The 126429-nt window shown below is 41.3% G+C and overlaps 5 protein-coding genes across 15 annotated transcripts; 4 read left to right on the top strand and 1 right to left on the bottom strand.

Annotated features, from left to right (window-relative positions):
* Window positions 1–2018: 2018 nt before the first annotated feature.
* SYDE2 (synapse defective Rho GTPase homolog 2) lies at window positions 2019–29492 on the top strand. The gene is made up of 7 exons (XM_062004081.1): window positions 2019–2199; window positions 5770–6480; window positions 15442–16541; window positions 19123–19249; window positions 23987–24168; window positions 25022–25253; window positions 27112–29492. Exons 1-7 carry the CDS (start codon window positions 2094–2096, stop codon window positions 27612–27614), a joined length of 2961 nt encoding a protein of 986 aa, XP_061860065.1. The 5' UTR covers window positions 2019–2093; the 3' UTR covers window positions 27615–29492.
* Window positions 29493–33815: 4323 nt separating this feature from the next.
* DNAI3 (dynein axonemal intermediate chain 3) lies at window positions 33816–55164 on the bottom strand. Its single transcript, XM_062003818.1, has 23 exons — window positions 55089–55164; window positions 54537–54672; window positions 53187–53225; window positions 49608–49789; window positions 49195–49299; window positions 48397–48552; window positions 46748–46947; window positions 46347–46463; window positions 45477–45667; window positions 44788–44912; window positions 44612–44701; window positions 44096–44185; window positions 43304–43432; window positions 41378–41451; window positions 39837–39981; window positions 39211–39298; window positions 38172–38299; window positions 37286–37349; window positions 36744–36874; window positions 35685–35889; window positions 35208–35299; window positions 34476–34591; window positions 33816–33900 (listed from the first exon to the last, which is right to left on the bottom strand). Exons 2-23 carry the CDS (start codon window positions 54652–54654, stop codon window positions 33894–33896), a joined length of 2592 nt encoding a protein of 863 aa, XP_061859802.1. The 5' UTR covers window positions 54655–54672; window positions 55089–55164; the 3' UTR covers window positions 33816–33893.
* A 6639-nt stretch (window positions 55165–61803) lies between these two features.
* Window positions 61804–76344, top strand: MCOLN3 (mucolipin TRP cation channel 3). 6 transcript variants are annotated; one of them, XM_062003879.1, is made up of 14 exons: window positions 61804–61938; window positions 63900–64129; window positions 65834–66001; window positions 66515–66668; window positions 67135–67219; window positions 67312–67408; window positions 68010–68109; window positions 70031–70143; window positions 70224–70373; window positions 72591–72692; window positions 72804–72926; window positions 73445–73651; window positions 74011–74140; window positions 75829–76344. In XM_062003879.1, exons 2-14 carry the CDS (start codon window positions 63902–63904, stop codon window positions 75846–75848), a joined length of 1677 nt encoding a protein of 558 aa, XP_061859863.1. In that variant the 5' UTR covers window positions 61804–61938; window positions 63900–63901; the 3' UTR covers window positions 75849–76344. The 6 variants fall into 6 exon arrangements, with proteins under 6 accessions (XP_061859863.1, XP_061859862.1, XP_061859864.1 ...); XM_062003878.1 differs by having other exon boundaries at window positions 61804–62286; XM_062003880.1 differs by having other exon boundaries at window positions 61804–62286; window positions 67312–67412; window positions 68014–68109.
* A 4181-nt stretch (window positions 76345–80525) lies between these two features.
* On the top strand, window positions 80526–103275 carry MCOLN2 (mucolipin TRP cation channel 2). Of its 3 annotated transcripts, none has more exons than XM_062003795.1 (14): window positions 80526–80676; window positions 84036–84195; window positions 87244–87417; window positions 90918–91062; window positions 91612–91699; window positions 91844–91940; window positions 92391–92490; window positions 93949–94064; window positions 95423–95572; window positions 96867–96968; window positions 97083–97205; window positions 99785–99991; window positions 101247–101362; window positions 102681–103274. In XM_062003795.1, exons 1-14 carry the CDS (start codon window positions 80627–80629, stop codon window positions 102715–102717), a joined length of 1665 nt encoding a protein of 554 aa, XP_061859779.1. In that variant the 5' UTR covers window positions 80526–80626; the 3' UTR covers window positions 102718–103274. The 3 variants fall into 3 exon arrangements, with proteins under 3 accessions (XP_061859779.1, XP_061859781.1, XP_061859780.1); XM_062003796.1 differs by lacking the exon at window positions 80526–80676 and adding an exon at window positions 80692–80955 and having other exon boundaries at window positions 102681–103273; XM_062003797.1 differs by lacking the exon at window positions 96867–96968 and having other exon boundaries at window positions 102681–103275.
* Window positions 103276–106534: 3259 nt separating this feature from the next.
* Window positions 106535–124901, top strand: LPAR3 (lysophosphatidic acid receptor 3). 4 transcript variants are annotated; one of them, XM_062003693.1, is made up of 5 exons: window positions 106535–106558; window positions 108019–108129; window positions 111990–112506; window positions 115181–115938; window positions 122636–124901. In XM_062003693.1, the coding sequence occupies exons 4-5, from the start codon at window positions 115203–115205 to the stop codon at window positions 122983–122985; spliced, it is 1086 nt and encodes a 361-aa protein (XP_061859677.1). In that variant the 5' UTR covers window positions 106535–106558; window positions 108019–108129; window positions 111990–112506; window positions 115181–115202; the 3' UTR covers window positions 122986–124901. The 4 variants fall into 4 exon arrangements, with proteins under 4 accessions (XP_061859677.1, XP_061859678.1, XP_061859679.1 ...); XM_062003695.1 differs by lacking the exon at window positions 106535–106558 and adding an exon at window positions 106933–107238 and having other exon boundaries at window positions 112036–112506; XM_062003692.1 differs by lacking the exon at window positions 106535–106558 and adding an exon at window positions 106933–107238.
* Window positions 124902–126429: the final 1528 nt, after the last annotated feature.

Genomic DNA, 126429 nt, shown 5'->3' with positions numbered 1-126429 from the left:
TGGAAGTTTTTGTTGGGAATGAAAGCTTAACCTCTCAAACAGATTAGATCAGGATAGATGAGGTGGAATTGGGCTTTTCCTTTACTTGGGCCCATAGGTAATGAAGGAAACGTGAGTCAATCTGCTGGAGGCAGATGCGTTAATTTTACACAGTGAGTGCACTGTTGTAAAAGTACTAGTTTTGGTTCTGTGCATTTCTTGCATGTCATTTTGCCTAAGGTGCTGTTCCTAAAGGAGCACTTTCTGAGAGAGGGGGCAGGATCTGACCCCTGCAAAGACAGAGGCAGGCAGACCCCTGGAGACTCACAGCTCCTCAGCTGCAGCACATTGAGGGCTGAGACTGTCCCACCCACCACCATCTCGGCTGTGATTTTTCCCAACCAAAGGCATTCTGCAGTGCTTATGCATTTTGCCGTGAAACCTGTACACGGGTATTTCCCAGTATGTGTATTTAAAGGGATACAGATGGCTTCAAAAGACAGGATGGCAAAATGGCACTTCAGATTGTTGCGATGTGACATGCAATAACCATCATGAGATTTATTTTATGTAAGGAGAAATCATAACTACTCTGTAAGTTCTGGGGGATTTTTTTGCATTGTAGAAATACAGGTGTTACTGCATTGCTGCTGGGGAGGTCTTAATTATGAACAGTCAAAATTTCAGTCTAATTTGGATTTTTTTTCCAGGAAGATGTTGTTTCAAATGATCGGATTATTTAACCCTCTGTCAAATTGTTTAACCCAAAATCTGTGAACAGGAGCGATGCTCATGAGCTGCAGTTGTGTTCTCCAGAAGCAAGCAAGCGCTTCCTTTGAGCCAGCGTTTGGGGCTTTGCTGTGTACAAGGCAATGCTGTGCTCACGTGTGGAATGTCTGCCTGCTCCCAGCTGCTTTCTGCGGGAAAGCCTTGCACCCACCACCCATGCGTAGGAAATGCCAACAGCTCCTCTCCTCTCACCCACCCTGAGATAGGTGTGTCACAGATCATTTGTAAGATGTCATCTGAAAGGCTGCAAAACATAATTCTCAACCTGTTTACAATGAAATGAAATGCAGGAGATGTAGATGTTAACCAGTGAAAGCTGCCTCGGTACTTTATCTTGGATAAAAATCAATGACATACCATTTCTCAAGATCAGTTTCAAAGGATTGTGCCCTCGCTAATGGAACTAATGCACTCTGTAGCTGAGCAACACATACACCAAAAACAATTTTTGCCCACTTCAGCAGCTTCAGTACATTATTTGCTCTGTCCTAATGCTGTTTGTCTTCTACCTATGTGGCATTTTGGCTGGAGTGTTAGAGGCTACTAAAACCAGGGTCAACTTCATCCTCCCTTCACTGGCGTTACTCTGCTGAGGAGCTTTTCAAGAGAGTGAGCTCTGCTCTCCCGCGGCCAGGACTGCAGGGAAGCTGTCTAAAAACCTGCTGGGAAGCAAAAGCTGCCACGCGCGGCCCCAGCCTACAGGGGAAAATTCGTTTTGCAGCCTACAGATTTGTTTCTTTGGGGGAGGGGAGGGGGGTGGGAAGTTAACATCAAGGAAAAAGAAGTATTTAAAATATGCTGTGAATCCCTCCGGTCTCTGGCAAGAAATGCAGTGCACATGGCTGACAGAGACGATAATCCGAGCCGTGCTCCGGGTGTCGGCAAGGAACCTGTGCCCGGGCAGGACGGGCCCCCGTGCCGGACGGACCCGCCGCCCACCTGCATTAGCGCTCAGAGCACGGGCCACCTCCGGCAGGCATCGCCGAGCCCCGCGCCCTGCGCCGCGGGGGCTGCCTTCCCTCGGGAGGGCCGGGCCGGAGGGGCTGCGCTGGGCCGGGCCGGGCGCGTCCCGGCGAGGGGAGCGGGCGGGGGCGTCCCACGCGGGCGGCGCGGCGGGCATGCGCACTGCGGGCCGCCCTCTCACCCCGCGCAGCTATGCCAAGTATGTGCGCGGCGGAGCCCGGGCCGGGCGTGCGGAGCCACGCCGCCATGGGGCAGCGCGGCCCAGGGCTGCCGCAGCCCCTGCCGCCGCGCAGGGCGGGCTGACGGCCCCCGCCGGCCGCGGGGCAGCGCCCGCTGAAGGCGGCGCGGAGGCAGCGCCAGGCATGGCTGACCCGCTCCGCAGGACGCTCTCCAAGCTGCGGGGCAGGCGGTCCCAGCGAGGGGCGGCGGGCGCCGGGCACCGCCACGGCGGAGTCTGCGCCCCTCAAGGTAAGCGTTCGCGGGGCTCCGGCGCTCGGCCGCGGGGCCCCGGCTGGCCGCCCGCCCGCGGGCACTGCTCCACCTGCCAGGCGCGGGCGGCGGGCAGCGCCGAGACGGCGGCGGACGGCCGATTCTCCGCCGGGTGAGGGGGGCGAGCAGCCCCCTGGGCGGCGGGGCTGCGCCGTGCCCGCCTCCCGGAGAGCCGCGGGAGGAGGCCGGGGCGCAGGCTGGTCGGGGGCTCAGGTCTTGGGTCGGTCCTTAGCGGTAGCATCTTCGCATCGGTGACTGCTCTTCTCGGGAGTAGGTGCTCTTCGTTAGAATAAGCACTGCCTGTGCGAAGCCCTGCGCGTTTTCTTCGCTTGCGACTTTCTTGGATTTTGTTTGTTGCTTCGTTTGTTGTTTGGATTTTTTGTTCTTTAAGATGCAATTGAAAGCTTACAAATCAGCTTTTAGCCCTGCTATTGTTCGATTTAAACGCATACTAATTTACGGCGGTTTTACCAGGAAGCTTAGTGAAAGAAAATGGTTTTAAATAGCAACCACAAGAACTACGAATTGTTTGATGCCCTTTTGGAGAGGCTGGGAAAAGCTGGTCCCCTCCTCGTTACGATCTGAAAGGGAGTGCGCGGTATCATGGTGAAATATTTTATATGCCTGCGTTGTAGGCAGGATACCAGTTTTGACCTTAGTTGGCCTGAAACATCGAAGCGTTGCTTTCTGCAAACACGTGTTGTTACCGCAGTGGCTTAACTCTAAATACCAGTTGATTTAAAAATTTTCGTTTAGATTTATTTCGGGTAGAGAGGAGGGTGAAGGGAACACTCGACTTTTTTTTTTCCTTCTGGTTTTTTTTTTCGTTTTGTTTAAGAAAAACACCGTATTGAAACCTTTTGAGAATGAACCGTTGTCGTGTCTGATATTTGTGTGGGGTCCTGCTCTGGTTTTGAGCATATGTGAAGTAAAGTACTAATAGGGAGTAGGCAGCGTTCTTCTGAATGAAGCTTTGTTCTTGAACAAAACATCTGCGCCTGACCTGTATACCTCTGAAAGCTTTGTGTTTGTTTAAAATTGCCTTGTTACTGTAACAGCTAACGATGTTGAAAACTTGCTCTGTGATATGGAACCACCGGTTGTGCAGATACTTGCATGTGAAACAATCTGTTACTAAAATAAACACAGACATAAGGGCTTTCAGGGTCAGGGCCAAGTTTGAATAAAGGGGAAGCAGTGCTTGCAAATACTGCTGTCAGTTGCAAAAACTGCAGTGGGGAGATGTACATGTAAGTATCATTTGGATGAGATTCAGCGAGCGTTTGCAGTCGATGACCTCTGGCAGCATGTTTGAGAAGGTGGAGAGAAAGGGTGGTTGTGAGTACGAGTGATGGGCGGCGTGTCCCTGCAGGCAGCGGGTTGTTGGAGAGCGCTGGAGGTGCTTGGTTATTAACGTGTCTGCCGAAAGCTTTTGCAGAGGGCTTGGTATTGAGGTGTCTGTATGGATGTTGAAAACAATTTGAGTTTACTCGGCAGCATTTTCTGCTGGTGGGACTGAAGGGCAGCCTGAGGCTGATGCCAGATGTGTCACAGGGTGTATATTTAGGCACACAGTACTCCTCAGGAGCCCGCTGTTTTGGAAGGCGTGGGCTGCCTTAACCAGCGTGGCAGAGCCTGCATTTCTACAGTGGAGCAGGAAGTAGCAGATATTTTTGTTTGTGGAAATACAGATCTCGGATGCTCTATCTATTTATGTCACCAGAGCAGGGCCAGCTCCTGGACTGTCTGTGTAGAAGTAGAGGGATTCGAGGTAGTTATCACCACAGGAGGATGCCCACCTGAGAAGTCCTCAATCCAAACCAACTTATTGGAAATGCAGGCAGAGCCTTATGATGGCTGCAGACTAATTCATCGTCCTTTTGGTTAATTCTTAGTGGAAACAGTCGGGAATATGTGTAATGGGGAATCTTCACAGTGGCACAACATCTCTAGGCTATGGGTGGGAGAAGAAATGCGGTTGCTGCCAACTCACTTGAAATTTTACTGGGGATCTGGGTCCTCAGCCTGGCTTTCATGTTTTCCTCAGGTTCTGATAACTGACTGACTTGGGCTCCCATGTAACAAAGCACTTCAGTGCAGGCACGCACAGCCTTCAGAATGCGCATGGATCTTTCTGTTAATTCTTTGAACCAAGTTAATTCTTCAAGTCAGTGTTCATATTGCAGTTTAGCCAAACAAGTAAACCTCACTTTAAAAAACAATCATCAAACGATGAATCTTTCATTAAATGAAATGGTAACGTTTCATATTGTATCAAGAATCTCTTCTGTCATTAATGTCGAAATGAAAAAAGAGTCGAAGGGAAAATGTTCGGGTGACAGGGTTTTTTGCCTGTCTACAGTGAATTTGTCTGGATTTATAGAGCTGCTCCTCGAGTCTTCCAGAGAGGTCTCTATTTTAACATCCATTATTGATGTGAAAGAATTTTTTACTGAGAACAGTGTTCAAGCAGTGTCAAATAGCTGCTCCCATCCAGAATTTCCAGTTGCAGAGGACCTTGCATGAAAACAAACTGTTTTAATGAGAACCCAATTGTCCCGATTTGGTTCAGTGGCTGAGCAAACCCTCTCTGGGTCATCCTCCTTTGCAGAGTGGTGTGAGGGTATGTTCCCTGGCTTTAATTTAGATGTATTTGTTGCTTTCGTTCTAGTTCCCTCGAAGGGAATGATGCTGGCTGGGGGGTGAGGTTGTTGCTTGGATGGGATGGGATGCGCTGTGCTCAGAGTGCCCTGCAGTGTGCCAGGGGCTGTGTCACTGCTGCTCAGGGGGCTGCCTGGATGTGCCATGCTCCAGTGCAAGTGGCTTTTTGAATGCAGTTAAATGTTTGGCTGTTGCTTTGAAGAAGTTGGGTCAAGTTTTGCACAGTCAGTGGAATTTGGCTAGGTGTTGCATGAAGTTTTTGTTATGAGATGAGATTAGACAATTTTTTCTTACTCTTTCATTCCTTTCATGAGGGTGTGTTTTGATATACTCTCCACAAATCAGGGGATGCTTCTACCTTAAGTATAGGATAAACCTGGTAAGAATTTTACTTCTGGAGGTTTTTGTGCAAGAGGTAGCCTCACCTTTATTTAAATGTAAATCTAGAAGTTAATCTTTGCGGGTTTTTCATAGCTGTTTAAGCAGTACATTAGACCAAAAGCAGGGACTGTTTCTTCATTGGTGTAAGCAAACTGGAGCAATACTGCATATCAACTTTTCAAATCAATTGCACTTGAACTTGGCAGACAAAACCCAGCCATTTCTATGTAACTATGCGTGACCTTTCAGCAGAACTATCTCACTGCTATTTATCTAAATTACATGGCATTACAAATACAGCCAAACAAGTCTGACTTCGTATTAATTATGTGCACATTCTGCTTTGACAGGCTGAAATCTGATTTTACGATCACATCAACTTAGGTTTTGTCCTTTTGGATGAGGTCTAATGCGAGAGTCATAAGCCAGCATATGTGTTATCTGTCAAAAGCAAAATGATATTCTAAACATTTGTCTTTCCCTCTCTTTTTGCATTTCTGGGAGCAGATTTTATAGAGAATGTTTACATAGCTTCAAGAAGCAGGAAAGAGCCCAAGTCCCTCCAGGCCAGCGAGGTCCCTGAGCACAGGCTGCAGATGAACAGCATTACAGTTTCCAAGAAACGCAGCTGGCTGCAGCAGAGTACGCACCGGCCTCCTCCTCCTGCAGAAGGGGAAAGCACCTGGCAGGAGCCACAAGGGACAGTCACCCTGGTACCCAAATCTCCCATGCCGTTGCCTGAACCTGCAGTGCCGTGGGCTCCCTCCGTGTCAGCAGTGGGCCCTGCACGAGGCCGTGCTGGTACCATCGTCTCGCCTGGTGCCACAGGCCTTACTGCACTGGGCTGTGCTGCCATGGACTCCAGCGAAGAGAACGATGTGGATGATGAAGGAGAAATATGGTACAACCCAATCCCAGAAGATGATGAGCCTGACTTGCTGAGGGTCCAACCTGCTGCTGCAAACAGCCCCGCTGCCCTGGGCTCCCCACCGGTTCGGTACAAACCTTCTCCTGGGGCTGACTCTGGGATGGCTGTGGGTCCCCCGCACTCCATGAAGAGCATGGGGAGCAGTCAGATGGCTCAGCCTGGCGAGACGAGCCAGGCTGATGCCACGCACCTTGGGGAGCACGTGCAGCACCACCGGCAGAGGTTTGCCTGCAAGGCTCCCAGTGTGCTGACAGTAGAGGACAATCCTGCCTTTAAATGCCCTTCAGCAGGTAAGAAGGTTCAGGAACATGAAAGTATTATGTCCTCTCTTTTCTTTTAGAGGAATAATAAACCCTTCTTATGTCTCTCTTCTCTGTCTCTCCTCTTTTTGTCTTTATCAAGCAAATTTCTGCTGGAAATGCATGTCAAGTTCATAAAGAAATTACTGAAATTGTGGGACTGATACCTACTATAGGTGGAGCTGCACAGTTGTTTCTCGGTCAGTTTGTCATGGCATGTCCAGGTGTGGTTACCCTCTGTGCTCCTGAGACCCCACTTTGTTCAAGGCCATGGTTTTACAAAGTGAGCTTGCTGCAGCCTAGTAATGTGAGGACATGCTGGGTTCCCTTTGTTTAGCTAGTGTCTATCCTTGGCCTTGGATTCCAGCCTCGAAGCTACTTAATGTCTGTAGAATTCTCTTTGACTTGCCGTCTGAGACTTTTTGGGAGAACACATAAATGCGATTCATCACGTTGCTTTCTGTAAGTGCTGTCTTGTTGACTGTCCCAGGCTAATCTAATAGACTGGAGAGGAGTGGTTTTTGCTTTCAGAAGCCAGCCTCTTTGTTCCTTGTTATCTTTGGCTGAGCATTTGATAGTCTCATTTCCATAATTCCATTAGAGTCTGAATACAGCATCTTATTGAAGATTTTTCCCAGTCTATTAAAAAAAACCCAAAGAAAACCAAATCCACACCAAAGAAAAGTAAGCAGAAAACCCCTCAGCCCTTTCCAAAAAGGTGTTCTTTTTAATTACTGATGTATCTTGTGTTATCTTGACCTTAAGTATCCTGTTGAGAGAAACAGCATAAAGGTCAGGAGACAGGGAATTTCAGGTTCCTCTCTTTGGAGAAAGTTCACACTCTCTTTGTGCTGACATTTAAGAGCCTGTATTTCTGCCAGCTCAGCAGAGAGGACCTGAAACACTGGCATGGGAGCCCAGGTGTGCATTGCTCTCTGGAAGAGCCTCAGCCTGGGTTGCCCCTGGCCAGCCTGACTGTCCCAATGGCCCTGTGTGCGGGAGCTGCTGTGCCTGGGTTCCTAGTACAGAGATTGCTTCTGGGAACAGGAGTTGTTTTCAGAGGCACTAGAGCAACCACTGTCTGCAGTGGAAGAAGAAACACTTGAGGCTTCTCTCCTGGGAGCTCAGATTTTGTTCTTTTTTGTAAAAATGCTACAGATAAAAGTATGTTTTTAGTGTGTTAAAGTTGTTGGCTATTTATTTAGAAATAGCTCACTTTTATAGCTGCATTGACTAGTTACATTCGCTTGCAAGACAAATGAAGTGTTTCTTAGAGTTTTGTCATCATTGGAGCTCTAAGTGCATTGTAGAGGTCAGTGAGTGTGGTTGTTTAGGAAAGACATGACCATGTCCTGCAAAGTGTTTGATCCCCATTTAGGTGGTTAATCTCTCTATATATAGGTGACTGTTTCTATTCTTTTTTTTTCAAAAATATCCCTTTACTAGTCAAAATTGTTTTCATACTGAAGAGATATTTATTTTGGAAAGCAAAATTGCCCATTTGAAGTGTCTCATGAAACCAGGAAGGAATGGTTTGTTATGCAGCAAGTTAATTAAGGTACTTAAATGCAACTTTCTTTTTGCACCTTTTGAATAGTGATCACATTGAATAGATTAATTGATGATGAAGTGGATCCCTGCTGCTCAGTAATTGGCTTTATTATGGGGTAGTGGCTTAGTTCTTCTTTTTAGTCCTGTTACGGGATCTACAGTTATTTTCAGTCAAATTTTAAATGACAGGTCATCCATACAAAATTACTGCATGAAGGCCAACATGGCCAATTTAACTATATTTGTATTAGGACTGTGTTTGAATTACACAACAACTATGAAATTCTTAAAGAGCTGGGTAAATTAAGCAGTAACTCCTGACAAATTAGCAATTATTGCTTTTGACCTTTCTTTTATATGTCAGTATTGGTTAGTGTTAGAATCTAGAATATTAGATTTTGAGAAGCACAGAAGAAAGTGTGGCACTATAAAAGCCAACAAAATATGTAGTTGTTCATTTTGCTATTTACTGCTTTCTTCTTTGGGCAGTGGAATCAATGTTACCTTTTGAAACTTTAATAGTCAATGCCTTATTTGGATTTGCAACTTTGTAGAGAGAAAATGGTCAAATTTTCTTCTTTTTGTTATTTTTTTGAGAGTCTTTATTAGACAGGAAATTAAGAGAAAAAAATTACAGAATTCAGTTCTTGGGAGTCTTTCCAAACATGGTAACAAACAGTTGTAGAGGTGCTAATTTGCCCCATAGTCTTAATATACACTGTTGGTTGCTGGTGTTAATCTGGTTACTTTCTACAGTAAATGCCGTTTATATTAATAGGATTTGTCAGGTAACTCCTTAGTGAATGACTTTAGCCATGGTAGCTTTTAAAAAGAAAGGGATTAAGAATAAGGTGCCCCAATAGCAGACCTCGGGGAAAGTAATTTGTGTATTTTCTTTATAGCAAGGACACAAAAGGTAAGATAAGAAGATAACTTGGTTCCAAGTTAGAAATGTAGAAACACAGGGCTAGCTCATGCTCTTAGGTCTGTGGGAGAAGAGTTTAAGTGGAAAGGACCCTAGAGTCTGTTTTTAATTCGACATCTCCATGCACAGTCAAAATAGTTATGATTGGAAAACAGGAATATTTTTTGTTATAAATGCAGTATGAAAAGTTCCATGTATGATGCCTTGCATATGTAAAATGTTAAAGTAACTTTTCTTTACAACTGTTTAGGGTTGAACTATTTGTTTTTATAGAGGTGTGTATCACCTGCAAAATGTTGAAGAAAAACACCCCCTTATAATATTGTCTCCTGTGATGGATTTACATCTTGTGGCTCTGAATAGTGTCTTCTGAAGAATTTGTAGTATTTTTGCTTTTGGGAAGGATTACTGTTGGGATTAGTGTCCACCCAATCAGTACAACGGTCTCACACGTGTCTGTATCTCAGAGACATCCTGGTGGGACTTGCACACTGTAGTTTGCCAATGCTTTTGGTACTGAAAATGTGCATGTGGTAGTTGTTGAGATGGAACATCCTGGTAGGAATCACTGTAAACAGATTTCTTTATTTCCACTTAACCCCAAAACGTGACAAATGGAGCTTGGCTTAAATCTCATTAAAACTACAAGGCTCTTTCTCCCCTCAGACTGTGACCACTGTCCCGGTTTCCAAATATGTCTTTTTCAGGCCAATGTAGGCAAATATTTTACATGCTTAGATGTTGCAAATAAGCTTCCAGCAATTCATATAGAGTATACTGGGCAGCAAATCCTATTTACCAATTTCTTTCCATGTGGTCTAAATACTATTTGCTTAATTTTCTTTTTTTTTTCTCCAGTTAGAAGATGCTTTGAAAATTTAACTTAGAAGTTAGAAGATGCTTAAAGCAGATTTAACTGTTTCCCAAGTGCAAGCAGCTTTGGTTTCAAGAGGCAGAAAAGTATTCATGCAAAATATGTGTAATGTTTTGAGATGCCAAAATGGCTTGTTGTGTGTGGCAGAAAGGTCCCTCTGCTCCTTCTTTCTCCTGCAAAGCTGAAGGTGGGTTGTCAGTGGGCTTTTGGAGAATTTGTGGACATGCTTTTTGAAGGTCCAGACCTTACTCATGCATGTGTCTTTGGTACATGGGGTAACAATGCCATAAAGACCTGATGAATGAGGCAAAAGTATGTAGCAACTGGGGAGTGGAAGCAGTTAATTTAAAATAGCTCTTGCCTTTTTTGATTTCTGGTTTGTAACAAGTAGCTGTTTATATCCTCTGACTGGGGAAATGGGGCAAAGCTGCTTTTCCTGCCACGGAAGACACAGTAAGGGGAAGAAATCTTCATAAGAGCAGCCCCAATGGTCAGTGTGTGGCATCAGCTGCGGTGCTGCTGCTCATACCTTGCTGTGGCACTGGCGTCAGAACAGAGCCCACTGTGGCTTGTGGGTTTGTGTGTGTTGCAGAATCATTAGTGTTTAAAATATTTGCAACAAACTCATTTTTGTTTGTAGACTCTTAAGGCTGGTCAGAGATGTAAAGTTCTATTGTGAAATACTTGTTCCTCTCTCTAAGGAGGTACTGCTGTAGAGGATGCTGAGGGTTGCCACTGCTGTGAGAAGCGGGCAGGGATGAGCCTCAGGAGGTTACTCTGTAATAACTTCTCTTTTTTAGTTAATGGGCTATTTAAAGCAATTTATCTCCTAAATCCCTGGGTTGATGGGTTTATCACAACTTAGAATCATAGAATTGTTTCAGCTGGAAGAGACCTTTAAGATTGAGTCCAGCCTTTGTCCCAGCCCTGTCAACCCCTAGACCGTTTCCCTCAGTGCAACATCCACCTGTCTCTTAAACACCTTCAAGGACAGTGACTCCAGCACCTCCCTGGGCAGCCCCTTCCAATGCCTGATAGCCCTTCAGTAAAAAAATTCCTCCTCATATCCCATCTGAACCTCCCTTGGCGCAACTTGAGGCCATTTCTTCTTGTTAAGTAATATCAGTGTGCGTAGTATAGGAAGAAAACAAAATATCTCAAGAGAGCTGTTGAGAGATTGAGTTTTGTAACCTTTTTAATAATTTCTCCATTCCTTGGCTCTGAATCATTATGTAGGATAAAACTCAGAGGCTGCATTGGTCAAAGTAGTAATTTTTATAGGGGTAAAAAAGAGGTGTGTTTTTGACAGGTAAAAAGAGGGTATTCTTCCATTTATTTAGATAATTAAGATGTTAAATAGAAAATATTCTGCTCTATCTCAATTTTTAAAAGTTCATTTTAGTTGTTGTGCTTTTTTCCCAGTTGCTGACCTAGGTAGAAGTGACACTTTCCTTATCTTAATTCAAGTTGCTTGAATGTGATAGAGCATGAACTCTTATCTTAATGCCAGTTACAGTTCCACTTGGAAGCTTTGTATTGGAACAGGTCTGGAACTAGCTGAGGAAAAACATAATTTGCCTGCACCTGAGTAAGTTAACAGCCTTTGACATCAGTAGAACTGTGCTGACTGTGTCGGTTGAGGGTCCAGATCAATGTTTTGTGTGGAATCTTATCACAGAAAAACAGTAGCCTGTTTCTACTCGCCCACTATGTGCTACAGGAGCAGTTTTGGCATGTTTGGGCTTTGTGGTTTTGATATCGTGCTTTTGCATTTCTAATACATTTTCCCAAAAAGTCCTTGGGTTGATTTTCAGAGATAATTTTAAAAAACATGCCAAATACAGGCAGAAGGTTTTGAATGTTATAACCACTCAGTGTAAGCTGTATTTTTTTTTCTCTTTTCAAAATGAGATGGTTTATAATGCCATTATTCTAGAGAGATGCTTTCAGTGTTAGATGTAATGTACTTATTAAGTACATCTGGAGAATGGTAGGGAAAATTGAATTACTTACCAGGTTTAGTTTGGTGAGAACTCAGCATTTCCATTTGCTGTAAGAGCAGCTGTTTGATACTTTGATGGCTTGCTGTAATAGGGAACTGATAGTTTTCTGACTTACTCATTTACCTCCATTTGTTGTCCCAAAAAGAAATTACAGGTTTTCTAAGCAACTTTAAAATAACTCAGAAACCCTACCTTAAGCAATGAGGAATGTTATATGTACAACAGTTATCAAGTGTGCCTGTAAAATGGCATGAGGTGCTGGCAGTTGGTATGACAGTGATATATACGTACCCAGGCACACGTAAACAACATTAAGCAGGATCAGACAGACATTTTTGCTATGCTAAATCATTGTGTACATCTGGCAGGGGCTGTGTTATAAATGCTTAAGATTAGTCTGAGCCCTCTCTTGCCTTGGGGCAGTGTTGTGCAGGGACTGGGACAGACCCCTCAGCTGAGGGGACAGAGTGATTACATGTCTGGATGTGATGGGAGCGAGGGGTCTGGGTCTCCAAAGCACTCTATTCCTGTATGCTGTTCTTGTCTCTCCAGCTGTGGGTCTCTTTGGACATGGAAAAGCTTTGTCATATTCCTGAGCAAAGCAAAAAGTGACTTTAGTAGCCACGCTGAACGAGTAGCTGATAGAAGCAGTTGCTTCTGATGTCAAGTCGCTATGACTTGAATTGTGTTCTCCTTCAAAAGCTTCCTTTTATTTTCTGTCTTACTCATACTACTAAAGCTTCCAGAAAGCATAAGGCATAAATCTTATAAAGACAGTATATCACAGAACAGCCCAGGTTGGAAAGGACCTCAGGAGATAGTGGTCCATAAAGGGAGATTACCTGGCACCTTGTCCAGTTATGTCTTGAAGAATCTCCAGTGATGGGGACTCAACCTTGTCCCTGGGGATGTTGTTCCAGTGGCTGACTGTTCTCAATGCAATAAATAAATGATACATACACACTCCTCTATATATATGTGGAAAGAGTCAACTGCATCACCTAAAAATGACCCTCTCTTTGCTGCCCTGGTAGTCATTTATGTGGCAGGTGCATCTCCTCCTACTGTACTTCTGTAAGGGTGTTGTTAAGGCTTGGCTGCCCAGATGGGATGTGCAGTGGTGGGGCGAGTGGCGGCAGGGACAGCGAGGAGCCTGTTTGCAGCACAGCTTTGTAACTTGGTAAAAGGAATGAGGCGCAGTTCTGTTCCTCTGGCACCCATGTGAGAAAGCTGTACCGGATGGGTGGCCTGGGAAGTGAAGTGTTACCAGATCCTGCCACAGCTCCTTTTGCAGCTTGTTCAGAGCTGTGTCACGGACACTCTTTAAAATTGCGTGCATAGCTCAGCACATTACTGGCTTTAGTGAAACAACATGGGGCTCAACGCTGATGGGAATACCATCCTGCATAATACACCGCTGTTAAGTTTCTTCCAGCCACATATTTCACTTTAACTGTTTGGTGCTGGATGCAGCAGAAGTTGGATGCATAAAAGTCAGAGTGTTAGGTTGACTCTTGGTTTTAATGAGCTGGGGGAAGTTTAATTTGCTGGCCAGCTTTTCCAAGCCTGTGCCAGAGACTTTTGACAGAGAAGGAAGATTAATGTTAGTGGGCTGCAGCATGGCAGTGATTGCTATGGAGTGCTCCAGACCAGCCCACCAGTGGGACCGTGCTGTCATTTGCAGTACAAGGGGAGGCTTTGTCTGTTTTTATCAAACACTACATTTCTAACTAGCTGCTTGCCAGAAAAGCACAGCAGGCGTGCAAGAAATATCCCTTCCCCTGCAAGGAAACTACTTCCATCAGATACAGGTCTAAACTAATTTTCCTCTGTCACTCTGGAAAACAGATTCTCTGCATTATTCTTCATAACTGAAACTTTATTTTACAAATGTATTCTTTTAAGCGACTATCTGCAAAAGTTATTAAAGCCCAACTTCTGTTGAGTCTAGAACTAGTCTTTTTAGGGGGTTTTTTTGGGAGATGGGACACCAAAACCACAACAAATCACTTTGGTCAAAGACCTGATTTAACCGTTTAAGCTAAGTGAAGTATAAAAAATAAAGTCTAGCTAAATGGTGACAAATTAATTTGGGTGAACAGGAAGCTTGTAAAAATTGCTATCTATGTGGTGATTGAGAATTCAAGCCATTGATTTAGGACAAAGCTCTTTTGTAAGACAAAGCTCTGTAAAGTATGATTTGCTGTGTATCTTGTGAAAAGAACACTTCTTTCTTTCTTTTTTATATGCTGTAAGCAGACTGTCCCCTTTCCCTGGCTAGCAAAAGGAGTTGATAGGTGAAGTGAGTCTCTGAGCTGCTCTGGCTAATGAGCCCACACAGGCTTAGCATGCTCAGGGGCTCCTGTACCCTAGCCTGCACAGGCAAGGCTATGTGAGTCCTGTTGGAAGCTGCTAAAACGGCCAAAGTGGTGAGTGAAGGGGGTGACTATTGCTAGCAAGAACCACTGTTGGTTTCTCAAGAGATCGAAAAGTGATTCTAATTGAAAATATTAATGTAATTTTATCAATATCTACCATTCTGGCTTCAGTTCCCCTCTTGCACACTTCATTGACTTGTGTAAGTTCATTGCCTTCCCTGCAGTCATTACTGCCTCATGCTGGTGAAAGTGAGAAAACCTGAGCTGTAACTTGGTGTTTGAATTTCAGCATGAGGTGAACCGCAGCGTGTGCTTAGGTCTGATAGTGTTTCTTAATTGTCTTTTAATGCTAAATTGAGGGAGTATTTTTGTGGTGTTTGTTTTTTTTCAATCTTTAGCATCCGTGCCTGCTGTTAAGTTTTTTGGTTGTTTAGAGGTTACTTTTTTTAATTACCTTGAAAGGTGGATGATGTCACTTGGGAACTACGTGACTTCAAGCCACTGTGTAACTTTATGGGATAGTTGTGCCTGGAAAGATGGGAAGTTGCTGGCAGTGCAGGATGAAGCTTTTGGAAGGAATAAATCCATGTTGTGTTCCTCTTCCTCTGTCCTGGGGTAGAAAGCTGGAGCTGAGAGAGATGGAAGAAAAGGTGTGAGACACTGCCCGTGTCTGCATGGGAGGGATTTAGGGCCCTTTTGGATAACATAGGGACATGCACAAGAGTATAGCTGTGTTCTATCTGCTAGACTGCAGAGGAGTGGACACTGCTGATGTCTTAGTTATGTTGCTAATGGCTTGGTACAGGGATGTATTCGGCATATTCGTGTTTTCACATTTAAGATGGATTTCATTGCACCTGTGCTCTGGGATTGCAGCCACGTCTGCTTGTGTGGGGAATACAGCATGAATGGATCAAGGGGAACGTGGCAGGTGAGAGAGCTCATGTGTTTCTGTGTATTTTCTGCCCCTTTCATCTCCTTCAAGCAGAACAAATCTGGTGTCTGACTACGAAGTGACAAATCTGGCCGAGTGGGCCAGCAGAGCACCGCTTTCTGAGTGCTAGTGAGTGAATCATGGCTGCCTGAATGAATTGAGTTTATCAAGCTGTGGCAAATGAACATGTTTTCTCCTGGTTCAAGAGTGATATTTTCATTGCTGCGAACTGCAGTTGCTGAGCAGTCTGAAAATGGTTGTTGCTTCTCTTTTTTTTTTCCCCAAAGGGTCTGGAGTTGTACTTGCACACAACGCTGATACGCCCTCAACAGAAGTTTCTCCTCCAAGTCCCAGTCCTCTGAAAAAAAGTGGACCAATCAACTGGCCTTTCCCTGATAGAATCAAATCTCCCAGGACTGTGAGGAAGCTTTCCATGAAAATGAAAAAGCTGCCAGAGCTGAGCAGGAAGCTGAGTGTCAAGGGAACTTCAAGCCATACTAGTTCAGATAATCCTCCTTCCCTGCTGAAAGGTAGCTGCCGGGATACAAGCCATACAGTGTCTTTGCTGTCTTCTGCAAACTCAGCCACAGCTGCCAGCAGGAATGTGATAAGTCGTTACCATCTCGACAGCAGCGTGTCATCACAGCACACCTACAAAAAGAAAAGCTCAAGGAGCTCCAAATCCTTCAGCAAAGGTGGTTACCTCAGTGATGGTGACTCTCCTGAACTTATAACAAAATCAGGGAAACATGGGCACGAAACTAAGTGTGGGAAAGGAAAGGAGAGCCTTCCAAGTAACAGCAGTAAAACCGAAATAGACATTGATGCCTTCAGACACTACAACTTTTCTGATCAACCCAAGTGCTCTCAGTACATCTCTGGCCTCATAAGCATTCACTTTTATGGTGCTGAAGACTTAAAACCACCAAGAATAGACTCAAAAGATGTCTTTTGTGCAATACAGGTTGACTCAATAAACAAAGCAAGAACAGCCTTGCTTACATGTAGGACGACGTTCCTAGATATGGACCACACGTTCAATATAGACATTGAAAACGCTCAGCACTTGAAGCTGGTGGTGTTCAGCTGGGAACCCACCCCGCGGAAAAACCGCGTGTGCTGTCACGGCACCGTGGCTCTGCCCACTCTCTTCCGAGTGACAAAGAGCCATCAGCTCGCTGTCAAGCTGGAGCCGAGGGGCCTTATTTATGTCAAGCTGTCGCTCATGGAGCAGTGGGAGAACTCTCTCGATGGCCTCGATGCAGCTCGAGAGCCTGTGATGTTCGGGGTTGAGGCTCGGAAAGTTGTGGAGAAGGAGAATGCAGGCTTGATGGTGCCACTTCTGATGCACAAATGCATTCTGGAGATTGAAAAGAGAGGCTGTCAGGTACTGTGCATATTTTCATCTGTTTTGTTAATATTTCTGTGTCGGGAGAGCTGTTGCAGAGTGTGAATGGGAAAGGGGAAATTAAAAACACCTTAATACTTGTCATTTGGCTTTGCCGCTCCTGTTTGGTTAACACCAGTCACTGTGATGTGGACTGTGTGAAGTCAGTGCTTCCAACTTGGCCTTTGTAGAGGAGATGTGTGTGCTTGCCTCACAGGAGATGCTCACAGCAGTGCTTTAGTTCTAGGGACAGTGAAATGAACTGCAGCCAGAGCATGTAGAGTCAGCCTCAGGAGGCAGAGCTGAGATGAGAACTTGAAAATGCCCAATTCCCAAGACATGAACACTCTGCAAGGATGTGTACCTAAATGGAAAAAGCAACATAATGTTCCCTCCTATCAAAAACTGATATGCCGTGATGAGGACAGGTCTTCTGGCAAAACTTCTTCCTAGATGTGTGCAGTCTGAAACCAACATGCCAGACTCGTGTCTGCCATCACTGTGTGAACAGCATTAAGATGAGGAGGAGATCCTGAGGGGCTGAATTACTTGTTTTCCCATACCACTGCTTCTTGTCTTTCTTCAGGTAACTTTCAAAATTAGGACAGGAGATGAATGCTGTAAAGAGGCAGTGCCCAGTGTCTTCTCTTCATCTTTGTACAGTTTACTGGTTGATTTAACCTAATGGACAAAAATATGTATGAGAAATGAGGTATGGAAACAGGTGGCAAGTTTTGATGTTAGACTAGTGGGAGGACTCTTGCATGCTATTTCATAGTGTGTGTGAGCCCTTGGTTTCTTTTACACCTGTTCTTGCTCAGGTGAGATCACACCTACCACTGTTACTATTTTAAATTGCTGACAGGTTGGATATAGTTCCAGGTGTTATGAGATTAACTCTGCTCTTTATAATCTAGGTCATAAAATGGAGAGAGAAATGGTACTTTCTTTACTGAAAGTCACTACTGACAAGAACTGTATGATTCTTATTGTGAATGCCTCTCCTAACATTATGTGAATCAGTGGAAAAGAGAAGTTTTTATTCTTTCCAATGTATTTGTCCCATGGTTTCTGCATTTTATTTTGGGCCTGTTAGCACCTAGTCATGCAAATGATATTGGGTAATCAGGGCAACAGTGGTAATGAAGCGATTGGGATCTGAACTGTCCGAGTATACCTGGTGCTTTTGAGCATGAAATCTAATTTGTGTATTTGCACAGGGAAAACCAAAAATGCAAATTATACTGTTAACTTCTTGTTTTAATGACATGCTTGTCTGACATTTTTTGTTTCCATGTAGACTGCAGGCTGTTGTCATGGTGTGTTACCTCCACCTGAATTTCAGATGTGGCATTACAGAACTTTACAATAAATTGTTTTAGGCAAATACTAGGTCATATTCAGTCTCGGAAAAGAGGGAGTACAAATTCCATTTGGTAACTTCCCATTGATTTAAAAAGGAATTAACATATGGCCAGAGGAATATGCCTGTTTGCAAACCTGGATTCGTGTGGTCTAAGCCAGTACAGTCTAAGTTGTGGTTTTGTGTTGTTGGGGGGTTTTTGTCTTTTGAGTCCTTGGCGGTTTTGGACTAACCATTTACTGCTTCAGTACAACTGCCTATGAAGATTGTTAAAATAAAAGGAATATGTTTAAGACTTTGCTCCTTAAGATTGTGGGAGTGCTTTGTATAAATGCAGTTGATGAAAATTAGAAATGATGGTGAAATGCAAAGTTTGAGTGCACAAGAGCGTGTAATTTAACTAGTAATTCAGTCCAGGAGTAGAGTGGATTTCATTCCTGTCACCTTGAACATGTTAACCCGTTTTGCATAAAACTTTCACGTCACTTGAGAAACCTGAATAGCAACATCTTGTCATCTTAAAAAAAACAGTATTATGTGTAATAATGGAGTATTCTCAATTTTCTTGAAATTCTGGTTACTGGTATAAAATAAAGCTTGAGTTTTGTTTACTGTATAACTTAATCTTGTAGGAAAAATACTCTGGTTGATTTTGTTTGGATGTTTTTTAGTAGAAAATGGTTTATAGTATTTCTTCTTACTTTTAGTAGGTAGTCATGTGGCTGCTTTTTTTCTGCTAGTGATTAATGACTTTATTTTGGTATACTGTAATTCTGTATACATAAAGCTCACAATGTTTTTTTCCACATTCATTTCTGCTGAAGCTCCAGTTCTAGCCTCTATAACTAAATAACTGTGCTATGAAAAATCATGGTGATGTGAATGAGCACGACAAGAAGAGGTGTTTCTTCTGTATTCCATTTCCCAAGTTTGCATAGAAGACAAGCACTAAATGATTTCATTTTAAATGTTAGATTCTGTCAATAAAGCACTGCTTAGCATGTTCAATGTTAAAGAAAACATTGATGTTACTCACTTACCAGTCCCAACTGTGTCAAGCATTTCATGTGAGAGGATGTACAGGATCTTGGGTGTTAACGGTTTCCTTAACAGAACATTTACAGTTTCTTTTGTTGTGCTTCCTGGATGACACCACCCATGATGCCAGTCCCCCTTGCAGGGCAGTCAGTGATGTGGGGCCGTTGTTTTTGGTCCTAGGTGGTGGGTCTCTATCGGTTATGTGGCTCAGCGGCGGTGAAGAAAGAGCTCCGGGAGGCGTTCGAGCGAGACAGCAAGGCTGTGACTCTCTGCGAAAGCCAGTACCCAGACATTAATGTCATAACAGGTAATCAAACATCCATGTGCTTTTCCTCCCACACAGAATTGTGCTGTGTTCCTAACATACCTTTTAAAAGGTGAAACTGTGCTCCTGAACTAGTTTTCTGTTGTCATTTAGCAAGCTGTTAGCTGCTGTTTTGTATTCCTAAAGGTTTGGTGAGTGCAGTAACCTTGGGCATGTGGAAATAGGAAGCAGCAGTGATTTGGAGGGTGGAGGGTATGGAAAAAGCTCCATAAGTGCTCAACCAGTTCCCGAGGGAAGGGGAAGCCTGAAAGGAGCCAAGGTCCCTGGAGCTGGTTAAACCTGCTGTTGGCTTATATGGGAGTGGGTCTTGAATATCTTGGTTTTGATCAGGCTCATCTGCTGTACCAGTTGCTCTACAACATGCGATGTGAGGGGATCTCAGATCAGCCCGCTACCTGGAGATGGCAGGTTTCCTATCATCTTGTGCAGGCTATTTAGAGCTGCTGGAAAGTGCCTTCATTTGATCATTGCTTCTTTAGAAACATAACTAAATAGCAGCTTTCTCCTGCTCACTGGAGTGGCCCTTGATTTGTGGTCATGCTGCAAGCTCCTGGCAAAGGTGAGAAGGATGAGGAGTAAAGGACCAGGAGGTCTCAGCAAGCCTGTCTGTGTCTGCATCAGCTCTTTTCACAGGAGTTGCACCGCACAACTGAAGTTGTTGAGGATTTTTGGTTTGCTTAGAGGTGGAACGCTTTCATAACTATTGATGCTTGTTATGTAAGCTGCAGTTGATCTAATTTCAGGCATCACCGAGTAAACCAATTGCTCCAGGAAATTAGTTGGGAACATTAATTTGCTACATATCCGGGATGGAAAATGTAACAGCAGTAGTCAGAGTATAAGTTTTCTGCACCAAAGCTTTTTCTGTAACACCCAACATCCATCTGTATGGGACAGCAGTACCATGTCTGGTGGTTTATTTCAGTGTATTGGGAATTAATTTTGTTATTGTTTTCTAATCGTACAAAGTGGCGTTGGAAGGTATGTCTAGGTGAGATTTAAGTAAACAGCTAGTGGATTCCTCATCCATGCCTTGGCTGGTTTCGCTGCTGGGGTTGGTGTGGTTCACAAGCACTTGTGTTGCCAGCAGCAGCAATTTGTGCTGATGTTTCTCTCCAATGGGACACATCTTTTATGAAGAGGAGATGTACAGTAGCAGTAGAGTATAAAAGATTTTTAAACTGAATAATTTTATTCTCTTTACAAACAGTTTAAGCAGGAAAAAGTGGTGATGGTTTCTAAGATCAGATTGTTCCATGAAATTACTGAAGTCCTGTTTTTTTCCTCAACCTTTTTAAATTCACTCACAATGGGGAAGGGACCCCTCTGTTGCTTTCTGCCAAGCAGCAGAAACCATCTGATACTGACTTTTAAGTGGATAAATGGTAAACTGCAGTTTGGTTAATACAAACATTTGTCTAATGGAAAACTTTGGCTTGGATTTTGTTTTTTTGGTTTAATTTATTTTTTACTAATAAAAATGGTGTCCCATGCTGCAGGTAATCATTACAGTAAAACAGTGTTTGCAAAAAAGATTTAGGACTATCATAGGAAAGGGTGTAGGAACTTAACTCTCATCCGTATCTAAAAGAACCTGTAACATTTCATAAGCATTTAGATTTTTCCTGAGTTCATGGTATACTCAGAACCAACCAGAACTACCTGAACACAAGGTCGGAAATGTAGGAGAGCCCAGTACTGATGCAAAGTACTGGAGGGGTAGCAGCAGTCTGACTGATCTTTTCATCGTGAGTTTAGGAGATGGTGGTTAAATGGAAAAGTACACCTCAGTTTTTCAATAGACATTACTGCAGACCTCATTGGCAAAGGTGAACTGCTGGTGGCTGTGCAGGTCCTGCTGGTCATTATTTGGTTGCACTACTGACAGATAATCTTTTGCATCTGGAACTTGTAAAGAGTGAAAAGGCTACAGTCTTGATGTCTGTCTTCAGGAGAGACTATGTGCTTTTGTGCGTGTGTTAACTGCAAGAGTTTACTTACATGCTGCTTTCCTTAAAAGGACAAATGGTATCAAGAAGTAGGCCTGAAAGCTGGGGTTCCTGTGTGAGCTGGGGAGAGCCAGGAGGGGAGGAGCATTTGCACCTGTAACTTCTGCTGACTGAAATGCAGTCAGCTCCCCATTTAGTGTAAACAACGTGGTCTGGATTGAAAGGGGAACCTGCAAAATTTTTGCTGGCAGACTGGAGGTTCCCACTGTGCTTAGTGCTGGGAACAGAAGAGCCCACGAAACTTCTCTTGCATGTGCTTAGGGAATTGAGTTGAGGGGAGTGTTTCCCCTGATGTTTTACTGCTGTATTTACAATGCAGAGGCTGATCTGATTTGAAGAGATGTGCTGCCTTCTGTCCTTTTTGAGATTTGAGTAGTGATCCCTTTTTTAAAAGATTAAGAAAGTTTTGGGTTCTTTTTTTAACAGCTCTCCAAAGACCAAAGGAGGAACATTTAACTCCTAAACCTTGACTGAGAAATGCTCCTGGGATTGGCCCAGGCTTATGCACAATTAAGTATGCTTGTGCCTCAAACCGAAGTGTGCAGCCGATGTTTGGAACTGACCAGTGTTCACGTTGTGGCATCCTGTCTGTTCATGTCCACGTGAATTCATATCTCTGCATAAAGCGTGCAGTACTCTTAACGGCTCAGTGGGTCAGAAAAATGAGGAACTAATGAAGTGGATGGCCATTTCTGCTCACTGTCTAAAATTGCTGTGTGTGGTTGTGTTGAGAGGAATGTGCCAGTGGGCTGGCAGCAGTGGGAAGTGTAGACTCGTGGAAAAAATAGCAGCAGCCTAATTTAGCTAAGCATATAGCTAAGGATAATTTAACTAAGTGTATAGCAAAAGGGTCAAGGGGCTTTCATGGTCCTCAAACTATCCTTTTATTCAGTGCTAAACTGGAGAAAGCCCTTTGGCAGGTGGTAGTCCTATGACTGTGGGTGCTGTTACAGGAATTCTTACTAAACGATTATTAGTAGATGGTTGTGAGTGTTTCAACAGTGTAAGCTGCATTTCCTGCTGCAAGCTGATTCTGATTTCAGACTGCCCCTCCAAAAAAATCACATCTGGAGCAAAAATCCTGATAAAAGTCAGCATCTCTTGCTGGTGTTTTGCTTAGGGAAAAGGGAAGTACCCCAAATGGTGGTGTACAGCACCAGCCTCTGCCTTGTTTGTCTCATAGATATTTTAACCAGATAATCTATGCATGGAAGGGAAGAACAGAACTAAAATTTAATGAGGGAGGAATATGAATAAGTTACAAAATAAAAAGCTCACTGCTGTACGGTTCCATTTACAGCTGGGTTATAGATACTGAGTTCATAACGCCTGTTGCTTTATTAGATACCACAGTGTGATAGCATTCGCTGTGATCTGGGATTTTACAAGGGTGTGAGGAGTGCAACTTTGCCTTTTTTGAGGACAAGCTGCCTCATTAATTGCAGTACCTACTTTCAACAAGGTCTTTTTAACCCACCATTTCTTCTTGAAGTATTGAAATTCAGTTGTGATCTAGCTAAAATGGGCAGATGTTGTGTCACAGAGAACCTTTTTTTTTAAGGAAAATAAAAGCTACTGAGAGGCAGGCTTGTTTCCTTCAAAGTTTTCTGTATCAGTGGTACTGGATATGTTGCACCTGAGTAGCATCCTGCTGTGTCCTTCTCAGGGGTCTGATGTTAGAAGTCTTAACGTTTTGCATTTTTTAATTACTATTCTTAAAGTTACTGAAACTCCACTCAAACTGAAGTGTCAGCCAGCCTCTAAAGCCAGCTTACAGGAGTGCAAACACTCATTTCCTTTTTGTTTGCATCTGTGGAAGGAATAGGGGTTAATGGGTTATTGCACCCCCAGAAACAGCCTCTCTTCCAGTAGACCGCCAGCTTCTGAAGGGGTGCAGCGTGTCTTTACAACGGGGAAGTCACAGTGTCGATATTTTAGCAGTGTCTCCCGTGGATGTGAATTGTTGTTGTCACAGCAGAAGAGAGGGCTGTGCTGGGGGCTACAGGGTGCCCAGAGACAAGAGGGAGCTGGTGTTTCCCTCTTGAGGGCATCTCTCTGGCTTGGAATTTGGTAGGTGAAAAAACAATTGTGTGCTTCACTGAACGTGCCACTGGCACTGGAATACTTGCTTCTAATTTTGTAGCTGACAGAAAAAATTAACTGATGGTCATATAAAAAGAAGGAGGTGTCCTCAAGCTGAAGACTTTGGTGTTTGTAGGAGCTCCTTTTCTTGGACTGCTTAGAGCCCTTTACCTCTCCCTTGCCTGGGTCAGGAGTAGGACCTGGAGAGATGCTCACCCTGTGCCCAGCGTGCCCCTTCCTGCACAGGCAGCAGCCCCTGCACACACCCCTCTTCTCTGGCAGCAGTGCACTTTCCTGCCCTACTCTCAGCCCTTAATCTGTGGCCAGCTGCCTTGCATGGGTGTGGAAAAGCTGTGAGACTGTGGGGACTGGTGCTGATAGCCCTGGCCTTGTGGGGACATTGCAGGGATACCTCCTGCCTCTTAGCTGACCCCCGGGAGCCCGCACCTACCCGTGGTTCTCTGTGCTGTCATCCTTTTGTCCCTCACTCCCAAGTACAAGATTGGTCACTGACATGGAAGATTTTCGTGTGGGACAGGTGAAGCTGATGTGCTTTAGCGCTCCCGAAGTTGCTGGGAAGGGAATCTACAGCTTTTTAAAAGCAACTGTTCTTGTGTCTCTTGTGAAGGTGTCCTAAAGGATTACCTGCGAGAGCTGCCCTCTCCCCTGATAACCAAGCAGCTCTACGAAGCAGTGTTGGATGCCATGGTGAGAAATCCCTTGAAGATGACAGGAGGGGGTTGCGAGAACGACCTGAGCGACAGTGAGCACACGGCAGCCCTTCTGGACTGCCTGCCAGATGTTGAGAAGGTGAGCAGTGTTGGCAGGCTTGAGGAAATCGCCTGCTTCAGGAAAGAAAGGAGCGTTTTCACACTGGGTATAAAATGTGTACACTTGTTTCCAAACTTAATGGTCCCCTTGGGTTTTCAGTGCTCCACGTCTTTGGAAACACTTCCCCACCATGGTTAACTGGAGGGTCTGCCTTGCTGGATGCATTCTGGTTGGCATTTTATATTGTCTCTGGAACACCAAATGAAAAACTGTGACCATTTTTACCTTGTTAGGTCAGAGATTATTCCCATTTGCTCTCCTGTTCTGCTGTATGTCATCAGTGCATGGCAAAAGCATTCCTCTTCCCTAAGCGTGTGCAGTAAAGCCTTCACTTCCCATGCTGTCGGTGTAACAGTGCTGTGCGCTGTTACCTTCCAGTTTCACCTCTATAGGAGACTATAGCCAGCCCTTGGGAGAGAGTGAGCAAGGGGCCTGCACAGTACTTGGAAGTTGCCTGGAAGCTTGTTCTGATGCTGAGGTCATATCGAGAGTTTCTTTATTTTCTGACATACCTGGATCATGTGTATTGCTTCTGCAGCTTCTCTTCCCTCCCCAGTGTCCCCTTTTCACTATGAGAAAACTCATCCATGTAAAACTGAGATCAGGTCAGAAACGAGCTGAGTTTTACTAGAAAGTCTGTCTTAACTAGTCTGCTCTGTGATAGTCTAATGCAGCATTTCTACTTCAACATTTAGATGATCCATTGATAGGTGTTAGTAGAAAAACCATAGCTATCAGCCTTCATCTGATCCCTCTAGAGCAGCAACATTAGGATGTCAGCACCAACTTTGTCTAGTGTTTTTGTTTCCTCAACAGTATTTTGTTCTCTTAGGCTACCCTGAAGATGCTGCTGGATCACCTGAAACTGGTGGCTTCTTACCATGAAGTGAATAAGATGACATGCCAGAACTTAGCTGTATGTTTTGGGCCTGTGTTACTGAGCCAGAGACAGGAGACCACCAACCATAACAACAGAGTCTTCACAGACTCAGAAGAGCTTGCTAGTGCTCTGGACTTCAAAAAACACATAGAGGTTCTTCACTATTTACTCCAGCTGTGGCCAGGTACTGTTTCAAGAATCTGATTGAGGGAAAATGTCAAACCATTAGTGTGTGCTTTCACTGTGTGACGGTGTATGTTAGTTCACAGGATGACTGACACGAGGTCCCACGGCATCAACTGTTCATCTAAAGAAATAATGACAACTTTATAACCTGCTCTTTGTGTTTGGTCTCAATTTGATGGAAAGTTTGTTGTTTTAATTGCTTTCTTATCAGATGGCAGAGCTTGAATATAGTGTAAGATGTGGTGAAGAGTGTTTTATGTGAGTAAAGGCACTAGAAAAACCAACCCAGTGACAGTAAGTTTTCTACATCTGAATTAGGACATTTTGTGATGGTTTGGTTGTTGGACTTAAGGCAATTGAGGACACTTCTGCTCCCTTGTCAGCTGCAGTTGGGCAGCCTCTAAGCAGCTGACCACAAAAAAACGAAAGGCAGCTTCCAGTCAGGTCAGTGAACTTGCATAGGAGAGGCAGGAAATGTGGGTGGAAGAGGAGGGACACCAAGAGCTGTTGGGCAGCAGCTGGTGTGCAGGGGCCCTATGCAGCAGATGTAGTTCTGCCCATGGGAGTGTGCATTACTGTAACAGAGCAGGGCAAGTAGCAGTTTTCCTTCAACTTGAAGAGGCAGGAATGCAGAGAGGTGAGCAGGTGAGCACCGCACGGTGTGAACAGAGTGGCCGAACCCTACAGAAGAGTTGCACTCTGATCCCTTACATCTAATCTTCTGGAGACTGAGGCAGCTTGATGATAAGCAACATGTTGTGCAATACTTCAATTTCTGTATTTTTCTACCAAAAACAAATAGTCCCTGTGGGTTAGACCCTGTAATACTGGCAAGTCATTGTTAACTCGTGGCCCTTCCTCTTAATGCAGCATAGTCTAAACAGAAGGGCTTTTGTTACGGGAATGGGGGTGGGGGGGAAGCAGTGACAGTTACTGCACTACTGTGCAGGATGTAAAGTAAGACTGAAATCCCCTGGAGAGACCTGGAATGCAGACCCAGAACCAGAAACACTGGGCACATCTTGGGAGTGAGCCTTTGTGCCTGTGTGTGATGAGTCGTAATGAGGAGTGGGATGAGACTGGGAGCTGCACCGTGGCTTTGATGCCAAGGGGGAATAGAAGGTCTCTGCTGCTAATTACAAGAGATAATGATCTGTGTAAAACCAAAATAAGCTTTGCAGCTCAGATAAGCACAAGTTCAGTAAAAATGTTTGTGCTGTTTACCGTAGGAAGCCAGTAACAGTGGAGGAGACTGTTAGTAACTTATGCTGTGTAACCGTGAGCTCAGGTAACATTTGCCATCCAACCTGTGTGAGTGTATGGCTGCCGTGGGCTTGGGGCTGCTCAGAACCATCAATGCAAATGAGCTTCTTTAATAGTGTAGAACATTAGGGCAGAAGGGAAGCCCCAGAGTTCAACTCTTGGTGCTGCTTCAGCTTCTCCAGGTGTTTCTCAGCAGTGGTATTTCTGTTGTGTGTTAACCCCTCCTGCTGTGCCTGCTTTCTGTTACTCCTTTAGCCTGGAAGATGTGTGTGAGCTGAGCTGTTTGCTTTTCTTTGACCCAGAGCCAGATGGTGATTAATTCATTAATTGGTGCTCTGGAAGTTTTTACTTTTAGACTTCTCCATTGCAAATTTGAATCTGGCATGAATCTTCAAAACTGAGCTTTTACAGTAGTTTTTATCAGTGTTTTATATCAAACTGTGGCAGAAAAGGTACTAGTGGAACGTAGTGGCTGTAAGCTTGCATGTATTCATGCATGCGGTTAGTGTGTGCCATCGAGGGAGAACAGCGGGCATCTGGCATGGACTGTTGCAGGATGGATCATGACTGGTTTAACTTCTCTTCTCTTCCAGTACATCACTCGCCTACCAAAGAACCAGCACATCTGGATGCATTTCCTGAGCACCCATCCTCCCTGAATTACCTGAGGCCCAAGAGGCAGAGGCCTCAGATGCTGAACCTGAGCGGTACCGAGATGTCTGGGGTTCTTAGGCCACGGCCAGCGGGGCTGGACAGCCCCTCCAGCAACCGCTATGCTGGAGACTGGAGCGGTTGTGGGGAGAACTACTTCTTAAACCCAAAGGACTGCCTGAGCGAGGCAGACTACGACGACGTGCCTTGGGAAGGGACGGAGAGCGGGGACGACAGCAGCAAGGCCGAGGAGCCGGCCGCCCCAGTGAGGCACTCGCAGCCCGACCCCAGAGAGCACACCTTCCAGAGCTATTTGACAATGCAAGCAATAGACTCTGCGGGGGATCATAGAGCAAACCTCAAAGACCTGCAGGAAAGTATCGATACTCTGATAGGAAACCTGGAAAGGGAACTCAACAAAAACAAACTGAATATGAGTTACTGAATGCTGTCCTGCAGGATGCCTCCGCCCTGTGCCGCTCTCCAGGCTTCCCACAGCCGTGCGAGGAGGGTTGTGTCCCCAGCGCTGTGTCCTGAGGCCCTGACCCACCTGGCCTTAAACTTGAAGCCATTTTGTTGCATTTCCACCTTTTTTTGCTAAAAGAAAGTGTTGGTTTGACCTGGGTGATGGAGACAAGCTTCGAGACCGTGAGCTCCACATAGTGGCATTTCTCCCTAAAAGACACTGTGCACTTAAGTGGCCTGGGCAATACCTGGTAGAAGATAAAGCAACACCTCTGCTGTCAGCATCAGCAGAACTCCTCATTCCTGAAATCCTGGTTCTGGTACAGATGTTCCTCTGGGAAGAGGATGGATGCTGCTTGGCCTGAATTTTGCAGCACAGACTTCAGATAGACTTGTTTTACTATATATGCAATGGCTGCTATGAAAAATGCTTTATATATATATATTATATTTATATATAAAGTTTTAATTGTACAAATATTAATGTATTCCTGTATTAACCCTTTTCAGTAATTATTTAAACAAGTAAAAAATAAATATTTTTCTAACCTTGTTTGTATAGATCTGTGTACAGATGTGCATGTGTCTGTAGCCAGCTGTGGAAAGAAGTCCCTCAGAATTACAAAACATCCCCATTTCTAGGAAGATGTCAGTGATTCCAGGACAAAGTTACCCCTTGGGTAACACACGTTTCATTTATGCCCAGGAAGATGTCCAGAGGATGGCAGGGGAAGTGCTTCATGTACCTGACCTTGTGTGCTGCAGGGGCATCATTTCGCAGCCATTGACTATTAAATGTCTCTCACACACCTCCCACTCTTGGTTTTTTTCTACCTTTTTTTGTCTGGCTTTTTTTTCCTCCATGTTTTTTTAATACATAAAGATGGACTGGAAGGTATTTACTTTTCAAAAAATACTTCTGGTTTGTCCTTGTAACCTGTTACTTTGTTCTTAATGTTGCAGTTCTTTTTTCTCCAGTGTCATGTATTTTCGTTGAGGTCGCTTTGTCTGGCTGCTGGTATTTAAGATGTGTTTGAGCCCTCTCTGAAGGACTGTGGCTTTGGAGATGCAATATTCAAATTCTGCACAAAGGTACTTACTTTTTTCTCTAAGTATTTTAGTTCAATTAACCTCCCAGAAATGGAAACCCGGGTTGTTAGATGAGGCTGAATGTGTTGAACAACATTACTCCTGGGCAGTTTGGGTGAGGTTACAGTTCACTGTGACATTCAGCTATCGCCATCCACTCACATCATCCCTTATCATTAGTAATTTATGGTCACTAGAAATGTCATGTTAAGGAAACATACTCTTGGTTTAACTAAGAATACTTACAAATCACATCCAGGTGTTTTCATAGTCCCTCTAACCAAAAGGAGATCCGGAGTCATTCCTGTCCTTCCTAGGTCACTGCCCCTGAATAAGCAGGGATTTGGGTGGGTGAGGGTTGTGTGTTTTGAGAGGTCAAACAGGGAGCTGCTGTCAGCTATCAGGGCAGAACTTAATAATTCTCTTCATCTTTTTGGTACGATGTTGGTATCTCGCAGGGGCTTTCCATTCCCCCTCTGGGGAAGTGCTTTTCTGCTAACCTGTACTTCCTTACACTGCTTAATTGGAGTTATTTATTGACAGTAGCAAGGAATTAAGATTTGCTATGGAAAACTTCACCCCTCATTTCTAAGGAATTATTTTAGCATGGTTTCAATTAGTTTATTCAATTTCATTAATTTATTTTTGTAAGTGTTAAAAGATGCAAAACAATGATTGCAACATGATGGAAACATATGGAAATGTAAATTTAACCTGAAGCATTTATCAATAAATCAATGTATTTTTGTAAACTTTTATACCTACAGAATGTGCATACTTTTTAAAATTTAACTTTAAATTCTAAATAAAATTTGAATTAAGAACAAAATTTGACTAAGCCAAGTTAGTGATTATTTCAACCTAAGCTGATGCCATCCATTTGCACTGGCTGCATGTGTGAATTGGTTCTGTAAAGACATTTAGCTTTTCAGAAGGTGTTTTGTTCTGTTGTCATTTTCTAGATTGAACCAACATTTCAGTTACATAAAAGAAACAAACAAAAGCCCACCACTCCTTAAATCCAAAAGGAATAATACTCTAAGGAAGTTATCAAACTAGTGGCAGCATTTCTTATTCTTCTGTTGCAGGATGCTGATCATAGAATCATAGAATGATAGGGATTGGAAGGGACCTTTAGATATCATCTAGTCCAACCCCCCAGCAGAAGCAGGTTCACCTAGATCAGGTCGCATAGGAACATGTCCAGGCGGGTCTTGAAGACTCCACACCCTCGATCAGGTCGCATAGAATCATGCTTTGGAACATAGCCTAGCTAGTCAATACATCTACACTAGATGTATTGACACTAGTTGACAGATGTTTGCATTTGAGGTTATTTGAGAAATGATATGTGAAGTTTTCATTGTTTCTAGGTGATGTGGGTTTTGAATGAGTTGTAAGCTTTTTCTACAGGAGGGTTCTGTAACTCAGTGCAGCACTGTGCTGCTCTGTCAACTTCAATATGTTAACTTTACAACAGGGGAAATTGACTTGATAAACTGTATTAATGTTAATCTAACTAGTTCATTAAAATATAGAAAACTATTAGTATTATTCAAATGAAAAAATGAAACTGTTAATCTAGCTGTAACAACTGGTAGAACACAGTTTAGATCTTGGAAATCCTCTTCTAATCAGACATTTCCCAAGTGGTTTATTTGTTATGTGTTGTCCCTTATATATGTTCTTATAGATATCGTTATATTCCATATAATTACACTACCTGGTCAAGCTGCATCCTTCTTAGGATTGTTATGGATTCTTAATGAACAGAATTAGTGTTATTGGAATGATCCTAATCTAGAAATACTCAACTGGGAGATTAAAACAACCTGCTTCTAACAAAGCAAATGTTTTCCCTATTCAAGAGCAGCCTTGGGCTGTGTGTGGTCTGCAGGGCAGAGCTTCTGGTGAACCTCATGGGCACAGCCAGGAACTTCTCTTACTGCACTAACCTTTGTTGTTACCTGCTTGGTGTAACTCAGTTGGACATCAGGAGCAGCTTCTGTTCTGCAGAGGCTCTTACCACTGCTAGAAGAGGTTAAAAGCAGAGAGCAGAGCCTGCAGTTGAGTCCTTGGAGTGTATGGACTTCCTTCAGGTGTGACCTCCATTTCCCAGGTAATGAAAATGGGTGTAGATGCTCTTAGAGGAACAGTTTCAAGACTTGCACTGAAATTGCATACAAATGGTTATACCCAAGTATGGGGCACTGATGGCCACGTGCTGGGCTGAGTAGCATCCAAGAATGGTAGTTTGTAGCCCCAGGCAAAAGCAGAAATAATTTGCAAGTATATGCAACTTGTTGCTGCTGATTGTTAAGGGTCTGATGTGTGTGGGTGGGCTCAGGAAGGGATTAAGCTCATTTGTAGAGTTTTAATCCAGTCCTGTTGGGTTAAACAGGACTGTCCAGATGCTGCTTGGGCCGTGTGGCTGATCCAGCTGACACTGAATTGCTTGTCCCCGTTTTTCAGGTTCCCAAAGTGGCTCATTGCAGGAGCATGCCAGACATGGATATGGGAAGGTGTGGGATGCAGAGTAGAGGGAAAGAAGCATAACTTCAGGCTGCCTTAAGACCCTTACAGCCTCAGAAACTCCAGATGTTTACATCTGTCTTTCCCAAACACCTAACGTGTGTGGGTGATTATTAATACACCACACAAGAAATGTAGCTGTAGCTATTCAGATATGTTCTAAAAATAGAGGGAAACACCCACAACAGAAGTAGATATTCAGGGTTTTTACAGAATAAATCTATAAATCTGATAAGCCAGAGACACATCTGGTATTTCTGCTGCCAGATCTTAACCCCTTCCCCATCCTCCCTGTCCCAAGGTATAGGGTTTTCCTAACAGTGAAAATATATTTTGATATAAGGAATCTTTATTTTAAATTTTGGAGCTGGCAGCAGCAAAGCAAATGCTTATTTGGGGTAGAGGGAAGGACTGGTGTTACACTTCAGTGTCACTGCGATGCATTTGCTTTCAAATGTCATCCTGCACAATGGATTAACTATTTCCATTCTGGTTTAGAGCTGTGCAGGAAAAAAATTGCCAGGCAAAAGTAACCTATGAAACTGTCTGTCATAAGATGATGCAAAGCTGACCCTACAGGTGACCATCTAGAAATGCATTAGAGAGGATAAAAGATCATGATAGGATGTATAATCCCATGTCTCTGGTGTTACTTGGGAGCAGAGATGAGGAAAATGGCTCTCAGGAAGGGTGCTTCCTTTCCATTGGGGGACTCCTGCAGCTCTCCAGTCTGCTTTGCTTGGGGGAAGAGGGAAGCCAATCAGCAGAGCCCTGATCTGCTCTCTCCTTGTCCTCATCGTTAGGAAAACTCAGCTGAAATCCAGTTATCTTCTGGAATACTTTCTTAAACTGTGCTTCTGTGGTGGGGAACAAGGTTCACATTGAGGCTGCTGCCTCTTCTGGGTTGTGGTGACGACTGCAACGGAGGGGAGATGGCTGGGCTTTCCAGGGAAGCCATGACCATATGGTTGACTTGTATGTATCTGTGGTTTGCAGCTCTGATAATCAAAAAATCTGTGGAAGGTGATCTGAGTTCTAACAAAGTCCAGGCCTGATAATAGAGAGATGAGCTTTTTAGTTAGTGGTGAGATATTTACCTGTCCACATGGAGCAGGCTGTTAGTTAAATATTGATTTAACAGAGGAGCTGTGCTCTGTTCCTGTTTGAGCTGACTGCAAACACCATGCTGCAGGTGCTTGTTGATATTTCCTTGTTTCATATTGGTCATACTGTACTCTGAAGCAGAGCACTGAGGCTGTCAAGCAAAGATCCTCTCTGCCATTCCTTCAGGTGTCAGTTGTCTTTGTGCTCTGGTGTCTGCCGTGACCATATGGACATCAGTGTGACCCTCAGACAGTCTGGGGAGTCATGGAAAGAGTGACCTCACCGGTGTAGAGTTTAATCTCTCCTCCTCCAATGGATTTGATTTCTGCTGGCGAGGCTCCACTCAGCCACACAGAAACCCAGCAACCAGCAAAACTCCTTGGGGAAGAGTCCTCCCTCTGCATGGAGGATGAACATCAATATTCATGAGCTGTTACTCATTTACTCTGGTAAGCATTAGAAGTTCTGTGTAACACCATTCCATCTCTTTCCAGAGTAATCGCCCTTTGACAGGAGGGCCCGTTCCCAACAGCCACAGTGTGCTTGGGAAAAGCTCTTTCTTCTAAGCAATGCTGGTTTCTGCAAGCAAACGTCTTCTAATGGCATTTTTTTTCTGTTTGTAAGCATTTGCCAGGCTTAAATGACTATCACTTTCTAACCTGACGATGACAAGTAGAAGTGGCTCAGGCTCTGAAGTGTGAAGGGTCTGTGAACAGTGTGGTCAGATCTATGCTTCTGGTTCAGCAGCCCCTAAAATTTATTTAGTGATTGATATGGTCTTCCCTTGATGTATCAACCTAAGGATTTAGCAGAGTCGCAAGGGGTTTCCCTATCATTTCAGTGAAGGAAGTAATAAATAGAAGACTTTATAGCATGGTAATTATTTGTTTTGGCTGCATTTAAGGGGACAGAACCAGGCTGCTGTTGTTGAGGGAGCATCAATGTTGACTGCATAAGCAGCAGCATTATGTGATGCCTTTTGAGCATTGTAGTAATCTTCTTGGGATAAATCCTCTTGTTGCAGTGATGGCCACTTCTCTTCCCTGCTATAATCCAAGTGACTGCACATGCTCTTTGGGGAAACAATTGCATGTTGAAATTTTAGTGGATAGAATAAAGCTAGCTAATGATGAAATCTTCATTGTAAAAATACCTTGTTCCTATGCTTAATGAGCTGCAATGGCTCTGTGATTTATAAGAGCAAATCAGGGTCTGGTTTTGGTTTTTAAATCCCTTAGGTGAGAGCGGAGCATTATTTAAATAGATAGACTATTTGTTATAACTGTATTAAGGAAAGATGGTGTGGAAAGTGTGTACAAACCAGTGGTTCTCTAACCACATTGTGAGCAAACAGATAATGAAACAATCTGTAACTGCAAGGTGTTTTATTTCTGAAGCTAGACATGTTTGCTGAAATAAAAAGCTTGCAGGTTGCTTAAAGGTGATCATGAGCTCTACACATCTGGTGAGGAAAGTATTTCTTCTCCCTTGACTTTAGTATAGTCTGTATTTTCTTGTTCCTTCATCTCTGTAGTCACACTCTGAAGGAAAAACACATACCATGCAATGCACTGTTAAGCTTTGAAACCTGTCTACAACCCCATTGCTCTCCAGTGGGCAGGATCCGTGCTATCACAAATTAATGAGAATAGGCATCACCTAGGGCTACATTAACTGAATTGTCATTTCCTTGGTTGATTAGCTGGTATTATTAAACCATTTTCCAAAGAATGGGTAGGCAAAATCCTCAAGAGAATAAAGAATGGAAGGCTGGAGTATCTTCTCACTTGAAAGAGCAATCTTTCTAGGGAAGTTGCCAAATGTAACTTTTTGAAAGAGCAACTGATGTTAAAATGAACATGGTCGTTAATAGTCCTTAAATGTCCACAGGCTCTAATGCTCTTGCAGGAGTTTCACTTGACCAAGAGCTGAATTGTGTGAAGTAGGACCTTTTATTCCACTCCTAAGAACTCTAACTATGAACTGAGGATCTGCTAAGCTACTCTGATTATGTCCATCCTGATTTTTACAAATACTGTGGGATATCCTTCCTAGCAAAGCATTTTAAAGACCCAAAGAAACAAAGTCAGTTTTCTTAAATCCGAGTATAGCATACTGTTTCCTCTGTCTTTGCCTCCAGCTCCATTTCAGTTCCCTTTTGGCTTGAGACTTTTCTTCACAGTACTTCAGATATTTGACTTCTCTTTCAAAAAAATCAAGTACATTGGCCTCCTATTAAACAATGACAAACAAGGGTCATTACACATTGTGGATCCACAATCTTCTCCAGACTAAACAGCCCCAGTTCCCACAGCCTTTCCTCATAATGAAGATGTTCCAGTCCCCTGATCATCTTGGTGACCCTGTGCTAGACTCTCTCCAGCAGTTCCCCCTCGCTCTCCGAACTGGACACAGGACTCCAGATGAGGCCTCACCAGGGCAGAGTAGGAGGGAGGGAGTGTTGTAAAAATAACAGACTAGGTAGCAGGCAAGAGTGCTAGACTGGATGAGAACTCCTGATCCCTGGGAGATGGGGGAAAAGAACAACTCAAAATTATGTGGAAATAAAAAGAAATTAAATGTGTGTTCATTGTCCTTGTGGCGCTTTGGTACAGAGAGTCTTTATTTCAAAAGAGAAAGAATGAGTGGGAATGTTAGAAGCAGTTTGCAAAATGTGCTTTAACTAAGCTAGAGCCAGATACTGATGGGTGAATGACAGTACCAAACAGTACAGGTGATCTTTGGAGAATGTGGCCCTACTGATGACTAAGTTTTTCCAAGAAAGCCTGTTTCTGTGTTGGGGGTTTTGGGATAAGGTGTCACAGAGATTACAAAAGTTCTTACCAACCTCATTGCTGGAAGGGTGACTTAGTGTCTGACAGATTTCCAAAACGTGCAGTGCTCCAAGGTCATCAGAAACAGCTAAAAAATTTTGCTTTGCTGAAAGATATTTAACATAAAAACCTATAAATGATCTAAATTGCAACAGTAACACATACTTCCACCCAAAAATGAGCTACAGAAGGCTCATTGTTGTTGTGGTCTCTGTTGTGTTTTGCCCTGCAGCAGAAAGGCAGCCTTACCACTCTTGTTTCCTAACAAATTAAATTCCCTTTAAAGTTTATACTTTTTCAAACTTAAAATAGATCCTTTCAGTAGCTTTATGTTGTGTTAGTACACTTAGAACTGATGTATGCATTGTTGTACATACAATGCAGGGATAAGTTAGTGGAAGTATGTCCTTCTGTAAGATTATCTGTAACAACGTTATTGTGCCTTGGGGTCATGGGCCATGCACAGTAAAATGCAATCACCATCCACGTACGTGAGGCAATCCAGGGGCTGATGCAAGTGATCCGTGATGTGGAGATGTTCTGGGTATGAGATGGCTCATGAGTTTTCTTCAGTAAGTCCCATATATCTATATTTCCATCATTTCTGGCAATGAAGAAAACTCCTGGTCTTGTTAAGGACCAGTGTCCTGCAGTGTATCTTCCTGCAGAGCAGCTCCACTGAAGGATTGGTCTGTACTTAATTTTTTGGGGGAAACAAGTGCAAGATAAGACACAGCAATCCAACAGTACTATCTATTCACTGCTTAAAACCTTCTATCATTTGACTGAGGGGAGATCTTATTAACATTTACAAATATCTAAAGGGTGGGTGTCAGGAGGTTGGGGCATCCCTTTTTTCTATGGCATCTAGCAACAGGACAAGGGGTGATGGGATGAAGCTGGAACACAAAAAGTTTAATTTAAATATAAGAAAAAACTATTTCACTGTTCAGATGAGGGAGCCCTGGCACAGGCTGCCCAGGGAAGGTGTAGAGTCTCCTTCCTTGGAGGTCTTCAAGATCCGCCTGGACATGTTCCTATGCGACCTGATCTAGGTTGACCTGCTTCTGCAGGGAGGTTAGACTAGATGATCTCTAAAGGTCCTTTCCAACCCCTACCATTCTGTGATTTGAGAACATTCACAATTTAAATGATCCTATTACAGAAATCATAGCAATATCCAAATTTTTCATGTGGTAAAAAGACTGTATGCTAAATGTGAGTTCTTCAGACACATTGGCTTTTCCATCAGTTTCTCTAGCAGCAGAAATAATTTGTTGAGAAGCCACAGCTTGTACAAGATTGCATTTAAAGAATGTCACTTCATTCTTTTTCTGCAGAAGGCAAGCTTACAAAGCTGTTTCTAAAATAGTTTTCTGATGTGAAGAAAATGGAAAAGCTTTTCCCATACCTAATTTATTTCTAATCTCTGAAGCTTTGTGACATACAAATATGTCTGAAAATACAGTCTCTGAGGCTGAGTTCTGTCTTGTATGTCTATCAATTATGTTCAAGTAACTTACTGTATCCCTTGTGTTCAGGTAACTTACTGTATCCCTTTCTTTCCAAATGGCAAAATTCCGGCCTCCAATGCTTAGAACTATGTCTTGAAAAAACGGAGATCTCTGGAGAGTGTTGATAGTTTCAGTGTGGATGGTGTATTTCTGACTGTGCTCCTGACCTAATGGAATGAAAAAGGCAATTGATTGTAACTAGTGCTTTAGTTATCATCTTCACAGCGAGAGTTATGTGGGGAGAAACAAGTGCAGGATCCAGTACAGGTTTCAGAGATATTAAGCTCATTTTTTCGCTCATGAGGTATGGGAACTGGAATTACTGCAAACCTTGTTACTTCCATGGTATGTGCCAATAGGTATATATCGATGCACCTGTGATACTGGGGAGGGTTTTTACTGTGCTGTTATGACAGCCTAACTATTTGCACTTTAGAGGGTGTACTGCTAAAGCCTGGTGTTATCAGTGAGACAGACTATTATAGCAGACAAGCAAGAAAAGACAGAGTATAGTTGCAAATACCTTAAGTTTAGTAATATATTAAGGTTTAAACAGGTATTGAGAAACTGGAACTTACTAACAGGTTTTGCTGTGTCATTATCAATTTCTATTTTCCAGTCAGAGTGAACAATTTCTCCATCCTGTGATGCCAGAAAAAAACCAAGTAAGTGCTAATATTAGAGCTTGGTGGCTTACATCAAAGTGACTTGTTTTTAAGCTGTGACTTTTCTTAAGTATAACCACTGTTAAATATGTTCTGAGTAAAGGAAAACCTAAATTTGCAGACAGTGACTGAAAAAACACTAAGATTTTGATCACTGTTTCCCAGTGATGTATCACTAAACCAGCTTTACTTTACCATGATGGATGTAGGCAGTCCTTCCTGCAAAATTAGGTGCATGTTTTTTACAGTTCATGCCTTCGGGAAAAGGTGACTGGAAGCAAGAAGGGAGTTAGAAGCCAAATTTTCATTTGCATGCGAGCTCAAAACTGGGAAAGGTTTTGGAATGTTAGATCCATGGGATAGGTAGAGGGCTGAATAGTTGAAACTTCCTAAAGCTGTGAGGGAAACTGTAGCATAAAATTTTCACCTGATACCTGGGAAGACACTAAAAAAACTCCCAAACAATGACCAATCTTTTCTAGATTCTGGAATAAGGAAACACTGTTTGGTTCCTGGCAGCCTGTAGTGAAGCTCTATATATTTTACAATTGTCTTTTAATTCTGCTCTTGATGTGAGGGTCCACAGTCTACCAAATACTGGGGGCTTATTACTGCTTTAAGCACATGGCTAAATGCATTAAAATGAGAGTGGAGTGTGTCACATCTGCAAATCTCCTTAGTTCACACCTGAAGATAACATGCCAGCCCAAACACTTGTGAAAACATTGTTATTCAATTGTTCAGTCTTTCAGATATCATCAATTAATGTTTTCATTAGTAATCTCTTATTTTCACTCACTTCAGTTCCAATGAAGAAGCTGGTGGAGATATTTTCTAGCACTTTCAGATTTTTACTTGAAGTGCTCATCTCTGTGTATGAGCTGTCTCTGGTGGGTGCTTCTGGTGTGTGCAGAGATCGCACCTTCTCTGGGAAAAGATACAGATACAGCTGTTTATTATACACTGGAATTTGTCAGACCAAGCAATTCCTTTGTCTTACAAAAGTAGTTCCTGAATAAGGGGAATTTCAAGAGAGAGATGAAAAAGGACTGTCAATTAAAGCAGCAGTTTTGCAGGTTAACTCTTTCCTGGTGGAATCTCCCCATTGCTGCAGCTGCTCTGAGTCGTGCTCCCCATACCCAGATAGCTGCACCATTCTGCTCTCTGCTGGTTTCACACAGCATCAGTGCCTATGGAAACTGCCCCTGTGCATCCACCTGAGCAGCTGAGTCCTGGAGCTTCAGGGAGTGGCACAACCTGCCTCTGCAGCCTGTGCTGTGATTCTGCTCAACTGTCAGGAAGGTGTTTTCTGGCAGGGTTTGCAGTCCCTCTCTCAGGTAGTCCAACTCTTGGGCTACCAGGGTATCACCTTGCAGAATGATCAGTGGTGTGTCCCTACTGCAAAGAACCATAAGAAGAATTGATCTGCTACAGAAAATGAAATGCTAACTTCATGTTCTGTAGTGAAGAGCAACACCTCTTTCCAAAGCACTACAGAAATACCTACAACATCTACTGTTACTCCAGGATTATTTCTGTGAACTAGGTGTTCTGTAAGAGATGAAAAGAACATATTGTTTCAGGGATAAAGAGAATGGACTGGGGACTTGCTTGGGCTGTTAAGTGAAACCTGGCAGAGATATGAAACTGCTCTTTTTGTATTCAATGTATGTATGTTCATTCAATAATTGTATGCTGCACTTACAATACTAGCATATTTAAGAAACCATTTTTTTTCCTGGATACATCATTTTGCTGCTCAGCTTTCATTATACATACACTGAAATGTAAGCTTATTGAAAACACTTTCCCCCAATAAGGTGTAACAAAAATATTACCTGAGGTTTTGTAGTGATAATGCAGCTCCCTTAAACTAATTCTGACAGGACCACATTCTGTGTTGGAATCACTTTCACCCAGATTTATCTGTTCAGACAAAAATGCATTAGCTAACTCCTTTTGTCAGATCTTTGAGGTACAAGGCTAAATGACTTTTTCCTGTAATGGAACAGGTCTTTTCAGTTTGTAATGTGTTATGTTCCACAAAGAGCATTTGCTGCCTCACATTCAGGCACATAAATCTAAACCTGTGGTTCCTCTTGTGTTATTCTTTTCCTGTAAGGGTTTTGCCATGTTTCTAGAAAAACACCCATGTTTCACAGTTTGGGACCCACTGAGGTGGCCAGCACAGTGGCTGGAAAGGCTGCCAGGAACTTACACTATGAATACGACTACTTTTGCACCTGCTGTCCTTTTGAAGAGGCAGTCATGCTGTTTCTTTTGAGTTAGCTTTTCAAAATTACTGAAGTTTCAGAGGAACATTCAAGTCCTTCATTTCATAATCAGAAGGAAATTCATAAGGAAGTCACAATTTGCTGGGAAAATTAAAGAGCTGGGAAGCAAAATAATACATTCCTATGGATGTAATTGATCCTTCCTTCAGTTCTATATTTGTGTACAGTACCTTTATGAGAGGTTTCCAGCAGAGATCCAGTGGCTTAGTAGCTGGAACATCACAAGGGATATAAAAACCTCCCTCCTGTTTTACTGTCTCGCATGAAGTTTGTTCAGGAAGCTTGGTAGCTGGAATATCCCAAAATAATACTGAGCTGCAAAATGATTGTATAATATTATTTCCTGGTTTGTTTTCAAAGTGAGAAGCAGTTTTCCCTACGTTTTAAAGTTGGAGGGTTTTTTCTAGCCTTTCATCTCCAAACTTTAGATAGCAACAGAGACTCTGAAGCAGATAAATCCTAGATACTTAACTGCTGCTTTTGTAAATGGTGCCACGTGTTCCTTTATTCACAATGTCTTTGGTTGTTAACTATATCAAAGCAGCCAGATAGCATTCACACAGATTGCTTGTGGAAAGTTACTGGGTGAAGTTACTGGCACTGTTTGGGTGAAATTCCTGGAGGCTGAGACAACTGGACAGAACTCTGTAGCAGGTCATCTAGTAATCCAAATGGAACCTTAGTTCCAGTTCTTGTGTGTACCAGTCTATCTGGGGACATTCGAGGCAAAGGGTCCCACTCGCTTGAAACTGTCATCTCATTGGGATTTTCAGGCTTATGATTGTTCCTGTTGCTCTACTCTGGACATTCATTCACAGATTTGATATAGACAGTGATGGTCTTCCTCATTGCTGCACGTCTTTCCTTTTTCTAACAGGAGTTACTCGGGGGCCTGTGCTCTTCAAAGATGACAATACAGAGACTTCCCTACCCTTACTTTAGCTGAATACTTTTTAATTTGGAGTCCTGTTGTGTGAGTAATTGAAATTCTTTCTTCCATGTGCATTACTTGCATTACACTGCAAACTTACTAATAACAGTATTTGCAATCATTCATCTATGTTTATTTTTTAAAGTCTCTGAATTTGATTGGGGAAAATAATTTTGTGTCATAAACAACTGTTGCTCTCTCTGCCCCTCCTTTTGATGTAACTAGCAAATACATGGTTGACCCCAGCCATGCAGCCTTGAAGCCTTATTAAATCTTTTGCCATCATGAAAGCTCAACATTTATTTCCATTTTTGTATTCTGGCCCCTTGCCAGTCTTTCACCCAGGATAATATTTGGTCATAGCCATCAGGACTATTCAGTCCACAAAAGAAGAGATCCATATAGTGTAATTTTACCAGCTAAGTTGCTAACTTTAGTTTACAGTATTTCTGTGGCCTCAAAATCTTCAACAGCTTTTTGGGGAAGTCTCATAATTGATGTTAAGTGTGGGGGTGTGGTTCCCCAGGCCAAAGCATGTGTGAACAACACTATTACAATATACACAGAATATAAATGTTTTTCATTAAATGAACCCTTAATGCCATTAACTGTAAGGGGCTTAACTGGCCACGAATGTCTTGTGCTTGTCTTACAGAGTTTCAGCTGTTCAGGGTTGGCTGATAGGAAGCCAGAAGTATGCCAGTTAAATCATGGAGTATGCTTCATTAATCTTTCCAAAGGAAACTGGAAGACATCTTGTAGAATACATATTATATATACCAATCAGGGGAGCAGGTTACAAGCTGCACGCAGATTTCAGCTCTGTTTTCTGAAGCAGCGCTCATTTGGTTGTCCTGAAAAGAAGAGTAATGATAATTACAGGGGGAGAAGATGATGAACAAAAAAATATACTCTGCTAAGTAAGTACTTCGGTATATAGAATGGGCTTCTAGAAATGAAATCCCTGCTGCTGCTTTGGTAAGGTTTGAAAATCAGGGCTTATTAACTTGCAGTTACAACACTGAGCTATTTTACAAATGTACTTCAAGTGAACTGATACCTGCTTTGCTGGCTGAACACCTAAAATTCTCAGTTAAGTCAGCAGGATAAATACTTGCTGGCAGCACTGCATGTCAGGCCTGCCTTAGGTTGCCATGTTTGTAACCTTTTTTTATCTAGCTTAACTAAAGAGCAAATCAGTGCAGAAATTCATCTTGAATAGTTTAGTGTGAGTGATATCTCTTTGCCAAGTTTACACCCTGGGCCACGTCTCTTAAACTATCATTTGGCTACACCAGACTGTAGGGGGGTAGAGGTGCATTCAAAGTTTAATGATTAATAGTTTAGTTTGTGTATGTGAGGTTTTGCAGATTTTATGGTGCTTGTAATTTACCAAGTAGTCATTTTATACCAAATCTAATATATTCAGAAAAATCAAGGAAGGGTTTTGGGGAGGAATAAGTGATTATAAGCTGTGCCCTGATCAAATATAATTTCCAGCATATGCAAACTATGTATATTGTGGCTAAAACTTTACTTTTCAACCATGCAGCAAAGTTTCAGCTACACTTTTTTTTTTAAGGCCAAATCCTAGTCTTATTTTTATGCATGAGTTACCTGCCTGGCAAAATGGTCATCTCAAAGTGGAATTAGGTCCTGGATATTTTTTCATTGATATGTAAATCATAAACTGTTGATTTTATGCCCTGTGCCATAAAAACTGAAATGCCTTGCAAAGGCTGACACACTTTCCATGTTTACATAACAAAAAGTATGTCCTAGTACTTTTTTGCTAAATGTTGACACAGTGTTTCCTTTGTTTTGATCAAACATGGGTTTCCTGTATCTGTTATCCCAGATGAATGTGAAAACAGCTTTCTGAGCCTAAACCTTAGCAAAAAAATCCCCAACAAAAACCACAACAGCTTTCTGATAACCAATCCTATTCTTAATGTTTTACATCTGGTAGCACTTAGTATCCATGGGTACCATTGTAACATAATTTCATAACAATCAGCTTTCTTTTTATGATGTATCTGCACCCTTTTCCTCACTTGTCTGGTAGTGTTGCTAAGGTCTACTATGAAGTCTTAAACATTCATTCTCAAAAATTATTGATATATTAATTTTAAAGATCTCAGTTTTCTTACCCTTGACCTGCTTTTCTACTGTCATTATTTTGCAGTTGACTACATTTGTGTTTCAAATGGATTTGGGCAGCCATTTGCAATCCTAAGTGTGATGCAGTTTAAAAACCATCAGAGAAAATTTAAGTTTCGGGTAGGCAGGCAGCACCTGAAAGAATTAAGGTAACTGCAGTAACAGCATTCTTGGGTGACTAACTGTTTAGGCAATTGAAATTAGGCCTCTGAATTCTTGGTGGCAAGCTTGATTGCTAATAGTAGAAATCCAGTGTATTTTAGTTATAGAAGGCTTGTCATAACTTTGAATTACAATTTTCAGTAAACCTACAGCCATTTTTTTCCAGTATGAGCAGATTTGTATCAGACTGAGAACACAGCACAGCTGTAATGCACAACAAACAGGATGAGTGGTGGCAGATTATTTAATGTTTAGAAAATGTAATGAGAAATAATGAAGGCTTCTACAGATAACTGAGTCTTGAATATTTTGAGTTTACACTGTGATTTCTGAGGTAATAGATTATGAACAAATATAAAGAAGGAAAGTGATTTTTACACTCACCTTAGAATAATCTGGCAGCCAATATATGTCTGTTACTGGCTTTTTATGACTGTGTTGTATGGAAGAGACTGCACAGTATCTCACTAGGGGTGGCTCTGTGCTACTTTGCTCGACTTGCATAGGTGATGGCTAGAAATGTTTCAAAAAGAGGTATCTTAGTGTCATTCCAAAATACAATAGTAGCCCTGTTAAAGAAAAAAGTTACTGTACAAAATGTTAATGCTTCACATGTTTCAGATCAATGTGTAGAACTTTGAGATCTAGTACCTTCTTTTCGGAAAAAAAGCCCAGAAAGGTCTTTGGATATGAAGCTCTAAAAAGAATTTCAATGTGTCTCCACAAGCACACACACATCCACTTATCAGCTCCTCCTCTGCTCTTAGATCTCACTTCTCCATATCCCCTCTATACTCTCCTTCCAGTCAAATCTGCTTCTCATCTTCCAAGCTACCTTTTTTCTGTCCATAGATTTCCAGAATAATTTTCAGTATTGCATTCAGCAACAAATGCTGTATGTATGCGACAGGCATCATAAGGCAAGAGTCCAGTTCATGTTGGTGCCTATTAAAGAACAGTGTTATTGAAGCCCGAGTCTGCAGTAAAATGCAGTAAAGCTATTAAGACAGACTAATCGGATGGAAATTATATTGTGATAATGGGTTTATTTAACAAACTCATCAGCTTTCTTATCCCTTCTAGTCTTTCATTGCAAAGATTATCTGCTCCTCTGAACCAGGACACCTTTACAGTCCTATAGATGTACTGCAATGTATTTAGAATGGAAGCATTCACCATATTAACAGCTGTTATCTTGATTCCATCAGCATCAGTTTGGGCATTTTGCAGCTTTTGTTCATGTTGAGAAATATCCAACAGTACAACCTACAGTGAGAAATTATTGTATTATGAATTACTTCATCCTTTATATTAATGTGCATTTAAAAAATACAATTCATGGAGGTTTGGGGAAAAATAAGAAATTAGCTCTCTGCACTGAAATTATGAAGTCTTTAGATTATTGCCTGGTGCACTCAGTTGAGAGGCTACACTCATCTCAACAACAACAACAACAGAGTCTTTACAGATTGACCTATTTATCAGCACTACAAAGAAGTGTCATGCAGTAGTGGCTCAGCTTTGGAATAACCAGGCATAACTTCAGTACAGGATCAGAGAATTTCTGAGACTCTATGACATCTGTCTTGTGACAGTGTGTGCTACTATGGATGTTGAGTACATCACCCTTATTGTTGTACTGTAAGAAAATATAGAAATATCCAATGTTGTTGTTGAACTGAGAATTACCACCTGTCCATTGATGCAGCCACCAGCAATGACATTTGGATCACTTGGACTGAACTGAAAGCAGTGAATATCTTCAGGACATTCCAACATTAACTAGAAGGAGGAAAAACAAAGTAGTTGAGAAATAAAGTCAGACTGGTTTGTTGTTCTCTTGTTATTTAAAAATCCTGATTAAATACCTGAGGGTGGAGAGGGTCAAAAAAACTCCAAAAAACTATTACTGTCTGCTGCAGCAATGATTTATCAGAAAGGTTAGCTTGCTCTTCATCAGGGAGCTGCTGTCTTGCTGACACTGCTATAATTCCTGATCAAGAGCGACAGAAAAGACAATTCAAGTTTCAACATGCTGTTAATTATTTGAAGTGATAACTTCTGACTACAATGCAAAAACCCCCAAACAGCCAACCATGTATTTATAGCTTTCTTTTTACAGAGCAACTTTGAGGAAATTATTTTTGTGAAATAATTTAACATTAAGTAACAGTGAGTCATAGAACCGAAGCATCGGGATAAAATTCAGCTTTTTGCTACTACTCCTTAACGGTGTAATGCTGCACCTGAAATGATGTGACAGGCACTATGATGTGGCCAACCATCACAAAACTAAATCTTTAGTAGCTGGAGGAATTTCCTGCACAGGTTGCAGAGTTGGCTGTTAGTGTGCTGTGCAGCTAGGACATCGTAGTGGGTTAGTGTGCTGTGCAGATAGGACATTGTAGTGGGTTTGTGTGGGCAGGTTTTGGTAGCGGGGGGCTACAGGTGTGGCTTCTTTGAGAAACTGCTGGTAGTTTTATGAGAGATGCATCTTTTCTAGCTGTCACATAATACATGTCATTCAAGTCTCAAATGAGTATTTTAACAGCATTACCATAAATGGTTGGATGCCAGCAAACACAGCTAATAATTCTGTCCTTGAGATAGCGCAGACCTGTAAATGACCGGTATGCTCCAAGATAAACGTCTGGCTTGCCACCAGAACTGCATTCATCTTCTGCTAGGGCCTTCCAGTCATCAAAAAAAGCATTCATGATTTCATTTTGCTGCAGTGCAATTTCCATTCTGTTTTGTGAAAAGAACAGTTAGACTTTCAGTAATCCAGATGTGACTGCTCAGTAGCGGGGTCACAGACATTTCTGTAAGGAGGCAGCTTTCGTTTGACACAAAATCATGACCACAGCAGTGAAGAAAACAAAGTATTTATTTCTCAGTGATGCATCACTGTAAGGAACCCCTCTTCCATTGAAATATAAATAACTAATTGTGCCAAGAATTTAACTCTAGTTCAGTGTGGACCAAGTATAGTGAAGTTGTCCAATTCTTGTGCAAAAAGTGTCAGTAAGTGGGGTTTGTTTCATAACTAAGGGCTATAGGGCTCTACTTTTGCTTTTTGGTATAAGTCTCTGCTTGAGTGAGCAACATTTGAAAGACCAGCTTTGCAGCTTGTTCAGAAAGATGTATCACTATCAACTTTAACAGTTCTCATATATATTTACACCAACATCAGATTTATATAGCATTGGCTTCATGTTAATCTGTGTAGAAATAAATATGAAGTGAATATCTGTTAATATAAAAATAATAAAAGGAAAAAAACCCCAAAACAATATACAGAAAGAAATAAAACAAAAAACCCCAAATGTTATTTGACCAGACCAATGGTCCACTCAGATAAGAGTTCTTGTTTGTATTCTATATTACTTCAGGTAGCCTTTAATGTGTGTTGCTGCAGTAATTTTACCTTAAATGAACTGATGTAAGAAATTCTTTCAGCTTTTTAGATGACAGTCTCTCCTCTTTCTCTTCATTTGACAACTGTCTAGGAAAATACTGTGTGGCTGCATTTTTTGGATAGGTCCTAACCAATAGGGAACAAATTGGAATGTGAGTAAGTATAGAAACAATTTCAAAGATAGAAACACATATAATGTATAAAATTAAAAGCTAAGTATATTCATGGCTTTTCAGAAACTCCTTCGAAAAGAGTGGAAAAGGAAAGATGAGAAGAGAGCATCCCATTCTGTTCTCTCAACCTCTTTGCATCTGACTAACTCCAGAAGAGTTAATTTACAAAACTTTAGTTAAGATCACAAACAGAGCATAGCTTAACAAATCAGCTGGTAAATATTTTCCTGCACTTACCATTTTGTCTGAGTGGCAACTTCTTTTACTTTTGGAACTGTTTGTAAGCCCACATCTTTTTCAAGCATGTTAATACTGAAAGCTTTGTCCTCATAGGGCGTGCATTCAACGTAACCGTCTTTGACGTGTGAAGCATTGCGGTCAGTAAATGTGATGGGTGTGCCAAACTTTCTGCGCACTCGAGAAATCATGTACTTAATCTGGAAAAGACAGTTCTGTAGTTAGCAGAGGAGAGAGAAAGTTTTTGAAAGATTATCCATAAAAGGTCAGCATTCATGTAACTGTAGATCTAGTTCTATTGCTGACTTCTGTGCCGACTTTACTTCTATTTCTGCATTTTGAAATCCTCAAGAGCTTATATAAAGAACCTCCTGAAAATCAATCTCTCCATTAAAGGAGCAGTTTTGATGACACATGAATTAGAACATGTAATTCTCTTATCCTGCTAGTATTAATACAAAATATTACCTAAATGCAACTTCTTCTTTTGCAAATTGAAACCTGTCTGCTGTTACTTATGTAGGTTCTTTATATATTCTGGGTAGAGACCAAACCAGATGCCTTCTTCCTTCCTAGCTCTCACTATAAGAAAACTCATCACTGAGATTTTTGTGGATGTTCTTTTGGGTGCTTTTCTCTCCTTAGGCACTGCAAGGGAAACTGAAATACCCCACCCAAAGCTGATAATTGCACTAACAGGGAAGTTAGGTCTTAGAAGTCCCACAAAGAGAGGCAGGTGCTTGATTTCAGGCAGAGTATTGCTTTGTCTTGGATTCCTACACAGGTATTCCTTTCCATGACCTCCCACAGAACTGGGAAGGAATGTAGGCTGAGAATATTTCTGAGTAGACCTTGCCAGCAAAGGAGACTACAGAACATTGAGACTGTGAATATGGGTTGAATTTAGTGACTGTGAATAAGCTTTAGGACAATGAGACAACTTTTTAAGTATAAGCAAGATGTCCAGTTGGTGGGAACTGTCAAAACTTAGCCAGTCTTCCCTGGACAGGGATTTGGGTATTGACTAAAAATCACTGATGGGCAGTTAGATACCTGAAGATATTTGTGCTCCACACATCACAAGTTAGGTGACAGCCATGAATGGATGTGCTTTTTGAATGTATAATTTTCTCAGTATGATCTGTAGGTGTAGTTAATCAAATGGGTCCTTCTGGAAAGTCAGCTTGTAGTAACCAGTATTTGGTAACATTTATTCCGAGGCAGAAAGCTCTTACAAGTCTTTCATGCTACTGAAATGCCATCCTTGTAATGAAACAGAGTTCACTGGGCTCCATGGAAACAGAATTAGGTCCTCAGTGACTCGACTCAATTTGTAATCTGGCCAGATATTAAAATTGAGCAAAAAGTGTCAGAAACACTAATGACCAGATGATTTGGGCTTTGGAACTTACAGCTTAAAAGGTAGATATGTCCAATACAGAGAACAGAGTCGTAACAAAAAAAAGTAAACATCTGCAGTGCTTTCAGTTTTCATGGAAAGTTGTGCTAATTATCTCCCTTTCTAGTCCTTGTGAAAGACCCCAAGAAAAACCAGAATTGCAGTTTTCAGTTTTCTAAAGGTTTTTTAAAGAAACTTAAATTTGGTTTTGTGATATTTGTTTGACTGAGCAACATCTGTTGATTCTGACCTTTGTAACTCTGTCTTTAACAGATTCTTCTTCAACTTCCTTTTCGCTGCCAAGAGAAACCCAAGGTTTGGGGACAGGAGGTTTGTAAGGCTGGACTTCCAGATCTTCCTCTCTGTTTTCTTCTTCTTTCTCTTCTTCTTGTGCAGTTTCTGGAGGCTGTGACATCAAACAGTGTGAAATACAGATTTTCCAAAAATTTGTTACTGAGATGTAAGGATGAACTAGAAACCCAGTTTTCAGTCCTTATTCACACATTCTGTGCTTTTATCTAAAAGCAGTAAGTGTGGCCACACAATGCCCCTGGTTAGGTCTCATTCATTCATTTGTGCATTAGAATTTTCCAGTAAACACTACATATATAAGTACTGCAGAGAGACTGTTGTCTTGTAAACAAACCCGTTATAGAAAAAGAATTTATAGTGATTTTGTATATTAGATCCTCCTGCCCGGAGCTGCAAATTGTTTTTCTATTAGTTGTTGCTTCTTCCAATGCTGGGTGATGTCTTACTTCTTGGCAGAGGAAATTAATGCTTATGATAAAAATGCAGCAATGGGGGTTTTACTGGCCCTCTGAATTAAAATGCAAACATCCAATTCCGTCATTCTCACTACAGAAGATATTTTTACAGTGATACATGTATTATTTCATTATCAGATTAATCTTTAGAGAAACATTCTGCCATACCAAGCACGTAGATGCTTACAAATACAATACCATTCCTGAAGTATATGTTTGAGACAAGATGCTGAAATATTCATAGATGTAAGGAAGCTATAGTATACTTGGGATTTTCTTACCTTCAGAAGGTTTTCCTTGGCTTCCTCAGAAGCAACAAGGTAAAAATTCTGTCCATACTGGAACTTTGCATCAAAAACTACCAAAAGTTCTTCCTCTGGATATTCCTATTAAAATGAGAATTAAAACTGGATTAGGGGAATCCACAGTATGTGTTGCTCTGCTAGTTCACAGAATCAAACTCTGTAATATTTATGTTACTTTTAAGCATATTTTCAATCTGAAGTTAGTGAAAAAAAAGAAGTGCATGGTAAGCCATGAGAAACTTTGAGCTGACAGTAGTCCGTGACCTATAGCATTTGGATATTACAGCATTGGTTATTTACATGGTCAAACAAGGACAGACCTTATCATTAAAGGAATATATACTCTGAGAGCATGAAGTCTTAAAGCGAGAATGAAAGAAGCTACATACTAGGACAACTTTTTTGACAGGGTGAAAATCAGAAACTGCATCTCTTGTTTTCAGGTCCTGAATGATGTCATCTTTTTTAATGAGTTTGAAACAATTTTCTTCTGTGACATCTTCTTCAACTCGGCAATTAAAAATTTCCTGGGTCTCTGTAGTGAAAGCTAAAGGAAAGATTTCTGGGTGGCCTATGGAAAAAAGCAAGATTGCATGATAAATTCACAGGGTTATTTAAACATAAATATATACCTTAATAACTCTGGGTTTTTACTATTTCCCAAAGGACTGTGCCTTTGAATCTCACAGCTTAGTTTTTGGTATTTGGAAGGTGTGGAATACAAATGACGTTTTGTTAATCTTGGAAAAGCCTCTACCTAACATTTCCTACTTAAGGAATATGGTATTCCCAGCATGATCTTTTTTCCCCCTCTTGATCAACAGATGGTTAAAAGTTTTAGTGAAGAGTCATTAAGGGACTGTTTTTAATACATTAAGGACACAATTGTGTGGCTCTGATTTAAGAGAGCCCTTGAATCAATATATTCTAGTCCTTCCCTGGAGAGCAATGCTGTATTAAACCAATGTTCACTCTAAACAAGGTTTCACTACCATCCCAAATAAGGATGCTTTTCTGATTTTGAACTTTCATCTTCCTCTCATCCAGTTCAGAGTGCAGGTGAATCTGTTTGTCAACTAATGGGTGAGACTAAAGCAGTGGCACCCAGATTCAAGCCAGATACTAGACTTTATTTTCAGATTTGCTGGAGAATATGTAACTGTCATTTCCTATGCATGTGACTTCTGCTAGGTTCCTTCATATTAATTCAGAACAAGAGACCTATTTATTATCCTACCTCTGGCATTGTTATCTTCATTCCTTTTAGTGAGGCTGGGTGCAGTTAGATATCCTAGTAACCGGGTTTTGCACTCAGTCTAAAGATAATATACAGCGCTTCCTGTTAAATGGATGTCAGCTGTATGTAGGTAACACTTGTCCTTCCCTATGGTCTATTTCAGCCAGAAATTACATGTTCTGCCTCCTTGCTTACAAAACAGACAAAAATAACTATAGGCTCAGCTAAGTCCCTGTCCAAGGGACTCTTCTCTGCAACACTGCCATGCTAGCAGACTCATGCTCTGTGTCTCAGCTGCAATAGTAAGAGCATTCTTCATGAAAGCCACTATACTTCTGTCCAAGAAGGCTAGTAGGCATTCACTTTGAATGTTCATCTTTTTGATAAACTGGGCAGTGGAAAAAGGTTTAGGAACATGTCTACATAGGATTTTAATGTACTGAAATGGGCTGGCTTTTGTGAAAATAGCTGGTAATTTCCCACTTTGTTTCAGTTTATTTTCTTTGTTTGTAATTTAATATTTTATCTTAATTCACAGACTTTGTGATATTTTTCTCCTTGTGTGTTCTTTAACTTAAAGTTGAGATATCATAATTTTGAATTTTGACCAGCTGGCTCATCATGTTTGAGAAGCCATCTCTAACCTAAGCCAACAAGAACTGACAAAACAATAAATCCTTCTTAATCTCTGTCATCCAGGAAGCTAAATCTCTGCATAAGCCTATCACATAATACACAATGCTCAATGAATATGACATTTATCCTTTAAAATCTTTCAGTGCTGCTACTCTACTGCACCTGCTCTGTTGCAGTCATCACTAAACTTTGTGACACACATGATGCTTCTGGCATAACCTGCATTAAAAAGTATGTTTAATTTGGCATTTAGTACATTTATAAGTACCACAGTTTTCAGAGTTGGTAATGTGACTAGAGCAATTATGTGGGCTGGAGCCTCAAGAAAATTTATAAACACAGTTTGCTGATTGAGATTTTTTTTTCCCCAGAAGATTATTCCCATAACTGAAAGAAATTGAAGTAAACCCAAACAATTATGTTTTTCAAGAAGCTCGTTATTTTTTAAATGCTGAATCATGTATGCAGCTCAGTTCACAAATGCTAATGCTACAAACAGTCTTTTCACAGAGATATAAGTTTCAATGTCAAATGGAAGAGTACAAGCATGCATTAAAGTTAAGCAAAAATACAATAGATGTCACTACAAGAAGGAGCAGAGTAGGACAGATCCTGTTTTCTTCACTGTTCTATTGCTGTAGGTCCAATTGTAAAACAAAGTAATGACCAGAATTAAAATATGTACATATTTTTGTCTAAAAGAATACAATTCTGTATTATAGAATTCCATATAAGAACAGATTCTCTGCTATAGGATTGATAATATAGATTCAGTATTATGACAAACAGCTGATATGGGTTTTCTTACCATTATGAACGTTTTTATTGAATGCTGCTTCCCAGCAAAGTGTATTTAGCATCTAATAACAGGTTTTACATTGTGTCCAAAGAGTAAACTGTACCCATATCATTTGAAACAGTCTACAGTTCTTAAGTGTTACGAGAGCTTTGCAAAGGACCGAAAAGCTCTAAGAGAAATCAAGAACATTTGCAGATCTTATGCTGAGGAGATACCATGCAAATGGTTTAAATCTTGCTTAGAGTCTGCATGGAACGGCATTTTTTCCTGTTTTTAGCAACATGTTTCTAGCAAGTTTAGATATTAAGGCTTCTAACCTTGTTTGCCACTAGATGGAGGTAAAATTCTCTCTTACTGTCAAAACTGTCGCCAAGAACACAGTAAACACAATTTTAAAAGGACCATTTTCATCCTCTGAGGGATCACTTATCATCCATTTTCATTAATTGCAGCTTACCCATTTCGGTGAAGCTAATCAGAGTTTACTTCCACACATGTGCTCACAGGATTATGTACAAAGACAACTGATTTATCATTTCTTTCAAAATTACACCTGGTTTGTCTATTTGCCACATTATGTTTCAGCTTTTAGTAGTAACAGCTGTACTGTTAAAATTAAGAAGATAACCTTTTGGGCTGGTCTTGGAAACCGTGGATAAATTTTACATTGATAGCAATCTAAATTATATCCACTTACATAAACCTCCACAAATCAGGTCAGAAGGAAAATCTATGTAGCGGTGTAACAAACGTGAAAATTATTTGGCATTTAAGATAAAGTATATATTTCAATTCAAATAATTACATGGTTTAGCTTATAAAACTGCATTTTTCTTGCTTATAAACCAAGAGAATTGCTTGATATTTTATGATGCTGAAATTGCAGGGTTTTCTTTCTACAAAGGAAAAGACATCAGAGTCTATTGATAACTCCAAATAAAAACCCCAAATCACCTTCTCTTTGGATTCAGTGATTTGACAAAGAGAAAAGATTTTAAAAATACTGAAAAGAATTTATTTAAATTACTTAACTATTACAAAATACAAATATTTTTACCCTATATTTGTTGTAATGCCTTTTATTTCCCCTTATCCCAACTCCTCTCAACCCAAGATAAACAAAGTCTTCTACAAACCCATAGTTGTTTCAGTGTTCCTTGCTGCACTGCCTGCTCCTCAGAGACTGGTACTGTAACTGCTACTGTAATAGCTGCATTTCTTCATAGTTTCTAACTTTTCCCATTTATTTAAGTATTCCAAACTATTATTTTAAAGCCCAATCATCATAGCACTTACCTATATGAGCCGCAGAAAGATCAACTTCATCTTTTTTACCTGAAATATAACAACATGATGTTATCAGTAATTTTTTTCTTCCTAACAAAGTAACTGTCTTTTCCTTGTTAGGGTAATGTTTAATGTAATTACACATGTAAAACTAAACTGTCCAGAGGGGAAAAAAACCCCCAACTAATTACTAGTCAGTTCAAATTTAACATGAGAAATATGTGAAGCCTTTTAGAACAGGTCTGTATCTTAAACAGCTGTTAAACCATTTTGCAACTATAAAGGTTTAAAACTCATTTTGAGCAAGAGAGAAGCAGTAAGAAATTTGTCATCTTCTAGTGCACATTGTTTCCATGGTTGAAAAGGGCACTCACTGACTGCTACCAGATATCTGCCTGGGGCAAATACCAATTAAATCCTGTATTGTAAAAAGGAGATGTATGGGCAAGGCTTGCTAATGTTAGGCAACAGCAGAACTGGGAGGTGTGCAGGGAGGAGCAGACATGAGTCCCCTCTGACAGTGGAGAGGTGGGCAGGCTTGCTCTGGGTGGCAGGGTGCTGCAGGAGCTGGACTTTCTTCAGCTCCTGAAAGAGGGTCTGAAACCTCACAGCGAGGTAGGACAGGAAGAGTTTGCACTGATTGATGTGCAGAATATTCAGTGGAGCTATTAATCAGATGGAAGGGGAAACGTAAGCAACTTCAGGAAGGTGGCTCTCATGCAGAAATAAATCCATGAAACAAAACAAACAAAACCCAAGCACGAGTACATTCCCACCTTTTCTGAGAACGTGCGTGAATCACTGGAGAAAATATTTGTTTCTAGCAAAGGTTTATTAGCATTACACTTCATTAGCTATACACTTTATAAATGACACAAATGATACAGTATCTCAGCACATCTCAAAAAAACCCAATAAAATGCACCACAACTTTGGAGACTTTGGTGTATTTTTAAGCTCTATTAATTGCACCTTTACTGTGTGGTCCTGAGCACTTTAACTCCTTCTCCTGTGGACACCTCTTTGCCTGATGCTTTCTCCCTGGGCTGCTAACTCATGTGAATCTCCCCACTTAATATGTACTGTTCCTCTCAGTTTCCCATTCAATACTGTTATTTTATTATGACACCACAAACTATTAAATCAAAACTACCAAGGCAAAGCATAATTATTGCAATGAAGCTTTGTTATGTTCCATTTAGTTGGAAAACCATGATCAGCAATTGCAAATCTCTGTTATTTACATGGAATAGCACATTCTAATTTATCTCATGTTTCTTTAAATGCCCCAAATAATTAAGGTAGCTGTCATGTGAGACCAGATTACTGCATGTTTCATTGCTGCTGTACTTTACATACCAAGCTGTGTTTGTTTTCGTTTAGAAGAGTCCTTAGATTTTTTTCCACCTTTCTGTTTCTTTGCTGAGGTTTTTGGAGCTTTCAGTGAGGTCTTGCCAGATGAGAGTTTTTTTGACATTTTTTTTTCCAGATTTCTCTAGAGGAAGACACATGTCATCAAGAAATTTTAAACAGACAATGAAATGCACCAGGTATGAGTGAAAATTGGGTTCATGACTTTATGTAGTTTATCATTATAGTAATATTTTCATATGCAGCCAAAGGTATGTTCCATCATTTAAAATCCTAAACTGGAAATACTTCTGTGTAGGGTGATTAAGTATGGAAACTGATTATCCAAAACAATGAAAGGTTAAATTGGGACAGGGGTTTCCCTTACAGAAAGCTGAGCACCTGAGCTACAGTGGGAAGACCATTGGAGAAAATTCTGCAGTTGTAAATATTTGTCTCAATGTCCAAAGCATTTCTGTGTTTTTTCGGTTTCCAGTTCATTTTTCAGTGTAACTCTGTGGTGGAAAAACTTGGAAAGAAGCTGTATGCATAATTACTTACAGCAACTGCACAGCTCAGGATGACACTGCATAGAAAGCTACTCTTGTTTCATCCACTCTCTTTCTTCTCAATACCTAGAATGAGAACAGCAGCGTGGGAATGGCTCAGTTCCGTTGCACAGAGCTGCAGTACAACCTGCCCACTGGATGGGCCGGACGGCACAAAACACAGTGCCAGCACCACCGTGTGGAAGGTACACACATGGCAGCCCCCAGAGCTAAACCGGGATGGTCCCAGTCCAGTTAGGAGAGGTACTGAGAATTATTTAATGTTATTAATGAACAGCTAGAGAAGTTCGACTGAAATAAGGACAATGGAACTCTCTGTAGTCTCTCTCTTCTATGTTCCTACTTCTTTTTAAGACTGTAAGCTAACTAAGAGAGGAACCATTTGTTAAAAGTCTACAAAGTACAAACAGTAATTGGATGCTATTATAATTTTAACACTAACAAGAAGCAAGCAGATGCACTTACAGGACAGAAAGAGATGGCACATTCAAAACTGTGTCATAACTATTTCTGATGAACTCTTACAGGAGCTACACAGCTTGTCTGCCTGCAAACGAGAACACATTCACTGTCAAAGTGCTTCAGGTAAAAAGAAGAGTTTATAAAGTGAATATTCTATCTTGAGACTTTCCTAGTGAAAGGCCTAAAATAGTGTGAGCATTAAAACAAGCACACTGTGGCCTGTCCATTTGCAATTTCAGTGAGCATTCTGGTTTTGGGATGGTCTTTCTTTCCCAGGCTGAGAAACAGTGGTTTTCTGTTCTGTAACACAGTTCTCAAATACTCCAGAAGCAAGCAATATAATTATAGCTTCCAATCTGAATTTTAGTTTGGAGATGGCTACTGATGGCAAGATATATGTCACAGATTAGAACTGGTATAGCCTGGGTTTTGGATCTATGTTAACATCCTATGAATTCAAGGTAAATTTTGCTCTGGACTTTAATGGGAACAGAATCTGACACTCCTGTTACAGTTACACATTTTTCATTTTTACTTCAAACATAATAGAAAAATATACTCCATAAATCCTCTTTTCTGTATCATACTAGATCTTGCAGACCTCAGATGACAAGCTGCATCTACAGGGTGTTACTGCATTTCTCTGTTGCTTGATCATTATGGTAAGTACAGACCCTTCATTAATCCATCTGAAGAACTGTAGCAATTTTATCTTCTGCTTTTTCCAAAAAGTAGTGATAGTACCAAGGACAGAGAGCTACTGGAGAGAGTTCAGCACAGGACCACAAAGAAGATGGAGTGGAGTATCTCCCTTATGATGAAAGGCTGAGGGAGATGTGGCTCTTTAGCTTGGAGGAGACTGAGGAGGGATCATATTAGTGTTTACAAATACATAAAGGGCAGGTGTCAGAAGGATGGAGCCAGGCTCTTCTCAGTGATGTCCAATGATAGGACAAGGGGCAATGGGTACAAGCTGGAACATAAGAGGTTCCAAAGAAACAGAAGGAAAAACTTGTTCACTGTGAGGGTGACAGAGCACTGGAACAGGCTGCCCAGAAGGGTTCTTGAGTCTCTCTTCCTGGAGACATTCCAAACATACCTGGACAAATTCCTGTGTGACCTACTCTAGAAGGTCCTGCTCTGGCAGGGGGGTTGGACTGGATGATCTTTCAAGGTTTCTTCCAGCCCTTAAGATTCTGTGAATTCTGGAGCTTTTGTCTTGCAAGGAATGATGTTTTTGGAAGGTTAAGAACCCCCACAAGTTACGTATAATGAATGCAAAGAGAACGTTAAGAGTTTTTTCTGCCAACATTCTTACAGTCTTTTTGTCAAATACAGGACTAAAAACACTGACAAGATATTTATATCTAACATTTAATATATGTTCCCAGTTACAGCCTGTTAAAGGAGCCTCTAGGCTGAACAATGTGCTTAGTTTACAGTCCTGAAACACGGCTACCTAACTTGAGTGTATGTCAATTCAGATGGTTAAAAGAGGCAAATTTTCCCTTAGATAAAACAAAAGCGCAAAGCTGTTTCTTATCCATCTCCTTGTATGTTATGGAAAAAAAGAAAAAAGTGGCCCATTTTATTAATAGATTCTGTGACTACCCTAATTTGAAACCAACCTTGATGCCTCTGGATAAGAGAGACAGCCCTCCAGGATGAGAGGAGGCACCAGCTGTTTTAGAAATTAGTTGAAGGACAGTATGAACCATCTCATATATATTACAGTCACATTGTCTTACTTCACCATTTTCTATTTATACACTGAAAGAAAGCCAGTCTGGAAATTTTGAGTTCTTTCTTCTCAGTAACCTAAACCTTAAGTCACATGAATAGAGGAAACACTGAGAGGGCTGAGATAAGTCACATGCCTATGTTTAGTACACTAACTTGTAACATCCCTTTCCTTTTTACTGACTTCAAGAATATTCTACCTACAAAAAGTTAAAACTCTTTAAAATTGTTCCCCAGTGATGCACTTCCTCCTCCTTTACTGAAGGAATCAGGTGTAGAGGCAGACATAGCACTGTAAGAACAGTGCTGGGGAAGGCAGTGTTGCTGACCGAGTGTATGTGGATGTGCATATGTTAATATAAAAAGAGTCTTCACCAGCAAGGAGATAGAAAAGTACAAAGTAATTATCTCCTTCTCCGGCCTCCCTAAAACCATATCACATTTGCCTGTTTGTCATCCTGTGGGCATAGGATTGTCAGGGGTTAGGAAATATGTGAGGCCTCCAAAGAAAGCAAAGGCAAAACTTCTAAAAGCTTCCCTGAAAGCATAATCAAGCCCATGGCCATTTACAAAGTGTGTATGCTAAGCTCTTTTTTCCCACTGGATTACTTTTACTAGCCCCTAGGTCTTCCCTGCAGGAAACCAACGTGCATTGACAACCTGAAAACAGGTACTGAAGAGCAGCATTTTGCATTCCACCTCTTAAAAAAAAGAACTAAATGAACATAAATCCTAATGGTTCTTAATGTGTAAGATAAAACCTACTGTTTTCAGAGGTTACCTCTTACTTCAGGAGGTTGTATTTTCCACTCCATGAATTTTATGCACAAAGTACCAAATCCCACCAAGAAAACACGTCAAAAAAATGGTGTCTATATTAGAGGACTGTCTGAAAATATGACAAAAAGGTAATTTCATGAATCTGTGGTTAGTTCCTATCCTCTTAGGGATATTTCTACATTGCTTATTTAAAAGGGCTGTAATATGTGTATTTGTCCAGAAACATACCAAAGTATTATGCCTTTTTATTAATGCTTACATAAATCCATGATTCAATGATAGAGAAGAGGTTGAAAACAACATTAAAATGGACAAAACTTGAAAAATTTAAGAGTGCAAAACCTACAAAACAGAATAGCTCTTGAAACCTAATTCTCAGAAACATTGCCATATATATTTTTTTTTAATTAGGCAATGTATTACATTAAAAACTCATTAAGTATGTTCAGTCTAATATTTCAGCAATTTTTCTGTGGAACACAGTGTTACATTATTTAACTAGTAAAGCCCAAATAAATATTTGTCAATTTGGCTTGACAGTTTCGTAGCCTAGTTTATAAAGAGATGGCTGTGATATTTTGAAGGTCAGGCTCAAGAGAAAAAATAAGACCAGAGTGTTCTAACAATTTAATATACTGAAACATTTACATTTCTAAACCCAGTCTATGAAGTTGCTAGGTACTGTAAAACAGGGGACGGTTAATTAGCTATCAGTGCTACAAAAGATGCTGTCTGAAGTGAGGACGCGATGATTAATTTGTTGCCCAACTGAATAATTTAAGGCCAAGCCTATGTGCATTACTAATTTAGGACTGTAATTTACTACAATTTGGAATGACAGAAGAATTGAATGTTCTTGGATTTGACAAAAGCACTACAAGGAAATGATAAAAAAAAGGTGCTATTGGGTTTTTTGTTGTTGTTGTGTAACTATCAAGCTAAAAATCACATTTCTGTCTGTAAACATTTAGGAACTTGTTAAAAAGACCATCTTGAGAATGACTCAATCTCTCCAGAAATTCACATAGAATTAAATTTATTTTACTTTGCTCTATACAGAGAGCAAATAATACAAACACATAAAGTTTGTATTATTAATAACACTTGTGCATATTGGACACACCTTCATTGTATGAGTTGTAGGGAGTAAAGCTCAATTTTTGGCAACTGCCAAATCATCTCAACGTATGAATAGTTCTATTGGAATGCACGTGATTTCACACACAAAAGGTCTCATGAAACTAGGCCTACCAACAAAAACCACAGGCTCTGGGATAATAAGTACAATAGGCATAAAATTAGGTTAAGAATGAATAAGAAAGGCATGGAGAACAAAGTGGAAAACTTCATTAAAACAGTGAAGAATACTGTGTTCTGTTTCTTCCTTCCATTCAACGAGGAACAGAATAGAATTGGAAAAGGTTAAAAAAAGAGAAGGCAGCGTGGATGATCAAAGATACATGTATTGTACTAGGAATAAACAATTACTCTTTTTAGCCTGGGCAAGACAAGACTGAAAAGGGTATGATAGGTCAGTAAAATCATGAGAGACCTGGAGAAAGTGACCAGGGAATGATTATTCACAGTCTTTCGTAATGTCAGATCTAGCTGGTATCACATGAGCTTACCAAAGGACAGACTAAAAACCAACAGAAGGAGTGCAGAAGTATTTCATTGCAAAATAGGTAGTTGAATTATGGAGCATTCTGCCTGTGGACAGGAGAGCTGCCACAAGTGCACAATTTCAAAAAGCCAACATGGCAAACTGACAGATGAAAACTGAGGGGTACTAAAAGTAATGCTAATATCTCTGGCTATAGAAATGAAGGCATAAATCCAAGAAAAAAAGAGTGTAAAGAGTGAAAGTATGATAATAATGTTGTCCAAGCCTTTTACTGGCCAAGACAACTTCTGGTGTGAGCAAGTGCAGCAGGTCTACATTGCTAAAGCATATTAACAGTTTGGTTGGTAATTAATAATAATAATTGATTAATAAGTTTGATACTTAAGCTATCATAGCGTGATCCTGTCAGGAACCAAACAGTAGCATATGTTGCTTTGTTATGACTTCTGATCTAGAAATTTTATGTTGTGAAGATTTACACTAGATAAGACTTCATCCATTTCTTTTTTTAAGCCAAATAATCGTCAGGTCTTTGACATGTGTCAGATAGGTTGCTGGAAAACCGCAGTGGGGAAGGGACGGGGACGGGTGGTTTGCAGCAGCACGGGCTCCTTACTGCGGGGCTGAGGCGGTTCTCTCCTCGCTGCGGGGAGGTTCTGCAGCCGCCCGGGGCTGCTCGCTCCCAGCCCTCCAGCCGTCAGCACGGCCGCCCGCGGGGTCCGCCGGCCAACCTCCCCTTCCCGCGGGGCAGGGAGCAGCTGAGGCGCTCCGCACCGCACGGGGCGGGCCGTGGGCTGCTGCCCATGCCGACAAGCCTGTCCCTTGCCGCCCGTTCCCACCGGCGCAGCGAGGCTGTTTTCGCGCTGCTGGGCCCCCTTCGCCGCCAGCCCCTACCTGCGCGTCCCCGGGCCCCGCCGCGTCCCCGGCACCGCGCGGTTGCCGCGGCAACGGGACGCGCCGCGATCGACGCTTCCGACGGGCAATGGGCGCTCTGCTTTCTTGCCCCGCCCTCGCGAGCGGCAGCCGCCATTGGCGGTGCCTCGCGGGAGCTCGGCTTTTCGCAGCCGAACTACGCGCCCCAGCATGCCGTGCGCGGGAGGCCGCCGGCGCCTGGGGCCAGCGGGGAGCAGTGCACGGCGGGGGCTGTAGGCGGCAGCTCGTGGCAGAGCCCTCTGGGGTTCCCCAGCCAGCAGCTGCCAGGCAGCGCTCGGCGCGTCCCCAGCAGGGAAGGAGGGTTGGGTGATTCGATGCGGTTTGGTAGCATGAGCGTTTATGTTCCCCATCTTTCATGTTTTTGGTGCATAAAATAATTTAGTTTGCTTTGCTGCAATGTTAAACAGAGGAGCCCCGGAGTATCTTTCCCTCTGTGTTTGTGGAGCACCCAGTGCTCCAAGGCACGCCCTTGGACTGCCACCATCCACCCTCCTCATGGTAGGCAGGAGGGATCTTTACTGTCTTCTCTTCATCTCTCTACAGCCAGGATGGTCTCTCTTCTAAACTGCCAGCTACTCTCCTTGGTTTTACCTTGTCCTTATGTTATCTTCTCTGTTTATACCACCGCAGCAAGAACTAGGCAGCTAGTGACCCGAGACAGTTATCACAACCCGGGTTTTATCCTGGGCATTACCTCCCGTCAGGCAGCGACACCAAAGTGGTAATTTCTGCAGTGTGGTGAGACTGGCCAAGACCGAGGTCAGGACACCGTTTCTTTGAAGTCCAGATAATAACTTTAATAGCTTAATTGCATGTAAGTGGTATGGCTTTAGCATGTCAGTCAGCTCACTGTACCGCTGACTGACCTTCATAACTACAGTTCTGTGACTCGAAAGATTGGGGGGGGGGGGGTTTAGCAGAGATGTGACACAGCTAATTATAACATACACGTTACTTTTTTTCTTCTCCTGTGGGAAAGCCTAAGTTAATAAATACGGAGACGCCATTAGCATCCTATAGAAAGTATATATAGTGTAGAGAGCCGTCGGTTACGTGCGGCAGGAGGGAGAGGTGAAGGTGACAGAGGCCGCGTGTACCTGTGCGCACCGCACGGCCCCGCACCGCCCGGCGCCGCCAGCCCTCCCCACTGCGGAGCCGCGCCGGCCGGGAGGGCGGGGGAGAGGGAGCGGGAGCGGGCTCGCCTCTCCCGCGGCCGCTCCCACGGCCCCGCTGCCGGCGCGGGCGGGGAGGCCCGGGAACAGCGGGGCGTTCGCGGCTGTAACGTGACCCCAGTACCCGGCAGGTATGCTGAAGCCTTTGCTTTAAAAGCACGAAGCGGTGCTGTGGGTGCTTTCGGTGTTGGGATGCCGCAGTAAACCAGCGCTCGGCCGGGTCACGTCGAGCCCGGGAGCGGCCAGGGGTGCGGGCGAGGCCGGCGGCGGCTGCCGGGAGATGGCCGGTGTCCTGCGCGGGGCAGGAGCGGCCCCCGGCCCCCTGTGCGGCCGCAGCGGCTGTGCGAGCCTCGGCTGGCTGTGAGGGTGTCGGTTCTCCGCTCGCAGCGGCTGAAGCGGGCTGGGGATCGCTGGCTCGGCGCTGCCGGCTGCGACACCCTCTGCAGCCCGCACCTGGAGCACAGGCTGTCTCTGCGAAGGTTAGTGGGAATATAGTGTGATATTTGGAACATCTCAAGCCGATTCCGTGAGTTCAGAATGTGCTGCTTTCTCCCCCCCCCCCCCCCCCCTTCTTTTTCTTCTTTCTTTCTTTTTCTTTTTAAATTGAGTATAGCCAGTGCCAGGAATGCAGCAGTGTCAGAGTAGGGCTTAACTTAGAAATGATTGATCAGCTGTAATGATGAGTGGAAACCGTGGTGTACTGTATCCTGCAGTACAATGGAGACCTGATAAAACAAGAGCTGGTTTGGGTTTGTTTTTTTTTTTTTAAAGCCTATTTATGGACCAATTCTTGGTGTTAAACTGCTGATTCAAGGCTTTTCTTGCCCTCTCTGACAGCTGGGGAAATCAAAGGTCTTGGATTGTATCTGAAAACAGACTTGAGTTGTGGTGTGTGTGATGGCTGCTTGAGAAGAGTGGATCTATCTAGACATTTAAAAAAATTAGTCTTGAAGGTAATTTTTTGTTTGAGTTCCATAAAACACTTTTCTTATGCAAATAAATAATAATTTTTCTCCTGTGGCACATCTTTAAGTTTATTCACAACCTAGACTGTCTCCTCTGTTCTTAATGTCACCAATCTTTTTTCTGAAATAAATATTCCTGGCTACATCTTAAGTATTTTACAAAGTATTTTACAATTTTACAAAATTGTTTGGAAGTCAGTAAAATTAGCACCAGATTAACATTTAAATATGTTGAATACTATATAGAGTAACACATCAAACTGTATTTATAAGGTTATCTTCTGTTCTTTCCCCTCATACTCATCTAAAAGCTGAGTATGTCTAATCCTGACACTTGAATTCAGTTACCTTTTGGTCTTTTTGTCTGGTTTACAATCACCATTGGTTTACATACAGTCTTTTATGTTTGGAGAGACAGATATAACCTTGCCAAATGACAAGTTAATGCACTCAGGTAATTTCTCTGAATTGCAGTTTGGCGTGCTAGGTCTCCATTTCCAAGAGAAAATGATGATTATACTAAGGTCTAAGAAAAATGCTGTCTGCCTTGGAAATTGCAGTTTTTTCAAACACTGGGCAGAAGGCTTGTACGTCATAGAATCATAGAATGGTATGGTTGGAAGGAACCTTTAGAGATCACCTGGTCCACTGTCCCCCTGCAGAAGCAGGTCCACCTAGATCAGGTCGCAATGTAGATGTAGGGAAAAAACTTAGCTACAGAAGTAGGCAAGTTTTTCAGAAGAGTGAATGCTCATGAGAGGCTTTTGGTACTCCTTTGGGCACAGAGGGAAATGAGTCAGGATGTCTTGTATATATGATGTTGGTAAGTGAGAAAGGAAGAAGTGTTTAGCAAGTGACTCAGTAATTCCAAAGAGACAGAAATTCCACTATTTAATAAATGTCCTGGCAGCCTATCTGCAAATTGAAGAACTTGCCCAAACTTTTGATTGCATTCTGCAAAACATGTGCAATATTATGAAGAAGGTCTTCAATTCAGTGGAATGTGCAAGTATCTTTCACAGAAGGTAAACATCTTTGGAGTCCAGGTTGTCAATGCAGATTGATCTGATTCTACTTTATTCGTGCTTGCATGTTTTCGAGCTGACATGGGCTTCTTTTCATTTTAGAAATGGAAAATCCTGAAGTGGCTGTGAGCAGCTGCAGTGCTCATGATGACGAAAATCTTGGCAGCTACAAAAGACACCTGTCGATATCACAGGAGGGGTTTTTGGAAGATCAGCTTAGAAGGAAGTTAAAATTCTTCTTCATGAACCCATGTGAGAAATTCTGGGCCCGGGGCAGAAAACCTTGGAAACTTGGGATTCAGCTACTCAAAATAGCGATGGTTACTGTTCAGGTAAGCAGCTATGGAAGCAGGGACTCTTCTTAAGCCCATAGGAAGTCAAGGGAATTCAGGTGACAAATGCTATTCACAGTGTGTTGCAGAGACAGGGAGACGATAGACTGCAAAACTATCTTAGTTGCATATATATAGCTTAGATCTCAGATGACATAAATTTTCTCCTAAAGCTATTGACTGAAAGAATAGTTTTCCTAGGAGCAGAGATGAAAGGCACTGTGTTTAAGGGTTCGATGTGACCTTTTTTTCCTCTCCTCAAAGGATGGAATCCTTATACATCTGTTCCCCTGATAACTTCTTCACTCTGAATGTGTTTGTGAATAGTCACTTGTATTTCAGCATTACTGAAATCACTGGCTTTTTCATGATGTCTTGTGTATGGTGTACAAACTCTTGTGTTGAAAAACTCCATATATTCTGTCTCACTCTTCCCCACCACAGATTTCATGTTACACATTTATCTGCTGCCCAAAACACAACTGTTTGCCTCAAAGTTCTTTGATTAAGGAGGAAGACAATCTTTCATAAAACCTTTCTAATGCCTCAGATGATGATCCTTCAGAGTTGCTTATGTGCGATTTACCTTTATGGCAGTGTCAGTGCAGTGTCAGTACAAGTACAGAATGTTCTCCATGGTTGCATAAGTGATGAGCAAACTGCAAGAAATAATAGTTCTGCTATACATCTGGCAGAGTGTTTTTACCCTTATTTACTGCTTCAGCTTTAAATATATCATCACCCTTTGATTGTCGTCTGTCCCATTTTTCAACAAAAGAAAATTGTGTGGTGGAGGAACATAAATAAGAAGGAAACTAATGTTGATTTAGCCTTTTCAGGGAAAATCTACCCATAGCTAATTCAGCCTTAGCACTGTTGATTTGCTGGTGTATTCCTGTGTGCCTAGCATGCTGAACTTGCCCACAGAGCATTTTGGTATCTCTGTAACTGAGTTATCCTTATCAAAACCTACATATCCAGTCTGCATCATGGCCATAAAACTAATCTGTAGACTGATGAGATTCTCCACAGTACTCCTGATGCTGGATTTGAAACAACAGTCACTGAAGAATTGTGAGCTCCTGCAAACAATACATCACATTCTTCTTGAAACTTTTTTCAGCCTGGATACTAGCTAGAAGGGTTTTATGCTTTTTGTGAACAGCTGCAATATATTTTTAACAGTGTCAGAGGTTATCCTGTTACAAGCACAGTTTTGATCAGTTATTCTTAAAGCACCTTTCACTGAAACAAGAGGGAGACGTGTTTGTTTTTCTGAGTTGTCCTCAATTTGCCTTTTCTGTGCTGGAGTAAGGACTTCAAAGTAGAGTCTGTTAAGTCCTGTCCTGCCTTTTTGGCTGAGGAACGCTGATGTTTCTCAAGCCAAGTCATATTAACTTCAGGCTGAACTAACAAAGTAAGTGTAATAGTATATAGGTAGCTTGAATTTGAGATAGTATCCTTTTCTTTGTAAAAAATCGAGTCCTTGGCTAAGATGCTGGTAAACATGTAAAAGGAACATTCTTGAAATCCATTGTTTCCTTAAAGTAAAACTCTTTTTTGACCAGCTGTGAAATAGAATAGTCTGTGTGTAACTACCGTGTCTACAGCCTGACAAAAGAGTGGCTGTTTTAGGACAGGATTCATATGTTAATCCAGAAGTCAACTTTGCCTTTGAACAGGAAATACAAATGTCTTTTTCAGTTGGTGGTTTTTGGACTGAGCAATCAAATGGTGGTTGCCTTCAAAGAAGAGAACACTGTTGCATTCAAACATCTCTTCTTGAAAGGCTACATGGACAGAATGGATGATACCTATGCTGTATACACACAAACAGATGTCTATGACCAGATATTCTTTGCAATAAACCAGGTAAGGATTATCACTACAGTGTATACAAGATATGTCTTCTTTGCCTAGTACCTTTTCTTCTTCCACTTTCTCTGGTGGTATCTGAAATTGAACTTCTCTGCCAATTGCTTAAGGCTAGAGTGTGAACTCGATTAGGTTTTCTGTCACTGCCAGAGCATTGTACTTGTGGCGACATCTTTAAAGCTAATCAGTATAGTAATTCTGTGCTAAATGCAGGCCTTGGGTTAAAGCCAGACTTCTTTGTAAGTAATGCATTAGACTTTCTAATAAGAATTGTAAGGAGAGAAAAACAATAAGCAAAAAGGTACCGAACTTATAATTTTTGTCAAACACCTTGAAGTATTTGCGGACTCAGCTGCAGTGTGGTATAAGCTTCCAAGTTCTTTAGGTGACCTTTTAAATAGAAAAGATGAATTATGGCACAGTTCCAAGCACTTCTGTTTTATTTTGTTTTCAGGGACTAACAGTTTTGATGCCATCTAAGTAAGTTTTTCTGTTTATTATGAACCCTAGTACTTACAGCTGCCCAACATCTCTGTTGGAAACCATGATTATGAGAAGAAGGGAGCAGAAGAGACAGCTCTGGCCGTGTGTCAGCAGTTCTACAAGCGAGGAACCATCTGTCCTGGAAACGACACGTTTGATATAGACCCAGAGATTGTGACTGGTGATGAACCTAATCTATTGTGTCAGATCTTTGTGAGGAGAGGCTCTACATTTATGATAATTTCTTAACACCCCCCCACCCAGTACTGTATAGTTCTGTCACATGATTTATATTGAACTTACTACTAGCCAAAACTGTTAAGAAAACCCTCTGTGTAACTGACCTCTAGCCCTCACTTCCAAGATAACAGTCCTTTACTGCCACAAAACAAGTGCTGAGCTGTTAAGCAAGTATTTTGGGCTAGTTTCAGGAGCCTTTTCTGTGAATTCATGATGAGTGATTTGGCTGGTGTTTGGGGAAGCCAGTTTATTTATCAACTAGCTTTGCGAATGACTCCTCACTTAAGAGTGTTATCTTGTCTGGTGTAGTCAACAGCTCCTTACAGCCCTGGGAGTGGGAAAGGCAGATTACAGTTAAAGAGCATGATAACCCGTGAGATATTGTTGTGAGTACTTATCCATTGCAGACTGCTTGTACATTGAGCCAATGATGCCGTTAGGCAACGCAACAGTGGGAAAGCACAATTTGAATTTCACTCTGGATTTTCACAGGTGAGGAGGAATCTGCACCTCCTGGATTTGGGACATTTGTGGGGCATTTGTGCATTTTCCTTGTGACAAGCTTATGCAAAGCTCTTTTGCAGACTGGTGACAGTGCAGCTCATGTTCAATCTGAAGGCAATCAATCTCCAGACTGTTCGTCACCACGAGCTCCCTGACTGTTACGATTTCACTCTGACGGTAGGTGGGAGCCTACCGTGTGCCTTTTTGTTCAAAACAAGAAACCATTCTTGCTGGTTTACCATGCACAGTCATTGCAGATGTTTCCCAAAGAGTGTTGGACCATTGATTGGTTCTCAGTGGTATCTGGATTACTCTATCATGGCTTAGTGTACCCTGTAAATTACTGTCAGTTGTGACTGTGAGAGGTTAAGCTTAGAGTGCTTGTTGATCCACTTGCTTGGCTTATGGCCTTTTGTGCTCTAATCCATCTGAAGTATAACAAAAGCATAAACCTCTTCTCTTTAGAGAGAAGCTTTTAGGAAAGGTTGATTTCAGACCATAGAGGTATGAGGCTGTGGTTTAAAAGAATTTCACTGATTATCTAGTTGATCAAGCAATGTGTGGCAAATATGTGGTTCACCAGATTTGTCTTTCACTTTGACAGCATTTCTTTGAATAACCTGGAATTACTTTAAGCTTAAACAAGTCTCGTAGCTTTTCCCCTGGGAGAATTATTCTGAATCATTATGCAAGCTTAGCAATATATTGTGCTACATATGTAATAGCTTAACTTTAAAATGACATTCACTTGTTTATTTTCTTTTTTTTTTTTGTACAGATAGTGTTTGATAACAAAGCACATAGTGGCAGAATTAAAATAAGTCTCGACAATGACATAGCCATCAGGGAATGTAAAGATTGGCATGTTTCTGGATCAAGTAAGTAACTTAAATATCTTCAAATTTTAATGCTAAACTTCTGCCACAGTGCTTGTTAACCTTTTTCTTTATTAAAATATGAGGTACTGTTGACAAACATTCTTTAGTGGGTGCACTCTAAATCCTCATTTTCTAAGGAATTGTTGTTCAACCTCTGATCTGAAATTCTGGGAACCCAGCTACACCATTGCTTTCCTTAGCAGTTCTCAAACCTTGCGCCATTGATATTGTCAAACCGAAAATTTTCCACACCTTACTGTGTGTCTTCTGGCTTTGGTTACTGAACTCATTGCTTAAGGGTGTGTGTGAACTGCTCTGGTGCAAGGCAACAGAAGGATACATGATAGTGGTGGAAAGTTGAAACTGATTCACTCTTATTTCAGTACTTGGCACCAGGAAAGATAAGGAGGCACTGTTGCTAAGGCGTGCTGGAGTGGAGTGGCTAGAAATGCTTCTTGCTGCTGCTTAAATGTTGTTTGATGTGTATTTGAATGTAACTGAGATGCACAGTATCGTTAAATAATCTATCTTAAATAGTTATCACAATAGCTGCCTTTGTTGGCAGCTATTGAGTCTGGTCCAAACATTGTGTGAGATCCTTTTTAATTAGAGAAAACAAACTTTTGAAAGTCAGAAGCTTTCCAGGACTCTAAATTCCAACTATTTGGGGTTTTTTTTGCTGAAGTAAGCAGTAGGATAAATCAGGTTCATTTTTCTGCTTTGCCACTTTCCCTTTTGCTGTGCCCATGTTAGGAAAGGAAGAGCTGGAAGTTAAAACAAAGGTTTGTTTTTTAAAGATCCAGGTTGCAGTTAATTTGGAGGAATTTAATGAAATGCATCACAGAGTATGAAACACACCACTGATGCAAATGCATATTCCATAAACACTCTATCATGTAGCTTTGCTAGCTGCCACGTTATAAATGCACACCAGATGGCATGCTGCCTCTGACAGACTGCTAGTGCAGCAGAATCAGAGGGTTTGCATACCAGCCCTCTGTAATAATGCACTTTTGGTATCTATGTAGATTGCCTCTGTAACAGTTTTCAAAACTGTCTCCTGGAGCACCCTGTATTATTTTCAGAAAGCCAAGGAGAAATACACAAGTAATGATTGCAAGTGGACAATAACAAGTTGTTGCTGTTCTGGACTACGCTGCAAAACCAACTTAAATGGCAACACCACATGCGTTAGTGACTTTGGTATAAGCAAGAATTAGGTGGGCTTTTTTCTGAACAGTTCTGTTTATGAATTCAACTAGAACTTTAGTATCCTATTTTGGACAATTTGAACAGTTACTCTTTTAACATTAAAAATCAAATCTTAATATTGTCTCATCTAGTTTCAGCTGTATGATAGGTATAAAACCCCCAAAGAGGTCTAGTGGTAGGCATGGTGCAAAATTTTATCTTAGTTGATCAAGAATATGAATTTTAGTAACATAAGAGATGGAGAACTCATGTCTAGCTCAATGTTGGCTGAGCAGAAAATTGTCTGCACTGCTCTAGGACAGAAAACCTATTGAATAGTCAAACACTGCTCTGGAAGAGAGGATACATACTGTAAAATTCCTGGGATTTCTTTTTTTTTTGTCAAGTTCTATCAGTCAAAAGGTCATTCCAGTGCCTGTAAAATGGACAACTCCCACTTTAAATTCTGCAGGGCTCTAAGAAGCACTGTGGTATATTTTTGATGTGGTGTCAACCTTCCTAAATGAACTGAAGTTGTATCTGTAATGCAGATGAACTCGTATCTTTCATGAAAATATGTTAGATAGCATTTTTCCCACAAAAGTGTAATATTTCTTGTAATTCAGGTGTGTAAACATAGTTAATATAAAAAATTGATTCTTCAATACTTCAGTTGGTCAACAAGATGAAATACATCTGATTATACATATATACATTTTTGTTCTTGCAGTACAGAAGAACACTCATTACATGATGATCTTTGATGCTTTTGTTATATTGACTTGTCTGGCCTCATTGATCCTTTGCACACGATCAGTGGTTAAAGGAATTCGGCTCCAAAGGGTGGGTATGACTCTTTCCTTGGAAAGTCCTCCTGTCTTGTGTAAATCTGATTAACTGTTTTCTTTCCTTCTTTTCCCTAGGAATTTGTAAGCTTTTTCCTATATTATTATAAGAAAGAAGTATCTTTCAGTGATCAAATGGAATTTGTCAATGGATGGTACATCCTGATTATGGTTAGCGATGTCTTAACTATTGTTGGATCAACTCTAAAGATGGAGATACAAGCCAAGGTAAGCTTTTTACTCTGTCAGTTGGAAGCAAACCTGATTTTTTCTGACCCAGAGAGGTACAAATCTCTCAGAGGATTTTAAGCCGGCTGTAGTTGAGCGTGAGTGGCATCACATTTGAAAACTCTTTCTCCTCTGGAATTATAACTGAGATATGTTGTTTCTAGTTGAGAGATTTAAAAACTCCAAATATCACTAGATATTCTAATTATCTTCCCTGCTTTGTGACTGCAAAGAATAAAATGAACTTCATCTCTGAAAGTTTTAAGACTGCTGACCTGCTCTCTTCCCCAGTTAGGACCACTTATATTTGCTTATTTGATTTTTTTTTTCCTCAATTTAGCATTTAACTTTATGTTGCTCATTTAACAAGTGTTTAACTAATACAGAGACTCTCTCCTTAGTCACGGAATCATAGAATAGTAGGGTTGGAGGGGACCTTTAGAGATCATCTAGTCGAACCCCCCTGCAGAAGCAGGTCAACCTAAATAGGTCACACAGGAACATGTCCAGGCGGGTCTTGAAGACCTCCAAGGAAGGAGCCTGCACACCCTCCCTGGGCAGCCTGTGCCAGGGCTCCCTCACTGAAACAGTGAAATAGTTTTTTCTTATATTTAAATGGAACTTTTTGTGTTCCAGCTTCATCCCATTACCCCTTGTCCTGTTGCTAGATACAATAGAAGAAAGGGATGCTCCAACTTCCTTAAACATAATTTTTCTGCTTTCCTCGCTTCTGGTTGGCAGCATGTACATAACAGTCAGCCACAGCCAGGTTCTAGGTCTTCAATTTCTGAAAAAACCTTTGATACAGAAAACCAAAATCTTTTAAAGATATATTATTTGCAGACAGAATTATGGAAGAAAACTTATAACAAAATGCTATCCTGAAGCCCTCTAGTATTCAGATAATGTTCTTCACCAAATCTGTAGCAGACTTTGAAGTGTGACATTGCAACACAATGGACTTTGGGTGGCAGTGATGAAAGGATGGGTCTGAAATCCATCTGATTATCATAAATGCCCTGTACAAGTTACCCTGTATTACTTTAGGAACTATAAACTCAGTTCTTAGGAGCAGAAACAAACTATGAGGAAGCTGGCTAAGCGATAAATCTATCCTTTGGGAGAACTGAATACAAGAACAAGATTGGAGTAAGATCTTGCATTTGGGATTCTGGTATCTTATATATATAAATACCTCTATTTATTTTTTTTAATAAGATAGTATTTTAGCAAAACTCTTCTCTACATGTACATTTCACTTCATTTTGCAGGCCCTGTGGACCATAATAAGATCTTGTTCCATGTTACTGTGAAAGTTAATGACTGAATAAGTTCCATTAAAGTAGTCTAAATTTGTTTTTTGTCAAACTGCAAATAAATTATACTAATATAACATATTGTCCAACTCTTAGAGGAATAAAACCAGAAAACAGTGAGAACTTTTTATTCATATAAGCTGTCATGATCCATTTCAGAGTAGAGTTGCAGTTCCAGGGACAGAGTATATGCTAACTTGGACAAAAACAGGACAGTATGTACAGGTGGAAAAAAACAGTGAAGTGCCAATAAAATATAAATGAAGTTCAGGTTAGAATTAATTAGAAGCTAATTATTCTTCTCCTTGATAACTTTCTACATCTCACAGTTCCCAGCTACCTAATAAGATCCTCCTTAGAATTCATATGAGCTCTGCTGACAAGTCATGCTATTTTTTTTTATCTACATACTGGAAGAGCTTTCCCTGCTTTGTGGTTCCAAAGTCACATCTACACTGTCTGTTGGGATACAGTGGAGAGATTCCAAAGCTGTTCTGGGGAATCTGTCAATACAGATTCCAGAAGCAATTGCGGCAGGTCTTGAAGCAGCACAGAAACATTTGTAGTGCCACTCTGCAGGTCTTAATGAGCCGAGTACAGAGGAGATGCTTTTGGCCTGGCAAGTGAAGCTTGTCTTGTCAGAGTCTATTTTACAAACAGCCATATGTAATAACATGAGAAATGAGTTGCACTTGAAAGTACCCTTGTTCTTTGGTGGGCCTTCTGCTCTCTAGTGCATATTGTCCCATCTAATTTTTAATGACAGAGATTGCCAAGGGAAACAGTGTTTCTTAACAGGTCTTTGTAGTGATGAGGGTTGCAATTGAGAACTGAACAGTTGTTATAATACTCTCTTTTTTTTTTTTTTCTTTCCTTCTTTCTTTTTTTCTTCTTTTTCTAGAGTCTGACAAGTTATGATGTCTGTAGCATACTCCTGGGAACATCCACTATGCTTGTGTGGCTTGGAGTCATTCGCTACCTAGGTTTCTTTCAGAAGTATAATGTAAGGATCTCCTGGGATCTTCGTGCTGTTGGTATTTATTCTGTTTGTTGCTATAAGAGGACTGGCAGAAATACCTGGTTGGATTCTAACTGTTTGCATTGCTTTGTATAGCTTCTCATCCTAACACTGCGTGCAGCATTACCCAATGTAATGAGGTTCTGCTGTTGTGCTGCTATGATCTACCTGGGCTATTGTTTCTGTGGATGGATTGTACTGGGACCATACCATGTGAAGGTACTGTACTTCACATGCAGTAAGACAATGTAACAGAATAGATTCCAAACAAATGAGAGATTACTACTATTGTCTTCAAAGCTTCCATGTCAAGGCCTCCCTGAGTATAAAAATAGTGCATCTTCAACATGATGCTGCTGTTTGAGGAGCCTGACTTCCATGACTCAGTCAGATTGTCCTCGAGTTATGTGTGTTCTGAGTCAGAAGTGGAAGCTGCTGTGACTCCCAGTCACATGCTGGTGTTTTGAAAAATAATGTTCGTTTTGCAAAACACCATTGTTAGACCAAAGCTTTAGAGACTTTATCATTATCCCTTTTAAAAGGGAAATTGGCTTGAATGTGTATGTGATAAACATTGTCCATTCCTCAAATGTTTTACTCTTTGCACCTTGTCATATTCTGGGTGTGGGAAGAGATCTGAGGCAGCCAGTCATCAGCTGTGTTCTTCAGGTCATGCACAGTCATTTGGTCCAAGTGAAGTGGTGATGGATGTCCTTGTCTTCTTCCCTCCTCTCTAGTTTCGTTCTCTGAACATGGTTTCCGAATGCCTTTTTTCATTGATCAATGGAGATGACATGTTTGCCACCTTTGCAAAAATGCAGCAGAAAAGTTACTTGGTTTGGTTGTTCAGTAGGATATACCTTTACTCCTTCATCAGTCTGTTCATCTACATGGTGCTGAGTCTCTTCATCGCACTCATTACAGATACATATGAAACTGTCAAGGTAAACACAGACTCTTCATTTGCAATCAAAATGCAAGATTAGTGCTATCCAGACTCTCATTCAATATTTTGACTTGCAGTGCATGTCAATTTAAAGAATAAATATACTGGCTACTTTTGAGGGTATAGAGTGATGATGGGAAGTTTTTAATCCCTCACTACTTCAGTTTTCATACAAGCCTGTCTGATTTCCTGCTCCAATGGGAGCTAAATATCTACTAAAAAGCAGTAGTTTCATAATCAGTTCTGTGAATCTTTTAATTTCAGACTTGAGCAATGTCTGCAAAGTGGTCTGAGGAGGATTTGGGTTATTGTATGTTTTTAGTCTTGGTAAAGGTTTAACTAAGTATTCATTTTTAGCACTACCAGCAAGATGGCTTTCCGGAGACAGAACTGCAGAGATTTATATCACAGTGCAAAGACTTGCCAAACTCTGGCAGGTACAGGTTAGAGGAGGAGAGTTCTGCATCTCTCTTCTGTTGTTGTAATGGTATGTACTTATATTAAAATCGTACATTAAGGTATATGCAAAAGCAACACACCACAAAATGTCCCTGGTGTAATGTTTATGAGTAGTACTTAAATTTTTAAGAGTGGGGGGGAAAAAAGAAACCCACAAAAAACCCCCAAACTATTTCTAATGCTTCACAATGGAGCACTTCAGTGAACTGTCTGCAGCCAACAAACTGCTTAGGAGAGGTGAGGGTGCTTTTAAATGAAGAACCACTTAACATATCAAAAATAGTACAGGAACTTAGATAACATACACAGTAACTTGAGAACACTGCATGTATAATGTGCAAGCATTAACATTTCCTGTAGCCACTGTGATAGGCAGGACTTACTGAACTCCTTCAGTATCTTCTTACTCGCTTTCTAATGAGACCTTGTGCAGTAAGGTGTCCTAGCTTAAGGATAACAGGCCTGAAACTTAGGGAGAAAATCAGCTTGCCAAGGTTTTAAGACAGCATGCAGTTTAAGACACTATCACAGCGCTTGGAAAAGCATTGCCTAACTTCTATTATGGAGGGCATAATGCTTCAGTTATTTGAAGTTTTGTTTCTTCAGGAATACTGATTGCAGGAATCATGGTTTATGTTTAACCTGGCTGGCAGCAGCTCTGAGCCTTGCTTGCTGAAGAGTCCCTTGCCGAGGAAGCCTTAAAATATTTGCAGCTTGATTAAAAAGATCAAAGGCATTTGCAGCTCCTTGGTACTGGGCTTTTCCAGTGTGGTATATTGTTATATGCTGTATAAAATACATTTATGACAGGGAGGAGATGGAGACAGATTTCAGAGCAGAGAGACAACAGAGCCTGCAGTGAGTCAGTCCAGAGCAGAGAGCCGATGTTCTGACCTGACGTTTTACTGGAGAGAAAAGTGGGGGATGAAGCAGAGCAGGGCATCTTGTTCCTGGGTAAAGGGCATGGACACGTTAATGTTTTCTTCTCAGCACACATGTCTCAGTTTAACCAAGCAAGAAACCCAACGTGAGGCGGGACAAGACAGGGATTTAATACTTTCCCTACTGACTGTGGGGAGGGATCAGGACTCTAGAAGAGCATAGGAAAAGGAAAACTTTGTTATTCCCAAGCAACTTGTTCCTTCAGGAGTATTGAACGGCTGGCAGCACCCTGGACTCGAATGGAGCTGTAGGCATTTCAGAGCCTCGTTTCCTAAATGGATAGCCTACTCTTTAATGATTCTACCCTGTTGCCACATGTCTTGATCCACGTGTATGCCTCATACCATGCATGTCAGTGTTCCAAACTTTGTCTGGAAATTGTGTGTTACTTTCTCTAGAAGCTAGTCCAGGGGCTGAGTTTGCAGTTGCCTGTAGTTACTGGACATTGCTCCATTAGCTCTGTACTGTGGCCTTCCTTCTGCTTTTAGTTTGAAACAAATAACCTGTAGGAATAAGCAAATGTCTCGTGTGGGATGTTGTGCTATCATTTCTATGGCTTCCACTCCTTAAACAGTCATATGGTCCTACAGGGCACACAAAGCTTCTCAATTCTTTTACATGGTCAAAATGTTTTATTGTAGTTAATAGCAATTTTTTATTAGTGTATGTCAAATTAGTAATTAAATAGTTCAGATTCATTTTTAAGGCACCTTGTACAATAGAACTGTTATTTGATGCACGCACCTGAGAGCTTTTCTCTCTTCTCCTGTACAGGTTGTAGTGAACATATGTAATGGATTGTGAGAGTGTACCATGGAGGCTTTAAAGCAGCACACACTACAAGACCTGGAGAGTGGAGCTGGTGAAAAACCTTATACCTAAAGCTTGTATTTGCTTTTCTCAAAAAACAGTGTAAGCCCGTGGCAGAAACTTATGATAAACTTAGACATTCTCACTGCTAATTCAGGGAGTTAGGGTGTTTGGGTTTTTTATTATCTTTGTTGTGTTTGTTTCTTCAGTTAAATTGTGCTAGAATATAAAGGGCATTAAAAAGCTACCTGTGTTCAGAGACTTGGTTAGATTATGTGACTAGACTAGAAATGCAATAACTTTCAACTATAAGTAGTAGTGCAGGACAACTGCAATTTTGAACATCAACCTAGCCCTCAGTACTGCAGGCATTCTCTATCTGTGGCTGACCTGTCACTAAGTGAACGAAAGCTCTCTCTAAAGGCCTCAGTATTTATTGTTTATCTGCACTCATAGTATAAATAAATTGAAACTATCAAATTTGGTGTCATTTGTTTCTGGAGACATTACAGTGAAATCGAAACACAAGGCATTCAAGTATGGCAGAGACCATAAACTAGGTATTTCTCTAAACATAAGTACCACTTCATGTAACTATCAGTCTCCTCTAAGAGAGGCCAGGGATATGCCAGGCCAAAACTGAAGTTGTAGGGGTGAGTTGAGTGGCAAAATGTAGTTAACTCCTATATCCAGCACTGGGTAGGATCAGTTCAGCTTCCCAGTGGGCTGACTTGATGTTTTTAAAGTCAGGCAAAAGCACTTTCAAAATATCTATTTTTTTTTAAGTTTGAAATCTTCCTCTGATACATGTTTGTAAACCTGAAGTCTAAACTGAGTTAAATACACAGAAGATATGTCTCTGGGAGCCTTACTTGTTAAGGCTTTATAAACAAGATATTTGCTACCAACCTAACAACCTGGTACTGTCAGTGCCTGAAACGTTAGATTTTATAGAAGTTCAGTCTTGACAACTTAGTTTATATACTTTGTTGGTTGTGATACCATTTAATGGATGCCTTATTTTCTATAGTCTACTCACTCTGGGAGCAGAATAGAGAGCCAAAGGGAAGCATATTTTAGATGACATGCATTTATGAGCAGCTTTCCCGTAGCTGTGTGTTGTGACAATGTATAATGCAGTGCACACAGGTAGAGGACACCAAACATGTTCTGTCTGAATGTTTACATACTGTAAATGTGCTATAATAAACATTTCCAGCTGCAGTGAGTACTGGATGTGTCACTGTTCATCTTAAGAGTAAATGTTGCCAGAGTGATACAGGAGCCTTTTTCTTTTCTAATAGCAATATGCAATTTCTGGCATAAAGTGTGTTGAGTGTATGAATTTGTATTTCCTGCTAGCTCCTATGGGTCCTGCTGAGGACCTGTGCCCACCTGATCCTGTTTAACAACACTTCAGAGTTCACCATAGAAACAAATAAGTGAATATAAAACCTTAATCTACAAGTTTTCCTGTGCATAACGTGAAAGGCAAACCAAACACAAGGTGTAAGCAGATTATTCACAGTATCTGAGAGTTCCCTGTGTTGAGGTCCTTGTCTTCCAACAGTCACCTAAGATTGAAGACTTGTGAAGCTTTTTTAGGAGATTATGGCAATCAAGCCTCAAAAGGAGACATTATGTGACCCTTTTTTCTGCTGACACATTAAACTGGATATGGATCTTCAACAACACACCACTATTGTATGGAATAGTTTGTGCAAGAAGTTCTGACAAGATAGCAAACACTTTAAGATTACTGAAATGCAGAAGGCTGACTTCTTATCAAGGCTTTTTCATACAGAGTTAAAACCAAGCTAAGATTAATAATTTACTCAAAATGCAGGTGCATTTGATAAACAGCTATGGAATACTTTGTTTGCCAGTACAGTTACAAGGCAAGTAGTAGTCTGATTTTGTTTAGAAACAGTGCAGAGCATCATCACTTCATCACTGTTAATGTGAAATTGGCAACAAGTTTCAACAAAATTTGAGAGTGCGCTAAAATATCAAAAGCTTAACAAAGTTTTATAGAGGTAGGGAGAAGTCATGTTAAAAGAAACCTACAGTATGTGCATGTGGCACATAAAGCTACAATGGATGACTCCAAAGCAGAATCATATATAGATTCTTTCAATTCCTAAAAGGATAAATCTTCCACTGAAGACTGGTTTCTGTCACCTTAGGGGCAAACTTCACTGTGAAGCTTGTTTTGTAGTGACATCGCTGTTAGAGTCTTCATGTAATGACCCATCCTTGTGCTACAGCTAGAAAGTCATAGAAACTCAGTAGAAAGACCACGCTTTGTTACTTCTGCTAAACTACACAGCTTTTAATTTAGCATTGCTGGCATTGTGTGGGTTTGGGGAGGAAAGAGCTGATGAAAGGCAACTTGCCTTCAAACAGTAATGGGCAGGGTCACAGTGCAAAGTCAGAGGGAAGGACTATCTAGATGCAGGAGAAAGATGTGTAAACAAAGGCTAGGATGAAGTGGAAGGAAAAGAAGGGACAACTGCTTATGTGCCATTGTTCATTTCTATCTGTGAGTGCAGACTGTTACATGAGGGAAGGAATAAGTAACCTGAAAGCTTACTGGCTTACATCTGCTCAAAATGTCCAGTTCTGATTGGAAAAATAAATGCTGCTTGTATTACATATCTGATATCTTTCCATATTTTGGATTTTTTTAAGGAAACCAGACACTCAAAGAATGTATTGTTTGCCTTGATAATGCTGCTGGCAATCTAAGTGCTTGATCTCCAGATTTCTGACCTGCTTGATCCTTGGTGTTCAGGACATTCATCTGCCTGATTATTTTGCCTTGAAGATGCCAGTCAATGCCATGTCTTCTAGCCTACAGAGTGTTTGAGGTGCAGAGCAGCTATGCCCAAGAATTTGTGGTTACTGCTGTTGTGAGTGTGGTGGGGCTTTTAAATCTTATTTCATCAAAATATATGATGTGCTGGTTATGGCCTTGTATAACAATGGTCTTGTTTTAAAAACACCTTGTGACTCCAACAGTATCACATGATGTCAACATTAACAATGCCAGTAATGCATGGGAAGCTGCATCCTGGAGACATGAGTGTCTTTGTGGTGATACAATCATTCAGGCACAGATAGAACTGCAGAATTCAGGTGGGGAGAGGAAAGAACCAGATAAAGCATCAGATAAACTCATTAGGCTTAAAAATGCTGTCCTAAAGAAAACAGGGCTTTCAATGCTGTTCAAGAAGGTGTGGAGAGGTAAGAGAGTTTCTTTGTGCTGATTCTTACTGGGCTCTGGAAAGAGTTGCCTGAAAAATAATATTTCCTTGTGAAAGTAAGTTGTAGGTGCTACACTTGGGTAACAATTTCTCATAGCAAGACTCATTGCAATGTTGATGTTTGGCATATGCCCAGGTAGTGAAAGCTTCTTGTTTTCAGCAGAGCTCAGCTCTCTTGTCACAAAGCAGTTACACTGAGGGGAGGAGAGAGGTGGGAGTCTACACTTGTTTCTAAGTACCAGTTTCCACACTGGATGAAAGCATATTCTCAGGGGAAGGTAAACATCATACACTGCCATACCCACGGCGAGGTCATGTGGAGAGCTCAGGGTTGCTGCAATGAAGCATCTTACTGATCTGCGTTCTGTTGTGAATGCCTTAGTTTGGAGACACCACATTACATCTGCTGAGGAATTAAGCATCTCTTCAGCTGCAAAAGCAACCCACTAATCCTAACTTGATAGTCTTCCTTGCATGTCTCCTTGCCTATGACAGGAAGTACGGCACCTTGCTCCACTTGGCAAGTGCAGAGTCCTGCATCTGGGAAGGAACAACCCCATGCACCAGTACAGGCTGGGGGTTGACCTACTGGAGAGCAGCTCTGCAGAGAGAGACCTGGGAGTCCTGATGGATAATAAACTAAACGTGAGCCAGCAATGTGCCCTTGTGGCCAAGAAGGCCAATGGCATCCTGGGGTGCATCAAGAGTGTGGCCAGCAGGTCAAGGGAGGTTCTTCTCACCCTCTCCTCTGCCCTGGTGAGGCCTCATCTGGAGTCCTGTGTCCAGTTCTGGGCTCCCCAACTCAAGAGGGACAGAGAACTTCTGGAGAGAGTCCATCACAGGGCCACCGAGATGATCAGGGGACTGGAATGTCTTTCATACAAGGAAAGGCTGCAGGAACTGGGGCTGTTTAGTCCAGAAAAGAGGAGACTGAGGAGGGATCTTATTTATATTTAGAAATATCTAAATAGTGGGTGTCAGGAGGTTGGGGCATCCCTTTTTTCTATTGTATCTAGCAACAGGACAAGGGGCAATGAGATGAAGCTGGAACACAAAAAGTTCCATTTAAATATAAGAACAAACTATTTTACTGTTGAGGTGAGGGAGCCCTGGCACAGGCTGCCTGGCGAGGTGCGGAGTCTCCTTGGAGGTCTTCCAAGACCCGCCTGGACATGTTCCTGTGTGACCTATTTAGGTTGACCTGCTTCTGCAGGGGGGTTCGACTAGATGATCTCTAAAGGTCCCTTCCACCCTACCGTTCTATGCTTCTATGAAGTTCCAGCGCTGGTGACCCCACCGCTGCTGAGATGGTAGGCGGCGGGCGCGCCCTTTCCCAGCCCGGCCCCATAAAGGCGGCGCGGCGCGGTGCGGGGCTCTGCTGGCGGGACGGGGCTGCGCGGATCGGGCCGCGGCACCGGCTCCTCCCCCGGCCGCTGCCGAGGGCAGCCGGAGCCCTGCGCCGCCCTGTCCGGGCAGCGGCGGAGCCCCGCGGCCCCATGGAGATCTCTCTCAAGTACCTGCCCGGCGGACGGGCCGTCGGCAGCGGGTGAACGATTCGGATCGGGCCGGGCCGGGCTGGGGCGGGAGGTGCGCTGCCCACTGCGGTGCCGCCGCCCGTTGCGGGTGGAGCGGCGATGCGAGGCGCGGGCCGGGCTCAGCCCAGCCGCGGTACGGGTCAGGGCGGCCGTGCGGAGCCGCGATAACGGCCGTGTCCCCGGCGGCGGCGGGCAGGGGCACCCGCGGGCGGGTCTGGGGCGCAGCGCGCCGGGCGTCGCGCCCGACAGCGGCCGGGATGTTGCTTCATGTGGTAAATTCGCTGCGTAAGGTGGGTTCCCTCGCGTTCTCTCCTGGGGTCTGCCGTGTCTGCCGCTCCGCAGCTGTGGATTGTCCCCCTTGTGCTGCCGGCGCTGCAGTGATGGGGATGCGCGCCCCTTCCTCTGGCTGCTTCTGGGCGTAGGGGTTTGTTGCTACCTCTCCCGCAGCAGCTTAGCGATTGCTGATCTTGACAGCTCCGTAAAAGGAGAGGTTTTTTACTTCGGTTTCTTCGAGTTCGCTTTCCCGAGGAGTTCAGGGCCATGCCCTCTTTGAGAGAGTCATGGACTTAGTAAAAAATGTCGAAGCTGAAGTTGGGATTGCTTAGTCTCATATGTAGAATTCTCTTTCTCCTCCTCATGCCCCCCTTCCTCCCCCCAATCACTCTCGGTAATACCTCTTCAAGATGAAAAGGTAAAGTAGGTAAATGTTCCCTGATACAGAGCTCTGATGGGCAGTGTTAGTGTTGTTCCTGTGTGAATTTATTTTCTTCTTGGGAAAGTGAACCTGTGCTCTGTAGCTTTTTAGGCACTGGATTCAACGGTGCCTTTTCTGCTAAGTGAAGAGCTACATATTAAAAGTGTGTTTCATAAGTAGGTAACAGTAAATTGCAGTCATTAGTGTTGAAATCTCCTTCATGACTGGAATACTGAACTTCAAAGTCTTTCACTACAAAACTGTATCCAACCAACAGGTTGTTCTACGAGATACAGCATTGCAATAGTAGCTACAGTAATGCAGCTTTTAGAGTTGAATTAGAATCAATTATTATTTGTGACACAAAACATGTAGTGGTGTTTAGATATGCATTTAAACTTAGTCCTCATTAACAAAACTTGCCTGTATCAGTGCTTTACAAAACATACGATGGATATCTGTTGAGCAATGTTAATTGCACTATGGTATTTGAATTCAGTCATTCTATTAGGCTGCCCTAAGATGAGTACTTTGTTGGATTATTTATTGATTATTAGGCTAGTAAACATTTGTTAGAACTAGGTGGTTTCCTTTAAATTTGGTAGGTCACTGTTAATCCCTTGGAGCTTTTTAACTTTTCTTAATGCTTTGGTTGAAGGTTCTAGTTCAGCTGATTTGGTACAGTTTACTTGGATGTTACTTAGGAAAAAAATGGATTAGAAGACAGTTGCTGCATTTCACCTGTTGCCAAATGAATTATTTCTTAAATATCACACCAGAAAGCACCTCTTCTTTATTGGAAGACAAAGCTCAACAGTGACTTAGGCTTCGATCTCACTTCTTCCTCTTAAGTTGAAAAAGGATGCTGCTTTCCTTGTCTGAATTTCCTGCTCATGATTTCTGCAACCCTTCAATAAAGGAAGCTAAAGGCATTGGTGAAAATAGTCCCTAGTTGGTGGTGTTGAATGTTGTGTAAAAGTGAAAGTATTGTTATTAGTGGATGTCAAGTTTCTAGAACACCTGTAAGAACTTGAAAGACAGCATTGGAAAAAAATGTCTCCTGTGGTATGTATTTGAATATCAAAGGAAATAGCATGTGTTGTGAAGTTTGCTGTTTAATTTTTTTAAAGATCTGTCACTTCTGATATGCTTTTACGGGAAGCTTAGGGAAAGATTTTGCTGAGGTTTTGGAGAGGATCTTATGTCATGTTGCCATGCTTTAAGTCTTGTTTAAAGCTGCCCTGTTTCCTCTTTCTTTCCTGCCTACTCCTATTACTTTTACTCTGGCTTAGGTCTTGTTCATTGTGTACCCACATAAATGCTTCTGCTTGCTCAAGAGAAGCTGGTACAGAAGCTTTGGTTGTCAGTGCAGGATTGAAGTATGTATATGCCTGTTTCTGTAAGCAATATTCACAGCCATAGTTATCATAGGCTTTTTCTATCAGATGTGTTTAAGTTTTTCAAAGCTTTAATATCTTAATCATTATTAAAACTATTCCTTCACGTTTTTATTGTAAATTTAAATAGAGATGTACACCACAATTTCTTTTTCTTAAGACCTCTTTCATGTTTTTCCTTTCTCAAAACCAAAATCAACCTATCTCACAATCTTCATGAATGATCGATTTAAGGCTGTGTAGTAAAGATAAACTTTGAGCTTTCAATGTTAAAATGGATTTTTGGTTTTTTTCACTTCCTCTTATGAGGAAACATTACTGTGTCAACTTTGCCATGCTTTTTAACTCTTTCTTCTTGTGAGAGTTGGTTCTAGCAAATCAAATGTGCTTTCTGGCTTACAGTTTGGGCTTAGAGTACACCTCAGGCAGGTGAGGACAAAAGAAGGAAGAATGCATCTTGAAAGCTTGGAATTGATGCTTTCAGGTTTGATCTTGAGAGAAAGTGTTATCCTTTACACAATTCAGAATGTGGGGAGTAATTTTCTGGATGGTAAATGGGACTAATCATTGGTTTATGTAAGCAATTTCAGATACAGTTGCTTTACCTTAACACATGGAGGAAGAAACAAATTTACAAGGTTGGTTCTGATCTTTGTCTGAAGTAGGAAAGTTCCAACAATTACAGTACTGGAAAAAAGGATTGAGAAGATTAGGAGAAGGGGAAAGTTTTCAATGTCTCATTCAGTTGAGAGGGAGAAACTTGGAGCCATTTAAGATACCTACAATAACAAGCCTCTGTGCTTGTTCCTCTGATTTTTATGTGCCTAGATACTTAACTAAATAAATGCACATGAGTTTACCCCTTAAAGCTGTGTGTTGATACCAGAAGCATACTGTGAAGCATGCTCTGCTTGGTTAGTCTTCAAGACCCCTTTTTTCTCATGGCAGAATGTGGATTATTCAGAGAAATGTTTAACAGTAACCTCTCTTTATTTGAAATATTTAGTTTCAAGAAAGATATACACTTGCTATTACAGATTCTCTTATTTAATGCCCGTTTCCTGAGAAATAACTGTGTAAATGTTGTGTTTTGATCTAAAGGGATTGATTTTAAAGGATCTGATCATAGGGAAACATTTTATACATTGTGCTGCAAAACAAACAGAAAGCTGTTACAGACCTCTTCTGTTATGTGGTGATTCAAGGTGAAACTGCAATATGAGGAAATTGTCTGCCAAAGCATTCTATTGGTTGCTAATTAACACATTATTTATGGCAGGGATACGATGACTCAGTCAGATTTAGATCTTAAAGAGATGGCACTGAAAGAAGATTTGAAGTTTTACTTTATGAACCCATGTGAAAAATACAGAGCAAGACGTCAAATACCGTGGAAACTGGCTTTGCAGATCTTGAAGATAGTCATGGTTACTACACAGGTAATCCTTCCTTGGTTTTTACTCTTGGGAAGTGTAGCAGTGATGTGCAGGAGAAGCAGGTCTGTGGTTCTGGGCCTCTGCCATCCCTGGGTATTGAACTTCTTGATTCAGTCCAGAAAGAAAAAATACTGTTAAAGGTGTGTTGAGGGCAAAGAATAACATAAACTAAATTACAAAAGCCTCTTGGAGATTTGTTTTGGGGCAGCATTTGACTAGATATTTTGCTGTCTTTAAGATCATACTTTAAGGCAAATTACTGTTATCAGTAAGTCCAACATTGTCTTCAGGCATGCTGTCACAGCACTGCTCTGTTTACTTCCTGCTAATGTTCATATATTGTAGTTCACTGAACTGTTTCAAAAGTGATGTTGCTTGAAACCTAGTTAGTAACTTGAAATGTACGTGTTCAATGTGAAAATGCCATTGTCTCTGGTGATGATGGGGACAGCTGGGCTACAGGAGTTGTATATGCTCCTTGTATCTGTCATGAGATAATGCATTTCAAGCAGTCAAGTACTTAGAGGCAAAGAGGACGTTTTTAAACTGCACTGGTATCATAGTGTCTTTGATTATGTTACAGTCTACTAAGAAATGGTGACTGGAGGTGTAGGGAAGCAAAATGGAATGTGTGTATAAGTAGAAAATACTTTTCTGGACCTTTTGAAATACAGGACACTGACACCTGACACTTGGCAAGAGCAGCTAAGTGTACAGCTCCTAAAACATGCTGAGTTGCCGGATCCCAGGTTTGTTTGACCAATAGAATGAGATGTAACCCCAATTTACATGTCCCTGCATTTTGTTGACTGCTTTTGCTCTTCATGTCCCTGCTGAAGGACATGGCTGTCTTGCTGGATGCGCTAGGCAAAGGCTCTGGCCTCTGCTGCTCCTGTGCCAGAGTCCTGATGGAGTTCTGCCTGCAGGTGGGAGTGGGATGCAAGGCTCAGTCTGTCTAGGCATGTCTAGCTAAAATAAGTTATTTACAGTAATGCTAGCACAATGGTGACCCATAGTGACAGACCTGCTGAGAACAGGGAATGTATTAAGGATTGGGGGGAAGGGGGCATGCCGTATGAGCACACAGTAAGCTGAAGAAAGGGTCCCCCATCTTTCTTTACTGGCAGCTGCACCTCAGATATGGGTTATTGCCTTTTCTTTGAAGACAACGCAGTAACCTTTGTCTGAGTAATGAGACAACATGTGGTTTCACATGGTTGTTCACAATACTTTCAGTCTGTCCTAACCTATTGACTTAACATTCTTGGGGGAGTCACTGAGTGTGTCATTGTTCTGTTGGCTGTCCCAGTCCCCCACTATCCTTTGTGAGCAGAAGGAGTGCTCTGCTGCTTGGATTTCAAAGGCCACATGGTATTCTGGTTGCTGCTTAAGATTTTTCTTGTCAGCCTTGATCTTGCTCACATGCCAGGTGCATAGTTGGCAAGAAAAAGAAAACAGAGTTTCTGAAGGAAAATGTATTGTTGCTGTGCATGGAGGCCTCAAATGTGAGCAAACGGCAAATGGCCAGTTCAACAAGCATCTCTGTATTTCTGAGTCAGGGTAAGACCCTTGAAGGACAACCTAGGAATAAGTTAAGCTGCCTTCTAAGTGCTTTTGCTGATGCCAATCTGGTAGTTATGGTGCTTGTGATTTCTTCAATGTTGTGCAGCAGCTAGGGAATCTCTTCCTGACTGAAAAGCAGAAGAGGCTTCTGTCTCAGAATGGGGAGGAAGTTTTATTCCAATTCTGTGTTGAAATCCCCCTTGGACTCCCCAAGGGAAACCCTGCTGAGTATGTTTTATTTCTTCATATTACAGCTGGAAGATCCCTGATTATTTTTGAGACAGTAGCCAGAGTGCTGCAAATTTATTCATAGCATCCAGTTAGTGATTTCTATGCAGTCAACTGAAGATGTGCATATTTGATTTAAAAGTATGAAAACTCAGTTCTTAATCTGAAGGTTGTACATACCTGTCAGAGCTGACATCCCATTTTCCTTGTCCTGTATTTGCTATATAACTAAACAGCCTTGCACTGAAGTAGTCCTGCTGCGTGTATTCTTTTAGCCTGGCCCAGACCTAAGCAATTACTTTCTAGGACAGAAGGTGATGTATTCCAGTGATTGGGGTGGCAGGGCTAGACAACAGGTTTGCTTTCTAGTTTCTGTTCTTTTGAATGAAGGGATTTGGATATTAGTGAGCTTGCCTGCTTGCTCTGAGGGATTTGAATGTCCACAGTTCTCTTGCTTGCAATTTCTTGCTTTTCTTCCCTACTTCTGCCAGTTTCTTGTGGGGCGTGGAAACTCCATGCAGTAGTGAGGCAGTTTCACATCAGCTGTTAGCAAGAAGTTTAAACCTAGGATGAAGGGTTAGCTATCTGGGGCTTGGTATATGCTCCTGCTACTATGCCTGTGAAGAAACTCTTTTTTGCTCAATAACACTTTCAGTTTCTAGGCTTCATTTATGTTTTTCTTGGTGGTGGTGGTGGAAATGGGAGCATCCATATTGTAGGTCAACACAAATAGTGTTAAGTCTACTGCTGCTTCTTATTGTAGCCTCCTTAACACACACCTAGGTCAGACAGATAGGTGACATTTTTTTGTTACTCCCACATGGGTTTGCTTTAATCCTGTGCCATGCTGGAGGTAGGAGATGCATGAACTTGTCCTGTATCGAAGGGGAGCATTTCTGGAGTAACAGACTGAGCGTCTAGGTTAGCTCTTATATCATTTGCACCCTCAAAAAAACGTTTTGACAAATTAGAGTTATTGGTCCAGGATGTATGAAAGTGATCTAGCTGTCTGTTTTAGAAAGTTTTAGATGTAGTAAGAGACTTTGATTTCTGTTTCTCTTCCCTGCATGTAATAACTGTGACTTTAGTAGTCTAACAGCATTAGTTAACAGGATTTTTGCTCCTATTGTAACAGGGTTATGGAAACAGGCACTCTTTTATTTTCTATTTATCACAGATCAATGCTGTTTCCAAAATGTTGCTGCTCAGCCAGTGTTAAAAACTAAAATGTCATTTATTTTTTTTCTTTTTCCCTGTCAGCTTATTTTTTTTGGTCTGAGTAACCAGTTGGTGGTCTCTTTCAAAGAGGAAAACACTATTGCTTTTAAACACCTATTCCTGAAAGGCTATTCTGGAGTTGATGAAGATGACTACAGCTGCAGCATATATACACAACAGGATGCATATGACAGCATTTTTTATGTTATTAATCAGGTAAGTGTGTATTTATAATAAACACTGTTAAGGCTAAAGCTATAAACTTCTGCTAAGATTCTGATTTTCTGTCTCAATTCTTGGATTTCACTTTTACTGTTTCAATGAATCAGCATTGAGTGTCCTGAAGCTCATGTGCAAATATCTGCATTTTTGTCTCTTGGAGATGAATCTAAACCCAAGATTTACTTGGGTAGTGCATGGTACTGAAATCTAGAATGTTTGAAAATCAGTTATATTGCATGAACTGGAACCACTGTTTAGGTATTACATTGAAGAGCTGTGGGCCTGAATATACCTATACATTGTGTTAAAAAAACTTTGTGCTTACAGCTATATTGAATTGCAGCTTGGCAGTGAGCACCACAGGTCTCAACATGGGGAATAAGGTACTTTCAGGAATATAGGAGCACTTACCCTGTTTAGGGCTGTTATTTTAAAGAACAATCCATTTACAATTGTGGGGTAAAAGGTGACTAAATCTAGGATGAAAATTAAGTAAGCATATTTTTAATTTATATTAATACACTCAGAAGTCACAAGATGAAGGAGCATGTCTGGAAAATGAAATGTTTCTTGTGTTTGTGGATGACAAGAGCTCAGAAATAGTTCAGTGGATGAATGGAGGGCTTTAAACCCTCTTTCGTTTCCCCTTATCTTGGAACATCAGCTCTGATGCTTGGTTTCAAACAGTTTTGCCGCTATCAGTTATGCCCAGCAGGCATCTGGGAGTCACAGTAGTGCAAAGGCTGTTACACCTCCTTCTTAAACGTTCAGTGTCCTTGGGGCTTGCTGCTCCTCTGCCATCTCCTCTAAGCTACAGCAGAGCAGTCAATCAAACCTGCTGTCTCTCTGCTGGTTAAGGCCAAGCCTTTTACTCCTAGTATGTTAAATGAGTGTTTAAGTACTTTTCCCAGTCTTCTTTTAAACTCTCAATATTACCACTATTTCTGCTATAAACTGTGCTTTTTTTCTTCCTCGCTTGCTTTGTCTTACTCTCCTTCTTTTGTAGGCACTAAGGCTGATGTCAAGTCCAGATAGAAGACAGTAGAGAAATAATAGCTTTATATCCTCAAGAATGTGCCAATGTTACAGGCATCAGAAAAAGGTCTCATCATAAACACTCTGTTATATGAAAGTAGACATATCCTTTAAGGAGATTAAACTTGCGTAATCTGGATTCCCAAGTGTTGTGTGGAGTTCCTGAGACTTTTTTATCGCATGTAAGACTTCAAAAAGTGTTCCCCCAGGGCAACATTACAACTGGTGGTGTTGTTTTGGGTTTTGTTTGTTTTTTGAGACACCTTCTAGAAGCCATAGATTTTGGTGTTCTGTTTTGAGTTGTAATTTGAAATGCATGGCTGGTGAGGGGTTTTGGGGTGGGGCAAGCAGGAAGGATGTGATATTACAGAAGATGGTAATAGTACACAGTAACACCAGAGTTGGTATAACCTAAAATTTAGGCTTTGTGTAATGTACCACTGGGATATTTTCACACTTTGAAAAACAAAACCAACCAAACAAAAAACCCTCAAACTTACTTTTCCACTTGGAAGAATAGACAGTTTTTCCTTACTCCTCCTGGGTGCCATTTAGAAGCTTCTATTACAAAGAAGGTGTGTGAAGTTGTTAACCTGCCCCGTGTCACAGAGTCTGTAGGACCAGGATGTTCAGGTTATTCTGTCTGAGGCCACTTAGAAATGTGTAAATGGGAATTTTACTGTTTCATGTTGTTTGACAGTGGCATGTGAGTAACACAGAGCCATGTGTTAATGCCGTCAGGAGGGCAGAGCCTGAAAGCACATGTGGACGGAACAACGACTGTTAGATGCAGTGTGAGACCTAATGGTGTCCTCAGAGGGATGTGGAGTTGTGACTAACTGCTGTTTCCACTTGTTTGACTTGCCTTAGTCAGGCTTGGCTTCCTTGGTTTACTCTGAGCTAAGATATCATTCTGTCTGGGTTTAGAGGCTATGCTTGTCTCCACAGCTATCTAAACTTGTTGCAAACTCAGCTGTTAGGACTTGAAGCAGCACTTTGAGGCCAAGCTTCGGATGGAAATGTGGTAGTTCCTGTTGTTCTGTGTCCTTTTGGACATGGAGCATATGGTTATGAATAATTGCTGGAGTTTTGAACCCCACAAGATGGGCTAGTGGCCATAATGCTTGTAGGAAGGAGGAAATAAGAAGACACTGAGTAATAAGAGCATAATAGCAAAATCTATGCCTAAGGGGTAAAAAGGTCTTAATCTGTATCAAAGCCAGATAAACATCTTTTCTTTTTTTGAGGGATGGGAAGCCTTGTCTGTCTTCCCACATTTGCCTCATGCCTCCTGGGAAGCTAAATGTTTTCTTCAGAGCAGACCAGTGCTGTGTGCTGCCCTGGGTTCTTTTGCTAGGTGAGGTAATAATAAAAAACTAGTGAATTACTGTATGATTGTGCCTTCGTCCTTGAAGGGCAATGAGTCTATCTGGCTTCTCTTGGACCATGTTAGTTGATGCTAAGCTAAGCTGATAGGCAGCTACTTTCATGGTTAGTCATTGATCTCCTCAGTTTTTGAGGAACCAAGAACCACAGGGGGAGCCTGTGCCCCAGAGATTTGCCTCATTTGTGCAGAACTGAAAAGTGTGACTGCAGGGATCAGCAGATACATCTTCCAGCAGACACTGGGGATGTGTTGGAAGGCAAGTAAGCACTGAGAACTGCTTTGAATAGAGTGCTTTGGTGGTGCTCAGGGATGATTCATGCATGGGCAATGCTTGATTTGGCATAGCTTTATTCACTTCCACTTCCTTGCCAAATCAAGTTTATCTTATATGTGAAGGTGACATGCTGTATTTAGAGTGAGGGGTGGAAAAAGAAACTACTTTCCTTGCAGGCAAGCTTTCAGTTGCTTCTGTGCTTGTGTAAAGCAGGGCAGTTGAACTACTTTTGAAGGCTGCCCAAACTCTGTATATGTTCTTTGGTTGGTGGTTGTATAGCAAACATGTGGCTTCCCTTTTCTGTAGTCGCACAGGAAGCAGCTTGTGTTTTGCTCTTGGAGTGAATTTAACAAGAACTATGATTTGGACTGTATGTAAAGCAATCAAGTTTCAAATGGTGTGGCAGCTAACACTTTCATGAGATGAATACATAAGATTTCCCTGGAGTGTGTGTTGCTCAGTAGCAATACTATGTCAAAGTCACTATCAGGCATCTAATGAGAAGCTGTTTGCTGGCACATGAGTAATCATTTGCAGGCAGCCCAGTAGGGATGGGGCTCCTAGTCATTGTGCTACCAGGATTAGCTGATTAGTGGCCACTACTGATTAGCGGCCAACAGACCTTTTAGTTTCCATGAGACATCCAGTCTCAGTTTACAAACTTCATGTGAAAGTAAATCTCTAATTAGTTTAATTTAAAAAGCTATATTGATACATATGACTTTGAGCTTGCAAGTTACTGTCTAATGCAAAAGATGACTATCTCCAACTTCTGCTTCTATTTTGTTTTTCAATTAGTACAGACAATTAAAGAACATATCCCTGGGGACACTTGGTTATGACCATGAAGGTTCAGGTTTAAAAATCTGTAAACAACAGTACAAGAAAGGCACAATGCTTCCTTCCAATGACACGCTAAACATAGATGTTTCTACTGAAACAGGTATGTTACTGTTGTACTGAAAAATATCTTACTGTGGAGTACTTGTATTCTTATCCTAAATCAGTAAAGCTTAAAACCAATAGCTTTTTTTGCATGGGAGTCACAGCAACGTTACCATGCCTCTTGCCTATTTCCCTCTTGGTTTTTGGTACCTGCATAGAAATGACAGCTGTGTAGAATATAGGAAGCTCTTTTCAACTACTGTCATTGGTGAGTTGCAAAAATCTTTTTTGTTTTTTGTAGTTGGTTTTGGTTTATCTCTCCCTTGCCTCTGTATAGAAGGTTCAAATACAGAATTCTGGATGCTGGTCAGTCTGTACCTTCAGTGGCTGGGTGTCCTTGCTGCCTCTGACCTGAGTCCTGGCTGCTAGCTGCTCAAGTGTTAGTTCAGGACCCTGCTTCTGATCCTGCTAGCTGAGCCTCTGTATGGATAGGTTTACTTGAAGCTAACATCTTGTCTGGTTAGGACTTGTCATTTAATCTGATTCGCTCAGTTTGCTGCTACTTTCTATGAAGTTAAGATGACAGCTTTTCATCTTCTCTTTCTAGAATGTATGTTTTTAAAGCCACAGGAGCTGGCTACCAAGAAAGCTGAACTGAAGATGAATTCCTCTTTTTTCAATCTTGAATTTTACAGGTAAAGTCATGGTGGGATTTTCTTTTTAAATGTCACCTCATCCTTTCATATCAATATGGTAGATTGATTTGTGCAGTTTGTGCATGTGTATAATTTCCTTTTGTGTGTATTTAAAAATATTTATACACTCTTTAAAATATCCAGACTTATACAGGTTGAAATCTCCTTCAAGCTGAAAGGCATTGCTCTGCAGACAATCCATGCCCGTGAATTGCCTGACTGCTATGCATTTCAAAATACTGTAAGTGAACATGAGTAAGGCATTTCTACAACTGTGTATATATACAAGAGCTTAAGCTACAGGGTAGGCATCATTCTCATAGTTAGACTGTAAGGGAGAAGCAATTGAGCACGTCCTGGCCCTTACCCCTCCTTTCCTGAAAGCTGCTGAAATGATGTTGTCATGGGACCGTGTTTTGTAACATATTGCAGACTGTAAGTTCATAACCTGCGAAGGTGGTAAGTAACTGTTATTCCTTTAAAGGTTAAACTTTGACTGACTTCTTCGAATATTGCTTTTTTATGCAAAATATGACATGTAATCAAATTATGCCTACAGAAGCGTTTATAGTGATAACTTTCTTAGAGCTTACCTGACCAACAAACATACTCTGTCAAAGCACTTGGCAGGACTTGTTTTTGGGAATGCAATTTTGCTAGTCTTATCTCAGATATACTTCTGTGTTTCTAGATAACTTTCAATAATAAAGCCCACAGTGGAAAAATCAAAATCTATTTTGATAGTGACACTGATATTCAAGAATGCAAGGACTGGCACATATTTAGCTCTGGTAAGTATGGTACATGTGTGTTATATATTTCCCATCCATCTGTAACACTCTGTCCAGCAAGATATTCTGCATCTTGTTTACCTCCATCCTGCCCTTAAAACAAAACAAAAAATCCTAACCCTTGCCTAATACAATTCATTACCTTTTTATAATTAAGAATTCTTTTTTGTGGGTGTACTGAGGTGAGAGGACAATAGGCATCTCTATATATCAGTGTGTGTTAGCAGCAAGCTCTATCCAGAAGTAGAATGAATGTTTCTTCTATACATTTTGATTGATCTGCTCTGAGATTACTCACTAACAATGGTAAATTCTCAATTCAAACCTTGTACAGCTTTCAAGTTTCTTTTTCCTGAATTGAAAAGTACTGTTTCTGAAAGTAGAGGGGTTTTCCCCCTATAGCTACTATATTTAATGATGTGTGTGAGCAGAGGGTGGCATCTGCCTCGTATTTTCAGTGTTAAGGCTTGATCTGACAGTTAAGGAATGTGCACTAAAAGGCCCCTTCAGAGGAATCGTTGTTGTGACTGAGCACTGCTGCTCCCAAGTGTTGACTTGCTATAAGAGACTGTGGTGGAGTGATAGTTTTCAGTGTGCTACACAGAATCTCTAAAAAATGTCAAGTGTCCTGCCTTTTGCCTGGGCAAAGATAGCTTTTATCTGGTAATACCATGCTGTACTGATATTAAAGTGATGTCTTACAGTACGTTCTGAATAACCACAAAGTACTTTGACTTGCATCTATGCATGATAACTTCTTGTGGCTGTCTTTCAACCAGCAGTTCTTGAGTAGTTTATATTGCAAGTAGTAACCAGCTGAGGGAGCATGCATAGTTCTGTAATGAAGGTGAGCTGAAGTGCCATTGCAACAATTAAAATGAGTGATGGCTTGTATTTTATATAGTTAAAATCTATGATGTGAAAAAAGGTAAGGGCAACTGGTGTGAGTAAACAAAACACCTGCTTTGGGTCCACATAATGGCTTCTAAACCCGTGGATGAGAATAAAGTACAGAAAGTCAATCACGTTTATGATTGCAGGTCAGGAAATTAGAAATGAGGCAGATTTTGTTTGTTTTTGAACTTAATCGTGTTGATGTGGGCCAAAGTCTGCTTCTTTTGTTTTGTTTATTTTTAGTCTGTGTAGTTGTAAGTGTGTCTGTTGGAGTACAGATAGCTAAACTTAGTGGAAAAAGGGGATACCTGTATTAATATACCCATTTTGGTTTTATTTTTAGTAACTTGAACATTATTTTTGTTCATATGGCCCAATAGCTGTCTTGATTTAATTCTCTGGTCAGTTGTCCTCAAGATATGCTTGCAGAAGGAATGTTTCTTATAACCCATCTATTTATGGAGTGAGAGTGTTTAAGTGTAAAATATGTGACATTTTGTAACAGCTTGTGCTCAGAGATATCTGAAAAGACTAACTATACTTTCTTTCCCTGACTCTTTACAGTTCTCCAGAAAAACACTCAGTATATTCTGGCCTTTGATGGATTTGTCATTTTAAGTTGCTTTGCTTCTCTCATCTTGTGCACAAGATCCATTGTTCTTGCCTTGAGACTACAAAAAGTAAGTACAATGCTCATATTACTAATGCTTGTTTTGTCTCTGGTTTGTTTCTGATCTTGTGAGGTGAGAAGGTTTGAAACACTGAGCTGTAAATCTGTTGCAGGATATTGCTCTCTTACTGTTATCTCCTATCTCTAGAAAGGATAAGTAAATGTGGTGAACAGTTCCTAGTTGAGTGGGTTTTACTTCTATTTAATTGTATTTCTTAAGAGTGACTTCTTTTTGTCCAGGACTTAATTTTGTCCAGGGTTTTATGGATAAACAGACTTACAAATCTTTGTGCTGCTAATAGCCAACACTTCCTGTACCTTCAAAACACGAATTGTTCCTTCCCTAGCTTCAGGGTAGAATTCTCATAGAGGTCTTGTAATAAATTAATGCTTTAATGAATATCCCTCAACACTAGCTCTAACTAGAGAAAATGGAAAACATAACACGTAACCTAACTCTGGGTGGGTTTGCTTGGGTCTTTCTGTGGTTGGAACCACCCGATTTCAGTCCTGCTTTCCTCCTTCCTCCACAATCATTGACCACCATCTGCTGTCACCTTCTTCCTCACTTTCTAGACTAAGACTAGCCCTGTCAAACTTCATCTCAAGCTGCTTGTAGAGCTTTGTGTAAGCAGACTTGGCTCTTCATATCCAAATACTGATGCAGAAACACAAGCTCAGCCCTGAGATGTGCCATTTTATAACCATTAATTGATACAAACTTTGCAAGCATGTGGCTTATGAGAGTTGGAAAAAATTTGGGATAGGTAGGATATGAAAGTGCAGATACGTGTTTATCTTCTTCAAGATATTCTTTTTGAAGCTTGTAACAAGTGTAAACAAGACAAAGGTGAAGAGGATACCCTTCAGCAAAGGCATTGTCAAACTGCTGTCTGAAATAGGGACACTGACATTTATTCAAGAGCAAAAAGAGCAAATGACAGCAGATAAGCAGTGTTGGGTGTGGGAAGCAATATTGGTGGCTCTACTGCAAATGAGACCTCTTGCCTTAGTTGTATTTGAGTTGATGTTCTTTGTCATTCCTTTAGTTGAGTGGCCTTGCTCTGTTGGAGATATAGATACCTTTTGTGAAAGGGGTTAGAAAGGGGGTAACAAGCCATGGTTAGACTACTGGGTGTTGGTTATGAAGTCAGCTGTTATGTGGAAAGTCACTTTTCACTGACTTAAACCAATTTTACTTTTTTCTTATTTCTCTGCTGTTGAGAGTGAGTTTTAATCTTTTATTCCAGAAATACTGTAGGAAAAAAGGGGTATATGAAGCTTGAGCATTGCTGTGCTACTGGGACATCTGTACATATTTGTCATCTAAAGTGACCTGTAACTAAATGCCTAAATGTTTGTCAACAGAGATTTGTGAACTTCTTCTTGGAGAAATATGAACGTCACGTCTGCCACACTGATCGCCTGGAGTTCATAAATGGATGGTATGTCCTGGTAATTATCAGTGATGTGATGACAATCATTGGGTCAATCCTAAAAATGGAAATAAAAGCCAAGGTGAGAGTTTAATACTTCAAATAAAACACTGGTTTTGTTCCAGCCACATGTAATGTGTTTTAAGTCAGAGACAAGTAGAAGTGAACTATCATAGTCACTAGCTATCTTGTGTTCTTCTGCTAGTTCTGATTTCATTTCCTAGTGCTAGTTTTACCAATAACTGGTTTCAGTTATTTTTCCACAAAGTCTTTCAGTAAGACCCTGCAATCTATTTAAACATCTTATTTCCACAGTACTAAGACCTCTAATGCCTGGTATAGCACTAGTCAGTAGACAGTTCATGACAAACAAAAGTAATAGTAAATATTATACAGGGAAGCCAAGAGCCATCCCCTTGCATAAAACAGGGAACTTGATGGCTTGTGGGACTGGAAGCATGGCTGTTACAGTTTGCTTTCCTGGCCTGTCCAAACTATAGCCACAGACAACGTCACCTGCTAGTCCTTGACTTTCTGGTCTGGGCTTGCTGGAATCAATATTTTGTCCAACTGGCAGCTCTTCAGGGGGATTTTTGGTTTGGTGTTCATGTTGGTTTTTTTCTTTTTCCTTCAATAGAACAGTATGTCAACAATTCTTGTGTTCACAAAACTCTGTATTCTGGGAAAAACAAGGTAGATAGCGTGCTGCTCTAGCTTCATGTGTACTAAGGCTCAAAGGGCAGACACTCAGAGTGGCCTTCAGAGGAAGCACTTGAGAACCTCCAGCTGCATGGTGAAGTGAGGATGAGGATAGGAATTGTTGAGCTAGATGGGTATGTCATGCTCATTGCAACTACTTCTAGCCCTCTAAACTAAAATGCTAGTAGAATTTGTTGTAAACTTCATCGGTAGTAAAAGTTATGTTCAGGCTCTGGACACTGGCAACTTATTCAGAGATGTATAGTGGGGAATAGGCTATAGTCCTGAGGTACACTTCTAGTTTAAATGATGGTGCATGTTTTTTCTAAATAATGAATGAGAGCTTGTTTGCCTAACAATAGCATACATTAACCTTTTTAAAACCAAAATTTAGAAATATCCAATCTAGTCTTAAAAACATGATATAACCAAAGTAAGGGCTTCAGTTCGTGCAGACATCATGTGAGACTTCAATAATATTGGCACAGATGTGCAGTACAACAGCACTTATGTCATCTCAGTAAATAACTGCAGTTCACTTCAGTCTGATTTTTGTGATCCTGTCAATATTGTACTGTCCTGCTTTCTTTGTTTGAGCTACTGGAAACTGAATAGCTGTCAGGCTGACATACCTGCTGCTTTGTGACTTGACCACCTGCTTTGTTTGGATCCCTCAGAACCTCACAAGTTACGATGTCTGCAGCATTTTACTTGGAACATCAACTTTGTTTGTCTGGGTTGGAGTCATCAGATACCTGGGATATTTTCAAACCTACAATGTAAGGCAGGAATCAACTGTTTAACAATTAAAGAGGATATTTGTATCTGTCATTGTTATTCAAGTCTCTCTAATTTGTGGCTTTTCTTCCCCTTTCCTCCCCCATGACTTCTAGGTGCTCATTCTAACTATGCAGGCATCATTGCCCAAAGTGCTCAGGTTTTGTTGTTGTGCTGGGATGATTTATCTTGGCTATACTTTCTGTGGTTGGATTGTCCTGGGACCTTATCATGAAAAGGTACATCAGTACTATTATTCTTTTTCTGATCTAATGACATCTGAATATCTGTTTATAGTTGTAACAACAGAAATGGGTTGTAAGTTCATGTTTCTGTTTAAAAGCTGTAACATGAAGGACCATGGGAGTGTTTCTCCTTCCATGTGTACCTCTTTCCATCTGCTCATTTTGACGAAATAAATGTGTTCTTGCTTTCACTATGTGTTTGAACTCAATGTGATCCACAACAGAAGGCTGTTTGTGAGTGGATGGCTTGTCCAGGCCGTGTCTGGCTGGACTAGAAGTGCGTTGGTCTGTATCTCTGACGCCATCTTCTGGCAATCCCAGTTCAGTTGGGTTGAAGGGCACGAACTAGTTAACCGTTGCCGTTTTGGGGAATCTCCTTGGCTCTGACTTTTGTTTTTCCCAGTGTTTCCTGTGCCATATAATTTTAACCGCTAAATCTTGACTCAGAGGAGTGGATGAATGCTTGTCTTGTTTACTTTGCTTTCTGTGTGGGAGCGTGTTGTGAGGTGTTTTTTGTTCGGTTGGAGTTTTTTAAAGGTTGAAATCAAAGTGTGTGCATGCTACATCATCTTGTTTGAAACCTGGTTACAGAAGTAAAGCTTTGTATAGTCCAAAACACAAGCAAAAACTGCCATAAAGCTCGGTTTGTTGTTTGTTTACTTGGTGGATGCTCTATGTGACAGTTGGAAAAAAGGCAGATTCCTGTTGTGATAAATTCTAGATGTCCATTAATGAGTGACAGATGTATGATTTCTTGTTCTTGATCTCTGGTTACACAGGGTATACATTGTGAGAGGCACATGTTGCAGTGCTTGTTTCAGCTTCTTCCAAGCCTCCAGAGCCTGGATTCTTTTAGCATAATGTAATTATCTCCTTTGAGAAATGTAAATAAGCAGTGTGCAGATATTTTAAGCTGACAGCAATCCATTTCTCATTGGGATGCTGAATGCTGTGGGATCCTCTGTCACACTACAGAGACTCAGCTCTTTGCAGAGGCACGGCATAAATACTGTTGTAACTTCCCTGCAGCAAGTACTTTTAATTATCGGAGCAAAAGAACATGTAGTCAATTATATGGTTATCTGTGAAAACGGTACCTCTTGCTAAATATCCCTGATCAATGGCAAGGAAAAAAGCTGTGCTTATGTTCCTGGCAATTCCACAACACCCCACTAGAAGTCAGACTGGTACCATGCAGGGCCAGCAGAAATGGCAAGAGCCTTCCTTGGCTGTACTGATGCATAGCAGAGAGGTCCTTATGCTCAAAAACCTAGATATAGGTGTGTTGCTTTGCCTTCCTCTCCTACAGCCAGAGAGAGGGAGTGGGAATCCTGCACCTTGAGTTTTATCAATCCAAGGACTTACAGATGCATAGTCCTTAGCAGATGGGTCTGTGTGCCAGTGCATCAGAACTTCTGAGTTGCTCAAGAATTACCTGTGGCATGCTTCCCCTTCTTCCCAGATACTGTACTGCTGGATTTCACACTGACTTCACAAACACATTTTTTAAAAAAAAGCTTAATAATTGAAAGATAAGCCATAGATAAAACCAGACCTGCTGTTCCTCTGAAACAGTATATTTTCCTTACAAACATGTGCCTCTTGACGTCTTGTTCTTAATTTAGGACTGCAAATTGATTGTAGTCATGTTTTTTCATGGATAACAGCAATAAAACATTGTGTGTAAATTCATATTGTCCAATAAATGGATTTGTTAACTACACTTTATCTGGAGGGGCAGAACAAGACGGGGAAGTGTGCTTGCCTGGTGACTGAATGGAATTTAGCCTCAGGACATGATCCATCTTGCTGGAAATGGTGTTGGGAATTTAAAGAGAATGTGCTTGAAATAAAACTATGATTCTGTCCAAGGTGTGCTTCAGTAGCTTTGGAATACAGCTCTAGCTTGTACCGATGTCTCGGAGCTTTCTGAATGACAGATGATATCACAAGACAAATCAAGTTCAGGCCACTTGAGCTCTGAAGGCTATTTCTGACTCCTTAATACAATATTAATGACCCATATTCCAATAATGCTGTGAACTTTGGAAGCAGGGATGTGGAAACAGGAGGATTCTGTTCCCAGCATGCCACCATTGATTTACTGTATAGATTCTGTGAAATCACTTTATCTGTGTTTTGGCAAATAGAATGATAATTTCCTTCAGCTCTAAAATTACTTAAAGTTCTGTAACTTACACTTTCTATGGTGGCCAGTTATTGAGTGTTTTGCGTGTTGAGCATCAAGCTTTTTTATTGATAATAAACAGTATCTTTGATGTCGATTCATAACGCTTAGCCAAGATTATATTTATACATGGTTCTATTGCTGACATATGTTTTGGCCTGACTGTACAGGAAAGAAAGTGTGGTAGCATTTGATTGACTGGATTGGCCTTTTTCTTTTGCTATGAGTAAAATTCTAAAAAAACAAAACCCAAAACTCCCTCCTCCCCTAAAAAAAATCAAACCCCAAACCCTCAAACTTTTGTTTTTATGACACTCTTCACTTTCCCTGTAATCTGAATGATTGATCTTCACACTATTAATAATTTGTATTCATTATTTTCTAGTTTGAAGATCTGAACACAGTGGCTGAGTGTCTCTTTTCTTTGGTCAACGGTGATGATATGTTTGCAACGTTCGCTCAAATCCAGCAGAAGAGCACACTGGTGTGGGTGTTCAGTCGGTTATATCTGTACTCCTTCATTAGTCTGTTTATATACATGATCCTCAGCCTTTTTATTGCACTCATTACCGACTCCTATGACACCATAAAGGTAAAACATTCATTTTGTTACACTGGTAATTGTTTTTTCATTCATTCTTGTTATTCAACAAGTCAACTCAACGCCATCCTCTCTAGCGTTAGTTATGATGACTGATGAGACTATTAAAATCTTTTAACTGTAGTCTGTGTTGAAATTGGGAGGATGACTGTGTAGTCATCCAAATGACTAAGCAGTTATTGGTTTGGAAAACTATCCCTAGTGTATGTCTGTTCTTAATTTTCTGCTGCTTTATCTGGCTTCAAAAAAGTAACAGCTAACGGAAACAGAAATGGAAGAATGAGTGGAAAGAGTGAATTTTTAAGTATAAGTTATGCAGAGCCAGGTAAGACTTTTCTGAAGTGTGAACTGCTTCTCATGGCACCAGAAGCTGAGATCAGGAAGGTTTGCTGGCATCTTAGAGAATATCCCCTTGGCAGGAGAGTGCAAGGGCCAAGCAGATAACTCTGAAATGTCTGATAAGTGAAGTGTGTAGGCTTCCTTTATGTGTTGCTTGGAAATGTGTGGTTAAAAGGAAATGTCTTCCAAAAGACCCACTACTTCTGGTTCAAGTTAAAATTGTGCTATCCATTTCCAGTGTAAATGGACTAAAACCAAAACAAAGTTTTCAGTGATTACCTTCTGTTCCTGTCCTCTAGTGCTGTCTCCATTTTGTGTTCCTGGTAGCTGCAATAACAAGTGGGAAGGCAATGTGGATCATGCTCTTTATCTCTAGTCCACTTTTTGTCTTTGTCAGATAAACAGGACAGCAAAATAAGGCTAGTCTTACATGAACCACATCAAGCAAGAACTCCACTTCTCAAAATACAACTTAACTATCTGTGCCTGTGACTTTATTGGGTCAAAACTGTGTTTAGTCTTAGCATTCCCTCTGAGCACCCCATGTGAATCAGTGAGGAGCCATTTCAGTCAGTTGAACTGCTGTTTTGCAGAGCATTTCTTCAGCATGGCAATACTGAATATCCACATCAGAGCCCTTCAAATCTAGCACTAGGGCTCCTGGAGAAAGTTAACACAGCAGCTGATGGGAATAAGGGAGAATCAATGCCAATATGACTTAATCACTGTCTTGGTCTTATGGACAGTGAAGTAAAAGTAAGAATCTGTGAACAATATGAATTTTATGTTAGATTACTCTGTTCCACCAACTTTTTTTTTATTCCTACAGCAACATTGCACAAACTTTAGAACACTTCATGCCCAGTAACTTCTTAACGTGTTGTAAATAAAATGCATTCTCTTTCAGAAATACCAACAAAGTGGGTTTCCAGTAACAGATCTACATGAATTTCTAAAGGACCGTGGCAGTGTTGGTTACAGAAAAGAACAGAATTCCTTGTCATTCATCTGCTGCTGTAGGAGGTCAGTAGGCTGTTGTTAAGGACTGTCTTTCTCAAAAGTACACTAACTTGCTTCTCACTGCAAAATGCTGGCTCACAAAAGTTAGAATTCAGAATTCAGCCCATAGAATACTTGGACACTGTTGTTCATCTTGTGCTTTACTTGGTGTTAGATTTTCAGTATGCTGATAGTCCAGGGGTGACACTTCTGAAATTAAATGCATGTTTTAAGTGTTGTTGCTAATATGAAAACTGCTGTGCTGAAGATGATGGAAGTTGATGGGAGGACTACAGAGTATAATATAGAACAACCAAGGAGTCAGGAGCAAACTATGTCCCTACTTCTTAGGGTTTTGTAAGTCTTCTGTTGCTAAAAATATTTTCCACTAGCCTGGAAGTAGTAGCAGAAAGCAAGAGAATGTGATTCAGATGCCAGTAATAAATCCCAAAGCTATGCTGCATCTGTGGGGCAAATGGGTTCAATCCCATCTATCAGAATCCTGGAAACACTTGTGAGTATCGAATTGCCATCAAACTCAGTCCTTTGGAGGTAGCAGCAGTGGTCCTTTTTAAGCTGCTGGTGGTGAGATGAACTTCTCACCTGGGGCTTGCTGGTCTGGAAGTCACTTATTTGAATTCTGTGTGAGGGAAAAAACTGATGTACTTCTGAACCCCTGATTGAGAGAAGATGGATCTTATTGCTCTCCTTAGGCAGTCTGGGAGAATTTATGCTTGTGCACAGAATGATTGTGGGCACTGTGCGAGGGTGCCAGGCTCCAGGAGAAAGAATAGAGCTGATTGTGAACATTTATTTAATCCCAACTGGTGTAACAAATCCTATTTTTATAAGTAGACAAGTATCCTACTGCTATACTGAGGCTTTTGTGAAAGGCAACTTTATACTGTTGATGTCTTCTGGCAGAGGGAAACCTCATAGCCAAAAATGAGCCTGTGAGATGATGGTGATAATGGACAGATGCCCCAGCAGTTGCTGTGGACTTGAAAGCCAACTAATTAATAAGAGTTCCAGCCAGGTACAACTTCAGGTTTCACAGCCAAATCCTTGTGCAAGGGAAGAGATTTTTGTCTGCTTAAGCATAATAAATATACTTTACTGTAATATGCTGCAGAGAATGGAGGGCACCATCTCAGTAGCTGGAGTGAAAACCTAGAGCTTTTTATACTCTGGCAGTTTCTGTTTGATTGGTGTAGATGTTGGAGCTGTATGTTGAAATGGGAGAGTCTGGAACAGGAAATAATTAATCTTGGTTTTATGTGGTTAAATACTTCCTATTGCACTTCTTGCTGAATGAAAAGTTATGATTTTTTTTCTTTTGCAGACAACATAGTGATGACAACTTGATACTTATTAATTGATAGTGGCAAATTTCAATGTGTAACCAGTATATGCAAAGAAGGCATAGCTGTATGGAGAGGAAGAATTCTCCAAATTTCAATGGAACCCACTATCTGGACCTGCCTCACTGAGAACAGATTAATCTTACTTAATGTGTTGGGGAAAGAAAAGCTGCTAATGTGACATCAGCTGGATGCCCAGGAGGAGACCTCAGAAGCTTCATCTGGAGGAGAGCTGTGAAGAGCTCTGTATTTTTGCCCCAAGTTCTGTCACATTAAAGAAGGCTGATTCTTGAGCATTGTCTGTGGGAGCTCTATTTGTCAGCCACCTCTAGGAGGAGGGAAAGTGGCCTTGAATCAACAGTTGTTTGTAAAAAAAAAATCTATGAATACTTTAAAAAAGATAATTCTGTGTGAAGAAGTATTAAATAAAAGGTGGTCAAGAAGGGAAAAGCTTTTGAAGTGATGTATTCAGCCTGTGATTTCTACTTGGCACAATTTATTTCCTTTAAATAAATTTCTATAAGACTACAAAGCTGCACAAAAGTGCAAAATAATTCCCTTCCTCCTCTTGTAGATCATTTTAACACAAACCATCTATATACCAGTCTTTAACAACTTTACTAAAACAAAAATAGCTTGGTATCCTTTTTGTTTGTCTGTGAGTCTTTGCTATTTTACCCACAATATTGGATGTGTACTGTGCCCAAATCGCACAACTTCAGCTCTAGCTAAGTAGGGTTTTGGCATCACTGGAAACTTCCATAGCAAGCATCATAGGAAACACAATGAAAGTATTATTACTGCCTAGCTTTTTTACTGTTGCACTGTTGTATTGTTGTAACATGGAGGACAAAATTAGGCAAAAGCAATGCCATGGAGTTGAGTGAACTACTTTTATTTCAAGCATGTGTTAATTGGAAGAAAATATGTAACAACACAGTCTTGGCAGTTGATTTGTTCAAGTGATTGTTTTTTCTGAGTGTCTTTGGGAGGACTGTCAGTCAAATACTGTACTTTTCCCTTTGGTCTTTATAAACTTTTTTTCTATGAGAATAGGGCACTTACTGTAGCTTTAAAGCATCTCCAGTATGGTACTGCATAGGTGTTAGAAGCTTCTGAAAACTTTCAGTGGTACTGACTGCCCCTGGAGTGGATGGACTACTATATTAGATGTTCTACTTTATCTGAAAGGGACTATCTACTTCCTAAACAAAAAATCTGCCTGTCGCAGGTGACATTCACTTCAGTCACAGTGTGTTGGCTAGGAATTGGTCTTGATATGTGTTCTTAACCACTAATAGTTCTGGCTCTGCAAATTCTGGCTTGTTAGTGTTTCAAGTGGCAAAGCAATTTGAAATTCTGCACTTGCACATTATAAGGTGAGTGGCAGCTCTCCTCCTGCCTCTCCACCTTCAGAGAATCTGGAGAGTGGGGAGGGGGGGAAAACAGTTCTGGATTCACACCTTTTTTTTTTTTTGCTAGGTTGAAAAAAACCCATTTTTTAACAAGTCTGTCTTAATTCTCTGCCTCTGCTCTGGGATATTTAAAGGAGAGGTTAATAACTGCAGGTTCTCCAGCAGTCTTTCTGGCCATCAAGGGTAGTGGTGACTGAGGTCTGGAAACATGTACTGCTGCTGAAATCTTTCCTGTCTAGTATTTGCCTTCCTGACAATGAGTACCTTTTTTGGTTTTGGAAGTGAATGCTATTTTGCCTTGCTTAGGATGTGGCTAGATGTCTAGAAGAGCTGGTTTGCACATCAGTATTACCATGCATCCAAGCTCTGCAAATCTTAATGCTTCTCATGTTGAAATGTCTTTGGGAGATAGATTCTTCTCCCCATCCCAATCTGAGCAGTGCTTTGGCCTCAATTGTCTCAACAGCTTTTGGGTAAAAATTAAATTGCTCCCAATAAGCCAGATTTCACACTGTTAGCAATGATCCCCTGTAACTTTTATCAAACAGACACTAATTGCGTGTTCCACTCAGGACCTATGAGTCAACTTTTCTACTAGTGTTCGTGTGTCTGCTCTGGGGCCCTGGATAATCCAAGTACTTTTTTTGCAAACTGCAGAAGTGATCAGCATTAATGGATTGCTAGCAGAGTTTCTTGGCCTATAGAGTGTGCAATCTTAACTTTGTTAGGTACAAGATGCTGATGTTTTCTGTATCCGCTGCTGTTTTACTGGCAGCCTTCTGGAATGTCTCCTTCTGAATCAAGCAGTTTCCTGGTAAATAAGATCAAAATCCAACACATCTGAAAATGAATTGTATTTTCCTTACTGTTCTGCCTTCTACCAGGACCTAAGGAAATCTGAGGTTAGAGACTTGAACGTAGACATTGAGTGTGTCCTGACAATGCCATTGCTCAGATAAATACTAGTTTCTTAGAGAATCCTCAGGGAATGAGGGTAAGTATCATCAAGCAAAGGAATATAGAAAAATGCTTAGAATTCTTATTGATTTTAAGTCTTAATTTCTCTAATGGAATCCTAAAGCTTTCATGTCCAGTATTGATAAGTCATATGAGCCACTTGCTAGCTAGACTTCTGCTTCAGCCCTGCTGTATTAGAGCAGGTCACTAATGTATTGTAGAAACCAATTTGTGTCTTCACCATCTGTTTGATGTGTTTTTTCTCTTGGAAAAAAGATAAGGGTCAGTTGCTGGAGATTCTCATTGGTTTACTCCACAGAGGTTAAACTTAACAGGAAATCTGGCATTTGTTCTGTGCTTTAATACAGATTTGAATACTGATTGATAGATGGTCCCACTCTGCTAAGGAGGTGTGATGCACAGTAATGGAAGCAGAACTGGAGCGCAAGCTTTTGAAAAGTATTCTGAAAATAAGCTGTTCCTTCTGGTTGTATTGTTCCCTGGGAATAAGAAGCTTTTGCTAATTGCTCAGATACTTAAAAGGAGTAGAGAAACAGATGAAAAAGACGTGAGAAGGTTGCACTAGAAAGGAGGCAGGAGAGAGGAGAAATTTTCCTAAGCCATCTTCAAGATGAGCATTCAAGTGGGACAGGTTGGATAAGAGCTTGGGCTCCTATTCTAGGACTTTCCATTTATGGGTAAAGCAGGGGAGAAACTGCTGGAGCTGAGGCTGTCTAGCATTTCATAGTGTTCGTGTGCAAGGCTCCACCTAGTCTTTAACACTCTGTCTAGGTTTTGTGCTGTAGTCGTTGCCAGGATTTCCGAGAAGTGGATCAGAGACTTTTTGCTGTGACTTTTTGTCAGTTCTCCAGCTCTGAGCAGACCTGTGAGTAGCTCAGTGCTCCTTGGTTATATGCCTGGTCTCAGTAAATGAAGCAGGTAAGTAGCAATCTTCAGACAAATTTCGTCTTGTACCACCTCCTATTTCAGTTCAGTTTGTCCTTCGTGGCAAAGCTGTGTGTGCTTGGTCCTGCCCTTGGGAGCTGACATGAGTCTTTAAGATTTCTCTGTCGGTGGTGGATGTGAGGTGATTCTTTTTTTGCCTTTTATACTATGTTTAAAGGAGCTAGGTGTGATGCTGGAAGGAAGTGGTGCATCTGCCTGTCTGTACTGTCCTAATCTACTCTGAACTTACTGCCGTTTTGTTTGGGTTTTGCTTTTGTTTCCCACAATATGAGATGATGGACCTTCTGATGGGCTTTTCAGACAGTACGGCCCTTTAGACCTGCGACGTGCTGCGGTCTGGCTCGCCTGCCCCGTTCCTTCGCCGCGCTTTGCAGGACCCAAACTTCCGCACCTGGAAGGAGACAAACGCACCCAAAAACCTTTTTCTGTGCCCTGCGGGGCCGGGCGGCGGCAGAGGGGTTAACGCGGGGCGGGGCGGGTGGGTGCACTCGGCGCGGCGGCGCGGGGCTGCGGGACCGCCGGTAAGCGGGTTGCGGGGCCGGGACCGCCTCAGCCCCGCGGGGGCTGCCGGTGAGCGGGGCGGCAGGACCGGGGCTGCCGGTGAGCGGGGCGGCGGGGCCGGGGCCGCCTGAGCGCCGCGGGGGCTGCCGGTGAGCGGGGCGGCGGGGCCGGGGCTGCCGGTGAGCGGGGCGGAGGGGAGGGATGGGAGCGCTGAACTCCTCCAGTTGTTAACGATTTTTGCCCCGCGGTCGAGCAGGAGAAAGCTTGCGGCAGTTATTAAAGGGCTTTTCACGGTGCCGAGGTGCCGGCGCCACTCTCGTGGGCGCTGCCGGCCGGCTGAGCGGGTGCTGCGGCTCCGCGCCCTGGGCACGGCTCGATGTCTGCTGATATTTATCGTATATAAACCTACCGATGCTTCCCACGCGCACACATGTGAGGTTTTTCTATATACTTAAGACTTCTGGACTTTTACACCTCTCTGGATGTGCACGTATCGTGTCCTACTGAGGCTCTTGTACTAAGTATATACCACGTAGGGGGTTGGCACAAATCGTTTCATAAAGTCTTCAGTAAGGTATCATTTTCATCTTTGCAATACCTAGAAGAATACAATGACAGTATTTTGCACTATATATTTTGATTACTTTTTTTCCTTAAGAGCAAAAAAGAAAGCCGTTTTGTACCTTTATGTTTCTAAGATGTAAGTAGGGCTACTCTCCCTCCTGTAATAGGAAACTAGAAAAAGACATTTCTTATTACAGTTTAAGTTGTATTGCTGTAGCTTTCTTCTTTAAACTATACAGAGTATGTGGTTTCTTGCATGTTCTTATGGTCTTCTAAGAGCAGGAAGCAAATCCAATTATATGGTGATAAATCTGATTTCACTAAGTATATCTGTTTACTGAAAATGAAGTGAAATACCCCAAAACAAAACCCACCACCCCGCCCCTATACCCCCCCAAACCCCAAATCTGCATAAGCAGCTGAAAAGATGTATTTGGCTTTTTACAGAATGACAGATTTCAGACAAGTAGGACTGATGGGATTCTGTGATTCTGTGTCCTTATTCTCTGGTGCTACTATGGCTGTTAACCTTTTGTAACATCTTTCAGCATAGTCTTCATGCTATCAGAGAATGAAATAAAATCTCTGAAATATAAGATTTGACACCATAGAAAATATATTTCTCTTGGATCTTAAGGTTAAAAATTCCCATACTTGGATCCTACTTTTAAGCCACTAGGTCCACTTTTATGTCTCTAGCAAATGTTTCTTGGAGTACACTATTTCTACCATTCCACTGAAATGTTTGCTTGCTAACCAGGGCTCTGCAACTGTTAACAGATCAGATATGGTCAGGTGGCTTGTTTTAATCAGCAGAGGCATGATTCAGGTCCTCACCAGCCATGTACTGAAAACAAACCATAGAAGTTCCCTTGGGTGAGACTGTGCTGAAATAATTTGTATTCCCATTCTGCAGGTTTTGTGAAAGAAAACGGGTTTGTTGAACTGTAAAATGGAGCTGAGGGTGATCGATGAGAGGACCTGGAAGTTTTGCAGAAATGGAAAACTTAGTTGAGAAGCAGAACAGGTATTCTAGGCATGTTTCACAATGTACAGGATGTTTGAATGGCTTTCAAATACTTTAAATGCTGTGTCTGTTCCTGCATTATAGGATGACCTGCCAACTCCTTCCAGAACCACACTTAAAGGAGACTAAATGAAAGCTTTGCAGTGAAGCTTTTAGTTTGAACTCCATATATAGATTTAGTAAACCATAATTTCAGAAAGTCTTAAATTACCAAGATCTGAAGTCTAAACATGGGATATCTGTTATTTAGTATCTGTCCCTAACATCTTTCCACAGTGGATCAGAGCTAAACAGCCTTTAGTGCAGTAGAGCAGCTCTGTACCGAAGGCATTTCATGATTGTGATACCTCGGTGTATCACTCTTTTGCAGAGTTCAGCTGCCCATGCCAGGCTGCAGGAGCTCACAGAGGATCAGTCATATACATGTGACACTTCTCTGCCCCAAGAGTGATTTTTTTTTAAAGTCTCTTACCAGTCTGTGTGTACAGAGAGCTGTCGTCTGTGACTGATGATACTGCTTTCTCTCACTGCAACTTAAATATTTAGTCCTGAGGTTTAATACTGTTCTTAAGATGCTTTGTTTCTACCATATAGCCTTGGTATTTTATGCAGGAAACATGATAAGTAATAAAACTTTAGATGTTTCTGCCACCACTATGTAAGTGTTGACAAAGAATCATCTTGATTCCCTTTGCCCTGTTCCTTTCCCCTTTCAGTTCAAAAGATGATGCCATTAAAATGGATTATTACTGGAAATTACCAGAACTGTGGTGGAAGTAAAAGTGCTGCTGTACTTTCTATGAAGTTAATGTTATGTAGATGAATCTGTCTTGGAATGGAAATGGATGTGGCACTCTGTTCTCCTTATTTGAACAGGCATTGAAGACCAAGATAATGGCATAATAGTGCTTGTACGTGCCTGATCTGAGTTCAACTGATTCTCTGAGACTGGGGATACTTAAGTTACAAGGAAAAAAATATAGCCAAACATGATCAGAAGTAAATTCTTTTACTAATAAATAAGTTCCCTGAATTAAAACCTTACTCACTGAACCTTACAGTTTTAAAATATTTCTCTTTTCCATATTTGCAAAGCTGAATTTAAAAAATGGCTTTTAAAGTATATTCTCAGTTCCTTAGAGTGGAGCATGTAGCATGCTGTCTTGAGTGCAGACAGTGCTGACAGAAGTTCCTTAATAAACAGTATGTAAACCAGTTACTTCTGAGAATGTGTCTCTAAAACCTGTTAAATGAATGCTGACTTCCATTGCGTTCTCTAATAGTACCAGACAAAAAAGCTTTAGTTTAGCTTGAGGCATAACTTTGTGTTCTTTATGTGCTTCCTTTCAGTTTGCTTCTCTAAACTGATTTTTGCTATAGTATCAATTAACTGTTAAAGACAATTGAAAGTGAACCAGAGTACTTACCTCACAAAACTCCTTACAGTTACATATTAACATTTTTGGCCTCTGCTGTGTTACACACCCTTTTCTGCACTGGTATTTCTAACCTGAGGTAGCCTGAATGGGTTTCTTGGGTTACTGTGCAAGCCATTGGCTGTGTTTCCTCCGTGGCCATACATGCATGCAGGGTGTGGAGGGGAACGAGGAACTGATTCCCTCTGTTAACTGATACTACTTGTATATATGTCTTGGCTACCCGGTACCCTGGCTTCCTTCTGCTGCCTGTTTCTTCCTCTGCAAGTGAGGTGAGAGAGAGCTTTTCAGAAACAAGGAGAATAAAAGCAGCACCAGTGGTTTCTCTGGAAGAAGGGGAAGGGACAGGGAGTGTTCAAGTCTGCCTGTACACCTGACGCAGACAAGCAAGAGCACTGCTGTGGGGACCATTGCCAGAGGCTGTATAGTCTGCAAGCCTCCAGATGCTCCTTTTGTGGTATTGTACCAAGGACTATCTGCTGCTTGCAGGGTAGGTTTGTAAAAGCCTAAGCACTATGTTCAGACAGGTATTTGCTGCTTAGTATTTCTCTGCAGTGTTTGAATATAAAGAGAGTGTTTCAAGTGACTTGCCTGCTTGCTCTGCCACCAATGCCTGTGAGCATGATAAACTCAGCTTTCTGGAGAGTAACTTTTGTAATAAGTTTCAAAATATCTGAGGGATTTGTGTTTAACACCTCATCTTTGCTAACAGATGGGGGGAGACAGGGAGATGAAGTGCTCCAGCATTGCCTGGCAGCCTGCCTGCTTTGCAGGCTGAGCCTGGGCACAGCTTGCTCCTCTGGGCTTGTCCCATGGACCTGTCTGGACTGTACTGGCCTATCTGTCTCTCCCTGTGTTCCAGAGTGTGTCATTGTGGGTGCTATATTGCCCTGAATTTCTGCATGAGAATCCCTGTGCCAGCTCAGGAAAACCACCAGTAAATCAAACTGGGGTTCTGCATGTGCAAACTTCTCTCCCTTCTTTCAATCCTGCTACAGAATTTACCTGCTACAATCCTGTATGTTCAGCCCTGCTCCATGGACTTTTCAGTCTAGCTGCAAACTTGAATCCTCTTAGAGAAGCTCACTCTGCCAAGCCAGGCTTGTTCACTCCCTCCCTGTTGCATTTACCCAAGGAGCAGGACAGAAGCCATCAAAGTCCCCCAAACTGACGCCAACTCTACAATAAAGTTGTGGTCAGTTTATTGAAACAGCTTGGTTTTTAATGGACAGGAAAGAGGCAGAAAACCACCGGGGTGTGTCATGAATCACATTGTGGCATGCAGGCTAAATTTTGTAATGACCTTCTCATTAAAATACGACTTGAGTTTTCCTTCAGAAATGTCTGCATTAATAATGAGTAACTCTGCTTAGACTGGATTCACAGGCAGAACTTAATTTTGAATGAAAATGATGTAAAAGGTGCCTTTGATAACAGTTTCAATCTTCAAAATCCTTGATTTAAATAGCTGATATTAAATTCCATGCCATATACAGATTGTTATGAACTTTTCTTGAAGTAAACTAGATTCTAGTTGAATAACAAATATATAAACTTGTTAGCTTACGACTATATATACTCATGCAAATTCTTGACTGTTTGAGAATAGTGAAGAACATATTCTGACTTGATAAGCGTTGCACTTACACAGAGGAATTTAAAATCAATTCAAATGCTATCTGTCTTTAAGACAAACAGAGCTCGAGATGTGCTGGATTGGAAAACATTCTTAATGTGTGCTTTTGCCTTTGAAAGCAGTTTAACTGAACCAAATCCTTTGAGATTTTTGGAACAGATGATTTCTCCCACTCAAAGCTTATGTTTACTCAGAGTGGTAGAGGAAAACACACTTCACAGTCCATCAGTTTCTGGTCTTCGTAGCCACTGTTGGTTGAACTGAAGTAATTAAATAGATTGAAATAAGGAAAAGAACCTTTTTGACAAGAGTATGCTTTTGGCATGTGCAAATTTTTGATGTATTTGCTTGTGAGTGCCTTGTGGCGAACTAATAGCTCAATGCATCTGTAGAATATGTGATACATGGTTATTACTGTCGAGCTTTGGTCTGTATGGAGGGCTGTTAAATACTGAATGGCATAGAAGAGGGGAATGGAGATTGTTAGCTTTCCTGTCCTTTCCCATTAAAAAAGAGACATGTTAAACTTGAGAGCCACTTTCAAAGCAGAAAGCAGCAATTTGTCATGAAGTGAGTAGCAGAACTGGGGAGCTCTCTGTTGCAGACTCTCGAGGACTCTGGCTTTATAAGGCTGGGCTGACCAGTTCAGCGAGTTTTCTGCTATTTCAGTTTCTATTCTTTTTAAAACTTCGACAAACAACATTTTGCCTGAATCTTCAAATTTATGTGTACTTAATAAACAAATCTGAAATGTAATACTGAAGAGTGGTTTCTTTTTTCTTTTTAAGTTTAAACCAGTCCTGATTAAGATAAACATCTCTGATTTGGCTGCAGAAGAGAAGACCTGGAGAATAAAATCCTGCAATGTGTTGACCTCTGACGTGCCAGGAAATCCTATTACACATCCCTCGTGCCTGATGTGGACTGGGGCAGGACCACTGAGGATATAGAAGCACAGCTCTGTCACAGCTGCCCCGAGGCAAGGCTAGTTCTGCTGGGAGAACTTAAAATAAAGTGAAGGTGTGAAATAAACCTCTCTCTGGAAGGATGCTGGTGTGAAAAGTGCTGTTTGTACATAGACTGGTTCAGACAGCCACGTGCTACCTCTCTCCTCTGAAGGACTAGGACGTAAACTATCTCCAGTTCAGTTACCGTTTTGATGCAGCTTCCATGTGGACACCTCCAGAGCCTGCTCTGTGACTCTGAGACTCCAGCTGAATGCTTTTCTACTCCCTCTTGCCTTATCTCAAGACCTCAAGATATGTCTTTCAAAGTCATTTGTCGTTTGAGCCCTGCTATGTGATAGTGAGTGTTATATGATTATTTTGGTACGGAAGTACAGATGTGTGATTTCCTTTTCTCAAGTGCTGTTTCAAATGAGGATGGGATGTCAGTAAGCTGAAGAATTTACAATAAGATCATAGTTTGATATTTTGGAGTTCTTTAAGAATGTTCTCCAGATGAGATGCAAAAAGTATCTCCCTTCTATGACTGCGAGTTAAAGGGATTCATCTGTTGAGATGATTATACAGTAAGATACAACATGTTCAGAAAATCTTCCCTGTAATTTTCACAGATTTTTGTTTGTTTGCTTGTTTCCCACCATTCTTGCCCAAAATGCTGCTTCTATTTGCAGGCACTTGGGCTGTTCTGTAAAAGCTTCATGTCAAGCTCAGCAAGTCCTTTACTGCTTTGGTGGGTAAGAGCAGAACCATCTCAGCTAGGCCGAGTTCCCAGCACTTGGCTGCTGTAGTAGCTGTTATCTGCAGCTCCTCGGGGACTTCTGGTTACTTACAGACTTAATTTGCCTTTTGAGTACTTCCTAGGTGAGAAAGGGGAATGTACAGAGTGACTGACTCTACCATATTGCCCTGAAAATGGAGCATTAGGCATTGAATTCTGATTGATTCTGGTGGATCTGAGTTGTTGAGGTATTTTTATTTTTAGATGGAAGGATGCTCTGTAATGTTTCAGCAAAAGGTATGATTTACTTGTTTCCTTCCACTTTTTGTCCTTGAGTTAGTGTTTTTAGTTATGACTACCCACTTGAATTTAATGCCTTAAATAATATATTCTTTTATAAAAGAAGTATTTGGCTAAGTTCTTGAGAGTAATAAAATGAACAACAATATCAAGTGGCCTGTTTTTGTGTGAACTACTCAATGTAGGGTGGGAACCAAGAAAAAAAGGCCAAGGAGCTAGTTCAGAAAGATGAATTATTAAATCTTTTTTCCATTTTATTGAAAATATTAATTGTGGAATAGTGCAAGTTGATTTAAAATGAGATAATACAAATACTGCATGAGAGAAATAACACGAGTAGTATCATTTAAATGACAGAACATGAAACTTCTGATCCTGAAACTCATAAGGAACTTTTACTATAAATGTAACTTCTTAAGCAGCCTACTGGGTATTGCTTAATTTGCTTCCCAGTCCCTGGAGAGATGAGATGTAACTGTTAAGTAACCCCATGGTAATAATAGACTTAATGAACCTGATGTTTATCTGTCATCAACTTTATCTGCAGAGGTGAAGAGCTTTTGATTTATTTTTTTTTGGTACCATTCTACCTGTAACCACTTCTAGGGTTTTTATTCTTTTTTTCAGACCAATTCAGTCTACCATGGGGCCTCATGACAGCCTGAGGCTCACAAGGAGCTTATGAAAGCTGTTAGCATTGCGTCCTCTCCTGCAGCTCTGTATGCTAATATTTCTCCGTCTCTAGAGTCAGGCACAAGTTTGCCCCTCTGTATAATATCTAATGTGGTTAGGGTCTTGTGTTAGGAACCCATGGTTGGGTTCCTATGTTTTGCTAAAACTGTACAATATCTATTAATGAAGTCACTATTAAAACTCTTATTCTGAGGGATAATGATGATCAGGCACAAAGTGTCCCCATTAGGCTGACCAGATCCTGCACAGAGTAACCATGAATAATTGCTGTTGGATCTAACTGTGTAAATCTGAGTTCAGTTTGGATCGTAATAAAGGCAATAAAGTTGCCAAGTCAGCTGACATTGATCTCACTGGAGAAGCTGAAGTGTGATGTAATCTGGAACACAGACTCCCCCTTCCATCATGTTTAATAACCCTGTGCCCAAAATAATGCTGAGTGAGTATAAGAAAAAAACCCCAGCACTCCTGCTGATGTTAGGGCTTACTTTACCCTGTGGTTGGATAGGAGACTGTGTTTTGGTTTTGGAGCTGTGTGGTGCTCACAGGGTGCTGGGTTGACAGGTCAATAAAAAAAGCTTTCAGTGTCCTCATGTATGGACAATATATTTTTTTTGTCTTTTTCAGCACATTGACCTAAATCCTGTAGCAGTAAATAACAGATATGTACTCAGAATATATATGCCTGTAGCATCTTACATACAGACACTTTTATGTTAATTAATACAGAATTGAAAACCCCAAACATTTTTTTTTCCAGTAATAGGCTTTTTATTGCTTAGTCAGTACATGGAAGAGTTATGATTTATGCTTCCCTGTCCTGACTGGATATACTGAGAAATGGAAATAATGACGGGGCTGTGGCTCAAGCATGGGACTTCACAGCAAGAATGGCTTGGCTGCTGCTCAGATTTTCTTTGTGACCTCCAGAAACTAACTTTTAACCTCTTAACTTCCACTTAGTTGCCTGTACAGTATGACTCCTAGTTTGCACTTTGCAGTACCCTTTGCAGGGACTGTGCTGGGATTTTGTAAGCAGGTAGGTCTTAAAAACTCCTGATTCATCCAAGCATTGTGCACTGATGGACAGTGAACAGAATATCTTCTTCTGCATTAGTTATGTGCAATATGAATTTTTATTCAAGGCTTTCATATATCTATCTATCTATCTAGATATATATCTCTCCTTGCACTTGTCCCATCCCTTCCCCTTCCTCCAAAAAAAGCTGTTAGATAAGATAATTGAAGCAAGGACCAATAGTTGGTTTTTAATTCTTTCTTTTTTCCTTTCTACCCTTCCTAGGATGCAGGGGCTTTAATCCAGGATGAACGAATGCTACTATGATAAGCGCATGGACTTTTTCTATAACAAGACAAACACTGACACAGTGGATGAGTGGACAGGGCCAAAGCTTATTGTTGTTCTGTGTTTTGGGACCTTTTTTTGCCTCTTCATTTTCATTTCAAATTCATTGGTCATCGCAGCTGTGGTCAAGAACAAAAGGTTTCATTTTCCCTTTTACTATCTCCTGGCCAACTTAGCTGCTGCAGACTTTTTTGCTGGAATTGCCTATGTCTTCTTGATGTTCAACACCGGCCCAGTGTCTAAGACATTAACTGTTAACCGCTGGTTTTTGCGTCAGGGCCTTCTGGACACCAGTCTGACAGCTTCTCTGGTGAATCTCCTCGTCATAGCTGTTGAGAGGCACATGTCAATAATGCGGATGAAGATCCACAGTAATCTCACAAAGAAGAGGGTCACCTTTTTAATTATATCAATTTGGGCCATTGCTATTTTCATGGGCGCTGTTCCTACCCTGGGTTGGAACTGCCTCTGTGACATTACTGCCTGCTCGTCCCTGGCACCCATTTACAGCAGGAGTTACCTGGTGTTCTGGAGCGTCTTAAACCTGGTTGTTTTCTTCATTATGGTGGTGGTTTACATAAGAATCTATATGTATGTCCAGAGGAAAACTAATGTCTTGTCGTCCCACACTAGTGGATCCATTAGCCGTAGGAGAACCCCTGTGAAGCTAATGAAGACTGTCATGACCCTTCTAGGTAAGACACTCCAAGCCATGATGTGCAGGGCCGGTAGTGCCAATGAATGGGTTTGTGTGTTGGTTTGGTTTGATTGTTTGTTTTAAACAAAAGAAACCCAAAACCCAACCCTATAAACAAAACCAAAACAAAAAACTCCCTTTCTTACCAAACTTTCAAGTGCTGAAGGCATTTAGACTTCTGTCTGCTTTTGATAGTGAAATAAGTGTTGCACCCCACAGAAATGCAAAGTATAAATAACTGATCAACATGTAGAAGAAAAGTGTCTTTATTTTGTAGGCAGCTTGTTACAAAACACAAATTATCTTTTCTCTTTTTTTTGAGGTGATGAGAGAGAATGCAAAGTCACTTTGGAGGAAGGCTTGTGAAGAGTCACAGCTCCCCGGTAGAACATTTCCAAAATAATATTCTTTAATATCTATCCAAGGCCATTAATTCTGTGGCTGGATGTGGATTGTTTTCTTTTTGTATTTCTTCCTCTTGACTGTTTCCTAAAAATACTAACTTCCTCCTCCTGAAAACACACCTTCCCTGGGGAACAGAGAGGATACTTGGTGGATACTTGCAACTTTTGACAGAGGCTTGCATTACAAGGGGAGAAATCACCTTCATTCTGTCAAGACTACCTAGTGCAAAATAGCTTTAGATGATGATATAGTCTGGCTTTGGATCCCTAGATCATAACATGAGACTCAACCTGGATTCTGCCCAAGAGAAACTGTTGATATTTGGGCAGCTCAGATCTCTTCAATAGTTAGTTGTGATGTAGCTGCTTATTAAATTAGAGATATGCAGAGAAGATTATTGACTGTTGCATCAAATTACTAGCTATAGCAGTGAATTTTCCCCAGGAAGACTGGAATCTAAGCAAGATGTTTTCTGGAAGCCAGACATCCCATGAGCTGTGGGTGGAACTGGCAGGACACTGGGACACTTGTGAAGCTGGGCTCAGGTGGTGGGGCACTCTAAAACCACGGATACAGCTTTGCTGATGTGACAACTATTCCAATGTTCTGTGAGCCAGCACAAGAAAGCTGAAGCTTTTAGGAAAGCTGGTGCCTGTGTACAGCTGGGACACAGTTGTGTTGTACTGGAGTGCTAGAGAGCTCCTGGAGAAGATCATCCCTTTTCATGGGAGTAGGAATTGCCAGGTTAGGAAGTTCGGACCAAGGACGCGGTTTTGCTCTTGTCTATGGATGCTGTTTGCACAGTCTACTCTCTGGTTCTCTTTTTTTTTTTTCTTTTTCTTCCCCCTGAAGCTTTAGATGAGATCAGTTAAACTTTAAAGTGCCTGACCTTGGAAAAGAAAGTGGACTGATGGTTCAAGCAAGTGCTTCTCATTCACACTCCTGTGTCTTCTGAACTTGACTTGTCTTCTGTCCTCTCCCCTCTAAAATCCCTCCCCAGTTGTCCCTTCCTTTTTTTCCCCTTGATTTTATGTCAGCTAATAAAGAGACAATATGGTAGTTGCTCCTGTCCCATCCAGGGACAAGATTCAAACTTTTCCCCTACCTGAAGCTCTTATGCAGCAAAACTTAAATTGTCCATCTGGTAGGAGAAAATGGCTGCAGAAAAACTCTGAATTGCTCCAAATATGATCCTGCCCTAATGCATAAGCCTTTGCTAGCCTGTAGTTAACTGCTGCATTGAAATGAGACAAAAAGAAAAACACTTTTAAAAAGCAGCTCCCTGAGCGTTTCTGTTGAAAGCAGAACACCAGGCTGCTTTCTGGGAAGTCACAAAAGAAGAAGTCATTACACATAGCCTTGTCTAATTTACATGTCTATTTATATAGATAACGTTACTTTGGTTCTGTTTAAGCTGAAGTTGGAGGATGCTGAGTGAGTGCTGGAATAACAGGGTTAGCTCTTGGTGGCTGTTTGCAAGTCACAGTAGAGAGGTGGTCCAGGCACTGGGGAGGACTGCTGGATGGCTGAGGCACAGTTGGTAGGACAAGGATGGTGACTACTGATTGTTAGCCCTTCGTGGTCACTTAGCTTCTGGCAGGTCTTCAGTGCACACCACAATTGTGCTGCTGTGTGGAAATAAACTCCGCTTTAAACTTCATTTCCAACTGATTCTTTCTGTTCCTGGAGACTATGAGTTGACCAGCATTAGCTTTTTCTTACTTGCAGAGTATGACTTTTTAGCCACCAGATTAAACTATAATTCAGGTAGTGCATTTAATGATATTGTATGCTGGGCCAGGCAAATTTAACTTAGAAAGCCTGAGTACTACTCTAGAGATCATAATTTTGTGTATTTGTCAATCAGAAACAAAACCAAAAGAGATCCTGCTTCCAAAGAAGTTGAATTGGTGCATGAGTTGCTGTGTGCAAGTTCTGCCTCAAAGCCCCACGTCAGAGGAAGTGTTTCTTAGCATGTTTCTTCATATCACTTCTCCAAATTTTGACTTTGAGAGGCTTTTCATAAACATTGATTTCTAGGAATGAGCATTTATGTTTTAAACCAGTTGGAAGTGTGCATTCCTGGCTAACTCATTCAATTACATGGTGCAAAATGTATTAGAAACTGGTCAGAATGCTGTCTGGGCTTTCCAATTACCAAAGCAGTCACCAAATGACCAAAGTGATGCTTCCAAAATTCTGCTTATATCCACTGATGCAACAACCTACAGCTATATACAGCATGTGGGTTTTGCCCAAGGCAGTTATTTTTCATGGTTTCAGAGTACCCACTTGATATAGTCTTAACTAAAAGCTCTCTTGCTGGATGAAGCATTATGAGAACCAGAGTTCTCATTAATGTACTCTGTTGGCTTTGTGGGAGGTTCAGGACAAAATCCTGCTGCTTTGCTGCTGTGTGGAAGGAGGCTCCATGCAATTGGGAGCTGCTGGCATGCTGTTCCTCTTGTCTGCCTCCACCTCCCTTCTCAGGAAGACTGGACCTGTGGCCAGCTACCTCTCCAGCAAAACATTGCTGTTCTCTTCTGTGGTGGTACAGTTAAGAGTGGAGAGAATCTGGATTTCAGTGGGTTTCTGGTGATCACAGCTGCAGGTGGCTTTTTTAATACCTGGATGGCCCCTTCCAGAGGCTGAGATCCAAGTCCCTGTCATCTACCATTTTCTACCATAACCCCTAAAGTGATCCATCACAGGATAGGAGCAAGGCTTTCCCTCTGGCATGCTAAACCATAGAAAATAGAAAATCTGGTTGAAACTGGAGTACGTGAAACTTCGCAGAAGGGAGTAAAATACTTGTCACCTGGCCTTGTGGCATTGTCCTAGCTAAGCCTGTGACTGCAGCTTGAAGGGTAGCTGCAGGTGTGTGGGTATGTGATTTTTTGGATAGTGTGTTCATCTGAATTTGGCAGTGAGATTCCTGCTGAAATACCAGCTTTGAGTCAGATATTTTCAGGTTTAGTGACTTTACAGTTTAGTTAGTAACTTGCTGTTTTAACTTAGATGCATGTGTGGCAAAGGCAACTCAAAGCTACTGCACTCTTCTCAGTGCTGACATTGCTTAGGGACAGCTCAGATGTTCAGAGTTCCATGACATGATGCTGCCAAAGCATCAGTAGTGCTTCCAGGTCCATCTTTAAATCTAATGGAAAAATCCTCAAACTAACCTTGAGATGTTGAGACATCTGATCTCCCATAACCCAGTGGGAAGACTCAGAGCTGTTCTTCTGATCCCTATTGCAGGCAGGCTGTATTTTCTGTCACTTCTCTGAATTTTAGAAAGTCACAGATATCAAATTATTTTTGGACAATGGCACTTTGTCAGGGAGAGGAGCTCCTGCAGGATAAAAAGTCTCCAAACAAGAAAATAGCCAAAAAGCCAAGACAAAAGTATATATTTATGTTTAACCATAGTTGCCTTTGAAAGCTCTGTGGTAAAAATAGCAAAATCTGTGTAAGGCTGCCAGTCTGAGCCATGCCTTGCTTTCATCTCTATGCTGCTAAGGGAAGGGTGTGAATAGTTTGTTTTGTCTCCATACACATCACAATGTGGTTTTGGTGGAGTCAAAGCAACAGTCCCATGAAAGCATTAGCCAGTAACTGCAACATGGTCACTGCATTGGCCCCTGCCTTTGTCTTCAGTCGTGGGGTGGGGGAAATGTGCAGAGAGATGTCTGCAGATGTCTTTTATTTTCCCTTACTTTTGCCACTGAAACCTTTTAGGGTTTTGGCTGTACAGGTAGACAAGGATGTATCCTAGTAGTTCACAGACTAATCCTACCTGCAATCTTGGGGTTTTGTTTGAAGGAGTAATTTCTGTGTCTGTTGTTAAATGTGGTTTTGGGGTCTGATTCTTTTCCTTCTGACTTCCATTAAAGCAGGATTGGACCTTGAATGCTTTGTGGTACAAGTGGTCAAAATGCTTTCAGTGCTTCAGGGGGGTTGTTACTATCTTAATTTCTGCATGGAGCTGGTGCTTTGGTGACTTTGACAGTGACCCTTGGTGGCTAGTGAAAGATCTCTGTCCAACTACAACACTCAACTCCACATAGCAGTGTTGTCTGGGTGGTCTGGTTCCAGTGCTTGTTAAAATGATTGGGATTTGCTGGTGAACCCCAGGGCAACTTGTAGACTGTAAGAGAAAGTTGATGTCACAACTGCTTACACAGTATGCTGGAGCCAAACCAGTGTGTGGAATAGAGACTGAACAGAGTAAACAAGTGTTGTGGTAGCAGCTTGCAGCTTCTGATGCCAGTGGGCAATGGAGGAATGTTACTGATGTTAACCAGTATCTCAAAACAAACATCATGAAATGAGTGCTTAGCATCACAAAAGTCTTGGTACAATAGAGTAGAAAATGCAGTTGCTGAAGGAGATGGTCTCTTGTATTTCTGTTCTTTATAGTATTGCCTAGAACATATTAAATCAGTTGGTGGAATTTCATCTGGACTTCCAGAGCGTAAGTTTGCAACAAGATCCATGGTACATTGTCCCAGATAAATTTTCCAGCAAACCTAATGCTTACCAAGTCACATGAATTCACTTCAGACACCGTTATGGCCTGTCCATCAGATGGACACGGTGTTCATGGAAACTCTTGATGGGGAGGAGTGTCCAGTGCTGCAGACACAACCAGCCCATGTGCACAGCACTGCTGCAGGGATGCCTGGCTGCCTTCTGGCTGCTTGGGTGCTCCCTGGAGCCAGACTGCTCTCCCACTGCTCATTGGCACAGCTCAGATATGGGAAAATCAGTGGCTTTAAACAAATGAGCTGGACTTGCTTTCCCTACCAAAATTGTTGAACAGACACCAACACTCCCAGTAGAGCTTTTTAACATCTAGCTGCTATCATCTTCGTTTGATTGATTATTTTTTGTAAGCTCATAAAAGAGGGAATTCTGCTGTTATAAATGACTGGAATTTCCTCAGTGTGCTGTTCAAACTGTGACTGTTGTGCAGAGTTGTAATTTTCTATTTCTGTATGTCAGACAGCAATTGTGGCTTGTGCTAAGTTAGCATTATCATTCATACGGCCACTCCTTCCTCGAGCTGAAAGGGAGGGTGCCAGGCTGTGTGCTGGGAAGGCAGGAGGTGGGCTGTTTCAGGGCCCTTCCTAAGGTCTGGGCTGGTTGCTGCCCTTGGCTGTGATATTCCCCCTCCCCATCAGCCCTGTCCACACCCCTGCCTTTATGGCAGATGCAAACATAGTATTTAACTTTCTTCTAAGCTGTGTTTTTATTCCATCTCCATGTTGTCTTCACTCTAAGATCTTCCTTATTCCTCATTTCATTTTCTCTTTTTTTTAAGGGACTGATGGGAGAGGAGTGTGTTGCCCTTGTCTTTTCTTTCAGTTTTTATTATCACCATTTGTCTCACTTCTTCCTCACAGGGGCTGCTGTGATTCATACATTGCAGCTGAAACACAGGAACAGCTCTGCTCCAGTTTCAGTTTATGTTTTGGAGGAATACCTTTCTTGCAGAGCTTTCTTTTCCCTCCATCACCACACTATAACTTCCTCATCCTTTTTGCTTTTTATTCTGTTCTTTGCTTCAGTTCTGAGCCCTGACTGTCAAATCCTTTGGTTCACTTTAACTCATCTTTTTCTTCATTTGTGATTGAACTTCTTTCCTGGATCTTATTTGTTGGGTCTTGAGTAAACAGCACACTCAGCTCGGGAGAGAGAAGTGGAGAGATGTGGGCCAGGGTAGTGCATTCATCCTGCACTAGCTGTGAGGTTTGCAGCCAGGATATGTTTAAATGATGTGATTATTGTTTTATGAATTGTACAGTGTGCCCAAAGTTCTGCAGTCAGCTGTAGTGTGACAGAAGACATGTCTCTGTATTGTGCTGTAGTGACGGTGGAAATGGGACATCTGGTTTCTTCTCCTCTAGCATATGAGAGGGAGAGAGGAAGTCAGCCTTCAGAGTGCCAGTTCTCTGCTTGTTAATGCTCCAAAACTCTTGTTTATTTACCAGCAGGAACAAATCACTGCTGTGATGATCTTTCCCCACTTGTATTTGAGCCAATGCTGTCAGCAGCTGGATTCTTGCTCCCTGAAGCCTTCTGAGAGCTGCCCTGCCTCCTGCACAGGGCTTGGCAGAAAAGCCATAGTAAAGACAATTTTGCTACTGTGGTTATAATTTTGTCTCGTCTGACTTTTAGCACTTTTGTGTAGAATTTTTATGAACTCAATAATGTTGTAAGATGCAAACAACTCCCAAACCCCTAGCATTTTGAAGTTAGTTGGGGTTTTTTGTCTCCTTTATTTTCAGGTGCCTTTGTTGTCTGCTGGACCCCTGGCCTGGTCGTCTTACTGCTCGATGGTCTCAACTGCACTGACTGTGGGGTTCAGAATGTTAAAAGGTGGTTTCTTCTCCTGGCCCTGTTGAACTCTGTCATGAATCCAGTAATTTATTCATACAAAGATGATGAGATGTGGGGTACCATGAAAAGGATGATTTGCTGTTCCTCTGAGGATAGGAGCCAGGACAGGCGCTCCTCACGGATACCCTCGACAGTTCTCTGCAAGAGCACAGATACCTCGGGGCACTACATTGAAGATGGCATTATTCAAGGGACAATTTGTGGAAAAGGAGATCTTGGTGACAAAGGAAACTCCTGAGCTATTCAAGGGACTGACTTGGCTGGAAAAGAGAGGGGGAAGGGAAAGGTTTTGTAAGAGAAGATTGACTGGCAAAGCTAGTAAACAATATATCCACTTTGTTCCAGAGCCTAACCTCCAGTGTTAACAAAAGTTCTTATAAATAATTGCCTGATGGAAAAACACTTTGTAATGAAGAAAACTTTCTGTGCTGCCATATTTCTCCTTTTTTTTTTTGAGTACATGAAGTTGTTTTTTCATATGAATGGAATAAATGCATCTCAGAGACTTCTTGTGCATGGAAACAAAATGCAAGCAGCATAGTGAAACCTTCTTTAAGCTCCTACAGACAGAATAAACCTGCCTTATTGTGCAGGTTTGGTATCCTTTATTTAAGCTTTGAACACTTTCTATGTATCTTAAGGAGGATCACAGGCTTGGTTGGAAAGAATTGTGACCTGTTTTCTTGGCTTATGAAGTTCATGAAATAGTTCATGCTTACCTTCTCTCTTCTTCCTTATCTTGCTTTCAAAATAGGTAACTGGATGGTTTATTGAGGCTATGCCAGAAACCTGCCTGTAACCAGACCAGACACCAGTGTGAGTGTGTCAGGCCATGGGTTATCAGAATCTGAGAATATAAAAAGCATGACAGCCATTACTTCTTCCATAGTGGGGGAAATGCTGCAAGGTGATAGCTTGTACTCTCAGCTGTTACTGTGTATGCAGATGATGAGGGTGGATTAACAGAAGAGCAGTGTGGCTGTGCTCATTATGCTCATTTCTTACCCAGATAACACAAAATGAATGTCTTTATTCCTCTTTAATTGCTATGCCACTGAAAGAAATGAAATCCTAAACTCTGTTGTAAGAGAAGGAACTTTTAAATGAAGTTTAAATGTACATATATGTAGGTTCAATCAAGCTATTTAAAATAGAAACTCATTTACAGGAAAAAAGCCTGAAACCAACCTATACTCCTAAGAGTACAGTATGTTTTGATTGTCTGAACTTGTCTGGAACACTTTAACCTCTGATTTGGAAGCACATCTTACTGGAAGGTACTTGAGGAAGAGGCCATGAAACAGCAAGCAATGAAGGGCTTTCAGCATTGTGACTAATCAAGTCTAATGTCGATTCAGCTACAGCCTAAAAAGCTGAAGTTTTGACTTATGGGATATAATCTAATGGAGGATCCAGCAATTTAAAGCTCTTAGGGTAAAACTTCTAAAGTTAAGCTTTTAAATTAAAAAATGGAATGTAGATTTCTGAGTACTCTAAAAATTGGGCTCCTGCTGTCTGCTTTCAAAAGCAATGAACTCCCTGATACCTGTCTTCATTTCAAGAGCACTTGCCTGTTTTGTGTCCTAGAGAAAGTCTGATCCCTGGTATTAAAGCAGATGACCATGACCAGAGGTCCATTTGGAAAGTTTTAAAGATTTTGCCAACTTGAAATTGTTGGAGAACATCCCCAAGAGCATATTGTGTGAGGCTGAAGATCAAAGTTCATCTGTGGTTTCGGCAAATTCTTTCTTTGGTGCAACTTGTATGTGTATATCTGGATTGTGTTGATCAAACCACAATCAGCACTTGTCTCAAAGACCAAGCTGTAGTTTTGAGGAAGGGACTAGGGGGGTTCATAGCAGGCCTTAGCTCATGAATACAGGAAACCTCTGCTCAGAAAGCTCTCCCGTTACACCAGTTACCTTGTAGGGGTAGGCCCTAATATTTTAAGGTTGATGCTGTATTTCTGTAGTGCTGAAAAGGTTTACACGTGGTTTTTGCCATTATAATGCAATGTTCATGTGCAAATACTACTTCATTAGTTTAGTGTCTTGGAAGATATGTAAAGTGGTGCTTTCTAGAGCTGATGGCATTGCAAAGTCATAGCATGCAAGTATTCCTATCCCTACAGCTAACTGCAGTGTAGTTTGTGTTAAATAGGCTGATGTTTTGACTACAAAACTAACATAAAATAAAATGTTACTTCCCAATAAAATGCTTGTTTTGTTTCCTGTTTGGATGGTGGTTGAACGTTACCTGGCACAACAGTCAGCAGTAAAGGGCTAGCTAAAAAGTACTCCCTTGTTTCCACAGATCCATCCAAGCTAAATCTGATAACTCCAGATAAAAAGGATGATGGGGAAATGTTTCATGTAGCCACAGTGGTGGTCAGGAGGGATGTTTTAATAAAATACTTGTGCTTACTAACAAGAGTTGGAAGTATAATACTTGGTTGCATCAGGCCCTGAAGAGAGCTTGGATGAAGGATCTGGAACATCTGCAGCACTGGAGAAAACTCTAGATCTGCCCTGTAAAGATTGGGATTTGGGCTGCAAAACAACTACATGTGGAAGATTTTTTCCAGGTAAGCAAGGAAAGATGACTCCTGTTAAGGTAAAAGACTGTGGTGTTTGTAGAGCACCTCATATAGTGGACTCCCGATTGAGAACTGGGAGGTGTTACCAATCATTCTACTGAAAGCAGGTGAGAGGATTTGGGCTCTGCACTCTTCCTCTTTCTGTTATCTCATTAAAAAAAAAGAAAAAACCCAATAAAATGAATCCCAAAACAAACAAAGCAGACCCCAAAAGCTTGGGACCTGCTGATCTGTGAATGGTATGATTTGCAGTGACATACCCTTTGTTTTGACATGATGCTTCCCTCAGAGCTGCTACTTCGTTGTTTACTACTGTAAATTACAGTGTGCCATGCCTGGAACAGGAAACTGAGCTTACATCAAACTTTCCTACAAACTGCTACAGCAGAGATTGTATAACGTTTCCTATATCAAACTCTAAACATTCAGACTCTCATGTAGAGGGGAATTCCTTTTTAATTCCATAAACATTTATCAGAACAGTTTGTCACAAGGAAAACATTAAAGCACTATTTGTACTTGAGGGGAAAAAAAAGCAAAAGGCAGTGAAGGCTAGTTCTACTGGGTTTCACTGTTGCCTTTTTCTCTGTTGAGTTTGCATGTGTCGGCTCTTGTTTACGCATGCCAGCATTCTGATGTGCAAGATGAAATCCATCCTTCTGGAGAAAGCCTTTAGAGCTAACACCCATAGAAACCTGAGGACATTAATTCTTAAGAAGCAGAGGAAGGCAAGGCTAGTTACCATTATATTGGGTAGTTCTTAGGTTTTGTACATTCCTGGTGATGCTGGAGGCCTCTCTGTGTCTGAGTATGCTTTAAGAGGGGTTGTATTGCAGTAAGTAACAGAGATACTTTTAATGCACCATTTTCCCACCAATTATAATTTGAAAACCTTTGTCATATTCTCCTCTCTCCAGCTGCTTGTTTCCCAAACCAAAGGTGCTCTTTCAATTGATCAGTGGGTTCAGGAAGAAACACTCCATGACTTTTCCTAGTGCAAAGATGTGTAGTCTGTCCTCCCATAGAGAATGTGTGGTCATGTCATTAGAGATGCTTTTCAGATAATTATTATTAAAAGCTGGGAAC

Source organism: Colius striatus, chromosome 10, assembly GCF_028858725.1.
Source record: "Colius striatus isolate bColStr4 chromosome 10, bColStr4.1.hap1, whole genome shotgun sequence".
In the NCBI taxonomy this organism is placed as follows: Eukaryota; Metazoa; Chordata; class Aves; order Coliiformes; family Coliidae; genus Colius; species Colius striatus.
The sequence above is the reverse complement of the archived record's forward strand: the minus strand, read 5'-3'. Positions and strand labels throughout refer to the sequence as shown.

Bases quoted from the DNA above. Each gene is read 5' to 3' on its own strand.
- SYDE2 (XM_062004081.1), top strand. From the start codon at position 2,094: ATGGCTGACCCGCTCCGCAGGACGCTCTCCAAGCTGCGGGGCAGGCGG. The intron at 6,481-15,441 runs GTAAGAAGGTTC...TTTTCCCCAAAG, and splicing joins CTTTAAATGCCCTTCAGCAG to GGTCTGGAGTTGTACTTGCA. The intron at 16,542-19,122 runs GTACTGTGCATA...TTTTGGTCCTAG, and splicing joins TTGAAAAGAGAGGCTGTCAG to GTGGTGGGTCTCTATCGGTT.
- DNAI3 (XM_062003818.1), bottom strand. From the start codon at position 54,654: ATGTCAAAAAAACTCTCATCTGGCAAGACCTCACTGAAAGCTCCAAAA. The intron at 49,790-53,186 runs GTAAGTGCTATG...TTTTTTCCATAG, and splicing joins TCTTTCTGCGGCTCATATAG to GCCACCCAGAAATCTTTCCT. The intron at 41,452-43,303 runs GTGAGTGTAAAA...TCTTCTTTTCAG, and splicing joins GGCTGCCAGATTATTCTAAG to GACAACCAAATGAGCGCTGC.
- MCOLN3 (XM_062003879.1), top strand. From the start codon at position 63,902: ATGGAAAATCCTGAAGTGGCTGTGAGCAGCTGCAGTGCTCATGATGAC. The intron at 67,409-68,009 runs GTAGGTGGGAGC...TTTTTTGTACAG, and splicing joins GTTACGATTTCACTCTGACG to ATAGTGTTTGATAACAAAGC. The intron at 72,927-73,444 runs GTACTGTACTTC...CCTCCTCTCTAG, and splicing joins TGGGACCATACCATGTGAAG to TTTCGTTCTCTGAACATGGT.
- MCOLN2 (XM_062003795.1), top strand. From the start codon at position 80,627: ATGGAGATCTCTCTCAAGTACCTGCCCGGCGGACGGGCCGTCGGCAGC. The intron at 91,700-91,843 runs GTAAAGTCATGG...TAAAATATCCAG, and splicing joins TTCAATCTTGAATTTTACAG to ACTTATACAGGTTGAAATCT. The intron at 91,941-92,390 runs GTAAGTGAACAT...CTGTGTTTCTAG, and splicing joins GCTATGCATTTCAAAATACT to ATAACTTTCAATAATAAAGC.
- LPAR3 (XM_062003693.1), top strand. From the start codon at position 115,203: ATGAACGAATGCTACTATGATAAGCGCATGGACTTTTTCTATAACAAG. The intron at 115,939-122,635 runs GTAAGACACTCC...CTTTATTTTCAG, and splicing joins GACTGTCATGACCCTTCTAG to GTGCCTTTGTTGTCTGCTGG.